Source organism: Peromyscus californicus, unplaced genomic scaffold (genome assembly GCF_007827085.1).
Source record: "Peromyscus californicus insignis strain IS unplaced genomic scaffold, ASM782708v3 Scaffold_12__1_contigs__length_115047231, whole genome shotgun sequence".
Lineage (NCBI taxonomy): Eukaryota > Metazoa > Chordata > Mammalia > Rodentia > Cricetidae > Peromyscus > Peromyscus californicus.
The window spans coordinates 75,877,424-76,013,059 of NW_026294413.1; the positions used below are offsets into that span (position 1 = coordinate 75,877,424).

At 42.3% G+C, this 135,636-nt stretch overlaps 3 protein-coding genes, 1 non-coding gene and 1 pseudogene across 5 annotated transcripts; 2 read left to right on the forward strand and 3 right to left on the reverse strand.

Moving 5' to 3' along the window:
• Positions 1-28,722: 28,722 nt before the first annotated feature.
• Mapk1ip1l (mitogen-activated protein kinase 1 interacting protein 1 like) lies at positions 28,723-54,883 on the reverse strand. Of its 2 annotated transcripts, none has more exons than XM_052733416.1 (4): positions 54,739-54,872; positions 44,076-44,097; positions 42,109-42,801; positions 28,723-32,700 (listed from the first exon to the last, which is right to left on the reverse strand). In XM_052733416.1, the coding sequence occupies exons 2-4, from the start codon at positions 44,091-44,093 to the stop codon at positions 32,692-32,694; spliced, it is 720 nt and encodes a 239-aa protein (XP_052589376.1). In that variant the 5' UTR covers positions 44,094-44,097; positions 54,739-54,872; the 3' UTR covers positions 28,723-32,691. The 2 variants fall into 2 exon arrangements, with proteins under 2 accessions (XP_052589376.1, XP_052589375.1); XM_052733415.1 differs by lacking the exon at positions 28,723-32,700 and adding an exon at positions 37,971-39,975 and having other exon boundaries at positions 54,739-54,883.
• On the reverse strand, positions 44,104-47,907 carry LOC128107503 (60S ribosomal protein L37a-like; annotated as a pseudogene).
• A 2,559-nt stretch (positions 54,884-57,442) lies between the features above and the next one.
• Socs4 (suppressor of cytokine signaling 4) lies at positions 57,443-77,670 on the reverse strand. The gene is made up of 2 exons (XM_052733418.1): positions 77,362-77,670; positions 57,443-64,272 (listed from the first exon to the last, which is right to left on the reverse strand). The coding sequence occupies exon 2, from the start codon at positions 64,177-64,179 to the stop codon at positions 62,869-62,871; it is 1,311 nt and encodes a 436-aa protein (XP_052589378.1). The 5' UTR covers positions 64,180-64,272; positions 77,362-77,670; the 3' UTR covers positions 57,443-62,868.
• Positions 77,671-77,738: 68 nt separating this feature from the next.
• Wdhd1 (WD repeat and HMG-box DNA binding protein 1) lies at positions 77,739-121,311 on the forward strand. Its single transcript, XM_052733419.1, has 25 exons — positions 77,739-78,078; positions 82,095-82,206; positions 83,878-84,029; positions 84,965-85,076; positions 85,245-85,295; positions 86,190-86,285; positions 89,188-89,280; positions 90,900-91,006; positions 91,460-91,601; positions 94,666-94,885; positions 95,891-96,072; positions 97,438-97,622; positions 99,136-99,377; positions 102,491-102,628; positions 104,582-104,738; positions 110,383-110,497; positions 111,089-111,220; positions 113,927-114,144; positions 114,239-114,354; positions 114,722-114,775; positions 116,391-116,434; positions 116,736-116,906; positions 117,073-117,200; positions 118,575-118,713; positions 120,487-121,311. Exons 1-25 carry the CDS (start codon positions 78,002-78,004, stop codon positions 120,676-120,678), a joined length of 3,375 nt encoding a protein of 1,124 aa, XP_052589379.1. The 5' UTR covers positions 77,739-78,001; the 3' UTR covers positions 120,679-121,311.
• Positions 87,287-87,391, forward strand: LOC128108142 (U6 spliceosomal RNA). The gene has a single exon (XR_008217349.1). It is a non-coding gene; the product is annotated as a U6 spliceosomal RNA (small nuclear RNA).
• Positions 121,312-135,636: the final 14,325 nt, after the last annotated feature.

Genomic DNA, 135,636 nt, shown 5'->3' on the forward strand with positions numbered 1-135,636 from the left:
ACACAGCCTTCCCGATGGCCTTGAACTTGATACGCAGCCAAGGACGAATGTGAATTTCCAGTCTTTCTGCTTTCACTTGCCAAGTGCCGAGGTACGAGGTGTGTCACCACTCATGTCTTAGAAGATGGTAGGTGTCTGCCTCAGGGCTTTGCACATGACAGACAGGTTCTCTACCAACTCAGCCATGTCCCTGCCTCTACTTTCTCTTCCTTCCTTTCTTGTTTTTTTGTTTTTGTTTGGGGGGAGGAAGGGAAACAAGATCTTGCTATGTAGCCAAGGCTAGCCTTGGATTTGTGATTCTCCTTCAGCAATTTCCAGGGTGCTGGGGGTCACAGGTCCACCATCACTTCTACCTATAAATTTCATTGATTTTTTTTTTTTTAAGTTTAATAGTTTGGACCGAGAGATGCCTCAGAGGTTAAGAGCACCGGCTGCTCTACCAGAGGACCCAGGTTAAATCTCCAGCACCCATACCGCGGCTTGTAACTGTCGATAATTCCAGTTCTAGGGGATCTGACACCCTCTTCCGGCCTCTTTTGGCAGCAGCTACACATGTAGTATGTACATATATATGCAGTCAAAAGACCCATAAACATAAAAAAAAACCAAATAAACTTTAAAAAATAAAAAAAGAAGCTCTTTTGGCCTTAGTGCCATCTAACGTGAAACTTTTGCTCTGTGAGATCGAAGTGGAGGGAGAAGCAAATGCCGAGGCTGAGGGAAAGAGGAAAGATGAGGCAGAGGTCCACGTAAATTATCCTGAGCACCCCCAAAGCCTGCAGGAGCAGAAATAAGGGTGCTGAAGGCTGCGGCACTAGTACAAGTTGTTGGACTGTATGCTACTGTCGGCAATAAGTCTCAGTGGATCCGGGACATCAACGCCTGCACCCCAAGACCACACAAGAGACCGCCAGCCTTCCTTACAAACACAACAGTCCTGCTGGCCCTCCGCCCTGGACCTCTGGCACCATGGGTTAGTTCTGTTCTCACTTGTGGTCAAGTGTAACTCACGAACAGTAAGTCACCTTTCTCAGTGTCTCCGCTGAAGAATGAAAATAAGTAAATACAAAATAGTTTCTACATTTTAATAGCAAACTTATAAGAATTGAACAAGAGGGGCTGGAGAGATGGCTCAGAGGTTAAGAGCACCAACTGCACTTCCAGAAGTCCTGAGTTCAATTCCCAGCACCTGCATAGTGGTTCACAACCATCTGTAATGAGATCTGGCACCCTCTTCTGTATGCATAATAAATAAATAAATCTTAAAAAAAAAGAATAGCGGCCGGGCGGTGGTGGCGCACGCCTTTAATCCCAGCACTCGGGAGGCAGAGCCAGGCGGATCTCTGTGAGTTCGAGGCTAGCCTGGGCTACCAAGTGAGTTCCAGGACAGGCGCAAAGCTACACAGAGAAACCCTGTCTCGAAAAACCAAAAAAAAAAAAAAAAAAAAAAAAAAAAAAGAATAGCACAAGAGATGGACAATATTAAAAATGAGTATTTTCTGGGACTTGAAAAGTAGCTCAGCTGTTAAGAGTACTTCCTGATTTTTCTTGTAGCCTCTGCAGGGGCGTATGTGTGCTTACACATACACACAAACACACATGCACATACTGAGACATACATGCACACACAGAGACATACACACACACAAACACACATGCACATACTGAGACATACATGCACACACAGAGACATACACACACACAAACACACATGCACACACAGACACATACACACACAGGCATACATGCATACACAGAGACATACACACACACACACACACACACACACAGACCCACAGAGACACATACACACACACACACACACACACACACACACACAGACCCACAGAGACACATACACACACACACAGACCCACAGAGACACATACACACACATACACACACACACACACACACACACACACACACACACACACACACACACACACACAGACATATACACACAACAATACTCAAAACAAAGCACTTCCACACAGGACAACCCTGATAAGCACAGTGAATAGAGGAACTCTACTTTCTTACAAAAATGCCACCAATACCATTTAGTTGGTCTCAATACAAAAATTTACTTACATTGAAAAACCCAAATATTACAGACTGAATTGTTAGCCCGGTGCTTGAGAGCATGCACTGCTCTTGCAGAGGACCTGAGTTCAGTTCCCAGCAGCGACGTCAGGCAGCTCACATCCACCTGCAATTCTCTGTGTCCACATGCATGAACACATACACATAATTAAGAAGGAAAGCTTTTGTAAAAATATCCAAATACTGGCACTGTTTGGAGACTTTTAGCCACTTCATTTTCTTTTTTAAAAATTTATTCCTAGTTGATGTTCATTGGTGTTTTGCCTGCATGTATGTCTGAGGGTGTCAGAAGCCCTGGAAGTGAGGGTGTCAGAAGCCCTGGAAGTGAGTTACAGACAGGTGTGAGCCGCCATGTGGGAGCTGAGAATTGAACCCGGGCCCTCTAGAAGAACAGTCGGTGCTCTTACCCGCTGAGCCATCTCTCCAGCCCCGCAATGTCATTTTCTAATTGTTGTAAGCTAAAACAAGTTCACAGAAGCATTTTGCTTTCACTAACGTTTTAGTTTCCATATTTCTATTGCAAGCGCACACACAAATGAGTCTGCACAAATAGCCATTACTTCATCCTGCCTTCATGTTTTTCCACTCACGATGATACACGTAGGGACCTTAGGACTTCAGGGGGATAATTCAACAATTCAGAGCTGTGAAGAACAGGAAAAAGAGAGAAAAAAGCTTTCACAGTTTTTCCCTCCTCTTTTTTTTTTGTTTTTGTCTTTGTTGAGTTCAAACCCAGGGCCTCATGCAGGTGCCATACTGACTGGATCACTGGCTCGGTGGTTAGGAGCACATACTGCAGTCAGCCGGGAATGGCCACGAACTGCACCCCTACCCCATAGCAGAGTCTACATTGCTTTTTTCATCATTATAATCATGCTGGGCACAGACAGCAGAGGGCCAACAAAGTAGGCCTAAAGGTCTACCTGCAAAGGGCCAAGAGCCAGGTTCTCCAAGGTACAGCTCTCTTTTGAATTCATGTACAACCCCTCATCAGAGAGTTTGTGAATGCAAACGCCAATCCAGGGCCTCTCATGTGCTAGGCAAGCACTCTACCACTGAGCTACATTTCTGGTCCTTATTTACTTACTTTACTTGTTTATTTATTTATTGAGACAGCCTTGAACTTTTGACTCTCCTGTCTCTGCCTCCCTAATAGCTGGCGATTGCAGGTGTAGCTGCCATGTCTTGGCTCTGGGTGTTTTGTTGTTGTTGTTTTGTTTTTCCAAGTACGGAGGTTCAAACGCAGGGTCTCGTACATAGGAGCTTGCTGATTTCACGACCCCAGGCCTGTAAGAGGGCCTATTCTCCCAGCAGCGTTTGTAGTCCAGTGTTTCCTGGGTGCTTTACCAATGATTCACCTGGGGGCTGTCCTGCTTTACAGAAACTCCCTTCTGCAGGTGGAGCCTGGCCCGGGCCACACCGGTGTTAGAGAGCAATGGACCTGTGGTGGCTGCTCCATGAATCCTTTTAAGATTTGTTACCTGCCGGGCGGTGGTGGCGCGCCTTTAATCCCAGCACTTGGGAGGCAGAGGCAGGCGGATCTCTGTGAGTTCCAGGCCAGCCTGAGCTACAGAGTGAGTTCCAGGACAGGCTCCAAAGCTACACAGAGAAACCCTGTCTCGAAAAACAAAAAACAAACAAAAGATTTGTTACCTAATATAAATAGCTGTTACAGTGTATCATTTATGTAACAATGCAAGGAAAACTACGTTTGAAACAGATTCAGTGTTTTGACACAATTAAGGAAAATACTTTTGATCTGCAGCTGGTTGACTCGGAAGACACAGACTCTGGGATGGAGAGAGCAGCTACAGTTGCCCCTTTTCTTACCAGACTGCCACTGGTTTAATCATCTACTCTCGACTGTCCACCTCCATCACCCTGTGCTGATGGACATTTTACTGTAATGAAGGTCTCCTCACCCTTGTTTATTATTGCCTTTTACTGAGTGGTTTGTTTACTGAATATTACTGAGCCAGTAAAGACTTTTATTCAGGCCACATTGCTTACTTTGATGCTTGTCCCACACTTGACCAACCCCTCCATACTGCTTTCCAGGGTTTTCCAGATCCCACTCAAAGAACGGTAGCTCTTTGAGCACTACTTGCTTTCTGGTTCAGCCTTCACTCTCTGTACTGGCTGATTTTGTATGTCAACTTGACACAAGCTAGAGTCATCAGAGGAAGGAGCCTCAGTTGAGGAAATGCCTCCATGAGATCCAGCTGTAAGGTACTGTCTCAATTAGTGATCAGTGGGGGAGGGCCCAGCCCTTTGTGGGTGGTGCCATCCTGGGCTGTGGTCATGGGTTCTATAAAAAGAGCACTTATTGCTCTTCCAGAGGACTAAGTTCCATTCCCAGCACCCCCATGGCAGCTCAAGACTGTAGCTCCAGATTGAGCAAGCCAGTAAGCAGCACCCTCCATGGCCTCTGCATCAGCTCCTACCTCCAGGTTCCTGCCCTGTTTGAGTTCCTGCCCTGACTCCATTGCTGATGAACAGCATTGTGGAAGTGTAAGCCAAATAAACCCTTTCTTCCCCAACTTGCTTTTTGGTCATGGAGTTTCATTACAGAAATAGAAACCATAACTAAGATAAATCCTAACCCAAATCGACAGCAAGATCCCCTGTTCCTTTAGTGAGGAAAGCTAGCTAGAAACTAATACCCTGAGCCACACCAGGCTCGCACAGTCATCATCAGAGAAGGGATTCATCAAACTTCTCCCCTCAAGACTCCGGGAACTGTGCAGAAGAGGAAGCAGAAAGACTGTAAGAGCCAGAGGAGATGGAGGACTCCGAGGAAACAGTCTTCCAGACACAACAGGACGGATGCACATAGGAGCTCACAGAGACCAAGGCAGCATGCACGTAGCCTGCACAGGTCCAAGCCAGAGGGGGTCCCACTGCAGAGAGGGGGAAGGTGACAAGAGCTCCCACCCCTGAACAGGAAGCTGTCTCCAACTGACAGTTGCTTACAAAGGGAAAATTAGTTTTGTATGGAGTCTCACTGGGCGTAGAAACCACACTTGACGGCAGGCCCAACGCCCGGCAGTGAATGACCAAGCCAAGAACTCAATGGCATTTGGGGAGATACTTTGCTTTATACTGCTTTTGGAGGGTGTTTTTGTTTTTGTTTTTGTCCTTTTTACCCACCTAGTCTTTTACATGTATATTATGGTTTTCTGATTCTGTATTTTTATGGGTTTTGTGTATGACTGTGTGCGTGTTTCTAATGCTTTTTCTTCATTTTTGTTTTTTTTTGTTTGTTTGTTTGTTTTTGTTTTTTTTTTTTGGTTTTTCAAGACAGGGTTTCTCTGTGTAGCTTTGCGCCTTTCCTGGAACTCACTTGGTAGCCCAGGCTGGCCTCGAACTCACAGAGATCCGCCTGGCTCTGCCTCCCGAGTGCTGGGATTAAAGGCGTGCGCCACCACCGCCCGGCTCCATTTTTGTTTTTTTTTATTCTGTCTGACTTGGTTTATTTTCACTTGCATTGAGTTGATGGGTGGGGACATGCAGAGGATCCAGAAGGAGATGAGGGAGGGGAAGCCACACTCAGAATATATTGTTTGAAAAAATATATTTTCAATTAAAAGAAAATGAGAAAAATGAAAAAAAAAAAAAAGGTACCTGGTTGCTAACCATGCTTACTTCTACTGGGGCCTCTGCTTTGAGGCCCCAGTGTTGAGTTAGGAGTCTCAGGTATAACCGCACACATGTTTCAGAACTGCTAACTATAGCTCTGCTGAAAGGAAACTAAGTAGGGTTCAGTCGGGGGCAGTTCTTTTGTAAGATTTATTTATTTTATTACTTTTTATATATGTATGAGTATTTTTGCCTTCACATATGTATGTGCACCATGTGTGTGCCTGGTGCCCTCAAAGGTCAGAAGAGGGCTTTGGATCCCCTGGGACTGGAGATACAGTCTTGAGCTGCCATGGGGTTGCTGGGGATGGAATTTAGTCCTCTGGAAGAGCCACAAGTGCTCTGGACCAATGAGCCAACTCTGCAGGCCTTAACTAGAATTTTTGTTTGTTTGTTTGGTTGTTTTTTTTGTTTGTTTTTTATTTGAGACAGGGTTTCTCTGTGTCGTTTTGGTGCCTGTCCTGGATCTTGCGCTGTAGGCCAGACTGGCCTCGAATTCACAGAGATCCGCCTGACTCTTCCTCCCGAGTGCTGGGATTAAAGGCATGCGCTACCACCGCCCGGCCAAACTAGAATTCTTATAGGCAAAAAGTATGTACAGTGAAAGACACAATTCCCAAGTATGCAATGCAACAGATTCAGCACTGTAGCGCATGCGCCTTCTAAGGTGCTGGACATTATTCTCAGTCCTCTCCAGTGTTTCTGCCTAGTCAGCCACCCAGTCCGAGGCAGCCACTGCTCCAGGGCCTTGCCTGGTCTGTAACAGGAACTAGCTGCTGCCCACCTTCCAGTGTGCCTCATCGCACTCCCCGACCCTGTGCCTGGCCTCTGCTTTCCTTCTGCAGTTCTGCTCTGAATGCTCTCTGAATGCTTTTCCCAACCAGGTGTCACTACAAGGCCTGATGCGGAATCGACCCCCACAAGCTCAATGCTGATTGATTCCTGCACATCTACATTGGGCAGACTTTGACTCCAGCTCCCCAAAGTCCTTAGCCTGGAGTGTGCTCCCAGGAGAACACGCGTTACCAGTGACGTTATGTAAAGAGGCACAGCTTTTCAGGCTGGGTAGCACTGCCCTCTTAGGCTCTTCCGAATTCCAAGTCCTGGCTTCAGCTCGACTCCTAACTTTTATTTTTAAAGATAGGATTCACCATGTAGCCCTCAATGGGCTCCAAGTGACAGACATCCTCCTGCCTTTGCCTCCCTAGTTCTGGGTGTAAAGGCATATGCCACTATGCCTAGCATAATTCTTTTAATAATTAAAAATAAAATTAGGAATCTCTGAGTTCCAGGCCAGCCTGGTCTACAAAGTGAGTTTCAGGACAGTCAGGGCTGTTTCACAGAGAAACCCTGTCTCTAAAAACCAAAAGCCAAAACAAAACAAAACAAACAAAAAAAAAGTGGTGGCATGTGCCTTTAATCCCAGCACTCAGGAGGCAGAGGCAGGTAGATCTCTAGGTTCAAGGCCAGCCTGGTCTATAAAGTGAGTTCCAAGACAGCCAGGGCTACATAGAGAAACTAAAACATAAAAACAAAAACAAACAATAAATAATCAAATAAACAAAATAAAATTAGGGGGCTAGAGATATGTCTCAGTGGCTCAGAGCACTGGCTACTCTTCCAGAGGACCTAGGTTCATTTCCCAGCATCCCACATGGCAGCTCACAACCATCTGTAACTCCAGTCCCAAAGCATCCTATGCCTTTTTCTTGCCTCCTTGGACACAGACATACATTCAAGCAAATGCTCAAACATATGAAATAGAAGCAAATAAAGTCTCAGAAGTTTTAAACTTTTTAAAATTTAAAGTTGGCATATGAGATATGAGATATCATTACGGCTTTTTAAAAGTGTGCCTTTACGATTCCCCTTCCTCTCTTTTCCCCTCTCTCAACTACACTTAACTCCCCCTGTAGCCCTTCCCTGACCATCTCTTTTCATCCTTCCTGTCCGTGTGTCCTCTCACCCACTCCCATCCATCTTTATCACCCATTTACCCTTCTCAATCTCCTTTCTAATTCCGCAAGCCTAACTTTTCACATTATCCCCCTCTGTCTTTCTTGTTTTGAAACAGCGTCTCATGTAGCCCATGGTGGCCTCAAACTTGAACTTGTAACATAGCCAAATCTGGCTTGGGTCTCCTGATCCTTCTGGTCCTGATCCTTCTGGCTCCATCTCCCGAGGGCTGGGAACACAGAGGAGCACCACAATTGTCTCCACTTGATGGTTACAGTTCTCCCTTCCCACCGAGTGTCCGAGCTGGTGACAGTCTCACAAGGGTGCCTTGTGAGTTTGACTGTGACAGACAGGATCTGTCACAGGAGCATTTTGTAAATGTGAAACCACTCATCCTACCACGAGGACTTGGTAAGTGGCCAGAGTGGAGGGAACAAGTAAAATATGTGGGTGGGCCCCTACATACGTTGCAAACCCGAATGAATGACTCTCTTTAATACAACCTAGAAAGGACTCTGGAGGGTGGGAACCAAGGCGAGGCCCTAGAACCAGGAAGTTACACCCATGTTAATATTTAGAAAACTGTGGGTTGTAACAGCCCATTTTCCAGGCTCCTGGATGAAAGAGTCAGTGTGGTTCAGCCATGCGAAATCTGAAAAGGCTCTTTGACATGGCCACACTCAGCTCCGATCTTCACCGGGACCCTTAGTAACAAACACTTCCTGCTCTGCCTGTGTCTTCTGTGCACTTGGATTCCCCCCAACAAGGCTAGAGGCTCCTCCAGGGAGCTGGCAGTGTCGTGCATCTTTCTGTTATTCTCCTGGCTCAGCTCCCTTTCTGGTGACCAGAGGTGTCCAGTCGGTAACTCAGAGTTTGAACTGAGTCTTCTCGGCCACCCTGATGAAGCCTTATTTCCCAGTGCATCAGGTTTCTCAGTGAAGTACCTACCTCAGGGGCGCTTCTCAGATTGGTTGAATAGAGGATGACCTGATTCCACTGACTTGCTGAAGTGCCCTTCCTTCCAGGATTCTGCATTTTAGAAGAGGGTAACCAGAGATGGCATTGCTTAACAACGGAAGTGGGATTAGGTTAGCAGGGTTGTAGTGGGCAGGCATTGAGCCCCGGGGAGAGGGATAGTTACAAGCAAGGCCTGGTTGGTACCCTGCCGTTCATGTGCCTCTCCTGTGGTTGCAGAATATTGGGCCACCAAGGGATTGCTCTGTCTTTCTGGCAGACATTGTTTGTTTCCGTGGGTCCGACAGCCAGTCAGCTCCCGGACCTTCTTTACAGGCTTACAGATGACACGGGCCTTTTGCTGGGCGCTCCAGTTCCAACCTCCCTCAGCCTGTTGTCCCTCCATGCCAGGCCAGACACATTCCAGGATTTTGTTCCAGTTCCTCAAATCTCTCAGGAGCCTAGTTATGTCGGCTCTGTTCTGCTGGCTTCCCATGCTGTCTTGACCCAGTTCCAGCCCCGCAACTCCTACCTAGATCATTTCAACACCCGCCTCCTAATGAGTTTACCTGCCGCTGGCTATGGTAAGATATATTGGCCATTATGTGAGATTTACAATTAGCCTCCTACCCAGGCCACCACCCGATCCAATAGTCTTCGAGGCACAAAGGCAAGAATAAGGCCAGGGAAACAGGCCATGTTCAACTTCAGCAGAACACCTTTCAGACGAGCTGGGTGAGTTGCTGCTGAATCTGGGGATGCCTCATTGAGATCCAGAGGAAATGATCCTTCTCAGCCTTGACTTTAACTACACTCGAATGTCTCACACACACACACATACACATACATAAATAAATTAAAATTTAAAAATAGTCCGGGTGGTAGTGGTGCATGCCTTTAATCCCAGCACTCGGGTGGCAGAGCCAGGCGAATCTTTGTGAGTTAGCATCCAGCCTGGTCTACAAAGTGAGATCCAGGACAGGCTCCAAAGCTACACAGAGAAACCCTGTCTCAGAAAAACAAAACAAAACAAAAATTTAAAAATAGTCAGGCGGTGGTGGCATGTGCCTTTAATTCCAGCACTTGGGAGGCAGAGGCAGGAGGATCTCTGAATTTGAGGCCAGCTGGTCTACAGAGTGAGTTCTAGGACAGCCAAAGCTACACGAGAAACTCTGTTTTGAAACCTTCCTCCACCCCCAACTAAAAATAACTGGTTGACTAAGCTGTAGCCATCAAGATCACTACTTCATTCATTCCTTTATTTGTTCACTTATGGGGATCAAACCTGGGGCCTCAGGAGAGCTCCAAGTACTGAGCTTCCTCCAGCCTGGTTGTTTTCTATGCCACCCCTCCATTTCCCTGGAGATGCTGTCTGATCTGGTCAGCTGGAGTTCTGAGACTGTCTGGTCTGGGAGCTGTCTGTTCTCGAATCCCTTTGTTTCACCTTGTTCAGAGAACTCTATTGGAGTCAGCTGGTCTAAGCCATTTTTCTTTTTACAATTATTTGGGGCTGGAGATGGCTCAGCAGTTAAAAGCACTGGATGCTCTTGTAGAGGACCTGGGTTCAATTCCCGTCACCCAGGTGGTAGCTCACAACCTCTGTAACTGAATTCAGTTCTAGGAGATTCAATACCCTCTTTGGCCACATGTGTACAGACACACAGCAGGCAAAATATACACACATAAAAAATAAAAATCGGCCGGGCGGTGGTGGCGCACGCCTTTAATCCCAGCACTCGGGAGGCAGAGCCAGGCGGATCTCTGTGAGTTCGAGGCCAGCCTGGGCTACTGAGTGAGTTCCAGGAAAGGTACAAAGCTACACAGAGAAACCCTGTCTCGAAAAACAAAAACAAACAAACAAAAAAAATCAATAAATAATTTAAACAGCTGTCTGAACAGGATCGAGGGTACAAGTAGGTGTGGTCACCCATGTGCTCATGGCTGCAGTTCCCTCTGTCATGAGGCTGCTGTCGATCTTGACAGAGTATCCTTTTCGAATCTATACTATCGCTTCTCTTTGAATAAGTAATCTTGCTACTTTTGCAAATCATTGTGTGTCCTTATTTCTTTGTGTAAGAGCCAAGAGCTTGGAAACATCAGCTTAGACCCTGAGCAGCTGTAACACTGCCGGAGGCATGTGATCTCTTGGGGGTGGGTTGTGGTGTCTATCTGGGTTAGACAGACTTAACCATATCTAGGATTTTGAACTTCTGCATTTGGAATTCCAGCTAACTTCATGAATCGGAATTGATAGAATCTGCACTTTTCCTAGAAAAATGGATGACACAATTTGGAATTACAGTGACCACAGAGTGGAAACTTTGGCTTTGGTAGTTGTCTATTTGTGGGGTACACTGGAAAAGGAAGGGCCAAGTTACAGCAGTCCTTTAAAGCAGAAAAGGCAGGAATATTTATGTCTATGTAACAAGCTCGCCTTAGATACTTCTGCCCACTGAGGCTTACATCATGCAGAGGAGAAATGAATAGGATCCTTGTACCTAGGGTAAACATCTGAACGAACAGCTGTTTTCTAGAGGTACTTCAACCTTGAAGAAAGCATTGTGGGAAACAGTGATTGTTTTCTGTTGTCTATAGAGTTCTTTTTCTGAAGGAGCTTTACAGCCTCTGCATGACTTCGGTCACAAGATGGTACACCTGGATATCTTGAATTATTGGATACTACCAACAGGTACATACTAAGGACTAAAGTGGCAGGGGTGTGACGTTTTCCTTCAGAACACATATAGATTAGATGAGGGGCTTTGCTATGGGGAACTTGTTTTACCCCCCGCCCCCCAAAAAAACAACTTTTGTGTAACGATCAGTAAACCCACCTTTGCACAGCTGTTTCTCCCTGCTGCCAGAGAGCCTGAAATTCATCTGGGAGTGACCCTCTTTCTTCAACTGACCCACACACAACACAGAACACCTGACAGGTCAGTTGAGAGAAGGGTGGGGAAAGCTGGGCGTACTGGCACAGGCATGTAATCCCAGACACTAGCAGGCAGAAGGATTGCTGTGAATTCAAGGATAGCCGTGGTGAGACTTGTTTCACAAAATCAAAACAAACCTGAGCTAGAGAAAGAGAAAGAGAGAGAGAGAGACAGACAGACAGACAGATAGACAGACAGAGACAAGGGAGAGAGAGAAACAGAGAGAGGGGAGAGAGAAATCTAAGATGATGGTGATGGCGAGTAGAGTTTCCTAAATTCTGGCCATTCTCGCTCTCAATCATTATCTAAAATGGAACTATTAAATAAAAATAGTGTAGGGCTGGAGAGATGGCTCAGTGGTTAAGAGCACTTACTATTCTTCCAGAGGACCTGAGTTCGGTTCCTGGTACCCACATCGGGTGGCTCACAACTGTCTGTAATAGCAGCCTGCTCCGGGGGGATCCAATGCCTCTGGCCTCCAACCTCCATAGGCACCTGCACTCATGAGCACACATATGCATGTAATTTAAATAATAAAAATAAATATTTTCTTAATTGTTTAGGCCTGGAGATGTAGTTCAGTTGGTAAAATGTTTTCCTATCATGAATGAAATGTTGGGCTCAGTCTCCAGCATCATATAAAAGCTAAGTTATGGAGCATCACATGGGAGCTACAAGCAGAATCAGAAGTTCAAGGTTATTCTCGGATACATAGAAAGTTTAATGTGAGACTCTGCCTCCAAAATAGAAATAATCTGGCCCCCTTGGTTGTTTTATTTTTTGTTGTTGTTGTTGTTTTGTTTTGTTTTTTAAGACTGAGTTTCTCTGCTTACAGCCCTGGCTGTCCTGGAATTCTCTTTGTAGACCAGGCTGGTGTGGGGGACCCAAATTACCCAGTCAGAGAATCTGAGCTTGTTTTGCTCAGCAGGGCTGCATAATGGAATGATTTGGCCACAGAGTGGTTACCAGGTGTTTTGAAGGGTCTACACTTGGCTGTACATTGTGCTTTGATCTTGTAATTGGGGGGAGTCCTTTTGCCTCTCCCCTTGTCATTGTACAAAAAGCCCTTTGGAATAAACCTTGAGGAGACTGGGTATTGACCCAGGGCCCTCCCAAAGCTATCCTGTGTCTCTTTCTTTCTTTTTTTTCTTCTTTTTTTTTTTTTTTTGGTTTTTCAAGACAGGGTTTCTCTGTGTAACTTTGCGCCTTTCCTGGAACTCACTTGGTAGCCCAGGCTGGCCTCGAACTCACAGAGATCCGCCTGCCTCTGCCTCCCGAGTGCTGGGATTAAAGGCACGTGCCACCACCGCCTGGCCTGTGTCTCTTTCTTATGTCCTATATTTCTATCTGTCATTTCCTCATTCGTCTCTCCTCCCCGCCAGAACCCTTTGACAGGTTGGAGCTGGACTCCCATAGACTGGCCTTGAACACACAGAGATCTGCCTGCTTCTGCTTCTCAAGTGCTGGGATTAAAGATGTGTGCCACTAAGCTAGGCAATATATATTTTTCTAAATTATGGTGCTAAGTGCCTGTTGTGTTTCAAATGGACCAGCCAACCTAGACACTAATCACAGTAGTGGGCTTTTGTTGGTTATAAGACGTCTAATGGCTAATGCACTAAAGAACTCTTTGCCGCCTAGCTAAGTTGGACTGCGTTAAGGCGTTCCTGTGCCTAGCTCTGGCTGTCTTTAGATGCTGCCTCATCTGGCTATCAGTTGGAGTCCTCAGAACTTGTTTTGCTTGTGGGACTTGCCTGATCCTGCGCTCTCCTCTGCTCAGATAAGCTTCACTGAAGTGTACTGGAGGAAGGAATGCTCCTTTCAGCTCTCGGTGTGATGCGTACAGCTCTGGTTAGAGATGCCAGCCCTCATCCATCATAATATATGTGCTTTTGTCCTTTTCCAGCCAGGGTGGTGCTGTAAGAAGCCCCACTTGCTAATGAATAGCAGGCATTGGGAAAAGGAAGTCAAGTTCTGTTTTTTGCTCACTAGAAATACCCGTTTTCCTTTTTGGTGCAGGAAATTGAACCCAGGGCCTCACAAATACTAGGTAAGTGCCCTAAGTGATGCCTCTGGCTTTTTTTTTTTTTTTAAGACAAGGTCTCATTAAGTCACCCAGGTAGGCCTTGATGTTGAAATCTTTGTCTCCATCTCCTGAGCAGCTGAGATGACCTGTTTGCACCAGGCCTGGTTAGGTATGAACTTTGAAAATAATAATAATTATGACAATTGCGTGTGTGAGTGGATGTGCACGTGGGGGTCAGAAGACAACCTTGTGAGTTGGTTCTCCCTTTCCACCTCTATGTGAGTTCTGGGGCTAGAACGAAGGTCACCAGGCTTGCTCAGCAAGCACCTTTACCCTGAGCCTTCTCACTTGCCCAGGCTGTAGACTTTTGAGCAGCTTCCGTTCCCAGCTGCTCCCCGTCTCTCCTGTCAGGAGGTACCATCTGCACCTTTGGGATGGGAGAGTCAGTTAGGTCTTTCATTGTTAGCATCCACATGGCAGCCTGGGCCTGCAATCCCAGAGTGGGGAGGTGAGGCTGGTGGATCTCTGGAGTTCTCTGGCCAGCCTGCCTGATCAGTGGATGGGCTCCAATATTAGTGAGAGAGCCTATCTTCAAACAGAAAGTGGAAACCAGAAATTGAAAAGAAAAAAAGATGAGGGGCTGGAGAGACAGCTCAGTGTTAAGAGCACCACCGGCTGCTTCTCCAGATGAGCTGGGTTCAAGTTCCAGCACCCACATGGCAGCTCACAAGTGTCTGTAACTCCAGTCCTGAGGAATGTGTTGCCTTCTTCTGACCTCCTTGAGCACCAGGCATGCAAGGGGTGCACGTACACACACGGCAGGCAAATCACTCAAACACATTAAAAAATAAAATTAAAATAAATCTGTAAAAGGAAAAACACACAAACAAAAATGGGGGGAAATAAAAATAGCTGGGTGTGGTGAAGCACACCTTTGATCCCAGCACTCAGCAGAGGCAGGTGGATCTCGGTGAGTTTGAGGCCAGACTGCTCTATATAGTAGAACTTGTCTCAAAAGAGAGTGGGAGACCTGGCCCTGCCCCTCATCAGCCTTAGGGTGGCATGGGCAAGGGAGAGATTCCTCCCTCGATGCCTGAGGCAGCTGGGAGAACTGGCCCTGCCCCTCAGCAGCTGCAGCACTTGGAAGAGCAGGCCCTGCACCTTATCTGGACAGCACAGTAGAGCTGGCCCTGCTGGTGTAGGTGTGGGCGAGCCGCCCTGAGGGCGTGAAAGCAGGAGAACCGGTCCTACCCCCTGCTCATTGCTGCAAAGGGCAATGCCAGAGAGCTCACCTTGGTGAGGAGGGCAGGGAGAGCTGGCAGGCTGACCAACCCTGCAACTACCCAGCCCCAGAAACAGGGTTATGAGTTGGCCCACCCCAGCATCCACCCCATCTATGATCTGCTGCAGCATATGAAGGGACACGTCCTGCAAACCCAAAGCTACAGGATCTCCACAACACAGGGCAACAACAGGATATCCAAGAGGAGCCCCAGTGAGGGCTCAGTATAAATGGTGTAGCAGAAACCAGAGGCCTTGAACCAGACTGATGACTCTTTGCAATGAACAGTTCCAAGTAAAGATATACGGACTAAAGGGTATACTGTGTGACTCACTGTGTCACACTACAGCTTCCATGACGAGATTTTTCACTTTTTCTTTTCTCTTTTCTCTCTCTCTTTTTTAAAAATAATCTGTCTTAAATTTTATTTCATTTTATTTTGGGGGTGGTTGCAAGGCAGAGAATGGATATGAAGGGACAGGAGATGCATGGGCTCGAGATGCATGGTGTGAAAGACACAAGGAATAAATAGAAAGAAAGTTAAAAAGAAAGAAAGAAGACAAATTAGGATCAACCAACCTTCCTGAAGTGTAACGTATGAGCAGAAACATGTATGCTTCCTAGTTGTGCTGCCTGGTAACTTTATACAAAATGAACACATGTTCCTCATGTAACAGCTATCCAGTCTAAGTAGTAGGACTTTAGCTATAACCCAAAGTTCTCCTCATACCCCCAACTCCCTTCCGGTTACTAATCCTGACTTCCTATATATTATATACATTTTGCTTGTTTTTGAGTGTCATTTCTGATGGTTATTTATATTTTAGTTGCTGTATGCTATCCCACTATATAAATGGACCACCATTACCCATTCTCTGTTGGTGGAGTTTGGGTTGCTTCCAGATCAGGCTGTTACAAATATTACACTTCTGGCCTGGTGATGGTGATGCACACCTTTAATCCCAGTACTCTAGAGGCAGAGGCGGGTAGATCTCTGAGTTCAAGGCTAGCCTGGTCTACAGAGCAAGTACCAGGACAGCCAGGGCTACATAGAGAAACCAATCCTGTCTAAAAAACAAACAAACAAAAAACCAACCAACAAAACAAACAAAAACCTAAACAAACAAAAACAAATTACACTGCTGTGAATATGCTTGCGTTCTTGTCTTTGGCTGGGCACAATCCAAAAAGCGTTTTCGCTCCCAGTGTATACATCCATTCATCGATGATGGACACTGGGGATAGCCATTATGTGGGTGACGGTCTATTTTTGATAAGGGAAAGAACACAGAGCTGGCACCAGGCCCCAGATTTCTGATCACCTCTCAAGCTTGGGCTCACAGAAAGCCAAAGCGAATCACTTACCCTCTGTTTCCTCGGCTGTAAACTGGAAATAATTAATGCCTTCTCTCCCTGCTATGTGATGGGAGAGCCCTCTGCAAACACTCACACAGCACAAATGTGAGCTGTCATCAAAGTGGAAGCTTCTAATTATCAGTGAAAACTAAGGGGTTACTACACTTACGTGGGTTTCCATTTCTTTTTTTTTTTTTTTTTTTTTTTTTTTTTTTTTTTTTTTGGTTTTTCGAGACAGGGTTTCTCTGTGTAGCTTTGCGCCTTTCCTGGAACTCACTTGGTAGCCCAGGCTGGCCTCGAACTCACAGAGATCCGCCTGGCTCTGCCTCCCGAGTGCTGGGATTAAAGGCGTGCGCCACCACCGCCCGGCCGGGTTTCCATTTCTAATTAAGAAACCAGATTAGATGTGGAAGCTCCGCTAAGCACAGGACATTGCCAGGCACCACGAGGGAATTCCCAAACATACCCTCAGTCTTGGCTAGAAGATTCCTCTCAGTTTCTTCTTTCAGTTGCCAAATACTCCAGGTTTCTTGTTCCCTCCAGTACCAACATGAGTTTGCTTAGTCTGGAAGTACCATCTGGCTGGGGTCTGCCTGGTTGGACAAAGTGTATCGCTCTGGGAAAGCCATAGGGCAGAGCTGGTCCATACCTCCATGCACTATTAACACACTGACTCAGTATTGCTGATGAGATGCTTTGGTGCCATGGTGAAATACCAAAGGTTATATGATACACTGACTCAAGAGCAGTAAAAAATAATTAATTGAAAGTATCGACATCTCGTGGCATGTTGGTTCCCATGAGGATAGTTACACAAGCAGGAGACAGCACCCTCTTCTGACCAGTGTCACACTTGCATGGCTGTGACAGGGATCTCCAGCTCACTAGACAGACTGGCTTTTTCCCTTGGGGAGGCCCATCCTGGAGTTATTATCAATCTTGAATAAATCATTTTTTGTTTCCTGCTGCCCTTTCCTCTTTACACAAGCAAAATCAAACCTGTGATGGATAATTTAATGAGTCAATGTGGATAGGTAATGGTGTCCACTTGTCTGATCAAACACATCTATTCATTGCTGTGAAGACATTTTAATTAATTAATCGGTTTCCATTATTCACTTTCATACAATGCCAGCCTACTGTAAAATAAAACAATCCATTTTCTTATGATAAAAGAAAATTAGAACTATCACTACATACCTTAAATTGAAACAAAAAGCATTCATTCAGATGGTTTCATTGACGTGTGTCGCTGTTGGACATCGGGTCCCAAGTAGCTGGGAATGACCATGAATTCCTGGGTCTCTTACCTCCTTCTCCCCAGTCCTGGAAGTGCAAGTATCCCCCACCATGCCCAGCCACAGTTTTGTGTGTGCGTGTGTACGTGTGCGTGTGCGTGTGCGTGTGTGTGTGTGTGTGTGTGTGTGTGTGTGTGTGTGTGTTTTAAAGATGGAGTTGTCTACTGTGAACAAAACAAAATGAAACAATAAAAAACGCAGCAACAACATGCCCCGAGGGACCAAAGCCGTAGGCACTGCACACCCAGGCCAGTACCTACCTCCTGATGTGCGGTTGCCATGCACAAAGGAAAAACTAGATGGGATGCAAAAGGCTGTGAAGACAAGGAAAGATGGAGCACAGAGATGATTGTCGAGGTTGTAGGCTAAACCTGCTCCCAAAGTCAGAGTCCAATCCTGAAAAGGCCATGCAGAGAAAGGAACGAAAGTGTCTGGAGGAAGGCCAAGAGGGCGAAGCTGATGCTGACGAGGATGGCTGTAACCCTGCCCAGCGTGGAGATGCCAAACAGACCAGGCACAGAGGATGCCTGAAGGTGCTGCAGATGCCAAGTGCATCATTCTGGTGCCTATATAATTTTTTTTAATTCAAATGTTATGTAAACATTGGATTTCATTTTATTTTCCCCTAAGCTATACTGTGATGTCAGCATGCAGGGCACTTCCTGGTATTATTTATTTATCTGTTCATTCATTCATTCTTTATTTATTTAATGTATCCCCAGCTCTGGCTGGCTTGGAATTTTCTGTGCAGACAAGGCTGGCCTCGAACTCACAGAGATCTACCTGCCTCTGCCTCCTGAGTGCTGGGATTAAAGGTGTGCGCCACCAAGTCAGGCCACTTCCTCGGTTTTTTAGTGGAAGGAGAGCAGGTGCCACTAACACGTTTCCCAAGCTGCACTGGGAGGTTGGGGGGAAGGTGCCTTTCCTTGCTGGTTTTGAGATCTTCTTGGCTTCCAGAAAGAATTCCCTGATGACACATATAACTACAGTAGCCCAAACACCTTACAGTGTGGGAAAACTCAAATCCGTTTCTTTCTTTTTTTTTTAATTTAGAAGCATATTTATTTGTAATAAAGGAGTGTGTGTACAGTGTTGAAAAATCTACAACGTCTTGTTAAATTCACATTTACACTTCACCTTTTTTTTTTTTTTTTGGTTTTTCGAGACAGGGTTTCTCTGTGTAGCTTTGCGCCTTTCCTAGAACTCACTTGGTAGCCCAGGCTGGCCTCGAACTCACAGAGATCCGCCTGGCTCTGCCTCCCGAGTGCTGGGATTAAAGGCGTGTGCCACCACCGCCCTGCACACTTCACCTTTTTAAACAAACATTTATAATCATGAGATTATATAAGTGAGACTCCTATTCATCTTCCCCTTCACTGTTTGATTTATGGCAGACATTTTTCTTTTCTTTGGCAGACATTTTTCTATAGGTGAATCCATAATCTAAAAAGATTTTAGCCTCCCCTCCTGAAGTACAGCCAACATATCCTTTCATCTGCTCGATATGGTAAAATTCTTATCCTAATAGTGAAATGTTTCACTAAAGCATGCCCAGTGATTGGGCAAAACCAAAGCTTATTATAAGCCACAGTCATCCTGCTAGGTAGCCTCCCTGGATCTGTGGGTTGCAGTCAGATCCATGTCTGTGTCTTGCCCTTAACTTCCTTAAAAGCTGTTGGACTTTGTGGTGGTTTGAATAAGAATGCCTTCCATGGCTGGGCAGTGGTGGCCCACACCTTTAATCCCAGCACTCCGGAGGCAGAGGCAGATGGATCTCTGTGAGTTTGAGGCCAGCTTGGTCTACAGAGTGAGATCCAGGACAGGTTCCAAAGCTACACAGAGAAACCCTGTCTCAAAAACAAAAATCAACCAAACAAAAACAAAGAACAAAAAAAGATGGGCATCTTTTGGGTTCAGACAGATTCAATGTGGGCTTCCAAAGCTCTTCCTTCAGGCAAGTCACACAGGAACCTTTTTTGCAGTGTTCTACAGAGACAGGATGGAATGTCTTTTTGCCCATGGAAGTCTGCTGAAGTCGCCTTCATAGTCTAAGGCTGTTAAGCAGACTGTTCACATAGGCACAGTCCTCTGCACGCACAGCCATGGCAACTAAACTTGGGCCTCTCATAATGAGACCAGGCGTCTATCATGAGCCTTGATGTTTTCAGAAAGCAGTCCTGACAAACCACTTTACCACAGTCACCAGTCACTAACAAAAGCCACCTGACCGCTGCATTGTCAGCACTTGGCCAAAGCCTTACCCATGGATCCCTCAGACATGTGCAAGGCATAAGAGAGCTAAACTGCTCTTAACTCTTTTCTCACAGTCCGTATTTTCTAAGATGTCTATAATTAACTTTATCTATTAACTTCGTAGTCATAAGAGGAGCTGTTACTATAAAAGCATCCAGAGCTAATGATTTTCTTCTTAGTTATCCAGTGGGGTTTTATAATCGTGGGACATTTCCTGCAGTCAGCATAGCTGCTGGGAAGCATCCCACAGATGCCCATTGGTCTTCTTCTCCTTTGGGGAAACTGTAAGCTTAAGCACAAAGGAGCATGTGAGACCCAGGAGGAAGCCTCCCAACACATCTAGTTCAGCTTCTCCATTTTACAGATGAGGAAATGAGAACTTGGAATTGCTGTCTGTTCAGTTGCGTGTGTGTGTGTGTGTGTGTGTGTGTGTGTGTGTGTGTGTGTGTGTGTGTGTGTGTGTGTGTTTAAGACAGGGTCTCACTACATAGCATTGGTTGGCCTTGAACTCACAGAGACCCACCTACCTCTGCGCCCTGAGTGCTGGGACTCAAATTGTGTGTTACTGTGCTTGGCTTGTTCAGCTGCTTTTGAATGTCTTTACCACGGGGAAGTGTGATGGTTAGCATTAACTGTCAACTTGACAGGATCTAAGAGTCAAGTGCCCGGGCATATCTGCAAAGAATTGTCTTGACTAGGTTAACCAAAGGGAGAAGACCCTCTGTAAATGTGGGCCCCACCATCCCATGGCCTGGGACATGTGAGTATAACACTCTGCATGGAAAGGAGAAGGGGGGCTAAGGACCAGCTTTATCATTTCTGCCTCTTGATGTCAGATGAAGATACCTCACCTTCCTGCTTCCTGCTTCCTGCCTCCTCCACCATGATGGACCGTGTCTCCTTCAACTGTGAGCCAACAAGTCCTTCCTGTCTGCCTTCCTTCCTCCTACTTCTTCTTTTTTCAAGACAGGGTTTCTCTGTGCCACCCTGGCTGTCCTGGAACTCAATCTGTAGACTAGGCTAGCCTCAAAATCAGAGATCCACCTGCCTTTGCCTCCTGAGTGCTAGGATTAAAGATGTGTGCCACCACTGTCCAGTTTAAATCCTTCCTCTTTAAGCTGTTTTTTTTTTTTTTTGGTCAGTTTTTAAATAAAAAACATTTATTCATTCATGTATTTTATGTATATGCATGTTCTGTCTTCATGTACATCAGAAGAGGGAATCATATCCTATTAGATGGTTGTGAGTCTGTGGAGGCTGGGAATTGAACTCAGGACCTCTGGAAGAGCAGCCAGAGCTCTTAACCTCTGAGCCATCTCTCCAGCCCCTTCTGTTTTTCTTAAAAGTCTTTCTGCATATCCCTGTCTTGCTGACCAGTCTGGCCTTGAAATGGTGATCCCCCCGCCCCCACATCTCTGCTACTGAGAGCTGGGATCACAGGCATGGGCCACCAACCACCAACGCCATTTTCCTTTTTCTGTTGCCCTTCTCCCTTTCATCCGTCTTGTTCTGGCCTGGAATTCACAATCCTGCCTTCAGCCTTTGCAGTGCTGGCCCACAGGGAAGAACTGGACTACTGCTCTCTTCCCAACTTCAGATGTTTAGCACTGTAGTTGGCCTGAGACTTTGCGATGAATGGTTCCTGTGTATTTCCCAAACTTGCAGGAAGGGATGGTGTGGCTGTTTGCAGGCTAGCTGCTTACTTTATGGGCATGGCAAAAGGAAAGCTGTACCCAACATGCCAGTGTCTGGTCTGTGCGGCATGTCCCACTCAAGGCACAATGGCTCCTGCAGACTTGGCTCTTCTTTGGACACAGCATCTGCCTGCCCTTCACATCTCCCCCAAACTCACACCTGAACCCGTGCTTCCTGTCTGTCCCTTCTATCTAACAGCGCATGGACTTGATTCAGAAAATACAGCTGAGGACTAAGCAGCAGGGGTCCCCGTCCTGAGACAGGTTTTCCTGAAGGGTCTACTCTGAATCTCACTCTTGTGCATGGGAGGCCTTGATGAGAAAGTGATTAAAATTTTCAGAGGCTGTTTGACTCCTCAATGGCACGATCAGTGGCTGAGCAATCGAGGCTTGTCAGCTGAGTGCGTTTCCCACATCAATGACGTCACACCGGTCTAGAGGCTCGGTTCTCACTTATTTCCTTGGCTAGACTCTTAACAGTCTATAAGCCTGAGACGGAAAATACCCCCAGGCCTCAGGATAAGCTCACATACAACCTGCCGTTCAGTGGGATCACCACCTCTTCTAACTCCATGTGGTTAGGTACTTGCTGCGACCCGAGTTTTAGCTGAACAAATGAAGGTAGTAATGGGCTAAGTGACTCGTTCAATGTCAGTTATCTAGTTAGCAGGACGCCCAGGGTTTACACACTAGGACCAAGAATGTGGGCTCTTCGTTCTTGTTTTCCTCCATTTACCTTAACAGCACGATGAAAAACATCACCCCATTGCTTCCTGTGTTTGAGGGGTTACATCCACATCCAGTCTCTGGTTCTCTCTACCACCAGGCCTGACAGCCTTGACTGTTTGACAATGGTCTCTTCGTTTGTCTAGGGCTGGGCATGACATGCTGGTTTATGACTCATTCATTCTCAAGAACACGTTTTGGTAGGTGTTAGTGGACACCAGGCTTAGGGATTCCCTGGGGGGGAAGACCCTGTATGCTTTTTTTTGTTTTGGTTTTTCGAGACAGGGTTTCTCTGTGTAGTTTTGGTGGCTGTCCTGGATCTCGCTCTGTAGCCCAGGCTGGCCTTGAACTCACAGAGATCTGCCTGCCTCAGCCGGATTGAAGGCGTGCGCCACCACTGCACGGCTGAAGCAATTAACTCAAAAAGATAATGCTAGGAGCCGCCTCGTGCTATTGCTGCCTGCTCCACAGTCAGTCACCACTGAAGTTTATTTGCCTTTCTCAGTTCAAGAGAACTTGAGGCTTTGTGGTGTGATTTATCGTTACTGGAGGCAGGCTCTTGCTGTGCAAACCAGGCTGGCCTTGAACTTAAGAGTCCTCCTAAGTGCTGGCATTGCAGGTATGCACAGACTCTTTTCAAAATTAAGTGTTTAGGTTCCATATACTTTGTGTGTGTATGCATGCCTGTGCGAATATATGCCACATGACCCTAGTGCCTGCAGATGCCAAAGAGGACATCATCCACCAGAGGGGAGTTACAGATGGTTGTGAGCTGCCTGAGTTGTGCTGGGAACCCAACTTGGGTCCTCTGGAAGAGCGGCCAAGTGCTTTTAACAGTTGAGCCATCATCTCTATCCCCTCCACATGCCTTTTAAAGACATGCCAGTTGTACACACAACTGAGCACCACACTGAATTGAAGGTGTGATTCTGTACAGCACTGACCCATTCAACAGCATGTCATACCAAAGCCTATCAAGTCCTCCACATCCTTTTCCTCCCCGATGATGCTAAGCCTGCAAGAGACTTCTTCCGATGAATCAGGTGTGATTTCTGAGCACTAGCCATGAAAGGCCCTGGCAGCTAACCGATAGCAGCAAAGCTTGGAGGATTCTGAGGTGCCACTTTGCAAGCAAACTGACAACACGGTCACGTGCAGTCTGCATGGTGAGAACAGATGTCATTCACTACATGGAGGTCTATGTGAAGAATTAACCATTCTGGAATGTCCTATGAGCAGATGCTGCAGGTGGGGAAGAGCAGAGTACAAAAGGTGGGTATGAAGGGACAACTGACAATAAGCCTAAAGCAAAGCCAGTCCGCTTCCCCAGTTACAGGAACATTGCCACATAACTGTGACACAGTCGCGGCCGTGATGGGAATGCAGCCCTGACAGTCTGAGGACTACGCACACCATTGTGATAACTCAGACATTTGATTCTTCCTGAGGACCACAGGCTCTAGAGTTCAAAAAGATGCCCCCACAGCCAAGAGGGGGCATCTCCTACTCCAGCCAGCAGGCACTTCTGAGGCATCGTGACAGGCCTTTGCTGTTTATTCCCTGCCACTGAGAGGTCCTGTGGAGTAACTCTACAGTGCCTCTCCTCTTAGTTCCAAACAAACACTCTCGGGGCTGGAGGAAGGCAGAAGGTATTTGACCACACATTGGGCCACATTTGTGTGCGGTAGTCACCAGGAGCCAAGAAATGTGGTCATTGTTCCAGGTTGTATAGGACAAAGAAAATCTACATTAACTTGTGAGGGAAAAAAAAAAAAAGACATAACTGAGAACACGAGGTGCTTTGGAGGGACAGATACCCATCAAAACTGGGACCTCCTACCCACCCCTCATTTCAAGCCACCCTTCTCTATATAGCTTGTCTATTCTAACACGTATGGCTTCTGAGTCTGCTTCTCAACTGGAATATACTTTACTTGCCAGTGAGTTACTGAGAACATGGCTGCAAAGCATGACTTGGATATTTTTCTTCAGTTTTATACTCAGCAGATCGAATAGCATCCTAATATATACTAAGTGAAGGTTAGTTTCTATGCTTATACGTGTGTTGGGTTGGAGGGGCATTTTTTCTTCCAAGATGAACACGAAACAATCTACACTGGATGTGTAGATTTTTTATGTGTGTGTGAGAGTGAGTGAGCTTGAATGTGTGCATGCTATACTTAGGATAACACTAAAACTAATTCTTAACAGGATGCTTTTCAGCTGGGCATAAGACATAATGGCACATACCTTTAATCCTAGCACTTGGGAAGCAGAGGCAGGCAGATCTCTGTGAATTCGAGGCCAGCCTGGTCTACATAGTGAGCTCCAGTACATCCAGGGCTACACAGTGAGACCCTGTCTTTAAAAAACAAAAATGAAACCAAGACCCAAACCAACCAAAACAAACAAACAAAAAACCAAAAACAAACAAACCAACCCAGAAATAATTTTCTCTCTAGTACTAGGAATTGAAGCCAAGGCCTCACACTTATGAACTACAGCCCCAGCAAAAGGAAGATGCCTTTGAGAATGCAAAGCAGAGGTAGAGGGTGGGATGAATAATTATGCTTGGAATTATTCCAGGCTAAGAGGCATGTCTGATCACTTCCTTAGAGTGCATGCTTAGTGTTTGACAGGTATGTACATTTTAACAAGCACAACCTAATTTTATCTAATATGACACGTAGCGTATTAGACATACATTACTTTGGTTATTCTAACACAGCAACCCGATCTCTGGCTAGAGGGAATAATGTTCCACCTTTTCCTTCTCAGTTCTGTGGACACTGTCTTATGGATAAGGTAAAGTGCACAGGAAGCCGGTCAATCGCTCCAAATCACCCCAAAGCTCAAAGTCTGAAAGAAACCCAGTCCGTGTCCTCAGCAGTTAGGAAGTTTGCTGCATCAAAAAGGGCCGCCTTTTGGAATCTGTCCAATCTGTACTGGATGCACCAGAGGAAGACATCTGTCACTACCTCACTGGCAAGAACCTCACCTGAGGCCCCTTCTAAAAAGCCCAAGTCCTAATAACTTGTCATGTATTTGGACTTTCCTGTTTTAGCTTCTGGTACCAATCTCTTGAAGCATCTGAGAAGGAATGCAGGAACTGACTGAATTTAGTGCTCAAGGCGTCTTTATTTACCATGTCCTGCACTGGCAAGTTGAAAAGAATCATCACTGGGCCAAGTGGCAGAACTGTCTCCTCCAGTCCAGTCACCCTCCACTAGGCTGCCCATCTGCTGCCAGGTCTTCTGTCCGGCCACTCCATCACCTTTGGCCTAGCAGTTACCACAGCTGCATACCTTATGCTTTAAGAACTGCTGACTACAGACTGGACTTGAACTAGCGGGTCTGACCCTTTGTTGCCTTTCGTAAGCTGTTCTCAGATCCACATTTTAAATGCTGTTCAATACTGACGCCTTAGAGCATGACTTGCCTTTATAAATACAACTTTGATTCTCTATCAGTATGTGAAGCACTGCAAATCACTATACACTTCTAAAACCAGCCCTTTCATACTATCAGTGAACCCCAGAGAAGGAATGTGTGCCGAACATGCTACCCAACACTCACCGATACTAGATGGACTTGACTTCCTGTGGAGTTCTGTAAGAAGACAGCACTAGGCAGTCAAGGCAGGGACATGGAACACAGAGAAACTCTGTAGAAAACAACATTCTACTAGGGCAGTCTTTGAAGACTCTAATCCTGGCCCCACAACAGTCCTGTGGGATATCTTCCCATATATGCTGTGAATGTGTTGTTCTGATTGGTTGATAAAATAAGGTTCCATTGGCCTATGGCAGGGCAGGATGGAGCCAGGTAGGAAAATCCAAGAGAGATAGGAGAGTAAGGGGAGACACCAGCCACCACCCAAGGAGCAGCAAAATGCCAGCTGACTGGTAACGCCACAGCCACATGGCAACTTATAGATTAACAGAAATGGGTTAAGTTCTAAGAGCTAGCTAGCAAGAAGTTTGAGCCATAGGCCATCCCATTCATAATTAATATAAGTCTCTGTGTGTTTACTTGGGTCTGAGTGGCTGCGGGACTGGGCGGGACACAGGAAAACTTCCAGCTACAACACAAGGTCTGTGAGAGCTCTACCACTGACCAGCCTTAGTTTTCTCATCTATCAAATGGAGATAAAAACCTTTCGTCTTCATTTGTGGGGCAAAGTGGGATCATTCATGCAAACTGTAGCGGAGGTATTCTCTTCCAAGGTGCTAGAATAACCAGAGATATGAATAGCAGAGAGAGAGCTATCATTAGCTCCCAGGAAATTCAGCAGAGAAGTAGGATGATAGGAGGAAGCACCACTGTCTCTGGCCTCTTCATCTCAAAACGTTAGAGCTGAGCCTTTTCCTTGAAAAGCTTCCCCAGAGCTCTGGCACCTATTCAGGATACACTAAGAGGTCAAAACCAAGACAGAATGGCTCATGGCAGAGGTCTAGCTAGACTGGCCATGAAGGAACCATATGGAAGTGTAGGGCATAGATGAGTATGGCACACTCAGTGGACAGGCTGTCTCACTGACAGGAAAGCGTCAGGGATGAGGGATGGCCTTGAGGTTTTACCTAACTTCTTCTAAACTTGATTTCTTATCTCTAAAGAGAAGCTACCCCCTTCTTTTAAGCATGTATTTATTTGTATGTGTATGGATGTTTCACCTGCATTTTTGTGCCTGGTACCCACAGAAGTCAGAAGACATCAGATCTCCTGAGTTAGACAGTTGTGAGATGCTATGTGGGTGCTGGGAACTGAACCAGGTCTTCCAGATGAGAAGTCAGGGCTCATAACTACCGAGCCATCTCCAGCTCCCAAGAAGCTACCTTTTAAAACTACCTTAAACCATCTTTAAGCAACACTAGCCTAAATAACTGTTACATGAGGCTTAAAAAGACAATACAAACACAGTAATAACTTAAATTTTCCGATGCCTTATTTCTGTGTGCATGCATTCATGTGTGAATGTATGTTTGTCATGATGCACATGTAGACATGTCAGAGAACAACCTTGGGTGTCCACCACCTTGAACAGCCTCTTGTGCCTCCCTGCTGCTGTGTGTCCCAGGGTAGCTGGCCCACAAGTTTCCAGGAATCCTCCTGCATCTCAGGAGGTTTGATGAGCTTACCCAGCATGCATTACCACCCTGGCTTTATAGGTCCTAGGGATTCACATTCAGATCGTCCTCATGCTGGGGTGTTAAGAGCTTTATTCCACCCCTCCCCTGATCTTCTCAATCCCTTAGCTTCCTTACAGCTTATCCAAAGTCAAGACTTCAGTAGGGCTAGAAACCTGTATATTCTAAGAGTCTATCACACCATTTCTAGGACCTGCAAGTAGGATTCAGGCAAATCTCAACCAGGAAGTAGTCAGTGTAGTGTACAATGTCCGTTTTCACAACTTAGGGTGGCACAGTCCCCCCAACTCTGAACAACTTATGTGTAAGCACTTTTTTCCACCACAAACCAGTATCAGAAAAAATGGCTTAATCTGCTCACTTAAGAGAACACATAGAACAGCTGGAGAGAGAGCTTAGTGATGAAGAATGTTTGCTGCTCTTCCAGAGATCCCACGTCAGGTAGCTCACAAACACTTGTAGTTCAGGGATCTGATGCTCTCTTCTGGCTTCCACAGCATACATCCAGAGACACACTCACACATACATATAAAATAAATGTAAAAATAAAGAAAACATGTAAATACCACAGAAATAAACTTCACAGGACGGCGCACATAGTTCTCCTGATAGTAGATTCTATTGTGTGTGTCATATTTGAATAAATGTGGTCATGTTAGGATTCAATCTTGCTTTAGACATCCACTAAAGCAGAGAGGTGAACAGTTAAGAGTATTAGTATGGTGATAAAAAGGACCAGCCAGGCCAAAAAAACTTAGCATATATTTGTAGAGCAATGTCATTTCAAAATGAGAAAGCCAATCAACCACCTGGGCCTACCTCAGGATTGTCTTACATTTCTATTTCACTATTTCTTAGCTCTATTTTATTTAGGTGGGCACTTTCAGGCATACAGAATATCAGAAACAACCCTAAAGGGTAAAAGGCTGCAATCTTTTCCAAAATTCTCACTCTTAGCCCACTTACACGGTAGCTGTAAGGCTGGCTAACTCCCATGACTCAACCTCATTAGGCTTAAAGTGACCCTCACCACATGTGTGACAGAGCAAAAGGAGTTGGGTGGTGGCCACAGGGGTGGAGAGATGGCTCCCTGACTTCAGGGAGAGATAACCTGGTTATAGAGTGGCCTAGCCTTGGGGGAGGTCCTCACTACAGGTATTGGCATCTTTGGCTGAAGACGTTTAGGGAGCAAGGCTCTTTCCAGGCAGACTGGTGGAATTCCTTAGAGAATGCAGGTATTACAGGCCCTTGTTTTCTTTAGGACTATAAACAGAAAGTTAACTGGGCTCTGGACTTTTTAGGGAAGCCTAGAATTGGGCCCCAGGAATAAAATACATGGAGAAACTGTGAAATCATGAAAACACATTTCTTAAGAAGGTTTTCAGGTATTATACACAAAAACAAACAACTTTACCTTAAAAATATCAAGTATCACATCTGTAACCTACTTCTAATTATAATTACTTCTTTAAGCAACTTTGTCTTTGCAAATACAGCAGCAGATGATTAAACCTAGAATTTTCCATTTCTTACAGTTCATAGTACAAACGTGTCTCAAACCACACTACAGGCAGCTTAAGTGAAAACGCATAGACTATAAAATACATCAAATTTACCATTATTCAGTGAGTGGAAAATCACAATCTCAAGAAAAGCATTACAAAAAGCCTTTATAGAGCACATACAAGTCAAATCTACTCAATGGCAACAAGTCAGTGTCTGTTAATGAGTGACAGGCTGTGCACAACGTCTGCACAGGAAAAACATCCTGTTACTTTGCACACTTGAATAGTTGCACTGATCAGCACTACAATCTTGGAAGATATTCTTTTGCTTTTGTTGTTTCTTCGAGACAGATCTGTCTATGCTTCCTGAATGCTGGGATTAAAGGTGTGCACCACTACCACCTGGCTCTTGAAAGATATTCATATATGTATGAATACACACACACACACAGAGTTTAACAAGCCAGGGACATGCCTTTAATCTCAGCATTGGGGAGGCAGAGACAGGAAGACTTTTGTGAGTTGCTCATCTACATTAAGAGCTCCAGGGTAGCCAGAGTTATATAGTGAGACCCATGTCAAATAAGAAATTAAGTATCAAATTCAATGCCATTTAAAATGCCCCAAGACAAATCTGTTATCTTGAGTTATTGTTCATTACTTTTTATTTAGGTGGCAGGTAATGGTGTGGCTAACTCTCTAGCCCAGATGTGCACATTGGATGGACTCAGTCCGCAGATGGGTTCTGCAGCTACAAGTGTGCATGGATTCTCAGTCCCCATCACCATGACCCATCTGTGTTTGACTTGGCAGAATTCTGAAAACAGTGTGACGTTTGCTCCCCGAGGGCCTGCACTGCTCTCAGCAGCCCCTTCAGCAAAGCTTGCACTTCTTTAAACACGGTAACGGTTAAAGGCTTGTGCTTAGGCTTGACTTTCCAGAGCTTTCAATGCTGGCATTTCACAAAGCTAGCTCTAAATCAGAGGCGGAGGAACACATGGCACTAGTAGTTTAGAAATGTACACAACTACCCCAAGTTTCAAAAGGTGTGTGTGTGTGTGTGTGTGTGTGTCTGGAAAGTGTTAGCTTGTGAGGTGCATCATGACTGTTTGCTAAAACGTTCTGTTGCCTGCCCTGTTACCCTCTGACAGTAAGATGAACAAAGGAAGAATTCTTGGAAAAGAAGTATACACTGTAAAACCCAAGATTTCAACGTCAGAAGCACTATTCTTACACACACCTCAATGTTTTTGCCATATTTATTTAAAAATTTTTGTCAGCCTGTGTCAACAAATTCTGTAATTTGGACCAAACACTTATTGACAAGCTGTCTTTTTAGAGACCAGTCCTAGTCCAGCATGGCTTATTCTGAAGAGAGCATTACTCTTTTCTTAGGTTAAAACACAAACAAGAATAGAAAGCCCTTTCTGGATTATTTTCCTCATTTGGCTACCTTTTATGCTTTATTTTATTTTTGCTTTTGTTGATTGTATCTTGAATCCAGAAATACTCTACCCTGACAGCAACAGGAGAAATGTTCTAAACAAAACAAAAATAGAAAATTCTGCCATACCTTTGATTTCCACTTACATTTATAATAGTAATAAATTTATTAAGTCCCAATTATCAGTTGGAAAGTCCAAAACACAGGGTTTAAATGGAAGTACTGTCCACAGCACAACATGCAGGATGGGTCATTAGATTCTACTAACTACCCTCCCCCCAAACACCAACAAGAAAACAGCGGCTGATGAACTTGGCAGCTAATTATTGGCTTAAAATTACATTGGTAGGCAGGGCAGTGACAGTATGTTCCAGGGCCCAGATGCCCAGACTGGCAGGGCGCCCCCGGGAGGAGAATCAGCAATCTTTTTGTGGCTGCTAAGCTTAATTCAATCATTATATCCAGTTCTGCAAATAACAAAATGTTCCTTTCAAAATTGCATTACACTCTAAGAATGGGTTTCTTGCTCTGCTAGAGTGCTAGAAAAATTTTGGCACCAAATGCACTTAAAAGTCTTAAGGCTTAAGTTAATGCAGGAGGTATCTTTGGTGAATCAATGTCTGAATGCACCTGGTAGTAAGATCAGTGGCATTTTGGGGTCACCAGTCACTGCCATGGCACCCCTGGCACACATAGCACAAACAAGCTCAAGGACCATGCTTTGCTGTGTGAAGCCAAAGACTGTAAAATCTCACCAAAAGCTGGACAAACCTCACACCTAGAGCAGCAGTGCGAAGAGGACAGCTCCGAGTTCCAAAGAAGTGGACCACACCGAAATGCTGACGCTCACACCCACGGCTGACTTGGGCCATGACTTTCTCCCCATAACAAGGTCTTAAACCTACCAGGGGGCAAATCCAGCATCCCTTTTTTCTATTTCTTTCCAAGACAGGATTTTTCTGTGTAGTCCTGGCTGTGCTGGAACTCACTTCGTAGATCAGGCGGGTTTCAAACTCAGAGACCTGCCTGCCTCTGGCTCCCGAGTACTTCAGATCTTCTTTAACCCCTTAAGTTGGAGTGGGAAAGGGTCTGTCATTCAGGCCTTGTTGCTACTGGGAGAGCACAGCAGACTGCCTTCCAGACTCATAGCAGGTCCGGAAATGTCCTTAGGAAAATGTTCTTTGGGAAAGCAAGGTGTGCAGTCATGCACACCGATCTAGATGGTTACGTGTCTGCAGGAGCCACATGTCAGCCTCTGCTTCCTACTGGTCTATTGAGAGGTCTGACCGTGGCTTTGTCAACTAGAGTTTCACCTCCAGTTGTCCTGTATACTACGGCCAAGCAACATGTATTAATTACATGTGCAATTCTGGAACAACTCAAATGGGTTGTGGTTCAGTCATTATGAGAAATGTCATTTGGAATTCAGAACATTTTTTTTCCATTAAAAAATGTCATAAATGATGTTTATTTAGTCCAGCCAGTAACTTAACTTATAAGGAAATGGACCACCTTTTGTAAATGCTTTAAGAAAAAAATGACTTGCGAATTCCAAATCAGATGGTCAAGGACATCCCTGTGTTGGCCCTGCTGTCCGCTGAGTTCCCAGCTCCAGCTGCTGGCTTACACAGCTGGGTGGACAGGAGGCCCTGCAACAGTGACTGCCCAGCAGCAGCTGCCTCACTCATCTCCTCTTCCTACCTTCCCGAGGCTGGACAGTCTGACTCCTGTATTAAACCTTAAAACTTGTTTAAGTGCATTTGGCACCAACATTTTTCTAGAGCTCTGTCAGAGCAAGAAACCTGTTCTTAGATCATAATGCAATTTTGATAGGAACATTATCTTATTTTGGCAGAACTGGGAATAATGTTGAATTAAACTTAGTAAACACATACACAATACATTTATGTAGCTAAAATATAACAAGAGGTCCTGGTTTGTGTAGGTAGAGGACCTCAAAATGTTGAGGAGTCATGTTTCAATTAAGTGACTGTTTTCAGTTATATGGGAGTGCAGGATGATTATAAAACAATACTTGAATTACTTTGCCAATTAAGTTACAGATTCTAACAATAATCCATGTCATTTTAGATTGAGGGTACAGCTATATTTTAAACAAGTATTATCAAAAGCTATTTGATATACACAGCCACATTAACCACACTTGATTTGCTTTTACAACTTTATCTGATTGTACCCATGTGATGTTCTACATATCCAAACACATGAAGCAGGAACTCTCTGAGGTACAAAAGTTGTTCTTTCATGAACGTCCTTCACCAATAGCGAAACCAGCCATTTGTATATAAGCCTTCATGTGCATGTACATGTACTTCAAAAAGCAATGCGCCATCTCTTCATCCACTGTCAACTTAATGGTACTGCAACAGAAAAAAAGGGAAAAAAAATCAATTTCTAGAATGGTGTGTGGGTGTCTATGTGAACACGACAGCCAGCAGAACAAAACAACTGTTGGAACAGTACAAGAATGGAGTCATGTGAGATTTCTGAGTGCTCGTGAGAAAACTCCAAGAAATTAAGACAAGTCTTGTGACCTCAGTTTCTTCAATAAAATTGATGGTGGATTGTTTTTGTGTCTCTCCCAGATGCACCAGACAGGAGTGAGTTTACTTCAGATCATTCATCACAACTGGCTATTGTTATTCATTTATGTGCTTCTATGGAGAAACGTTTTTGCTGCGTTCAGCTTGCCCATCACGCGTGCTTTGCACTTGTGATTGAACACTTTACTCACGCGAAAACTCTTGACCCTCAAAATATAAAATGTCGGAGGCTCTAAATAAATATAGTGGTTATTGCATGAGACTTTAGTCTACCTCATTTATGGGCTCCATTCTCCCAGGTCCCACCCCTCTAGAACAGTGACAAGTGGCGCCCAGAATAGGGACCTGAAGTCCCTACAAGATTAGAGAGTGGGGATGCTCACACAAGGAAGTGAGAATTACAGGACAGAAACCAGGGAAGGCTTTGCCTGATGTCGACCTCTCTTTTTTAAAGAGAGGAGGAGCGCAAGTATTAAAATCAGAACTATAGCCGGGCGGTGGTGGCGCACGCCTTTAATCCCAGCACTCGGGAGGCAGAGCCAGGCGGATCTCTGTGAGTTCAAGGCCAGCCTGGGCTACCAAGTGAGTTCCAGGAAAGGCGCAAAGCTACACAGAGAAACCCTGTCTCAAAAAAAAAAAAAAAAAAAAAAAAAAAAAAAAAAAAAAAAAATCAGAACTATTAGATTGCTTGCAAGTATTTCTGGTTTCCAGAAGAAGGAACTTTAGGTGAAGGAGTATAGGACAGAGTCCAAAAGAATACTGAATAAGGCATAGAAACAAGAGGAAAGATCCCCATCCAATTTTGGTCACTTGGGCATTAATTCGGACTGTTATAAAAATGCTTAAGGAAGATAAGGAGACTATTAATCATAAGGTAGAGAAGGATAGTTCCTTGAATGAATATAAACTGGATGATCAAATCTTAAAATTGGTAAAAGGGGCAAAAAAGTAGATTTTTCCCTGTTTCAGTTTCCCAGGCAAAACTGAAAGTACAAACAGGGTCATCCATAACTATGCTGGCGATGACCCTCAGCTCCCTCACTGGAGCCTCCTTTCGATAGGTTTCCTCCACTGCCTGAAGATGATCCGGAAGCATGCGGTGAGGAATCTGACAATCAATCTAATCTTATACTCCCCCCATTTCCTGATAGGGATTTAGGAGAGGCTATGAAAATGTTAAGTTTACAACCAAGGCAAGCTAGGACATAGCAGGGAAACGGAATTCATCTATCAATTCTCCAGACTCATGGCTGCATTTGGTATTTCCAGTGCAATTTCAGCAAAATCAAAATGTTTATCAGGGATCAAACATGGATATAAAGATTTTAAAGAGGCTTGTACTTCTTATGGACCTACTGCTCCATATTGATATGAATATCTTTTTGGTTAGAGCATTATTGCACAAGGATGCTTTATGATTTTCATGCAATTATTAAAATGGTTCTAAGCCCTTCCCAATTTCTCCAAAGGCAAATATGGCTTAGAGATGAAGCCCATGAAAAAGTCTGGCAACCAGGACTGAGGGGTGATCTGGGAAATGTCTCCTGATATGCTGATAGGGACTGGAGCAACAGACCATCAGTTGGATAACAGCTCTCCCACATTAGGGACATAACTCTGGCTGCTTGGATGAAAACTGATAGGGGATCTGACTCTGGGTCTAGTTATACATATATATATAAAAAAATCACATAAGGTTCCTCTGAGCCTTATGTTGATTTCAAAGGGAGACTCAAACATGTCATTGAGAAACAAGTAAAAAGGGAACAAGTTCAAGCATTATCATTAAACAGCTGACTTTTGATAATGCCAGTGAAGATCACCAATGAATAATTAGACCTCATGGAGAGATAGGAAATGTTATAGACTTTCTCAAGTCCTGAGAAATGTGGGGACTTACAAACTTAGAGCAAAATTAGCTGCTTTTGAAACCCATGCCCTTCAAACAAAGACCTCAGCAAAATGTTTCAATTGTGGCTGACCTGGCCACTTAACAAAGGAACACTCAGAATCTAGGAGCTCCTGGCTTATGCCCTAAACACAATAAAGAAAAACACTGGGCTAAGGAATGCTGGTCTAAATTTGATAAGGATGGAAATACACTGCCTAGTAACAATGACAATACCAGTCAACAAGGAGATTAGAGGATTAAAGTAAAAAAGCAGTAACATTTGTGCCAACTTCAAACTGTAAAACATCTATTTTTTCGGTATAAACTACTACTCAAGGAAGAGCTGCTATTGCTATTCCTTGCCCTAAAGATATTCCCATTTCCCACGTATGCAGACGGCCAGCCAAACCAGTGGAAACTCACGAACTGTGGACCAATAGCTGTGGAGTCCCAACAGGACTGGACTAGACCCTCTGGATAGGTGAGACAGTTGTTTAGCTTAAATTGTTTAGGGGACCCCCAGGCAGTGGGATTGGGATCCGTCCCAGGTGCATGAGCTGTTTTGGAGCCCAGTGCCTATGGTGGGACATCCTGCACAGCCTTGGTGCAAGGGGGAGGGGCTTGGACCTGCCTCAACTGAATGCACCAGGTTCTGCTGACTCCCCATGGGAGACATTGCCTTGGAGGAGGTGAGAATGGGGGGTGGGTTGGGGAGAAAGGCTGGGGGGCGGGAGGAGAGGGAGATCTGTGGCTGGTATGTAAAATGAATAGAAAATTTCTTAGTAAAAATGAAAAAAAAATTCCCATTTCCCTTCTTCAGTGTCCTTTTAAGTTACTTAAAGGATATTGGGGACCTATACTGAATGTTGCAGTTTATTCATGAAAGGAATAATAGTTCATAGAAGAGTCATTGATGAGGACTATATACAGGAAATTGCAGTCATGATCACAGCGCCCAATGACCTGCAAATTAATGTAGGAGAAAACAATTGCATAATTGCCATTTCACAGAAAAATGTGCTTCGAGAGGAAGAATTTGGCACTACAGATAAAACTGAAGTTTTAAGCACTTTATGATAAACCATTACTGGACTTAAAAATAACAGGAAAGCCTTTTACAGGATTGATTCTGGAGCTGACTGATGTCTGTATTATAACATAGAATGGCCTCCAAATGGCCTGTTATGGAAGTAAATTAAACCCTCCTAGAGTTGAGAACTATGAGCTCTAACAAGATTAAACAAAGTGGTACAAAATTAAAATGTGTAAGTACAGAAAGTATAATAGTAGTCCTACAGCTTTATGTTACTGATGCTCCCATTCATCTTTGGGGAAGAGACTTTTTACAAACTAATGAGATCTTTATTCCACCTCTAATGCCACCTATTCATAGGAGCAATGGCTAATGAAAAGAACAGGACAGCAACAAGGAAAAGGGCCAGGCAAAGAGTTGCAGGGAATTATTAAACCTATCTTCCCACAAGGGCAAAATCATGAACACGATTGGGTTTTTCACAGGGGTCATTGAAAGAAATGCCACCTCTAAAAATGACACGGAAATCCAGTAAGCCTCTCTGGACACCTCAATGGCCCTTTTTTAAAGATGTAGTACCTGCACATCTGATTGACACAGAACTCTAAATTTCTCTGGGCTGTACCTCAGTCTTCAGAGAATGCTTCTGCAGTATGCTCTTCTCTTACACAAACTTTTGCTGTTATGGGAGTGCCTACTAAACTGACAATGGACCAGCCTACAGTAGGAAAAAAATTAACTTCTAGAAGGAATGAGTATTAATCATATTACAGGCACTCTTGCCAAGGCATAATTGAAAGAACATAAAACGAATTACTAAACAATAAACAGGAGCACCAAAGGATATTCTTGCACTTTATTTACTGTTAAATTTTTAAAAATTGCCTCAAGGCGGTATGTTTAGAAGAGCTCAAAAACATTTCTCTATAGAACATTCTCAACTGCCTTTAGATGGGCCTGTGTGGCTTAAATAATTCGAGACTTGGAAGCCTAGGTGGCTGGGGAAAAAAAAAAATCAGGATTGGATATGAGTCTGTCATTGCTGACGGATCCCTCAAAACATTGTGAATTCCTCTTTGGCTCCTCCAGCCCTGGACCATCAGAGATGATGGTGGAGGGCCTCCAGCTAAAGGGCAAAAGATATTGAGCAATACACCAGAAGTCAAATGTGCCCACCTGGCAAGTTAAAGCCCTATGCACCATGGGAGAGGTTATTCTACAACACACAGAGCTCCAGGCCACCCGAGAATCGCTTTCTGGCGATGCTAGCTGCTTTGACCTGGGCATCTGCAGTGAGTGCCTCTGAGCACAGGTATTGGTTTTATGTTTCTCATTCTCCTCTGCTTCAACTTGTAGATGAACAGATCCAGCTCCTGTTATCTTTACTAATGACCCTGTGTTTGTGCCTGGACCACGGGACTGTAATAGACTCCTTCATTCATCTGAATACAGGACTGCATTTAATTTTCCTAGAGATTTAAATCACTTTCTATCTGCATAGGGCATTATAACATTTATGTTCCTATTAAAATTCTATAAGATACCATAACTACTAATTATACGAGTCTCTTTTCAAGCTACTCTCTAGATTTTCATGATCAATATATTGTAACCAATAGTACTGGACATAGTCTAGATCTCTGTTCTTCGTGGCAGAGTATTACACACAATGTTTTTCACTGTTTTAATATTATTATAGTTATAATTTGTTTGCTTATAGCATACTCATGCATCAAACAATAATTAGATTTATCTACAACATCTCAAAATTACAGCACCCTGGATATCTTGAGTTACAAAAACCAAAAAGGGGGAGACATCAAAGCATGGTGCAAGACTGGAGTCTTGTGAGAGATTTCTGAGTGCTTGTGAGAAAACTCCAAGAAGTGAGACAAGTCTTGTGGCCTCAATGTCTTAAAAGACACAGAACTGTTTGGAATATGCTTTCATACCCCTCCCAGGCGTAGTGGATAGGAGTGAATTGACTTCAGCTGTTGTTAATCATATGCCTCTATGGAAAAACATGTTTTTGCTGCATTCAGCTCACCTACCACATGTGGCTGTCTGCCAGATGCAGACTGCCCATCACGTGTGGCTTCCTCCGCCACATGCAGCGGTGACAAGTAACACTCTGCAGAGGCAAGACAGCTCAGTTCAACAGGATTCAGTAGCTGGTTCAAACTTTGGAGTCTGAACCTGAGTAGTTTATTTTAGGCATACTTAAGTACAGTGCAATTTAGGTGAAAGATTTCCTGGTGATAAATAACTCAGTCCCGTGTGTACAATGACGCTTAAGACAGGAGTACATAGAAACACTCTGTAAAGTACATATGACATCTTACATAAAGATGAATCTTACAGATTGACAAGTTCACGGTAAACGTCTGGGGGAGGACCCAGTGTGATCTTGACCACACATATCGCGCAAAGGTCACCAGGCTATTAACCACATCTCCTCCCAGTCTTCTGGGTGGAAAACAGGTTATACATCTCCTCCTTAGAAGAGACAACCCTGTGTGTTTAACATTCCTGGTTCCCCTAGCGCTTTCACATCTCCTCCTTTTTAATTTTTAAAGAAAAATTGTGGTCAAGGTTAAATGCACTGTTTGCATGGCTAGTTTAATATAGGCAAGCATAACAGAATTATAAGAATAGCCAACAGAGGACCAAAGAAAGAGGAACGCTATTTTAACCATGACAGCCATTCAAAGGTCACCTGTGAGATTTTATCTCTATGCAAATCATTAATTTTATCAATGATAGTATGAGAAAAATCTGATACATTAAAGCAACAAATCCCAGAAAATTATTGACAACTATGATTATATCTGAGCAACAATAATCCATGGTAGCTCTATTTTGTCAAACTGTGGTTCTCAATTCACCCATCTCTGACAAATTTTCTGCTAACATATTTGTTGTAATATTAGTAGTTTTACTAATCAGACAGGCTATCTTTGAGACCTCTCCTTGTATTACAGTAATCACTTCTGGAACTGGTAATAAAAAAGCTCTAGTGGCTGTAACTACCACAGGATGCAATAGACGCATAGAATCATCACAATTTTCAGGAAGAGCTCTCTATTCTATTATCGATTGCAAAGATCTACTGAACAAAATGGATGTAATATGGCCTCTCCCACATAAACCTTTACAACCCGCGGGAAGGTCATTACAAGCAGCATTTGCATTATTAAAAAAGCGTCCATCGAAAAGGCAGTTGTTTACCAGAGGGAAGAGTATGATTAGACGTGAAATTGCAATAAGGAGGGATAGAAGTACATTTAAAGCAGAAACAATGTACAAAAAACCAAAAACAAACAAAAATCCACTACTGACAGGACTGTCAGGGGGAGCCCTATGAATATTGGCATTGGTAGATTCTATTTTATCCTCTGTTATTTGTGAATAATGCATGAGTAACTTCTATGTTATATAAATTTCTTTTTAAGAGCCCAGGATAGACGGGTCTCCTCTGTACAAAAAGATTGGTCTTGTTGACTGATACGCACCAAATGAAGCTAGGTTATTTTCTAAGCCATTGGCAACAGATAGCACTATTCTAGGTACAATAATATCAACTCTAGTAAGCAATACATCAGAAATTCCTTTTTTAAAATCTTCATACAACTATAATTTCCACTCTCAGAGCTTTCGAAAGAGTACTTAGTTATGCTAAAATCTGAATTATTCCATTTGGACTGATCTCTTTGATTAGTCCAACCAATATATCCTCCATTCATGTGACTAAATATTTATATATCTTCTTTTGTCCAGACAACTGGTCCCAAAGAATTAAATAATCCTTAGCATGGCAAAACAACATCATACTGTTTATTACAGGTATACCTTTACCTCCCTCAACAAAAAGTCATTTGGGATCTGAAGGGTCACGCTGAGAATTAACATGTAATATAGCCATTAAACATAACAGCATCATTTTGGGGTCAGTTGTACTGTGTCCTTGTTCTTTCCCCAAGGTCTCAGCTTGTTGAGTTAAATTCTTGATGTCTCCCCAAGTTATTGGCTTACAATTCTTCCTCTTGGGATTCCGCTTCTTGATAGCTTTCTTGTCTACCTTGAGAACTTTCATTTGTCCAGTGGACTCTGGGCTGCTCTCCTGGTCAGATACATCAGAATGGGAGCCACCTGGAACTTCATTGACTTTCTAGAAAAACACAAGCATAACCTTGCCCCTGATGTTAGATGAACACTGGGCCCTTCCACTCATTAGCCTCTAGAGCTTTCTATTTAACCTATACTTTAGGCTGTGTCTCTTTTACGGCAAAATGCTTTGGGGCAGCAGAAGAAATATTATCCTTTAAAGTGAAAAAATTTAAAGTTAGTAGAGCTACATGTAGCATACTGTGTGGGGATTTAGGTGAGTGTCTATACCCCCTTTTTACTTTTAAAATTTGCCATTTAAGTACCTGGTGGTGTTGTTCCACAACAGCTTGACCCTGTGGATAAGGGATTCTAGTAACATTATTACTATTCCATAAATTCCAAAATTCTTTAAAGTATTTGCTGGTATAAGCAGGACCATTATCAGTTTTTAATTGCAATGGGAGTCCTAGAGAGGAAAACGTATATAATAAATGAACAATGGCATCCAAGGTTGTTTCACCCCTGTGAGCAGAAACAACAATCACATTAGAAAAAGTTTCAATATATTTTAGACGTCCAAATTCTGAGAGAAGAGTATATCTGTTTGCCAAATGGCATTAGATTTCAACGCTCAGGAATTAATTCCTTTAGCAGATAGCAGTGGGGTGAAAGAATTTAACAAGGACAGGTTCTGATGATCTGCTGAGCTTGGTCACGAGGTAGAGGATTACACCTGCAAAGATTCTGTATTTTGATGAAGTTCATGAGCGTTCTGAGCGACCTGAAAAGAATTAGGGATGAGGAGGCAGCCAGCACATTAGCTTGAGCGCTAGTAGATGTTACTGGACCTGGTAAATCAGAATGAGCATGGATACAAGTTATAACACAAGGTTGAGTTCGTTGTCATATAGATGGCTGAAGGGAGAGAAATAACTGTGAAGTAACGTCAGTAGTGGGCATAGGTTTAAGTCTTGCAGTTTCTAACAGAGAACAGTTTGAACACAACATGCACAATCAGTTAAAATATTCAATGGCTGAGAAACATCTCAGCATGGCCCTTGGCCACTCAGATAGCGCAAAGGTCACCAGGCTATTAACCACGTCTGCTCCCAGTCTTCTGGGCAGAACACAGGTTATATGTCTCTCCTGTTGAAGAGACAACCCAGTGTGTTTAACATTCCTGGTTCCCCTAGTGCTTATCTGTGAGCACAACGACCTCTGTGCCTCCCACATATAATCAGTACATGTAGTTATTAACTTTATGGTGGCTTAAAATAAACTTACTATACAATAAATGCAAACATCAAGAATGCTGTGGCATACTTTGCAAGAAAAAAATGGGAGGGGGGGCGTCGGGGAGAGAATATAGCAAGAAATTGTACTAATGAAATCCCGGAAGAAATTTACTAAGAATGTTTGTCTTCAGAGCTGAGATGGTTATTAATTACTCAATGTAGAGATGTGCTTACTTATCTGGTGGTTTAGTAGTTAACAGACTGCTTTCTAAGAATAGTGGCGTAGTGCCAGGCTCAAATATACCAGGGAGGGGACCAGGCGGTGGTGGCGCATGCCTTTAATCCCAGTGCTCAGGAGACAGAGGCAGGAGAATCTGTGACTTCAAGGCCAGCCTGGTCTACAGTGAGTTCCAGGACAGCCAAGGCTACACAGAAACTCTGTCTTAAAAAACCCCCCAAACAAACACAAAAAACCAAAAACAACCAACCAACCAACCAACCCAACAAACAAAACAAAAACCCCAGGGAGAACTGTGTGACATGGGCAGTATCTATTATCTACTCAGTGCCCCATGTTCTCTCCATCAACCCAGACAAGCGTTTTCTCGAGCTGCTCTTTGATGTGATGCAGTAAAAGGACACCAAGAATTGTAAAACAGCCGCTCTGCCCAACAACACAGCCCAAGACATGCGTCTCAGTCATCTAAGGGTCCTGAGGAGCATACTGCTCATCATAGTCCAATGTCTTTAGGGATCTCTGAGATCTTCCCTTGCTTTTTTTAATAGCAGGAATACTTCTGCTCTTTGAAATGCTGCACCTGAACCCGAAGTGCTTACATTGACTCAGTGTATAAATTCACAACCATGTATTAGAACTTCTCTACTCTGTCACTTAGAATACTCTCCCAGTTTCTCAATGTGACTTTGACTACATTGTCAATAACAAGCGCAACACTTACATGGGGGCCACCAGGCATTGGTGGAGCACCAGAAGGTCCTGAAGGCACTTGGTAAGGATTATTTGGAACAGGATGGGGTCCTGGTATGGGATATGATCCTGCAGGGCCAGGATATGGTGCTGGTGGTCCCCAGGCTCCTGGTGGCACAGTGCCCCATGGAACAGGCGGTGCTCCTGACACTGGAGGAGGAGGAGTGGGATATGGCCCTGGAGATCGATATGGCATATTAGGATGCTGCCCCCCAATTCCTGGTGCCCAAGGTCCAGAAGACATGGATCCCCATGGACCTAAAGTACCAGCTGGATCTGTGGGTGCACCATATGGCCTAGGTAGCTCCGGAAGGGGCATATTTGGCGTAGCATATGGCCCTGTGGGGCCAGGACCCGGCACAGTAGGGGCTGGATAAGGACCACTAGGTGGGGGACATGATGGTCCAGAAGGAGGAAAGGGTGCTGGGGGTCCTGGCGGTAGTCCAGTTGGAGGCATGGAGGGATACATTCCTGTTGGTGTTGGTCCGAAAGGCACAGTGGAGGGTGCTGCAGCACTTGGTGGGAGTCCAGATGGCATAGCAGGTGGAGCACTTGGGTTACTCCAAGGGTTGGAGCCTGGCCAGCCTTGAGGAGACTGGCCAGCTTTTGTATTGCTCACAGCAGACGTTTTGGCAGAGGATGGTTCAGGCAGCGCATCTGCCAACTGGAATACAAAATAGATATGTCTTATCTGTCTTATCCAGGGGCAAGTCAAAGCAAAAATGGCGATAATCCCATACAAACTACACACAATACCCGGGGATTACAAGCCCCAGTGGCACCTTCAAAGACTAAATTACTCATCTTAAAAAAAGCACTTGAGGTGTTATCTTGAACATTAACTTCACAGTGCAAATTCTCCAAAGCTCAACTTATCTAAATACAGCTAGTTCTACTGTGTTTCATTTCTGAGCACTGTAAATAGAATGCAGTATGGTAAATAGGACAGGATACGATCTCTACACTCGACTCTCAACCTTTACTTTTTCAGTTTCAAGAACAGTTTTGGGGTTAAGTTCTGCATTAAATGAGGCAATTTATGTAATGTTGTAAATACAGTTTAAAGTAAAAGACATTATTTTTGAGACAAGGTTTCATGTAGCCCAAGTGGACCCTCAACAAAACAACTTATTTTTATGTATGTGTGCATGCTGGTTGGTTTGTTTTGCCACCTCGACACATGCTGGGGCCACCTCAGAAAAGTCAACTCCAATGGAGAAAATGCTTTTGTAAGACTGGCCTGTAGGCAAACCTGTGAGGCATTTTCTTGATTAATGCCCACTGTGGTAACTACCATGCCTGGGAAGGTGGTCTTGAGAAATATAACAAAGGCAGCTGAATGTGACTCCAAAGAGCAAGCCAGTGTCCCTCCATGGCTTATGTTCTAGTTCCTGCCTTGAGTTCCTACCCTGGCCTCCCTTCATGACGGACTGTGAGCTCCAAGATGAGGGCAAGCTTCTCCTTCCAAGTTGCTTTCTGTCATGCTCTTTATCACAGCAACATGAAAGCAAACTCATGCATGCCTTCATGAGTTTATACAAATAACACACATGCCTGGAGCTGGTAGAGGCCAAAGGGTATTGGACCCCTGGAACTGGAGTTACTATGACAAACACTTATACACATACATAAATAAAAATAAATCTGAAAAAAAAAATCATATGCCTAAAGTCCAAGCGTGTATCTTTTTAAGTTAAAAAGCCATAGATGCCTTACAGTTAGGACCATGTGGTTTATTTTGTTTGAAGTTGTCCACTATTTATAAGGAGACAGGGTCTCACTGAATAGCCCAAGATTGCTTGGAACTCACAAGCTTCCTGTCCCAATCTCTATAGAGCTGACATTACAAGCGTATACCACCTTCCCAGGCAATATCATGTTCTCCTTAAAAGAAAAAAGAAAAGAAAAGAAAAGAAAACTTAGCAAGGTTCAACTTACCGAAAATTCATCTGACATTTTCCTAAAAAAAGAAAATTTCAAAATTAGTATTTGTATTTTATACATTTTAGAAAGAATTTTTTGTGTATACATTTTACTTACATGGAATCTTTCTCATTTATGTTTTCTTCTATATAGGAAAATTTTTCTATTAAAATTGAGATGACCATACCAACTTGATTCTTGTCAGGACTGAATTATCTACCAGTGGGTTCTCACTGTCCAGGCTAACCTCAAACTCCTGGGTTTAAGCGATCCTGCATCGCCAAGAGATCCTTGGTAGAAACTCCTTGAATCTCTCATATGACCAAGTGTAGACTTTACAGCTCAGCTTGAACCACAATTTATGGTACGTTTTGATTTTTTTTTTGACAGCAGGGTGGAGTATATTTTATCTTATACTCCCAGGTCATAGTCCATCACTGAGGGAAATAAGGCAGGATCCAAGTGTTATGAACTGAAGGAGAGGCCATGGACAAATGCTGTTTACTGACTTGCTCAGCTTCTTAAACATTTTATTTTTGAGATTATAATTAATCTCCCCCTTCCTTCCTCCAAGCCCTCCCATACACCTCTTCTTGCTCTTTTAAATTCATGGTCTCTTTTAAAAACCAATTATTGTTACATGTATGTGTGTATATACATATATATTCCTAAATGTAAGCTGCTCTGTCTGTATAATGCTACTTGTTATGCTGACTGTGGCTGGATAGGTTCTTTTGAGCACCGGCATAGCAAACATACACTCATCTCTCCTCAAGTCTAACTATGTATAATCAAGAAAAAGCACCAGAAGTAGAATAGAGTCAAACATGCAAGCTTACCTAAATCTACCTAGCACAACCTATGCAAATTTATGCTGTATCCTTTAAACTTCAAACAAACAAACGAAACCTCTGGATATTACCAAAGCTTTATAACCTGCTTTAAATCACGACAGATTAACCATCTTTTTAAACCCAAGGCCCCAATTATATTCACTTCCTGTGATTCCTCTGCCATCACTGAATGGACCACTTGCATTACTGTATTAGACAGGGAATCCAGGGCAAGTGTTCATGCCAGACAATCTATATTTATATATTTATTTTTGAGACAGGATCTTCTGTATATCAGGCTGGCCTTGAACTTGATCTATAACAGAGAATGACCTCGAATTTCCCAGCCTCCTGCCATGATGTCTGGTTTATGTGGTACCCCACCCCGTACCAATTTTCAAGTTCAAGTATAATCAACACTGGATAAAGTGCAAAGGTAAGTGTTCACCTTAAGCTTGGCCCACTACAAACAAGATACACTTCCATTCCTTTCTGGTCACCGACCCCCGATGTCACTTTCAGTCCTGAATTTGCTAGTCCTTGTGTATCACTAGAAGAAAACAGGTTCTCTTTTTCCCTTGTCATTAACACTTAGTGATACATCACTCTACCAAACCATTTTGTTAGATGGCAAGAAAGCTGTACCGTGAGACAAAAACTTTCTGCAAAGGCCCTTTTAACTCTCTTAATGGTATTTATTCATCTGTCTCTGCTTGGGTTTTTGTTATGTAAATGAACTCATTTGTTAGAGGCTAGGCAGTCTCAAACAGTAGCACTTCTGGTCTCTCAGTCCCTTCAGTTTTCTGATGGAGACTTCACTGTGACCTCAGAGGTAGTGTTGCAGGTTCAGGCCCCGCCAGCCACTGTTTTCATGTAGGAACCACAGTGTCAGATGCCAAGAGTTCATCCCTTTATCTTGCTTTTGCTACAGAAGGAGCAGATGTACTTGGTGTGCTGGCTGATACCAATTTTCTTCACCATTTTCAAGAAGGAGGCACCATAGTGGGTCCCATATTTCCCGACAATCCCTACCTTCTTGGTGTGTTTGGCCATGCCACCAAAACCTAAGCCCAAGCTGGGAGAGGTGTTTCTACTTTTGATGTCTCAATTTTATGATCAACAAGTTGAGTATGTTTATGGTTTAATGTGTTTACTATTTCTCAATTCTTCTGAGTTAATAAATAAATAACCCACTCCTTCTCAATTAATGGGACAAGTTACCTTTAAAACACTTGTGCTACCACTAAAAATAGTATTTACTGAATGCTTACTGCGAACAGGGATGTTCTCTACAATGCAAATTTTATTGTCACTCCAGCTCACAGGTCAACTTGTTTAAGCAGAGAAGAGGTTCAAACACACATGTAGCCTGACTCTAGCTGACCAGGCACTATATGCAATTTTCTCACAGGTACAGGACTTCTGATCTGCAAGTAGCTCTCACATTTAACTAGGATACCTTTACATTTTAAGCAGACAGTTGTGCTAGCTACACTGTATTTTCTTCAGATGTCCCTGAATTTCATGGTTAATTTTCTGTGTGTGTGTGTGTGTGTGTGTGTGTGTGTGTGTGTGTGTGTGTGTGTGTGAGAGAGAGAGAGAGAGAGAGAGAGAGAGAGAGAGAGAGAGAGAGAGAGAGAGAGAGAGAAGAACAAAATACCTGACATCTGACATTCTGGTGAGAAATGCCTTCAAGTTTATCGATGGATTTGGGTGGTAGCTGATGTGTTGAAAACGTTAAATCTCATGAAGGAACGAGACACAGGCATATGCTGGTATTTGCCTTCCTTCTTAGATAGGTTGTCGGGGTTTCTGGGCTGGCACTGAACGGGTGGGTGATCAAGCAGTCCTGTCCTAACACTGGAGTAGTTGGGACCTGCATGTGCCACCACACCACCTTAGTGTACATTTCCCCCCAGGTTTCTAGCTCCTTTTCTTGGGGATATAAATAGGCTCCTTGGACCATATTCTCTAACTGGTTACCCATACCTAAGCAGAGCTTTACTTTTGCAAGCTATGACATTAGTGGATTATTTCCTATAAGTCTTCCAGTTGATTCTACAGTTTCCAAGGAAACAGTTTTACTGTATTTTCCCAATACCAACGGCTCCTTTCTATTTGCATCAACTAGGACTCAAATAATAAAAGATTAAATAGTGATGGCTGTACATGGATCTTGTTTTTAAGGCTCCTAAAATGCTTTTGATGTTTAAGCATGATTATTGCTTTTAGTTTGAGATTTAGGGACAAAAATAGACAAAAAACAACAAAAAACAAAGAAAAACCCCAAAGAAAACCCCACCACTACTAACAACAAAAAACACACTAAAGAAGTTTTTGTCTATACTGTGTTGGAACCCACTCCCAGAAGCCACATGCAGCTTGTCTGCCATGTGCAGCTTGCCCTTGTGTTTGGACACTTCACTCACGTGAATCCTCTTAACCCTCAGAGAGGAAACTGTCTGAGATTCTGAAATCAAGTGGGCCACTGCAGTGAGACTTTCATCCACCTCCAATGTTCATCCTTTTCTCATATATTCTATTATTCTATCTCGACCGCAGTTTCCCTTCCTTCCTCTTCTCCTCCCCAGATCCACTTCTCCATTTTCCTTCAGAAAAGAGCGGGCCTCCCAGGGATAGCAACCAGACACGGCCTAACAGTTACAATAAGACGAGCACATACCTTCTTGGCAAGGCTGGACAAACAAGGCAACTCAGGAGGAGGATAAAGGGTGCCTAAAGCAGGCAAAAGTTAGAGACAGCCCCCTGCTCGTATACACCATAACATATATGCAGAGGACCTAGGTCAGATCCACATAGGCTGCCTGACTGTCCCTTTAGTCTCTGTGAGCCCCTAGGAGTCCTGGTTAGTTCATTTCGTGGGCCGTGTTCTGGTGGTGTCCTTGTGGTTCGGTTCCTACAATCCTTCCTCTTCCTATTCTGTGGGATTCCCCAGTTCCATCTAATGTTTGGCTCTAGTCCACCTCATTTATGGGCTCCATTCTCCCAGATCTCACCACCTCTAGAGCAGTGACAAGTGGTGCTCGAACAGGGACCTGAAGTCCCTACAAGATTAGAGAGTGGGGATGCTCACACAAGGAAGTGAGAATTACAGGACAGAAACCAGGGAAGGCTTTGCCTGATGTCGACCTCTCTTTTTTTTTTTTTTTTTTTTTTTTTTGGTTTTTTTTTTTTTTTTCGAGACAGGGTTTCTCTGTGTAGCTTTGCGCCTTTCCTGGAACTCGCTTTGGAGACCAGGCTGGCCTCGAACTCACAGAGATCCGCCTGGCTCTGCCTCCCGAGTGCTGGGATTAAAGGCGTGCGCCACCACCGCCCGGCGACCTCTCTTTTTTAAAGAGAGGAGGAGCGCAAGTATTAAAATCAGAACTATTAGATTGCTTGCAAGTATTTCTGGTTTCCAGAAGAAGGAACTTTAGGTGAAGGAGTATAGGACAGAGTCCAAAAGAATACTGAATAAGGCATAGAAACAAGAGGAAAGATCCCCATCCAATTTTGGTCACTTGGGCATTAATTCGGACTGTTATAAAAATGCTTAAGGAAGATAAGGAGACTATTAATCATAAGGTAGAGAAGGATAGTTCCTTGAATGAATATAAACTGGATGATCAAATCTTAAAATTGGTAAAAGGGGCAAAAAAGTAGATTTTTCCCTGTTTCAGTTTCCCAGGCAAAACTGAAAGTACAAACAGGGTCATCCATAACTATGCTGGCGATGACCCTCAGCTCCCTCACTGGAGCCTCCTTTCGATAGGTTTCCTCCACTGCCTGAAGATGATCCGGAAGCATGCGGTGAGGAATCTGACAATCAATCTAATCTTATACTCCCCCCATTTCCTGATAGGGATTTAGGAGAGGCTATGAAAATGCTAAGTTTACAACCAAGGCAAGCTAGGACACAGCAGGGAAACGGAATTCATCTATCAATTCCTCCCCAGCCCCAATGCGGGATGCTCAGTATTTCCAGTGCAATTTCAACAAAATCAAAATGTTTACATGCACTACCAATCTATTTCAAACTCTAGAAGGATATGCATTGGACAAAAGAACTACAGCTATCTGAATTCAGACTAAAAGAAGTATTTGTATTTAGTGTGGAACCTTTACTGCCTTTAAACTTATTTTCCCCACTAAACTGTTTCCTCCAGGTATTAGAGCATAAAGAGGATAAACCTTTGGAATGGATTTATTCACACCACAAGGGCCATAAAATACTAACTGCTTACCTTACTCTTCTTGCTTAATTAGTAAATCAGGGTAGGATCCGATGTCAACAATTACATGGATTTTGATCCTTGCTGTATTACTAACAATCAGCTTTAAAGACTGTTATAGAACTCTATGGATTTTCAGATTTCATTTGCATATTATTATGGAAGGATATGACATCATTATCTAGCTAGTAAGCTATGGGATTTTCTCATGTGAACTGAATTTGTGATTATGAAAATTGTCCAACCATCTCCCATCCCACAGGCAGATACTTATTTTATTGATGGCCCAACAGGTGAAAATGGTTATTTTGATTTATCTATTTTGGTTACTTCCTAGGTCCTTAAATATTGTTTCAGTTTCTTCTTATGTTGTAGGATTCTTTTCATCAACAGAAACTGCTTGAATTTTGTCTTCATGTTGTTATGCTTGCATTACTACAGGAACACAACTTCTGGTCAATACCCATATACATCCATTGTTTATTTCATACTCCTGCAGTATGAAACTCTAACCTCCCTGGTCTTACTGCAGAAGGAAATGAACAAGCTGATGCATTAACCTGCCCTATTTTTACTTCTCCAGAAGAAAACTAGGAGGGGTGTGCATCTGTCATCGCACATGGAGTCACTGAAAGATCATGCATTCCTCTTTGGCTGGAGGACCATCAATTCAATGGCAGTGGAGGGTTAGGAGACACTGAAAGTCACCAGAAAGATAGCAAACCTCCAGCTAAAGGATAAAAGGAGGTATCAACCATATTATCAGAAGTCAAGTCTGCCAACCTGGGGCCGAGTTAATGACCTGTGCACCAAGGGAGAGGTTCCTTCACTAATGACTCTGTATTTATGAATGGACTTTGAGACTATAATAGACTCATTCATCCAGTTTAATTTTTCCTAGGGATTTAAATCACTTTCTATTTGCATAGGACATTATAACATTTGTTTTCTATTAAAAGGCAAATATGGGCTTACATTCTACAAGATACCAGAGTCATAAGTCTCTTTTCAAGCTATTCTCCATCAATAAAATGTAACCAATAGTACTGGACAGTTTGGATTCCTGTTCGTGGTGGCAGAGTATTACACACAATGATTTCACTGTTCTAATATTATCATACTTTGTTTGCTTATAGGATATCATGCATCAAATGACTATTAGATCTATCTACAATGTCTCAAAACAAAACCACTCTGGGTATCTTGCATTTAAAAGAATCAAAAGGGGGAAGATGTCAGAACACGGTGTAAGAACAGTCATGTGAGGAGATTTCTGAGTGCTTCTGAGAAAACTCCAAGAAACCAAGACAAGAAGTCTTGTGACCTCAGCTCCTTCAAAAACACAGAATTGTTCTTGGGATATGCTTTTGTGCCCCTCCCAGTTGGATGGGATAGGAGTGAGTTTACTTCAGATTATTCATTACAACTGGCTATTGTTATTTGTTTGTACCTCTATGAAAACACATTTTATTTTCTCTGAATACAGCTTTCCCTTATGATTATAAATTTTACTCATGTGACTCCTCTTAACCCTCCAGTGTATAAATTGTCTGATGCTCTGAATAAAGTGGATTATTGCATGAGACTTCAGTCCACCTCACTTACTGGCCCCATTCCCATTCTCCTAAGTCCCACCATTCTAGAGAGGTAAACAGTACGATGCTGGAGCTTCCTTGCAGAAGGTCACAACACCTAGGTTTTCTCATATCAAAACCCCAACTGTACTATATCAAACACCCAACTGTACTAATGCCAATGAAGTGGTTGTAAATTTTCGCATATAAAAAAAGAAGTTTAGAACCTGGCAGTGGTGGTGTACACCTATAATCCTAGCACTCGGGAGGCAGAAGCAGGCAGATCTTTGAGTTTGAGGCCAGTCTGGTCTACAGAGCGAGTTCCAGGACAGCCAGGGCGAAAAAAATCAAACCAAATAAATAAAAAACAAAACAAAAAGCAAAAGAAGAAGTTTAGAACCAGGAGTATTTTTAGGTTAGGTGAGATGGGGCACACCTATACTCTTCTGGAGGCCATGGCATTGAGGCGGGAGGGCTGGGAACTTGGGCTAGCCTGTGCCACATACACATCTGAGGCTCAAACTCAAAAAAGACACTTTTTTCTTTTGCACAACTGAAAGCTTTTACTTCCCAAACTCTCCATTACTATTTCGAACACCGGTTCTCCTCCAAGAACAAGGTATGGGCAGGCAGTGCTGTTTGCTTTCCTTGCTTCCCAGTTTCCTCCCTGTTAGATAGGGTCTCATTGTTCCCAGGCTGAAAAAGACTTATTTCCTTAGGAATAAAAGTAGAAAAATATAGTGTAAGTATCTTTTGCCAGTCACTGGAAGAGAAAAATACAATACATCAGTAATTTCTATGGTCTTTCAGGCAATCATCCCATCCAAAGTTTAAGAAAGCTAAAATCCTTGGCGGGAGCGGGGAGAACAAGGGAATCCGTGGCTGATATGTAAAATTAAATTAAATTATAAAATAAAATTAAAAAAAAAAGAAAGCTAAAATCCATTGAGTTATTAGTGACAACTGGCAAGCAATACTTCAGAAGGCTATCAACTCTACACTTAAACATCAATCCTTTTTGACAAAAGCAGGTTTCTTAACATCTGTAAAAATTGCAATTCCTGGACACTTCATCAACCAAGAATCTAAACAGACAGACAGACACACATACACACAGATATATAAATTCAGAGAAACCAAGGAAAATCAGGACTTTTGTGATTTTAGTGTGAGTGTTAATATTCTGATCCCGCCCCTTGGGGCCACCCTGTGTCCTGAAGCAGAAGCCCTTCTTAAGGAAAAACTCTGACTTGCTCTCTCTCCCTCCACGCTCACGAGGTATGCACCCCACAATACCCCCCCCCCCCCCCGCTTCTTTCCTATCCTCTCTTCGCCTCTCTATTATAATAAACCATTTCCGAGCAATGTAGCATCTGGGTTGTGCATGTCACCCGCTGTCCCACCACCATGGCCCCATGGTGTAGATCACCAACCGTCCAGCCCGCCGCTGCATCTGCCCAGTACGCCAGCATGTTTCCCTGAACGCGTGGGGTCCCCGAGTAATAATTCATAACAGTGAGAACAGTGTATTATACTGAACACAGATTCTGAATTAGAATCTAAGTCAGCTTTCAGTACTGGCTAATTTATCAGATTATATTCAATTTTAAAAATGAGTAAGTAAAAAAGCATGGGACATTCTTGAACATTTAAAAATTCCTAGTATCTTTTATAAATTATTCATATTTATTGGAACCCAAGTGTGACACACTGCTGGACTTTGGGGGTAATTAGTGGCATGGCATAGACATTCTTGGTGTCTCTGCAGTCTAGAAGTAAGGGAGTCTTAGGTTAAAGAGAGGCTCCAGGGTAAGAACAGTTTGTATAAATCTGGGAGGGAGAACGGACAGTCTGTGGAAAGCAGCCGTGGTTCAGATTGGTTGGAATACTGAAAGAAAGCAAGTTCTAGCAGAGGTCTCTAGACAAGGATCCAAATCCTTTAACTTTATAGCTTACTTGAATCCACTTCTGTTTCTGGACATACTTAGAATGGGCCAGTAATGCTACATGGGAACTAAACAGGACCCCATCTGACCAAGCAACTAAACCAGTGCCTGGAAAATAGATAAGCAACAATCCAATTCTCCTTCTTGCTATTTTTTTTTTTTTTTTTTTTTTTTTTTTTTTTTTTTTTTTGGTTTTTCGAGACAGGGTTTCTCTGTGTAGCTTTGCGCCTTTTCCTGGAACTCACTTGGTAGCCCAGGCTGGCCTCGAACTCACAGAGATCCGCCTGGCTCTGCCTCCCGAGTGCTGGGATTAAAGGCGTGCGCCACCACCGCCCGGCTTCTTCTTGCTATTTTTAAGTTACAAATATATATATATATGGGTTTGTTCCCGTCAATGCAGGAGGCCTGAAGTGCAGAACTCCCTGAAGCTGGAGCTACAAGCACTGTGAGCGGCCTCATGTAAATGCTGGGAACAGAACTCCAGTGTTCTCCAAAGCAGTGCATGCTTTTAACCTGAGCCGTCCATCTCTCCACTCCTCGGCCCCATCTTCCCCTTCTCTCGTTTAGACACAGTGCACAAAGGTAATGGAGTAGACTCTCTGTCTGGCCTCTGGTCAAATCCAGTTAGCTGAGTCTCATGAAGGAGAGTCAATGGTTATTTCCCAGAGATTTGCTGAGGCTTACATAAATCTGTAAACAAATCTCTTAAATCACTGCCTAGCACAGAGCAAAAACTCAACATACGTTACCTTTCACAGCTACTACAATGTGACCACAAACCTTTGTCTATTTTCAAACCAGAAAGCTTAGAAAATGCAACCCCCTGTCTTAAGTATGGCACAAAACTTACTTGGTGTCAAAAGGTGACCTGACTGTATTTATCCATTTTATTTTCCATTCACCCCCAGCTATGAGTATTTACGACTGCAGTATTTTTTTTTCCTTTCTCTGAAGTTTTGAGGACTGAATTTAGGGCCTCACAGGAGGCCAGGCCCACGCTCAATTACTTGAACAACCGGCCCAGTCTGTACAAATTATTAATACTGGGTTAACGGCCCCCGAGTCTAGGGGTGTTACCTCTCCTCTGAAATAACAGTCTTTATAAATTACAAAATCTGAAGATTGCTGAATTCCTAAGCATACTGGCCTCAAGACTCAACCTCAGTTAAGAGAATGAAGATGGACATCGTGATTCCTTCTGCAATCAAAAAGCACATTCCAACTTCGGCAACTGCATTAAAAAGTTTCTGAAGCAAATTAGTTTTGCAGAGTGGCTCCTACACATCATGAATAGGAAAACTACTCTCCCTAGCGAAGGAGCACCACTAAACAAAGACTTTCGAAGACGACCCCGGTAATGAGGGTTTGGCTTCAAAAACGGGCCTTTACCACACCGGGGGTACACGTGTGTGTATACCCACAGCAGGCTGTAATGGATCTAAGGTGGGGTCTGGTTTGATTCAATATTAGGATTAGTGAAAACATTATTTTCGGTTTTCAAGGCAGGGAGGAAAATGGTTCAAGCGTTGTATCTGCGCCTAAATCGTACAAATGGAGAACGGTACTCAGGCCCTCGGCACACTCTGTCCCGGGGAGTCGTTTCACGAATGGGTAATTACCAACAGCAAGAACCTTGTCGCACAGTTATTCAGGCGCCAGACCTTCCTGTAAAGGAGGAGTCGGGTCTCCTCCACCGCCGGTTTTATTAGCAATCAGCGGCAGGGATACCGGTGGCGGGGCACGGGGCAAGGGGAGCCAGGCGAGATGCTCTCTAGGGCTAAGCGAACAAAGGGAATCCGGGATCAACCGGAGCGAACCGGTCCCCGGCGGGTCCCGCCGGCGGGAGCGTGGGGGAGGGTCGCCCGCTCCCGCCCCACCCCCACCCCCCACAAGCCTGGCGTGACGCGGTCGCCCGGGAATCCGACCGGCGCTACATCAGACCCCTCGGCCGCCTGGTCCCGGGAGGAGCCTCTGAGGCGGCCGGCCGCCGAAGGTTCCAGAGCCGCCCGGCCCCCGGGGACCCCGCGTCTCCGCGCCGTCTCCCGCCAGCCCCGCGCCCCCTGGCCCCCCCGCGGGCGCCAAAGCAGACTCACCCGGCAGGATCCGAGCCCTAGGCGCGGCACAGTGGCGGCGAGGAGTCCGGAGAGACGAGCAATGGAGAACCGGCCGGAGGCCTGACGGACCAAGGCGGCAGCGACACGGCTCCTCCTGGCACCGGAAAGGGAAGCGCGGAGGCCCGCCGGGCCACCCGTTGTTTCCGCCCACCCCGCCCGGCGCCCCCAGCCGGCCGCCCGCAAAATTGCAGGCAGGACCGCGTGGCTCCAGGAGCTAGGGCGGGTTTTTTTTTTTTTTTTCTGAGTGGAGCGCGGGAAAGCTTCACCGCTTCCTGAGTTCAAAAGACCCCTCAACGAAAACCTCTCTGGCCGGGGATGCTCAAGGCAAGCCCGTGGCTAGAAGCAGATTTTGGACTCCCTTCGATCAGCGGTTTTTGCAGCCAGGCTCCAAGCTGGCTGTTACAGTCCAGCCAAAATTGAGGGTTAAAAGATGAGGGAAGGGGGACAACTTTGCAAAGGGGTTATGAATGACAACTTCTGAGAGCAATCTATGTCTGCAGAGACTGAGTGGCTAATTAGAATTTCAGTGCCGTGGAAAGATTGGAATGTTGCAGGTCCAGATGCTAATTACCTTACCTAGCTCTAGCCCTCCAGAACAGCGGCCTATCCTTACCCGCCTCCGTCGAAACTAACATCTTGTGGCAATAAAAACCTTTCAGAATGTACTAACTTAACAGACAACTAGCTTCTACCAATTCAAAAGCTATGAATGTCATCTGTGGGTATCTTAAGCCTATAAAGCCTCCTCTATCCTGATGTACCTGTCTCTCCAATGTACCCACCAGTGTATTTTTTTTTTGTTGTTGTTGTTTTGTTTTTTTGGTTTTTCGAGGCAGGGTTTCTCTGTGTAGCTTTGCTCCTTTCCTGGGACTCGCTTGGTAGTCCAGGCTGGCCTCGAACTCACAGAGATCCGCCTGGCTCTGCCTCCCGAGCCCACCAGTGTATTTTAAACTTACCTTGATTTATGACGTTGCTGTTCTGTAAAACTTTAAAAACTTCTTGATACTGGTTGAGGTAACCTAAATTTGTGTTTTGGCACCGTCATTCAAAATGGCTCCAGAATGAGCTATCTTATTCCCTTTAAGTTTTTGAGAACAGTGCTTCCTAACTTGTGGGTTACGACCCCTTTGGGGGTCGAATGACCCAAAGGGGCTGTATATCAGATATTTATATTACAATTCATAACAGTAGCAAAATGACAGTTATGAAGTAGCAATGAAAATAATTTCATGGTTGGGAGTCACCACCGCATGAGGAACTGTATTCAAGGGTTGCAGCGTTAGGAAGGTTGAGAACCACTGCGATAGATGAGAGCCGTGGATTTTGAGACTGGCTTCTGGTTCTTGTGGACTCAAAACTGATTTATCAAAAAGCAAAATGTAATTATATCTATAAATTTTTCAATTTTTCCTTTCCAGGCCTTTGATTTGAATATATGAGGTATGCAAAGTCCCCAGGAAACGCAGGACAAGTCTCAACTCAGGACCTGTGGTCCCTCCCAGCACTTCTCACTGTGCCTCCCACTCTAAGCCTCTCCAGGATAGTGGCTGCCCCTTCCTTTCCCTAGCCTGATACCTACATAACCCCAGCCATCTTGACTAAGTGCTCTCTTGGTCTCCCAGCCTGCTCTTGGCCTCTTAGTCCTTTGTTCTTTTGGTCTGCTCCCCATGGCCTGCTTCAGTTTGTGTTGTGGAATAATCTTTTTGTACACTGTGAAGATGTGTCTCTGCCTAAGGCACCTTCTGATTGGTTTAGCAAAGAGCTGAATGGGCCAATAGCTAGGCAGGAAGAGGTTAGGTGGGACTTCTGGGGACTGAAGAAGACTTGGCGAGGAAGAAAGGCAGGGTAGCAAGCTAGACACAGAGGAAGTAGGACACACACAGGAGAGGTAAAAAGCCATGAGCCACGTGGCAGCATGCAGATTAATAGAAATGGGTCAATTTAAGTTCTAAGAGCTAGTTAGAAACAAGCCTAAGCTAAGGCTGAGCTTTCATAATTAATAAGTCTCTGTGTCATGATTTGGGGGCTGGTGGTCCAAGAAAGTCTGCTACAAGTTTGGACCCTTCAGATGCCTCTAGAGGTTCTCTCCCTCCTGTCTACAATAGAACCCTTCTCCTCAACCACACCTAGGAATGGTCATGTCCTCCTTTTCATTCAAAGGTAGGAATGCTTTCTGAAACAAAAACACTGGCCAGAAACGCGGCTCAGCTGGTTAAAGTGCTTGCTGGACAAACCTGACAGTCTGAGTTTGACCCCTGGAATGAAGGTAAAGGTAGAGATGAGTAACTCCACAAATTGTACTTTGACCTCCACACCTGCCATGTGACATCTCCCTCTACACCTCCCCCAGCCCCCAATAATAATAAAGAACTGAAAAACAAATCACAAGGCTGGGGCCAAGGTTTTAGATTAGCAGGTAAAGGTGCGTGCCAAAAAATCCTGACCACTTGAGTTTGATCACCTAAACCCATGTGAAAACTCAGATGCTGTCGCCAGCAGTTGTAATTCTGGCACTCCTGTGGTGAAGCTGGATGCAAACAAGGAGAGACCCTACCTCAGTCAAACCATAGGAGAATTAGCCCTCAAAAAGTTGTCCTCTGACTTTCCCAAGTGTATCAAGGTATGCTCCTGAATTTAACATACATGACACAAATCTTTAAAAAACAACAACAAAGCTTTTGGATTTCATACATGAAGATTTAATTAAGTGAAAATTTATTTAGATCAAGTTTTTTTAAACCCACAAATGTTTGTCAAGATTAGAAAGTGGAGATAGTATGGGTCACACACCATGATTGACAACATAGCTTTATGAAATCATTAGGTTCTGTATATTCAAGTGTATATAGTTCATACTTGGCTAATAAAAAAATGATGCAATTCTAGCAAAGCCATCAAAATTTAAATAAACTTTCTTGAGTTTTACACCATGGCTCCCAAGTCTGAAAGCTTAGATTTGATTTATGACCATGGCAAAAATTACCTTTATTTCCTGCAAATGTAATCAGCTTTCTAAATAAGGCAAATAATCAGTTTACACAGATCTTATGAAAGGCAGGAGGAAATTGCAATCATCTAACTGTAGAGTTTGAACCATAGACCCAAATTGTTCCATTATCAGATCAAGTCAAGAAAGCCTGTTACAGACTGAGTGAATGTGATTTTGTACGTGCCACAAAGGTGCTTTTTGAAAACTGATCATTCTCAATCAGTACTGTATAGCTACTGAGAAATTATTTTCAACTGTGCTCCAAGGGATATCTCTAAGTGAATGAACTTTCAGGAAACCAAGGGACAATACCATTACCTACGTTTCACAGGCAATTAAGACAAAGGAGGATTTAGGATTGAGTAATCCATTCCAGATTACAAATTAGAAACACTATTTTGGAGTTAGTTTTGTCCCAAAGCCTTTTCCACTGGATAACCATTACTTTACGTTTTTTCTTCATCTTTTTTTTTCTTTTGATTTTCTTTTCTTTCTTTTTGTTGAGACAGGCTCTTGTTATGTAGCCCTGGCCTGGAATTCACAGAGATCCACCTGCCTCTGCCTCCCAAGTGCTGGGACTAAAGGTATGCACCATCACACTTGGCTAAATAGGCTATTTTAAATATTGTTTTATGTTCAGGACTGTCTTAAAATTAAGTCTATAGTCTGTGAAATTTGTCCTGCCAAAATAAAAATATGCTTGTCTACTGGATTCTGATTATAGTTAAAAGTGACAAATACTTTAATGAGAAGAAGGTAAGAGATCTCACAGCACCTGTTTCACAGGAAAGAAGTGCTCTGTTACATGGATCTATAAAAACAACCCAAACTTCAGAGACAGGAAGTTGATAATCTGATTTATCTTAATGGCTTTAGCTCATGAATAAATGATAAAGGCTTATGTGTTTTTCTTATAAAAAGACGATGAGTCTTATTTGTACATTTGTTTTATATTTTAAAAGATTTCTAATTACTAAAACATTCTTTATCTTATTTGTAATAAGTCAAAACATTAAGTGAAAGCCATCCTTTGACCACAGTTAGCCATTAGCTGAAGTCAGCAAAGAATACAGTTTGTTCACCAAATCAATACATCTAGTCACAGGCTGTCTAAAAGCTTCCTTTAATATTCCTCTCAGGTTCCTTTTAAATTAACACACTCTCTCCATATAATTATTCAGGCCAATGACACGGTTATGTATTAGAAAGATCACGTAACTCTTCACAGAAAAACACCCAAGGAAACTAAAAAGAACCCATTCAGGATATTTCAGGAATGCCGGCATTACTCAAGATGTAGGTTTAGTGAAGAGCAGAAGGGCCTGTCCTGAAAAGCCTCAAGAGAAATGGGAAAGTCAAGTTCATTTCCTGATTGTGCAGATGATTCCCAAGGCAGTTAGTGTCTGGTCCAGACGAGCTATTAGCGGTAAAGTAGTTCCCTTTCCCTGGCAAGGCTTTTCCCTGAGGTAATGCCTAAATTTTTAAATTTTAATATCGTATCCTGTTTCTTTTAGCTCCATCCTCTCTCACAAATAAACTCTACACATTTCTGCCATACCGACTGCATTTCTTTCTTTTTTGTGTTTGTTTTGAGACAGGGTCTCACTATGTCGCCTGGCTGGCCTGGAACTCACTCTGTAGACCAGGTTGGCATTCAACTCTCAGAGACCTGCCTCTGTCTCCCAAGTGCTGGGATCAAAGATGTATGCACCAAGCCCTGCACTGGACACCTTTTCAACTGGAATTGACACTATTCAAATGGTTCAAAATTCAACTCAAGAGTTACAACATTTCCGTTTAACTTAGACTTGTGTACTTCATAAAATTTATTCATTTTTAGCTATTTAACTCAGTAAATACATTTAATTTTTTTTACGAGTCAGTTGGTGAATATAGATGTTCTCACAAAAACACAGGGAAAGTGGGTTAATTTCTCTAAATTCAAATTCCCTAATATTTTTGTCACTCTTTTCTCTTCCCTTCACAATAACTAGTTCTCTTCTCAAGTCTTTACAAATCTCTACTTTCCAATTTCTTTTCATTGTAGTAAGTACCAAAGGAAAGATACAGGACATTTCAGCGTAAATCAGTCTCTCTCCTGTTCTCACTTAATACACACTTCCAAGCTACACATATGGCAGTATTCTGAAAATATTAACAGTTGTTAATACCTTGAAATTGAAAAGAATAAAAAAGCCAGAGAAAATATATCATAAGCAATCAGTCTGAAGTATATTAAAAGCTAATCAGATCTTGACTTTCATATAAACACTAATTTTACCACTATAAAAGACATAATTATATTTTACTTTTCTTTATAAAACTACCTTTTAACAGAATATTCATAAGCTAGTCATCCCTTAGATAGTTCTGTACTGATAAAAAGTTACTTGTAAAAGAAAAATATTAAAAATAATTGTTTCACAGAAACAGAAGGTTTTATCAAATTCTGATAAAAAGCTGTATTTATGAGTAGAGTCTTACCACACTATATCTTTTGCCACCAAAGATGGAGACTTAGGAAATGTTATACTGGTTAATAAGATGAGTATCTCAGCAACTTCAAAAATGCCACAGCAAAGATGAGGTAGTCGGAGACTCCACTTTCAGGAAGGGTCAGCATCATCTTTGGAGGTGTAGTTATCCGACATGTGTTCATAGCCTGAGCCTCATTACATCTCTAAGAGGCAATCTTGAGTGGCTACCTCTCACAGAAATTAAGACGATCTTTAGACCACTAAGGAAAAAAAATTCTAGAAGAGAATGGTACCATTTGCTCCATTTTCATTTTGTAATTGGTGAAAAAATTAAAGCTATTAGTTTTTGTTTTTTGTCTTTTGGTTTTTTGAGACAGGGTTTCTCTGTGTAGCTTTGCGCCTTTCCTGGAACTCATTCTGTAGTCCAGGCTGGCCTCAAACTCACAGAGATCCGCCTGCCTCCGCCTCTCGAGTGCTGGGATTAAAGGCGTGTGCCACCACTGCCTGGCAAGCTATTAGGGTTTTTTTTGTGGGGGGTTACTGAGACAGGGTTTCACTCTGTAGCCTAGGTTGTTCCAGAACTCATGGTAATCCTTCTGCCTCAGTCTCCCAAGTTCTGGGAATACAAGCAGGAACTACCATGATCAGTAAAAGCTATTGCTAGAAAATGTTTTCTTTACATTAACAGCCTCCCAACACTAGAAAAGGCTACTTTAATATACATGCAACAAGAATTAAGGAAAAAAAATTTTTGAGACATATTCTCATCATACAGCCATGACTGGCTTAAACTCACAGCAACCTTCATCCCTCTGGTTCCCAAGTGCTGGGATTACAGGTACACACCACCATAGCAGCAAGAAACATTTGTTTTAACTTGGAAACTTATGAGGCAATGTCCTGTCAATCCAGGTTGAAGCAAGTTTTCTAATACAGCTGAACTAGCATCAAGAAATCAATTACTAGCCAGGCGTGGTAGAGCACGCTTTAATCCTAGTGCTTGGGAGGCAGAGGCAGGAAGATGTCTGTGAGTTCGAAGACAGCCTGGTCTACACAGCAAGCTACAGAACAGCCAGGGATATACAGAGAGACCCTGTTTCAAACAAACAAACGAACGAACAACCAAACAAACACAAAATCCAACCAACTAAACAACAACAGAACCAAAACAAATAATAACAGCAACAAAAAAGAAAGAAAAAGGAAAAAAGAAAGAAAAGCAAGAGGAATAAATCAATTACTAGCTCTTCATGGTGGTTCAAACCTGTAATCCTGAAACTCAGGCTGTAGTATCTCAAACCTGAGGTCAGCCTATGCTACATGGATGGACACTGTCACACACACACACAAATAAATAAATAAAAATTACTACAGTATTTAAAAGGGGCAGACGGCCTATCACAAGGAAAACTGGGCAATCTGTGGTCAGTCACTGAAGAAAGAAATAGGGCACCAGTCCACGTGTCTTTCTTACTGGTTACTCCAGGCCAGTGACGGTCCTAAAACTCTGTGCTGCCCTTAAGATAGTAAATGTGAAATATTATTTTGTCTTCCTGTCCAGTATGTTATATCTTGGAGCTATTGCTATGTCTTCTCTTTTTTGAAGCTACATAAAATATACGTTAGTTCTGAAGACAGAAATAATTATTTAGGTTGTGAAGGCCAAAAGCAATATTAAGCTTCCTAAATACTGAACCACGTGTTTTGTTTGCATCTTTATTTAAGTTCAATTTAAAATAATGAGAAACTATTCAGGTCTTTTTGTTACTGGTGGATACAGGAGCTGTTTAGAAATTGCCTATGTGCCCCTGGGAACCAGAGTTCCTAAGAAACAGCTAAGTAGATGTAACAGACCATAAATTAATATAGAAAAACTCTAGTTGCCTTAGCAACTCCAAGCTTCTAATACTGCTATTTTATCTGTAAAGCTTCTAGTAAGAAAGGAATCCAAGTTGCATTATGATGTTATTCACCTCTTCCAGGGTGAAGGGCTGCTGTATTTGGATCTATTGACAATCCTGCCATACTGCCGAACAAATGCACCTCTAGATCATAACATTCTCTTTCCATTGGCCAGATTAATAAAAAACAAACAAACTTGCTTTAGTTAATATTTAAAATGAAAACACACTAAGTTTCACTTTAAAGCATTTTGTTGCCTAACATTCCTATTAGCAACTACAAAAGTCAATTACATTATCATGGACGGATTACAACACTCATCTTTACTGAAGAATTTTAAAATGAAAATGGGAAAGATAACTAACTATTCTGCCATACAAGAATACTGATAGCGTAGATTAGCAAAATATTCCACATTAGGAAAGGGCAGAAGATTACTTAAAAAAAAATACAGAATATTCAAATGTATTTGTAATGCCTTGAAATTTCAAATATGCCTGGACCATAGGTAAATTAAGTGGAAAAGTATATAATTTACACAGTTAAAAACAAAAACCAGACACCTGTTTAAAAATATATAACAAGTGTATCATAAGAAAAATAAATTCATCTGGAATTAAAATTTAGGGCAGTTTTATTTTGGATTCTAACTGCCTTTGTAGAAAAATTCGAAGAGGCATAAGAAAAATAAGATATTAAATGAAAATATGTGTGCAAGTCCACATTCCTAACCTCTCTCCATCACTGTTGCTCTGGCACATCAATCCTGAGTAACCTGACTTTCGATTTGTAATGGTATTCCTTCAGATACAGTTTCATAGGAGAAGGGATTGGCAGGGCATCAATGCCATCGTAAGTTGTACAATTACAGATGACTGTTCTGCAAATGTGCTGCAAGGAAAAGGGGAAGGTCCGGATTAATGGGGTGGACAGGAGTGGTTCAAAGAACATACAGGCGCTTGGGTCCTTATAATGTTCTAGGAGCCCAGTAATGTCGGGAGAATGGAAGACGCACGGATCATGGGCATCAAAGCTAAAGTTGTGATTCCATTGTTCAATTCTAGCATGAAGAGAACGACTATAGCGTCTAAAACTAACGGAGAATAAATAATCTTCCTGTGCCGAGTCTCGAAGTAAAAAGGTGCCCTCTGGCTTTCCTTCTAACAGAGCTTCGGCTGCGTATTTATCCATAACACCCCAGTAGCATGGATTGTTACTGATCTGAAGGAGGTCTGGTACAAGGCAGTGAACGTAATCAATCTGGGTGTGGTGCTTGGGAGGTGTCTCCAACTGCAGGATTTCATCATCCATTTCCCACCTGGGCTTGTTTCTTTTTCTGGAGCTTGTGCACAGGGTTATAATCTCATCCTCTGACTCCATATCGCTATCTTCTATGCTGTTATTTGTGACCAAGTTCATCATAGAACCAGTTATGTGGCCACCTCTACATGAAGCAGCGCTGGCAGTTACGACACAAGGCTGGACACCGGCATGCGAGAAACAGGGCAGGTCTTCTTCTAGGTTTCTTCGCTTTAGCTGAGCGTCCCTCACTTGACTCTCAGATAAGTCTGTGCTCACCCATTCATCTGAGTTTGGACTTACAGGAACAGTATGTCGTTTAATAAAATGCCACCTGAAGGCTAAATCCGATCGAGGCGGGAAAGGGCACTTATCTAGCATGAGTTCACTGATATGAATTTTTCTTTTAGATGGAAGCATCGAAGAGTGCCGACTACTACAATTCATTATTGGAAAGCACTGGCCCACAGCATCTTGCAGTTTCTGTTTAAGGGATCGGCCTAAAAATCTGTGCCCACAGGAGTGGTCTAAGTCCAGCTGAATGGATGAGCAGCTGTGCTCCCTCTCTCGACCCCTTCCAGGAGCTTCAGCCTTCTCTCCAGGACATATGGTTTCAGCCTCGGAACAGCTCTCCCTCTTTCTGGACCAAGACAACTTCCTTCCGCTCCACACATAGCCATCCTTTCCATCAGCACTTCTACTCCGGCCTGTTTTCGGCCGCACATCTACGCTTTTACTATTGTTTTCAGCCATTTTGAACAAATTATTTACAAATTCCAGTGTTAGCAAGACTGCATTTTCAGCTTTTCTGACAGGAAGTTTCTTCTGGGCACTTTCTGGATGAATCTAAGAAAAAGAAGAAAGGAAGTCATTAGCAGCCTGTTCATCTACTGGACACAAGATAAAAAGCAGAATCAGTCCATGAAAGGACACTGCCACGCTGTCAGGCAGCCGCGGGTATCCCGTTCCCACGTCACGGCGCTGCTCTACTATACTGGGATAATATTTCCTCATACCATGAAGGTAAGATGATGGAGTCCTTTCTCAGAGCTAAATTTCAGTATGGGTCCTGTCTCAGGAATAACACATGCTTGGATAGGAATAATTCCTACTTTTGCAGTTTACCTTATGCCTATTTATCCTTCCCTTATTTTTCTTTTATTGGTTTCTTGAGACAGGGTTCTTGCAATGTAGCCTTGGCCAACCTAGAAATCTCCATGTGGCCCAGGCTGACCTTAAACTTGCAACATTGCTTCTGCCCCCAATTCTACACTAGAATTACAGTCATGTGTCACAACATCTGACTTTCACTTTCTTTTTCTTATTTCACAACAGGCCAGTGAATTCTTAATGAGAAGAGGCGGTTACAAATCTATGAGCTAGTGCTTAGAACTAATACCCTGTATTGTCTCTTCTCTTGTTTCCATTTCTATTGATTAAAATACCAACAATTTTGAGTTGTACAGTGTAACATGAATCTATTAAGTAAACAATTACTACTGAGCAATAGGAATGCTAAGTAAATATTCCTAAGAGTTTTGCCAATTAATTCCAATAACTAGTTCCATCATTATCAGTCTTTGCAGTTTTTAGAAGTATTCTACTCACATAATACTCTTACATTCTTGATCACTTGAAAACAAGCAGGTAACTTTGTACAGGGCATCCCTTGGCTACACACACTAGAATTCATAATGAACTTATGTAAGTATTTTGAAGTCTGTGTTTGTGTGCACCATGTACATGCAGGTGCCTGAGGAAGCTTCGAGGGTATCAGGTCCCCTGAACTGTACTCAGAGGTGGTTGTGAGACTCCTGCTGTGGGTGCTGAGAACCAAACCTAGGTCCTCTACAAAAACAGCACATTCTCTTACCTTCTGAGCCATCTCTCTAGCCCTACTTAGGTTTTTTTTTAATTTTTTTTATTTATGTGCACTGGTGTTTTGCCTGCATGAAGGTGTCTGCTAACCTGGAAATGGAGTTACAGACAGTTGTGAGCTACCATGCAGGTGCTGAGAATTGAACCTGGGTCCTCTAGAAGAACAGCCAGTGCTCTTTTTTTTTTAAGATTTTTATTTATTTATAATGTATACAGTGTTCTGCCTGCATGCTGGAAGAGGGCGCCAGATCTCATTAGAGATGAGGTTGCTGGGAATTGAACTCAGGACCTCTGGAAGAATAGCCAGTGCTCTTAACCACTGAGACATCTCTCCAGTCCCTACATAAGTGTTTTCAAGTGAAGCAAAAGTTAAGCTGGGCCGGGCGGTGGTGGCACAGGCCTTTAATCCCAGCACTTGGGAGGCAGAACCAGGTGGATCTCTGTGAGTTCGAGGCCAGCGTGGTCTACAGAGCGAGAACTAGGACAGGCACCAAAACTACACGGAGAAACCCTCGAAAAACCAAAAAGAAAAAAAAAAAGTTAAGCTAGGAATTGAGAGGCAGGGTCCTATAATTCCAAATATTTTGCAACTAAAAGCTGAATTTTGTATTTGTCATAAAAAAAATCAGTCATTTAACATGCTAATTATGATTAAGCTTCTTAATTTCAGAACATTAAAAACCTCAACAGTCAAGTGATGTGGTTAGAGACTAATACATTTTAAAATAAAATCCTAATTTTACCTAACTCTTCACGCAATACTATCACTTAATACTGCCTTTATCTTCAACAGTATTTTTTTCCCCTCAGAACAGAGGCACATGAGTTTCCATAGTCAAAGAGCCTGCTAAATAGTACATCATTGTAAAAGCTTAGAATCCTGGAAGCAACGAAGATAGTTTGAGGATTCCCTACTGTAAAAGCTGAAATGCTTCAAAAAAATCAAACTTTTATTTTTTTTTTTTTTTGGTTTTTCGAGACAGGGTTTCTCTGTGTAGCTTTGCGCCTTTCCTGGAACTCACTTGGTAGCCCAGGCTGGCCTCGAACTCACAGAGATCCGCCTGGCTCTGCCTCCCGAGTGCTGGGATTAAAGGCGTGCGCCACCACCGCCCGGCTCAAACTTTTAAAGTGTCAGCATGTGGTCACCAGTGGAGGATTCTACACCCGACCGCATAGTTGGCTATAGGCAAAACATTGGCACATTAAAAATGCTGTGTAAGATTACCATCAGGTTATGTGTATAAGATATATGTAAATCATGAATGAATTTTTCAGACTTGGGCTCATTCACAAGATATCTCATTACATATATCTAAAAATTCCACAATCTGGGAAAACAAACAAACAACATTTAAAAACACTTCTGGTGCCAAGCATATCAGCTAAGGGAGACCGAGGTAACCCAGAGAAGGAAAGCCTTACAAACAACTACAGGTAAAAATGCTTCTCAACAACACTGGAGGCTAAAGGTGAACTTCTTACTTTGAAGGAAAAGGAGCCAAAGCATCAAACAGAGGAGAAAATGAAACTTCCTATTTACCAACAATTTCACTTAGTTATGGATAGGATGTTCTCTAAAGTGGGATGTAAAGTCTAAACAAGACATGCAGCCAGGAGAGGGAGCTCTGGGGAAAAGATAGAAGGACATCTCCTGACACACAAGACAGACAACGCCAAGGTCAAAGATCAATGTCTGGAAAGGTCACCGAGAGAGTGATAAAGCAAATTAAAAAAAGATTAGATGAAAACTCTGAGGAGTTCATTGCCCCCTCCCCACGACGTGTGCTGAGGGTTGAACTCAGGGCCTTGTTCCTGGTAGGAAAGCTCTCTACCACTGAACTACATCCCAAACCCTTTACTTTTTACTACGTAGCCCAGATGGGATCCACCTCTCAATCCCCTGCCTCCTGAATGCTAAGATTATAGGAAGCTACCATGGCAGACTAAGGAATCCTAATTTCATAGAGTAGCATGTTACAGTTTTCAAAGTAGAAAGAAAATTTACCTCGCATTTCTTGGTTTCCTAAAAGTTAAAGTCTACGAAATTGATTCTATGCTTGACAATGCTTTCATTCTGGTAATCTGCCTGAGGCTACCCTGAGGGAAAAGTGGAGCCCTAACATGCTGAAGTCAGGCCAGCCTGCTCCATGTCTAGTCACTTAGTGTAGTGTACTGCACGTGTCTGTAAGATGAGGGGATGGATTTTTGGACTGTAATATTTGAAGTAAAAGAATCTTTATAATGTTATATTGAGATATGACTATGAAAATTGTGTTAAACACCAGGGTTGCAAGTTATCTCAAGATACGGTATTTAAATTAGTTGAGCTTTAGGGGCTGGAGAGACGGCTCAGTGGTTAAGAGTACTGGCTATTCTTCTTGTCCAGGACAAGAACTGGGCAGCACTCACATCAGGTGGCTCACAACTGCCTTACCTCCAGCTCCAAGGTATCTGATGTTCTCCTCCAGCATCTGTCCATCTCTCTCTCACACACATACATAAATAAAAATTAAAATAGTTTTAAAGTAAGTAAGTTAAACTTTTTTTTTTTTTTGAGACAGGGTTTCTCTGTGAAAGAGTCCTAGCTGGCCTCGAACTCACTGAGATCCACCTGCCTCTGTCTCCTGCGTGCTGGAACTAAAGGTATGCACCACCACCACCTGGCTCTAAGTTAAACTTTTAAGAGGAATCCAAATCAAAGTTTCTTCTTTCCCAAAGTGGCAAGTGTTCTAATTTCACTTTTACTGAGTTAACAAGTGACTCTCCAAAGTTACTAAGCAGATTTTTAACAGTTTACACTCCATAGCATTGGTAACCTCTTAACAACTTCTAGAAAAGCCTTTGCTACAGTTAAGATCATATTAGAAAAAGGTAGTTGGGATGTCCAGACCATGTTGCAAAAGATATTCAGAATGTCCTCCACTGTACAGAAGGAGTAACAATCCATCACGTGAGCTATGCATGGTGGTACAAATGTACTTCTAGTATTTGGGAGGTAGAGGCAGAAGGGTCAGGAGTTAAAGCTTATCTTTGGGTACATAGTGAGTTTGAAGCCAGGCAGGGCTACATAAGATCCTGTCTTAAACAATCAAACCAAACAACCAATATATCATGTCAAAACAATAACAACAAAAAACCCTCTTGTATCTTACCACTTAAGGACTGGGAGGGATTTTTCTACCATCCTTCAAAAGCCTCATTAGACTTGTGGTGTTTGGGATCAAACCAGGTTTCACAATGCTCTTTTAATAAGGTACATCCCTAGCACCCCAAATTCATTTAAAAATTATTTATTTTTGAGACTTGGTCTGGAACTCATTATGTAGATCAGGTTAGTATCTACATACTAAAAGAGTATGAACTCACAGAGATTTGCCTGCCTCTGCCTCCCAACTGCTAGATCTAAAGTTGTGCATTACTACACCTGTCTCCAAATTCTTAAAAATATAAAAATTCAATCATACTGTTCACAGTAAAACTAACATGGCTCCTGTGGTGTTTTGAATAACAACGGCCCCCGTGATTCATATATTTGAATGCTAAGTCAACAGAGAGTGGCATTATTTAAAAGGATTAGGAGGTGTGGCCTTGTTGAAGAAAGTGTGTCACTGGGGGAGGGCTTTGAGGGCTCAAAAGTCCAAGCCAGGTTCCAGGGTCTCCTTCTTCCTGCTGTCGGCAGATCCAGATGTAGACCTCTCAGCTATCTCTCCACCCCATGTCTGCCTGCATGCAGTCATGCTTCCTGCCCTTGGAGAAAATGGACTAAACCTCCGACCTGTAAGCCCGCCCCAGGTAAAAGCTTTCTTTTTTAAGAGTTGTTGTGCATGGCCTCTCTTCACAGCAATAGAACACAAACTAACACAGCTCCAAACAGCCAGCCATTCGTTCTTGAAAATGTCTTCTGGTCGGCATCATTCTCTTTACAAGGCTGGGGTTAGAATCCAGGCTTCATGCATGTTGGATAAGTGCGCCAGCCCAGGTGATTCTTGGAATTTAAACCCAACTTTGTAGAAAAGAAAAGGAGCTACAGAATGGCTGGGTGGCTCTGTGACCAGTTTGGGTGCCGTACAAAATCACAGACAAGACTTCGAGAGATGGGAACACACTGAAGAGTGAGTGTCAACAGCTGGAGAGAAACTCCCCTTCCTCTTTCTTTTTAAAGAAGAGGAAAGACTCATTTGGGAGAAGCTGCTTTGGTTCCTGATTCAATATTAATTTTTTATGAAGGGAGCCATGTTACACACAGCCCTGGGGAATAAACAGTGACATTAAAAAAAAAAGCCATTATTTCTTAATGAGCAAGAGGCAAATGTTTAAAAAGCAAGTTTACATAAGAGCCACTTTAAGAGAGCAAGTTTCCAGATCCAACTGCCATGATGATGAAAGAAAAAAAAGATTAATGTCCATATGCTAATTTCACTAACAAAAGATGTAACTAATATTTCTATTGTGCAAGGTAGGAAGGTAATTTTAACTCAAGTAAAAGTTAACAATGAAATGGTTAAACATTATCAGGAAAACTAATTTGTATTCTCTATATTGCTGGATAACAGCATATTTTATATGTGTGGATATAAGTTATTTATTGAACTACTTATGCCTACAATGCCAATATACATTTAAGACTCGAATTCTAATTTCTAATACTAACCCAAAATAAATTTGATGATTCAAAGAGCAAGTCAACATACTAAATAATTCACAAATATATTATTATTGTGATAACAATTCAGTCCTGTGACCTTTCCTACAAAATTTGTGACTCCAAGTTTACCTGCAACCACCTTGCCCAATCTCCACCAAAGCAGTCAGATTATAGCTTGATATTTAAGTTGGATGTTGAATAGACATTTAAGCTTCACAAATGGAATTTGTTGGATAGCAGACAACAGAGGAATCCTTGGAATATTACATCAAAAAGTGAAAACAAGTTGTACATGAGAAAAAAAATTTGAGATGAAAAGTTTTCCTTCTCTAATTATCCTTTCCCTAGTAAATATTTCTTTTTATTTTCTAGCAAAAAAAAATTTAAATTTACATTTATTTTCTAGAAAGTATTTAAAAGTATATCCTTTAAAGAGTTAGCTAGGGCTCACAAGGCTAAACTGGATGATAATTTAAAAAAACAAAACAAAACAAAACAAAAAACCAACAAAGAAACAAAAAGGGCAAATCCAGACAAAACCTTAGTTTAATACTAATAATAGTTAAGACTATTACTCTCGCTTGCCCTTCCCCCAACTTCTTGCACTCTCCTTTCCACTCATAGCTTGCTCACGCCAGAGTCTTTAATCTATATCTATTCCAGTAAACAAACGTTCTAACAGTATGGGTAGGAGGATGAATGTATATTTAAAAATACGATAAGGCAGACTTTTTAACTTTCTTACTACAAAAGTTATGTTAACTTGAATGAATCATTTCATTAGTATACATCCATTGAAATCATATTGTATTCCATAAGTATATAAAATTACTATTTGTCAAAGTAAAACAATTCGACTCAAATACCTACTCTGGGAAAAAAAGGTGGGGCTCCTTGTTAAACAAGTTTGAATAGAGATTGCTGGCAGACCATCACCCACATTAACAAAGTTTTCCAGAGGCCCTTCAGTAAAGAAATCTGCTTAAGGCACAGATTCCTACATTTACCACAAATCTTTTTTGTAGAACAGAATTTGGGAAACATTAAAATGATTGTACAGCCCATGAGCTTATGAACTAAATATAAAGAGATGTATCTAAACACTTCTCAACTGAAGTCAGCTACTCTAGGATAAAGGGCAAGCAGGAAACTAACGGCTGGAAGTACAGGTGATGCAGGCAAGCCCGGGAACAGTTTAGTGACCTGGGGCTTTACTCGGGATTGTGTTACACACACTCTCATCTTCTAATAATGGACTTGGTAGCTTAGGCCCCTTATCCACAGGTACTATGAACATACCCTTCTCTGAAGAACGCACCTAGCAACCTGCTAGCAACACAGGGCCCCCACCTACATCAAGCTATGCCCACACCCCTTTTCAATCAACTATGCAGGTTTCTCTTCCCACATGGGCCAAGGAACAGTTTTTATTCAAATATATTCCCGGTATTTCTTGGTCCTGATCTGATGTAAATTGACTTTAGGTACATGTGCAGTAAAACAAAACTTGTGTCAAGTTCATTGTCAGAGAATTCCCTATTACTCTCCTATGCCTATGCATAATTGGATGTGCATATGATTAAAGTCAGATGCATTTTGGAAAGAAACAGGTACAGGAGAAAAGTGACTATATGACCTAATCTATCAACCCAAACAGGAAGCCACCCTCCCCATGCCCCTTTTAACTAAATTCCTTTTTCTCTGAGCCCACAGCAAGAAGCCCCAAATGCTAACTGGGGCCCTTGAGAAGCTGGGTTCATGAGGCCCACTGCACCCCAATAGTGCATTATGATATTTTTATTGCTTTGTTTAAATAAAGTTTCCTTGCTACTTTTGCAAATATGTGTGAGCTTTTATTTTAATTCCATGAATAAGGGGCCAAGAATCCGGAACACTTGACTCTGGCCCTCAGTCCCTGACCGCCAAGCAAACCTGGCTTCCTCAAAGTAGAAGGAAGAGCAACAGACTTCTTTTTTTTAATTTTATTTATTTTTCTTTTATGTGTATTGGTGGTGTTTTGCCATGAGTGTCAGGTCCCCTGGAACTGAAATTACAGACAGTTGTAAGCTGCCATGTGGGTGCTGGGAAATGAACCTGGGTCCTCTGGAAGAGCAGTCAGTGCTCTTAACCGCTGAGCCATCTCTCCATCCCTGAGCAACGGACTCTTAGAACCAGATTATTTAAGATATGTTACTAAAACACTTTATGGAATAAATTGAATTGATGTATTTTCCTCCTAATTTGTAATTTTCAATTACAAAACTTGTGTATTGATTAATATATGGAATATTCAAATAAGTTTAAGAAAAAAGGAGGTACAGATCACTGGTAGAGAACTGGATTAGCATGCATGAGGCTCTGTGATCAATTTCCAACACTGTAAAACTAGCCAAGGCTGGGCGGTGGTGGCGCACGCCTTTAATCCCAGCACTCGGGAGGCAGAAGCAGGTGGATCTCTGTGAGTTCGAGGCCAGCCTGGGCTACCAAGTGAGTCCCAGGAAAGGCGCAAAGCTACACAGAGAAACCCTGTCTCGAAAAACGAAAAAAAAAAAAAAAACCTAGCCAAAAGTATAACTCTTATTAAACTTGATTTTCTCATTTGTAAATCGGGACACATTTTTACAGAGTGGTAATTAAAATGTATGAAAGCAACATTCAATGAGATTAACAAAAATAAGTATCACCAAGAACTTTTCTAAAAACAAGAGGTGAAAAAGTGGTAAAAATAGGAAGAAGAGGCACCAACGGCTATGTATTTAAGGCTAGAAACTGCACACCAACATATCGTGGAAATCTGAACATATACTAGGCATGGTGGTACATGCTTGAAATCCTAGCACTTGGGAGGTCGATGCCAGAATATCATGAGTTCAAGGTCAGCTGAGCTACACAGAGCCCAACTCAACAAAACAAAACAAAACAAAAACCCAAAAACTCTGAAATTGAAAAAGCTCCAGTATTTCTAAAATACCAGAAAGCATAAAGCACATTACTCACTAGTTAAATGTGCTCCTTTAAACAAGCTGTTTCTTCTGTGACTGAGTACAGGTATGTGCACCACCTGTGTGGAGGTACCCTCAGAAGCCAGAAGAGGGTTTCAGATCCTCTGGAACTGAAGTTAAAGAAATTGTGAGCCATCAGATGCATGTTGGGACTTGAACCCAGGTCTTCTAAAAGAACAGCAACTGCTCTTAGCTGCTGAGCCATCTCTCCAGCCTCAAAGCTTTAAATGCTTAGATTCCTTAAAAATACTGAGTGAAAATAAACTTTTAGTGATACAATTTTTATAGCTTCTTTTAAAGATATTTCATTTTATTTTATGTGTATGGGTATTTTGCTTGCATATCTTGTCCCTAGGAATTGAACCCAGGTCCTCTAGACCTGGACAATAGAGCAACCAACATTCTTAACCTCTGAGCCATCTCTCTAGCACACACCCCCTTCCCCGACACATTTATAGCTCCTTACAAGCTAACTTAACAAAAATTTAAACAGAAATAATAGGCAAGAGGGGTTTTTTTTGGAGTGGGCATGGGAGGAGTAGCAGGTCCCTCTACATAGCCCTGGTTGTCCTAAAACTCACTATGTAGACCAGGCTGGCCTCAAACTCAAAGATAGCCACCTGTGTCTGCCTCCTGAGTGCTGAAGCTTTGTAAAGGTGTGAGCCACCAGGCCAGGTCTTTTTTCTTTTCTTTTCTTTTCTTTTTTTAATAAACAACAAAAACTACAGATCATTCTTTTCACTACTTTATAATAATTATATATGATTACATTTAAGGTAAGTAACACACTTCACCCAAATACTAGTAGAATGTGAATCTAGATTTCAATTTTTTAATGTTTTAATTTTAAAAGCCATGTGTGGTAGCACAAACCTCTAATTCCAGGACTTAGGAGGTGTGAAATAGAATCTCCAGCTTGAGGTCAGCTTGGACTACACAGCAAGTCTGAGACCAAGACCTGTCATAATTAAATTCTGATTTTTATGAAAACAGCTTGATTTAGAGGGAGTATGGTAGCCTGTCTGAGAGTAAAAGAACTGGAGTCTGACACCGGGAGAATCAGAGCATTTCTGAGTTTTAGTTTTCCTATCTATAAACATTGGTGAATCAGAGCATTTCTGAGTTTTAGTTTTCCTATCTATAAACATTGAGTATTGCCAGGTATGGTGGAGCATGCCTTTAATCCTAGCATCTGGGAAGCAGGGACATTGTTCTCTGTGAGTTTAAGGCCAGCCTGGTCTACCTAGTGGCCAGCCAGAGCCACAGAGTGAGACTGATTCAACAAAACAACATCAGAACCACTGAATATGGTCAGGGAGCTTAAAGGTCCCAGGAGTGAACTACTGTCATTATTCTGTTAAACGGGCATAGAATCAAACTGCCTTCTAAATTCTTATATCTGTACCAATAGATTACAATAGATTAGCACATTTCTCAGGCCTTATCAGAGAAGTTTCTTTGTATAGTGAATGGTGGTTAATATAGAAATTCCCGATTGATCAAAGTACAGAGAATAAGTGTTAATGCATTCAGCCACAAATGGGACATCCATATCACACACCCCCAAAACTAAGGGACCACTGTGGAAGATGAAGAGAGATTTTAAGAGCCAGAGGTCATGGAGAACTGGGGTGAGGCAGTGTCTTCTGGACATGATAGGACCACTGAATTAATAAATTCACAGAGGCTGTGGCTGCCTGCACAAGACCAAGCCAGTTAACATTCTAGTATGGAGTGGGGAGGTACTTATGAGACCCCACTCTGAACTGACAAGCTACTGATGGTTGATGGCTTCTAGGGGAGTAAGAGTCAGGTTTCTTTAGGGGTGTGGCAACCATGTTCCAGTGGCTGGCCCTATACTCCTAAGTATATGGGCAACACCAATTAGACAACGGGAGTTATTACAGGGGTAGAGGACAACAGGCTGAAAGAGGGTGGGGAGGTAGGAGTGGATCTTGGAGGAATTGGGGGACAGTGAAATGGTGGTGAATATGATCAAAAGACGATGTGTGAAATTCTCAAGGAATAAAATGATATTAAAATTGATACTATCCGTCTTGCTCTGATAAAAGTCAACCTAGTGCTGCCAAGGCAATACAAGAGTCAAATGCCTGCTGTTTCCTGCAGCGGAACTGGGCGGCTGGGAGCAGAGGCACTTTTATGATATTCTCTGTTGTATTTTACTGGGTTTCTACAAGTCTTATTTACTCCCAGATAAATGTTACTAACATTCATTCATAATACATTTGGAGAGATTAAAAAATATTTTTTTCAATATTTAGTTCTCCTCAGTTATTGGTACCCTCTCTTCCAGCCTCATCTTCCATAGTAATGATAGGGTTTTCTCTGTAGCTTTGGAGCCTGTCCTGGAACTCACAGAGATCTGCCTGTCTCTGCCTCCTGATTGTTGGGATTAAAGGGATGGGCCACCACTGCCTGGCTATAACGATGGTTTTTACATCAAGTATATATTCTATTAAAAAGAAATTTTAGGGGCCGGACTGGAGAGATGGTTCAGTAGTTATGAATACTTGCTGTGCTTGCAAAGGACCCAAAATTCAGTTCCCAGAACCTGTATCTTGCAGTTCACAATAGTTCACAATTGCCTGTAACTCTCCAGGGGATTTGATGCCCTCTTCTGGCCTCTGTAGGCACCCTCCCCCCCTTCTCTCTCCCTCCCCCTTTTCTCCCTCCCTCCCTCCCTCCCCCTCTCTCTCTCTCTCTCTCTCTCTCACACACACACACACTTCCCCCCACATTTTTTATAATTAAAAATAAAATCTTAAAAAAACTCTGCTGTAGGAAATACTGTTATAGTTTCTTGGATAACTGTGTAGGCTTATATGACATTATTTATATAGATAATATTACCTTTGATAGAATGCTAATATATCTATGTTTTCTCAACCTATTGCCCTTGAGATCAACACTATTTGTGAAGCTCAGAATATTAAAGTGGTCACAGTAGGGCAACTAACCTTCAGTGTAATTGAATCTCCAATTCTGGCATTGTTTTCAGTGAGTTCATTCAGATACGCACTCAAATGGGATATGCACTGGTAATAATTCATCTGGGAAACTTTGGTACCCATATCAGAATCGGGACATAAGTATCATTTCCACTTTGGGGGTGAGAAATCTGACATTCAGGAAACTAAAGACACACTCACACTCAAGGTCATACAATAGGTTAGAGTTAAAATTAAAACTAGAACTGTTTAATCCTCAGGCTAAAGCTTATCCACACCCATGAAATCAGCAAAGGAAATATTATCTTAACCTGTGAATAAGGCTTGATTGCTAGGGCAGAGAGAATGGGCAGGAATGCTGACATTGTTCATAGTTTTAAAATCAGGTGGTAGTACAGATACTATGTCTAAAGTATTTACAACTATAACTCTTGTTCCTCTTTGCAGGTTTCTGAATGTTGAGCTCTGAAAAGCATTACTATGAGATCCCACAGTGATATGTTCGATATATAAATAAATATCAGCTCAACTTGAACCTCACCCTGTACCTAATAATTTTTATTGCCCAGTTACCTGGGGAAAAGTATTATAAATTGGTCCATCTAAAAACTGAATAATTTCAAAATAAAACTAAGTTACTCAGAAACCATCATCTCAGGTACCTTCATTCCTGTGGAAAGTTAACAATTGGGTATTTTAGAAGAATCTCAGGTTCTTTTTGAGCCAACTGCTCTTTCTTTTCACTCATATACACCTCTATTTGGAACCCTGGTTCTTACAAAATGCCACTAGAGCAAGAATACCACGGTTTAAGTAACTAAGCTTAAAACTTTTTAGAATGAATCGAGACTGAAGGACAGGGAAAAATATACCTCTACAACGGAAAAATGGTGATAAAAATAAGTGACTGAAACCGGATGGTGGGTACCACAAAAAACTGAGAATTTCCAAAAGATAAACACTAAGGAAAAAAAATCATACTTTTTAAACAGAGACCAATTTACTAATATGGAGAACGTGAAGAACCAAGAAAAGCATAACCCTGACGGGCCAAGACCTTACTTAACACAGGATGTGTTATGGGTTGCAAGGATGAGAGGAAGCGTTCAACAATATAAATTAGAACTCTTCTTTCCGATCTAAACGCACTTTAGTAAACTTTGGGTGGGATCCAAACAGGAAACCCGAGTTAACTCTCTCAAGCATCATTTAGCTAGAGTTGCAAGAACCCAGAATGAATCCATCCTTTATCACTACAGAAACGACAACGTGAGGGGCACGAAGGAGGATGGTCAAGAATAAAGGCTTGACAAGGTCTGTCTCTAACCCTGTCCCGAGGAGCTCGATCGGTTCAAGGAGCCCAATATGGTTGCCTGGGAGGAGAGCCTGGAAGGGTAGGCGCAAAACCCCAGCCCCTCACGGCCACCCTTCCCCCTCTCACCTCTCTGAGCGCGACTTAACCGGGGCTGTCCGAGCCACTGCCGCCATCACCGTCGTCGCCATCACTCGGCGCTCGCTCGCTCAAGTGCGGAAGGGAGGCCCGGCCACTCCCGCTCCTCGTGTAGCTCCCACCAGGCGGATGCCTCTCTGCCAGCGCCTCCCCCGCCCCCGCTCAGTCAGTCAGTCCAGTGTCAGACTTGCCGCGGTCTCCGCCTGCTCTCCAGGGACCGCCACCACTTCCGGGTTCCGCTCCCACCTTTTCTTTCAGAGCCGCCCCAGCCGCCGGCTCGGGGCTTCGCGGCGGCGCGCCGCTGACGTCAACACCCGGCGACCGCGGTCGGGACCTGCGCGGGGCGGCGGCGGGGGCGGGCGCGCGCATGCGCACAGGGCCAGCGCGCCGGAGCGCGGGAAGCCGCTCCGTGCGAACTGCTCTTCCCTCGCCCGGGAGGCTGTCGCACCCTTCCTGCTCCTTGTTCGCTTTGCCTGAGCCTGCAGAGGTGAAGCTTGTCAGCTCCCCGTCCGGCCGTGACGTGCTGTTGCTCCTCGGGTGAGGGGAACAGGACTGCGTAGCGCGCAGAGGACCGACCTTCCTCCTGAAAATACTAGTTCATACAACCCGGTTCAGGTAGGCAAAGGGAAAGATGCCGGCCACACAGAAGCCCATGAGGTATGGACATACGGAAGGACACACCGACGTCTGTTTTGATGATTCTGGAAGGTAAGCGTCTTTGGAAATGAAAAAGAACTGCTCCGGTGTGAATGTCAGCGGTCATTTACTGCACGTACAGTCAGCCGAAGATGACCGATGCGGAGGGAGGGAGGGAGGGAGGGATAAACAGGAACGTCTGTTTCCTGAGACTTGTTTGCTTTCCTCTGTCGTGGGAAGTTAAAATCCTGTTCCCAGAGGAGCGTCTTCTCGCCACGCACAGTTTCATTCGGTGTCATGTTCATTTTATGAGCTCGCTCGCTGCATACTGCTTGTCAAATCCCTCAGCCCGTCGGGAATGGTAGCCTCCTTTGGCTTTAGTAATGCTGTTTCTCTTTGTTCTCTTTCCTTCCCTTTTCTTTTTAACTTGCTGACTTAGAACCGACTTTGTTCTGTTTCATTCCTAAACTGTTATTTTACTAGGGCTATTCCCTTCTCTTTAGAAAAACAGAAGGTATGTTTTTTTTGTTTTATGTTTCTGTGTGTGTGTGTGTGTGTGTGTGCGCGCGCGTGTGTGTGCGCGTGTGTGTGCGCGTGTGTGTGTGTGCTTGTGGCTGAGTATGTTTGAGCTGCCATGTGGGTGCTGGGAACCGAACCCAGGTCCTCTGAAAGAGCAGCAAATGCTTGCAGGCCTGAGCCTTCTCTCCAGCCCCCATGCTTCCCATTTATCTTTCTAAGTGCCATTCCTGCCAGGTACTGTTAAGTTGTGTGACCTCCAATACCACACCTCTCTGTTCATTGATCCATAAAAAATATTTGTGAGTCTACCTTTCTGGGGGCCAGAGATAAGGACAACAAGCCATGACCATTTCCTTTATTGAAGTTAAGGTCTTCTTGGGTTAATAGGCATCAGGCACAAATTAATTACAAAACATGTATGTTTAGAAATACACTTAGAACTACTAAGTGATATGTGCAGTGATAAGGATATGGGCAGGGAAGGTGTGGGTTAGAGGACAGAAAGCTTCTCTAAGGGCGTGTCTTGAAATGAGAACTGGAGATTGAGTAGGTATTAAGAAATAAAGATAGGCCAGGGATGTAGCTTAGTGATACTACATCCCCCAGCCTCCTGAAAAAGAAAGAAAAAAGAAATATAAAGAGTTGGAGGCATGGTGGTAGGGTGGTGATGTTGGCGGTGTGAGTATGTTCAAAAGACCAGTGGAGCCAGGGGCCCTGCTTGCTTAAAAATGAAAAAGTATCCATAGTAGAAGGTGAAGTGATGTTGAGCTTCGTGAGATGGGTCTGTGAAGGTGAACAGGGAGTGTCCTATGCAAGGCCTTCTGCCTTTAATCTTGTTTGGAGGAGATGGGGAGATGGCCAACCAGTGTTCAGATGGGCCTGTGATACCAGTGGTTAGGAAATGGAGGAAGGGCATTCCTGGAGCAAGCAAGCTAGCCAGACTAGCTGAATTCATGTGTTCTGGGTTCAAGAGAGACCCTACCTCAGTATGTGAGAGCTACAGAAGAAAACATCTGACGTTAACCTGTGGCATTCACATGCTTGTGCCCACACATGCCCTGTACCCACACACATATAAACGCACGTAAACACAGGCATACACACAACGTACATACACACTTGTATGTACACACATAAGAATCTTGTTTTTGCCCTAACAGTGGTAAGGTCTTGAATGTTTGAAACAGAGTACAGCTATTCATAGGGTAGATGTGTGGAGGATGAATTAGTAGGAGATGCTTTGATTAGTTGTGTGGCAGAAATGGACACTAGAGTGGATATAAGCATGGAGAAAACAGGTAATCGATAGGATAATTCAGATGTTGAGGATAGAAAGATGTCTGATAGTATCTGCCTATCTGGATGTTATAGTTGAGGAAATTATGCTGTCGTTTGTAGGTACTGGAAATACTTGACACTTGAAGAAGAGCGTGGTTTAGAGGGGAACAGGGAGTACAGATTATGAGTTTGCTTTTCGACAAGGTTAGTGTAGGATTTCTTTGAGATGTTCAGTGAGAAATGTAAAGAAAACATTTGGAAATCAGAAAAATGTGAGCGAGGGATAGAAATAAACATGCATAGCTTTATTTGATGTCTGTCAGGGGTTAGGATTGAAGTCTTGACTGGGAACATGAGTGGAATTGTCAGCATATGTATAGATAATTAATACCAATTGCCATTAATTTAGTTGAAATCACCTAGAGAGGAATGAATATGGTGAGAAAAGGGTTCAAGGGCTAGGCCTAAAAATTTAGATATTACTTTAGAGGAGGGACACCCCACGCCCAAGGAGACCTTAGAGGTGCCTAGAAAAAGAAGAGGAGGAAGTACCTGTATCAAGTGTCCTTGGTGGGCCAAATTGAAAAGGAATAGTAGATTTATTAACGTGGAGGAAATTGATGATCTTGTGTAAGTTTTGTGGGGTAGAAAGAATGGTTGTATTTGAGTCAGGAGAACAGAAGGGAAGGAATTGGAGTTAGTGAGGATGACATTGTCAAAGAATCGGATGGCATGTGGGGTCAGGTGAGAGGTTACAACACTTACGTGTATGGAGATGATTTAATAGAGAATGAGGAATTTAGGGTAGTGGATATCCTGAGTAGGTGAGAAATGGGGACATGGTCAAATTCACAAGTGTTAAGTGAAGGTAGGATGGAGAGTAAATGTGGTCAACAATAGATTCTGTTTTCTGAGTAACTGGAAGCAATCGTTTGAAAGACGAGAAAGTTGTTTGAAAGAAGAGGGGCGGGCATGAGACTAGGAGAGCAGAGGAGTCGGATGGACTAGGGGGCGTTAAAGGACATGATGCAAATGCCTTGTTTAGGGCTCAACACTGAGAAGCCACTTATCCACCTTGTGCATTCATCAGTCTCTGCGTTCACTACTGTTCACTGGAAATAGAGGCTTCTGGAATAAAGGCTGAAAGTAGCATTATTTGTAATGCACATAAATATTTGGAAGGCAGTTTAAGGTTATTCAATTTAGCTAAGCAATAGTACCGAGTAACCTTCTGAAAGGGTTACTGTACCAGGAATGGGTTCCCTTTTGTGGAATAGACCTTGAATCCAAACGTCACTGTGGTTACCCCCATAACTGCCATCCCACATATGTCCACACATATGCCTTGAAGCTGGTGTCCTAGAGTCAGGGTCTCATATAGCACAGGCTGGTCCCAGACTTACGCAGCTGAGACCGACTCTGCCTCCCAAACACTGAGATTATAGCCTGGCTAAACACTTTCTTATGACCCCTTCTCATTTTCCCATTTAGAAATTAATCATTTTTTTCTTTTAAACATTCTTTTATTCATACTCTTTCCTTCCTTCCCTCTCTCCCTCCCTTCCTCCTTTTTTTAAAAATTAAAAAAAAAATTTTTGCCATTTGCCCTATACTATTTTTATTTAGTTTGCAGGGTTTTTTGTTTGTTTGTTTGTTTGTTTTTACAAGACAGGGTTTCTCTATAGCCTTGAATATCCTGGACTCAGTCGGTAGACCAGGATGGCCTTGAACTCACAGAGTTCCTTCTGCCTCTGCCTCCTGAGTGCTAGGATTAAAGGTGTGGACCACCATTACCCAGTGAATTTGCAGTTTTGTAATGTATCCAGATAGGACATTTAAAACAATGAACACAAGCACTTGGGAAATGAGACGGTTGAAAAACAGGCTAGAACAGATGCATGCAGCTATTTTAATAATTATTTTTGGGTAATTGAGCTCATATATTTATTCAACAAATATTTGCTATAATTTCTGTGTGTCATATGCTCTTGGTACTAGGGATATGATGGTGATTGATGCAGAAAGAGTCTGCTGTTGCAAAGATTATGTACTCAACTTTCTCTTACATTATTACAAGAAATAATTTTGTGCCAAGGAGGATCTGTAGAGAACATTAAACTCATCTTCATTTTATAGAATGAGAAGTTAAGTCTTTTATTGATGTTTATTTATTTGAAAATGAGAAACGTATTCACTAATGTCTTGATTTTGTTTCAAAATATATAGAAGTAACATTCCATAAAGGGTATTTCTGAAATAGGTGACATTTAATATGTGCATGTCCTTCACAGTTTTATTGTGACTTGTGGAAGTGATGGTGACGTGAGGATGTGGGAAGATTTGGACGACGACGATCCCAAGTCCATTAATGTGGGAGAAAAGGCATTTTCATGTGCCTTGAAGGTACAGTCAGTTTACTTGATGTGAAGTAATTCTGGCATGTTACTTTTATGCTTGCGTGAAAAATTATATAAAAATATAAATTTCTCCTTGCTGCATTTCCTTTACCCTGTACCATATCTTTGGGGAAGCACTTAGTTTTTCATTTTTTAAAAATGATTTATTTTTTATTATATTATATGTGTGTGTTTGCCGTTGCATGTCCAATCCAGCAGGGAGTATCAGGTCCCTTAGGGCTAAAGTTACAGGCAGTTGTGAACCACTTTACATGCTGGGAACCCAACTCAGGTCCTCTGGAAGAGCAGTAAGTGCTCTTAACTGCTGAACAAAGAATGAAAATATTTCTTATAGAAGTTTTGAATATATTGCATGCATCTTTCTTTGTCACCCCTACTCCCTGTTTTTGTTGTTGTTTGTTTCTTGAGAGAGGGTCTTCTTCAGCCAAGGCTAGCCTCAGACTCACTATGTAGTCAAGGGTGGACCCTTGAACTCATGGTCCTCTGGAACCTGAACTCCTGCTTCCATCTACCAAGTGGTGGGATTATGGGCACGCTGAGTTTGTGTAGTTCTGGGGACCAAACCCCAGGCTTTCCTGAAAGCCAGGAGAATACTCTACCAACTGAAATACATTACAGCCCAGTATCACTGTAATAGCAAAGTTGGAAGCAATTGAGGAAATTCTCAGAGAATTTGTTTTATAATTTGGTAGAGCCACAAGATAGATAGGAAACTACTAAAACAGGGTAGCTTTTGTATATCTGCATCAGGAAAGATGTTTATAACAAGTGAGAAAATTAAAAAGTTGTAGACATATCTGTATCGTGTGATGTTTGTTAAAAATACGAACGTATTTGCGTGGGTTTATGAAAAAGTTAAAATGACATAACCTCCGTATGTTAATAGAGATTACTTTATAAGAGTAGAAAACTCTTTGCTCAGGGCACTTTTATATTGTGTTTTTTCCTCCAATAATAGTTATGCATTGTGATGTATGAAAAAGTGTGTAAGGAAGGAAAAGTAAATGAGGTATTTTATATTAATTTGGTAGTCCTTGTGTAAAATTACCACACACTCGGTGGCTTAAACCCCTAGACCACGATTGCTTCATAGTCCAGGAGGCCAGAAGCCTGAGACTCAGAGGCAACAGGATTGACTCTTGCTGGTCTCTAAGGGATGATCTGTTCCTCGTCTGCCTTCTGGTTGTCATAGTCCGAGTCAACCCATGTTCTTATATCACTCCGTCTCAGCAATGGGCTCTGCCGTGGTCTTTATCCTGTTCCAAAAGGCATAGTTGTATTTGCTGACAGGGCTTCGGTAGTGGCTTTGTTTGTGGATGTCGTCTTCTGCGCTGAAACCGTTTTCTCAAATCTCCTGTGAGTCTTCTCATGTTGATGATACATGGCATCCTTTAAAATGTAACTCTTTTTCTTACCGGAAGTTAAAAAATAATTGCAGGCCAAAGATTGGCTGGTGAAGGTAGAATTAAGTTTTCTAAAGCTAGGAGATTTTTCTTACTAGTGTTTTCTTTAGACAAATTGTATACTGATAAGTTCTCTCTGGGCATGAACTACATTTATAAGGCTTTGCGATTTTTACAGATTTTTCATTATGGAGATACTATTAGCTGATTTGGATTTGTTATGCCAGCATGTCTAACCTTTATTTTTCTTTAAGAATGGAAAATTGGTCACTGCAGTTTCTAATAACACCGTCCAAGTCTATACATTCCCTGAAGGAGTTCCTGATGGCATATTAACACGCTTCACTACAAATGCAAACCACGTGGTCTTCAATGGAGATGGTACTAAAATTGCTGCTGGGTCAAGGTGAGCTCAGCTCCCATGCAGTGTTAGGAGAGTGATAGTTTTAGGGCACTGTCCACTTTTATTGTTGTTGCCAAGTCTTTCATAAAGGGTTTTGAGGACAAACTTGTGAATTAAAAAAAAAAAACAAATTAAATATATTGCTTCTAGTGCTGAAAAAGATCAGAGAAAGGTAATAACTTGTTAGAATTTTTTTTGTTTTGTTTTTTTGTTTTTGTTTTTGTTTTTTCGAGACAGGGTCTCTCTGTGTAGCTTTGTGCCTTTCCTGGATCTCGCTCTGTAGACCAGGCTGGCCTCAAACTCACAGAGATCCGCCTGCCTCTGACTTCCGAGTGCTGAGATTAAAGGCATGTGCCACCACTGCCTGGCCGAAATTTTTTAAAAAATTATTTTAGGTAGAACCAAAATCCAGATTTTTGCAGAATCTTTCTTTTTTTGTATTTCTTTTTTTCTTTTCTTTTCTTTTTTTTTTTTTTTTTTTTGAGACAGAGTTTCTCACTGTAGCCCTGTCCTCTAACTCCCTCTATAGACCAGGCTGACCTCTGCTAGGTTTAAAGGTGTGCACCACCACACCTGGCTTCTGTAGAATCTTTTAATTCTCCTTATGGGTGGGTGGGGGGAACTTGTTGAATTGTGAGGTAGGATGTGATAGTACTTTCTAAAATGGTTGTAACTGTTAATTAGATTAGCAATAATAGCTAGAAGTATCCAGAGAAGCCATTTAGGCAGTGGTTATATTTTAACAAGGTAAGAAATTTTGACTTGTTTATTTTCAGCATTTTTATTGAACAAAATGAAACAGCAAGTTACTAAATTTGAGTGAGAGTTTGCAAGTTGTTATGAAAGAATTCACTCTTGGTTTTGAAATGTTTAAGCCATGCTTTAGAAGAGGGTTTTGTATTGTCATTTATTCATGTGATTCTTCTTCACTGTTACAGTGATTTTCTGGTCAAAGTTGTGGACGTGATGGATAACAGCCAGCAGCAAACATTTAGAGGCCACGAGGCCCCTGTTTTAAGTCTGTCTTTTGATCCTAAGGGTACCTTTCTGGTAAGTCTTTCATTCCTTTTTCATTTTCTTCAATGTGTTTAAAGCTGTGGAAGAATTGGTAGAAAAATTTACCCTATTGGTAAAAAACTTGTTTTATTATTAGTTGAACCAATTTCTAAGTGGTATTATGGCTGTAATTATAGAGAAATACATTGTTTATTTCTGCAGGCATCATCTAGTTGTGATGGAACTGTCAGAGTGTGGAATGTTTCTGATCAGGTAAATTAGTAAATTTAAATTTAAAACATTTTGCCCATTTCAATGGTATTTTGGGTGTTACATAATATATTATTGGTCCAAATAGTTATTTATCTTTATAATCAGTTTCAATGAGTAACATTAAGCATTGCTTTCATTATTCCAGAATAATCTGATAGAAACATAAATATGTTGAACAATAATTGCTTTTACATCAACTCATAGGAGGAACTAAATAGTATTTAACTTTTCAGCTTGATAAATTAAAGGGGACAATTTAGCCATATATTTAGAGGATAACTGTCCTCTATATTAGATTGTATTAGATGTTGCGGATAGAGGAATAAAGACAGAGGCCACACTTGATCTGGAGAGTGACATAGAACTTAAGCTTCTGCTAATCAAGCCTGGTACAGGTTTTTAAAAAAGCTCTCCAGACGGGCAGAGGAAAAAGTCTGGTCTCCCTGAGGCAATCAGTGGGTTTGTCATCACACAGATACTGTGGCTTCAGGAAAATATCCCTCACAGATAGGCCTCAGTGGCCACAGTTCTGCCTGAAGTCTTGAAGGAAGAAGTTCTGACTTTGATAACTTTGATGCCTTACCATTTTATGGCAGACCATTCGAGATTTATTTACTTTTGTCAACATGTTTAATTTATTGAGGTCTTTTCTTTTTGGTTCATCAAAGTCGTGTTTGCTTAATGTGCACAGAAAATGCTCTTGTAAAGTTTGTACTCTTCATGTATCTGAAGGGCTTAAAACAGAATAGGCTAATTAGTTGTGATAGTTAAAATGTATTAAGTTGCTTTTTCCTAAGGCATAACAAATGGAGGAAACTACCTGCTGAATTTGTTTTGCATCTATTTTGAGAGAAATTTTGATAAAGAGGAGTAAATTTTCTTTTTGAAAAACAGACATGTGCTGTTAGTTGGCCAGTACTACAAAAGTGTAACGATGTGGTGAACGCCAAGTCCATCTGCAGACTCGCGTGGCAGCCCGAAACCGGGAAAGTATGTGACAACGCTTAATGTTCAATCCTTAAATTACTTCTTTCAGTCCTTGTTAATTTTTAATTGTGAAAAGTTTGTTTTGTATTGTAATTTTATTTGTATTATGTGCTTTAGAACTCTAAGCCAAATATTGAATACTGAAATGCTTCAAGAAACATTTCAACTTTAAAAAATTTTACTATGTGTATGAATGTGATGTTTGGGTGTATGCATGCATGACGTGGCATGCTTGTAGAGGACAGTGGACAGTTTTTTAAAAGAATCCATGAAAGCTTGAGGTGTGGGCTGGCAGGATGGCTCTACAGGGTCAATAACAATGTATAACAAATATACCATTCTATGAGATTGCAAATGTCTTAGGTGTTCATTTATAGGGAACTGGTTAAATAAATATTAGTATTCCTAAAGTTAGATTTTCTCTAATTGTTAGAATGAGGAATATCTTTCATGTTCTTATGAACTAGACTTTAAGATATAACTACAAACTATCAAGCTACAAAGTAGTAGGTATAGATAGAATGATATTATTAATAATAATAATAACAATTAATATATTATTATTAATACTTATTAATAAAGACATATCACTGTACATGAATACTTAAATATATTTCTTAATATATTTATATTTTACTTAATACAATTATAAATACTTAAATATACACACATGCATGTATACATATGCATTCTTTGTTCTATTGTGAGAAGGGGCTCGTGATCAAGCTTGCTATGTAGCTAGGATTTCAGGCTCCTAAGCATCCTGCTCATATTCATACTTTTACAGTCTTATTTGTCCTTATGAGAAGAACTGCTTCTGATTTGGAGAGACTTTCAGGACAGACCCTTCCTTTTAGATCTTGTGAATATTTTTTTCTTTGACACAGGGACTGGCTGTGTAGCCCAGAAGTCAGGATTCTCCTACCTCTTTCTGAATGCTGGGGTTATGGGCATGTATAACCATACTTAGCTTTCATAAGTTGAGTGAGCACTTAGGAGTATAGATTCACTTTGGTAACATATTTACTAAAATTTGAATGATACAGAGAATTTTAACATTGGCCCCATGCAAGGATGACATGCAAATTCATGAAGCATTCTATATATTTTTTTTTTTTTTTGCTTTTTCGAGACAGGGTTTCTCTGTGTAGCTTTGCGCCTTTCCTGGAACTCACTTGGTAGCCCAGACTGGCCTCGAACTCACAGAGATCCGCCTGGCTCTGCCTCCCAAGTGCTGGGATTAAAGGCATGCGCCACCACCGCCCGGCTATATTTTTTTTTTTTAAAAAATTCCATGTTATATAATAACTTGTATTATTTAAAAATAAAATACATTATTAGATTTTTAATTAATTAATTTTATGTGTTTGTATGTTTTGCTTGCATGAATGTCTTCTGCCTCATGGGCATGCCTGGTGCTTGAGAAGGTCAGAAGAGGGCATTGGATCCCCTGGGACTGGAGTTACAGACTGCTGTGAGCTGCTTTGTAGGTGCTGGGAATCAAACCCAGGCTCTAGAAAAGCAACCAATACCCTTGATTGCTGCGCTGTCTCTTCTGTCCCATTTTATTTATTTATTTATATTTTTATTTATTTTTTGGAGAGAAGTTTTTGAGGTAGGTTTTCTCTGTGTAGCCTTGGTGGTCCTAGAACTAACTCACTCTATAGACCAGACTGGCCTCGAACTCACAGAGATCAGCCTGCTTCTGCCTCCCAAGTGCTGGAATTAAAGGCGTGTACCACCACTGCCCAGTTCAGCTTCACTTTACTAACCTTTTTAAATATGGAAAAATACACATTTTTTTTTAGTGTTTTGATAGTGCTGTTTTTTTGTTGTTATTTTTCTTCCTAAGTCCTGGGCCTTGTGTATTTAAAGCATATATTCTTCCACTGAGCTGTCTCCCAGCCTTTCCACAGTTTTATTTTTTCTACTTATCTGTTTCTTGGAAGAACACACTAAGCAAGCAGTTGATTTCTTTTTTCCTCTCAAGACATTAAAAGTATTATGGAGCTAGTGAGATGCTCAGCAGGTCGAAGTGCTCGCTGCCAAGTTTAACTACCTGAGTTGGAGCCCCGAGACACACCTGGGAGGAGAGAGCCAACTGCTGCACATGCACACATGCACAGTAAATTAATAAATATAAATGTCATTTTAAAAATTAAAAAACCAAGGACTCTGGCTTGATTTCCCAGCAGCAAATGAGGTGGATTTTTAAATATAAGAAGACTATGTTCTGAGGCTGGAAATGGCTCCGTGGTTTAGAGTACTGGCTGCTCTCTCTGAGGGCCAGCTTCAATTCCTGGCAGCCATATAGTGGTTAACAGACAGACATCTGTAACTCCAGTTCCAGGGCAGGTAACACTCACCTCTGGCCTCCACGGGCACCGTGTGTGCAAGTGGTGCAGACATACAACAGGCAGAATACACACATAAAATCAAAATAAAGAAAAGAATGCTAGCCTTAGAAATCAAGTTTAAAAGAGTCAAGGGCCAGTGAGATGGCTCCGTGGATAAAGGTACTTATAAAGGCCAAGGCTGGCAACCTGAGTGTGAGCCACAGAACCTGGCAAGGTGGAAGAAGAGAACAGACTCCTTCCTACCAGTTGTCCTCTGATCTCTCCATGTGCACTGAGGCGTGCTTGCTCACTCTCTCTCACACATGCACAGTATTTATTATGTGCAGTAGCTACTACACGGTTGCCTTGTCTTTCATTGAAAGTAATAGAGTGATGTTCACTTGGGTTTTTTTTCTTATCAAGATTTCAAATCAAGTGAGTTTTGAGTTTCGTTAGTAGTAGTTGAAATTCAAAGTTGCTCTTGTGTCTTGTAAGTTTGCCTGGATTGGCTTTATGTTCTTTTCCTCTGCAAATTGAATTTTTGTAATTTTATTTGTCTTTCCCAATAGTTACTAGCAGTTCCTGTGGAAAAATCTGTTAAACTGTACAGAAGAGAAACTTGGAGTAATCCGTTTGATCTTTCCGATAGTTCTATCTCTCAGGTAGGTTTTGTAAGTGACATCTGGAGTGGTAACTATAGAAGGATTTAATGCATACTTCACTAAAAACAGTTGTCCAATATGAAGCATGTGGGCTGGAGAGGTGAGTCAGTGGTTAGAGCACTGGCTGCTCTTCCAGAGGACCCAGGTTTGATTCCCAGCACCCACATAGTGGCTCACAACCACTGTAACTGCAGTTCCTGGGGATCTGATGCCTTCTTCTGGCCTCCACAGCAATGCATGCAGATGGTACCCAGGCATACATTCAGGCAAAATACCCCTACAGATAAAAATAAATAAATGGACATTTATAGGAAGTAAAATTACCCTTAGCTTGTTATTAGAGTAAATTATTCTTGAATTTTTATTTTGGGTTTCAGTAAGATTTGTGATTCTAGTCTCCAGAACTTTAGTAGAAGAAAGGTTATTAGGTTTTTTTTTTTCCTTTTTTAAAGATTTATTTATTTATTTATTTATTTATTTTTAGGTGGGGCCTGTCTTAGTTAGGCTTTCTATTGCTGTGAAGAGACACCATGACCACAGCAACTCTTACAAAGGAAAAACATTTAACTGGGGTGGCTAACATTTTCAGAGGTTTAGTCCATTATCATCATGGTGCAACATGGTGGCATTCGGGCAGACATGGTGCTGGAGAAGTAGCTGAGAGTCTTGCAGGAAGTGGCTGTCTCACTGGGCATGGCTTGAGCATATATGAGTCCTCAAAGTCCCCCTCCACAGTGACGCACTTCCTCCAACAAGACCACACCTACTAGTGCCACTCTCTTCCGGGGCCATTTCTTTCAAACTGCCACAGGGTCTTACCACATAGCCCTGTCTGGCCTGGCATTCTCAATGTAAATCAGGCTGGTGTTAAACTCATAGAAATCGTCCCGCCTCAGTCTCATTAGAATTAAAAATGTGTGCCACTACACCTGGCTAGATTATTCTTTTTTATTTTAAGGGTATGTGGGTTTTTTTGTGTGTGTAAGTGACTGTGTATGTGCCTGGTGCCTGAGGAGGCTAGAAGAGGGCTCTGAGTCCCTGGCACTAGAGTTCTGGATGGTTATGAATTGTCATGTGGTTGCTGAGAACTGAACCCTGGTCCTCTGCAAAGGCAGCCAGTGCTCCTAACCACAGAGCCACCTCTCCAGCACCTAGTTAATTTTCTTATTCTGTCTCTATCTTTCATTTCCTCATTTCTCTCAAATTTTAGGCCAAAAATTACTGATCTATATTCTTTCTCTCTCTATCCTCATGTAAGTTTTTGAGGCTAAAGGCTCAGGGTAGCAACAGTGACTTGCTAAGGTTCACCTCATTTACTGGTGTCTTCATTTGATAGTGAATGGTAGGAGGACCCCCCCCCCCTTTTTTTTTCAGGATGATAACATTGTTTTGTATTGTTATATTTCATTGTTAAAATTAGGCAGGTACTAATTTTCTCTTGGCTAACAAAACAACATATGCTAATAGCTGAATATTATTTAAAAAGGTTAAAAATAAATATACTTTTGCCATTTAAAATGTAATTAGAATAATATAGACTAGAGATTTAAAACTACTTGGGGGTAATAAAGTGGGTAGTTTCAAAATGTACAACATTATTATTAACTGTTTCTTTGTAGACACTCAATATAGTTACCTGGTCTCCCTGTGGGCAGTATTTGGCTGCAGGTACTATTAATGGCTTAATTGTAGTTTGGAATGTGGAAACCAAAGACTGCATGGAAAGGTACAATTTATTGTTCTTGTTTTATTAGGAAACATTTGCACGTTTTGACTGTTAATCAAAATGAAAATAGCTCTTAGTTATGAAAACCATTTAGTTTTTTAAATATTTATTTACTTAATAATTGTTTGTGTGTATGTGCACACTGGAGAGAGCCTGCATGGCTCAGTGTGCTGTAGCGATCAGAAAACATTGCATGAGCCAGTTCTCGATTCGTGAGGGTTCTGGAGATCAAACTCAGGCTTGGTGACAAGTGTCCTTACACACTGAACCATCTCTAGTACCACGTAATTTTTTCATGTTGAAATTTACCTAGAAAGTAAAGAAATGTAGTTTGCATTTGTTTTTGGATGGTGCTGAAGACTGAATGATTGCTAAACAAGGACTCTACTACTGAGTCACATTCTCTAGTCCAGTTGACTGTATCTTTAAAAGAACCCACTTTTACATTTTCAGGGTAAAACATGAGAAAGGTTATGCAGTTTGTGGCCTGGCCTGGCATCCTACTTATGATCGAATATGTTATACTGACGTGGAAGGAAACCTTGGGATCCTGGAAAATGTTTGTGACCTCAGTGGAAAGGTGTCAAGCAATACGGTAATGTGTAACATGCTAGAACAGGCTTTTCCCAGTATTCTGCCGGTGTGTAGATTTAGAAAAGATGAGTAAACTGCCTTATTTTCTTGTGGAATTACAATTTATGTTTCTATCTTAGATGTTCAGTAATCATCTGTAATAAAGCTATTTAAATTTGTTCAATCGAACATTGCTCAACTATATTTCACAAGGAAGCTTTGCTTCCTCCACTGAATGCTTTTCTAAGCGATTATTTTCTTTTTTATTTCTTTGTAAAATACTATTTTGCATTTTGTGTGATGATTGTTAGATAAATGTTTTAGAGCTAAAACTTAAATTTAATAACCGGAACAGGTCTCAGTTGGCTTATAAGCCTTTTCTGCTCTGAATTACGCTCCGCTCTTAAAGCTTCCTGGCTACCTCCTCTGCGTGGTCATCTACCCTTCTGGAGTGCTTTGAGCTCACGACCTTGTTTTATGTCTCCTTGCTTTTGTTCATTGACCTTCCTTGACAAATGTACCTTCTCATATTTCAGGTCTTAGTGTAGACTTCCATTTGAAGGTTGTAGAATAAATTCTCCCCCTGAAAACCCTATTAAAGTGAAGATTCACATAGGATAAAGAAGACGACTATTGAAGCAATGCTAGAAATGAAATTTTGCAGAGTAAAAACACAGAAAGATGATTTTAAATTAGGTTTTCAGAAAGTTGGATTTAAATACTGCAGTGGTATAGAACTAAGGTACAACCCAGCTTGCATTTTATCCCCAAGATTCAGAACTTCGTAGCATTAAGCACGTCCAAAAGTGGGGCTGACAACAATAGAGATTCAATGAGCAAAGAGACCCTCCAGTCTCAGTGTCAGATGGACAGAAAGGTAACCCTTCTCCCCAAATCCTCATGTCTACTTTAGCAGATGTTGGCAATTTGTTCTCTAGAAAGACAAAGTCGAGAAGGTACTTGGTCTAGGAATTCTGGATACAATTGAGTAGCATTAGATGAGGGAAGGTTTGGAAATACTGTACTGAAAATAGGTTTACATGAAGCGATGATGCTTGGATGTTAAAATTCCCAGTTCACTTGTATGTGGCTACTTGCTCTGTTCTCAGAAGGAGCTTCTTTTTTAGTTGTTTCTAAATTTTATTTATGAATTAATACAAAATATTCCAGATCAGTGCATTCTAATCCTCCTCTTCTTCTTCATCCTAGTTAATTGAGAAGGGATGTGATTCATGACTCTCTTTACAGTTAGTGTGTAACAAGTCACCGATTTTTTTTTTAATTTGAAAAGGAAAATTTTCAGTTGAAAAAATTGAACAATATATTTATTCATCAACATGATACAATTTAGAATTGTAACATACAGTTTAAAAAAAACCAACAAATTTCTCAGTTTTCAACTCTGATATAACTCTGAGAGGCGGAGACAATAAATCATCATTCCCAGATATTCTCAAGAGTTTTGAAAACTATGATAATTTGAATATACTTCTAATAATCTTTCCATTATATAATTTGGTTAGCTATTATTCTTATTTCAAGAATAAAATATACTAAGTAGTACTTAGAAAGAAATACATCCTACAAGAACATTCAGTGAAAAGCACAATTTAAAATTCAGTCCCCTCGGCTGGGCAGTGGTGGCGCACGTCTTTAATCCCAGGACTTGGGAGGCAGAGGCAGATGGATCTTTTTGAGTTCGAGGCCAGCCTGGTCTACAGAGTGAGTTCCAGGACAGCCAGGGCTACATAGAGAAACTCTGTCGTGAAAAACCAAAACAAAAAAAACCCAAACAACAATAACAACAAAAAAAAATTCAAGCCCCTTATGGAATCACATGTGGACCCTGCCCATTTAAAGATTTATTTTGCATTGAAAATGTTATACCTTGAAAGAACATTCAGAAGACTTACACAAAGTGACTGTGCATGTGAACTCATAGAAAGTATTTTCCTCTAAATATATTGTGGTGAAATATTTCAAATACTTTTGGAAAAAGGCATCTTGGAAGTTACAGTGACCTCACTCTTGCTCCTTCCGAGGTCACAGCACTTCTACCAGATTCCTGCCTTTCCCTCCACTCTGATTCTGCCCTGACGGAACTGCCTGAAACTGGCAGTATCCATGATTCCTTCCTCTACAGGGTGGGTGCGTGCAGTCAGGGGTGAACTTCAAAACCCGCTCCTCTTTTTGCCCCACTAACTCTCCTTTACCACAAGCTTTTTCATGGACACCGTGGCAGTATAGGGCTTCTTTAGTGTCTCTTCATGGTCACTACTTGTTATTGAGGTAATTGGGGTTCTCTTTTGTGGATTCTTAGTTTTATTCATAAACTAATTTAAAATGGACTTAGAAGGAAGCTTGAGGACTATTTTATTAGAAAGGAAAACTATAGTAGGCAGGTAGAAATTCCCAGCAGTTGCGGAGAGCCTCAACAGAGATGGAGAAGAGTCATGCCTTAAAGTAGGCATGGAGGTCAGCAAGCAGCCGTGGAAAGCTGGGAGGGTGGGTCGGAGTGTCTGGAGAAGAGCCTCGAGAGCCAGTGTCAGGGAGAGCACGCCTGGGCCTTTAGCAGTATCTGGAAAAGAGGCGAGGTTACGTCTTTGAGTCAAAAAAGCAGGCAGACTTAGCAGTGCTGCGTGATGACAGCACTTCAAGTGGCTGCCTGCGTGTGGTGTGTGCACACATGTCTATCTCTAAACCTGGCCTGTCCCCAGAGTACAAGGCATTTAAAGTAAAAGTATTCGCTAGCCACTTTAAATCATAGATATGTGCTTGGCAGAGTTTATACACGTCTCAAGGAGCCAGGTGTGTTGGTGGCACTTGCTAGGTAGAGCAGCAGGACCAGAAGTTTCAGGTCAGCCTCAGTGGCATAGTGAGTGTGAGGCCAACGTGGGCTATACGAGACAGTGTTTCAAAAAACCAAAAACACAAAAAGGTTGCCCTTGGAATCAAGGCTATTCACTTATGTGCAAGGAACTGGGTTTATCTGCGGCACCACATTAACAGCCAAAGAAAAAGAGCCGCCTTTTGCCTAATCGTTTTTCTAGATCACTTACTAATGTGTTCTAATTTAACTTTTCAAGGTGTCTAGTAGAGTGGAGAAGGATTACAATGACCTTTTTGACGAAGACGATGCAAGTAGTGCTGGCGATTTTCTAAATGACAATGCGGTTGAGATCCCTTCTTTTCCAAAAGGAGTTATAAATGATGATGATGAGGAGGAGGAGGAGGAGGACCTCATGCTGGCTGCAGATCGTCTCAGACGGCGAAGCCATGTCTTGGGAGATGATGAAAACTCAGTTGGTATGAATTTGACTTTGTGCATGTGATAATCCCCTTGCTGATTAGTTTTCCAAATGTTATTAAAACTATCAGAGATGGCTTCATTAGTGTGTAGAGCTACATCCTAAATCCTATGTTAAAAAAATTTCAAGTCACCCATGTAAGCCTTTTTAACAAACTATAAAGTAAGCTATAGTCCAAACACAGAGGAAATACTAGAGATTAACTCAATGAAATTGACAATAGAAAAGTTAGAGACGGGGCTGGCTCAGAGGGTAGAGGCGTTTATGCCTGGCCTCGTCACCCGAGTTTGAGTCCCAGATCCCATGAGGTAGCAGGAGAGAACTCAGTTCCCAGAGTCATCCTCTGACCCCGCACACGTGTGCCGTGGCCTGTTCGCATCTGCACTCAAAGACACAGGAAACTAAATGGGCCAGTGAGACGGCTCATCAGGTAAAAGTGCCTGCCCGTTAAGGCTGACAACCTGGGCTCCGTCTCTGGGACCCACAAGTACATGGTGAACACCACCGAGCCATCTCCACAGCCCCAGAGCTTTAAAGACAATTATGATTTGTGTGTGTGCACGTCACAACATACATGGCGCTGGCTCTCTCCCTCCATCTGTATGTGGGTTCTGGGGATCTAAGTCGGGTTACCAGGTTTTCACAGCAAAGCAGCTTTAACTGCTTAATCATCTCACTGGTTCACCCAGAACTTTTTAAAAAAGAAATAGAAATTGATTTCTAGAAATCAAGGATTTGTAAAATGAGTTTTTACTCTTAAGTTGGCGGTAGCTAAGAATGCAGTGACTACCAGCAGAGTTTGGTGTCCTTGCCTAGATTGACATAAGGCACCGTGTGTTCCGCCTCCCGGGACTTTTGAATCGTCACTCCGTTTCTTTAACATGCTGGGGGAGGCGACTAGTGTGTCAGCTATTGCTCAGACACGTTGGAGTGTCACTCTGCTCTTCCAGAATGGTTTTCTTTTTGTGATTGTCTTATATATATATACTGCTTTGTACTGTAGATGCCACAGTGCTAAAAACTGATCTTCACAAAGAGGAAGGGGAAGATGACCAGGCAGGCAGTCTTCACAATCTCCCCCTTCCAAAACCCCAAAGGCCGTTCTACGATGGGCCCATGCCAACACCCCGACAAAAGCCGCTGCAGCCGAGTTCTACACCCTTGCATCTCTCTCACAGATTCATGGTAAGCCTTCTTCTACACCTAACTTTTCAGTCATTCTTCAGTACTGTTTCCTCCCTACTTATTTGATGGATTGAAACATAATTTCAAAAACTTTGCTTAAGTGGGCTAGAGCATTTTGATTGATATAGTTTTATGGTGGGTTTATTTCATGGTTAACTAAAATTTTTAATCTTATTTCAATCTTACTATTGAAGATTTTGTTAATTCTGTTTTGCAAAATGAAATAACATAAAAATATGACTATGTATCTTGTAATACTTGTTGGAATATTTCCAAACCTTATTTCTCAGAATCTCACTGAGTAGCCTAGAACTCACTGTGTAGACCAGGTTGACCTGAAATTTGTGATAGCCTCCTGCCTCTGCCTCCTGAGTGCTGGGATTATAGGTATGTACTGTCATGCCTGGCTATATTTTTTATATAAAATATTATTTGGATTCTAAAACACTTGTTGGAAGATGTTTTTTAAGGCAATTTTTTTTCTTTTTTTTTTTTTTTTTTTTTTTCTTTTGGTTTTTGAGACAAGGTTTCTCTGTGTAGCTTTGCGCCTTTCCTGGAACTCGCTTTGGAGACCAGGCTGGCCTCGAACTTACAGAGATCCGCTTGCCTCTGCCTCCCGAGTGCTGGGATTAAAGGCATGCGCCGCCACCGCCCAGTTTGTTAGATGTTTTTATTGAAGACATAGTCTTGGCATACATTTTTGTGTAAATACAAAGAGTGATATTTTATAATAAAACTATTGTTATTAAAAATTCTCATCAAGAAATACATCTTAGTGTCAATATTTTATTTTATAGCTACGTTAACATTTTGCTTTTCTGGCCTTGGTGGCACATGGTGCACATGGTGAATATACATACCTACATGCAGGAAAAACACTCTTACACATTAAAAGACAGATAGACAGACAGACTAGCAGCAAGTGTGAGCCTGTAATGTACATAAGTGAAAAATAAACTTTCTAAATGGTAACAATTTATATATTTATCCTATAACAAATCAGTTACTTGACTAGAAAAATAAATCTGTGGCATTTACGTCTTTATTTGTGTAGAAACTCAAAGTTCGAGGTATTTGTTTGGAAGAATGTAATGGCTTGGCTAAGTGCTTTTTCAATTGTATTACTTATGTAATTCTTAAAATGTTAAACACTCCACTTGCCAATTGATTCTGTGACTTTTTATAAAGGAAAGAATAATTGGTCATTGTAGCTCTCATATGACCACTGCTTCTGAAGCTATGCTGAGTTAGATAAAGTGTGGGAACTCTAGGTACAGGTTGAGCTACAGCGTTGTTAGTCAGAGCTCTTGTAATATATAGCCTTAGGAATTGCTGTTTTTCTTACTTGATCTTGCATACTCATAGGTGTGGAACTCTGTTGGGATTATTCGCTGCTATAACGATGATCAAGACAGTGCCATAGATGTGGAGTTCCACGACACCTCCATCCACCATGCAACGCACCTGCCCAATGCATTCAATTACACAATGGGAACTCTTTCCCATGAAGCAGTTTTGTTGGCCTGTGAAAGCACTGATGAATTAGCAAGGTACATAGGGGACTCTGACATTCAACTGTTAGATCAAATTGTATCTTCTGCTATGGAATACCAGAAACTAGAACTGGGTGTAAACACCAGTACACCTCAGAGTGTTGTGCTCTGCTTGTCTCCTCATTGCATCTTCTGCATGGGAAAGTGATAGGATGTAATTTATAATACAATAGAGATGAGATTATATTTTATGTTGTTACTGCTATTATTACTATTATTACTGTGACATTCATAGAACATTCAGAAAATGGAAGTTCCTTTCATTCCTTTGAAAATTCCTTTTAGAATTCTTTCAGAATTAATAATTTGATATGTATCCTTGACATCTTTTTGTATGAACCCTCCTTTTAAAATTTAGTTGATTGTAGTATAATTTATATACAAGAAAATGGAACCATACTTCAGGCTGATGAGTTGACAGATTTGTATATACTTGTGAGTAAGTACTACTACAGAGTACAGAATATTTTTTATTATCTGAAATTTTTCATATTTCTTAATATTAATTCAGTCCTAGTCTTGAATAACTGCTGGCCTCGTTTTTTTGTGTGTTTGTTTTGCCATAGATGAGATTTGAAATTTTTAAAGGAAGATAACATTAAGATGTAATAAATATCAAGTTTTTCTTTTTGCTTGGTGGATTGTGGACTAGTTTACATGGTTTGATAGGTGGATAGATATCCTTTTTGTTCTCCTTAGACATATATTACAGCTCTGTATATTTCCTTTTTATTTTAAAATTAGTATTCAGAAAGTTAGTTTTTCTTCTGTTACCAAATTCAGGTGGTACCTGTATTCCAAATTCATAGAGAGAAAAGACTGGAAATACACCAACGTGTAGCAGTGTTAATAGTTTTACTGATGATATATGATTCCTTTTTCTTTCTCCCCTTTTGGTCTTTCATATTTTCTTTTTTTAATGAGAACTATTGCTTAAAGTTTTGCTACTTTGTAACTTGGCTAAAGTCTTGGTTGTTGTTTGTGCATTTATGGTATAGAAACACTTTATAGCCTTTATTTACATCCTATTTTGCATTCAGTATCTTGTAAATATGTTCTTCTATCTTCAAATATCCTTTAAAAATATGAGTCAACAGATTAAATGTAAATTATTTTAAGTTTATTAAGGTTTGGGATGTAACACAGACACAGAGTATTTATCACCTTCAAGGCAGTGGTTTTATGCCTGGTACTAGACATGCACACACTCACACACACCCCAAATGAATGTCATGATTACTTCATTAAAATCAATTATAGTAATAAAATAGAAAAATAAACTTTGACATCATGATTAGTTATGTATAAAAATATCACATATAGCTGCATGCCTTTAATCCCAGCACTCAGGAGGCAGAGGCAGGCGGATCTCTGTGAGTTCAAACCCAGCCTGGTCTACAGAGTGAGTTCCAGTACAGTCTGGGCTGTTAAACAGAGAAACCCTGTCTCAGGGAAAAAAAGAAAACCACATGTAAAAATTGAGTTGTTTCTGTCTTGTTTTATTTCTTAGCAAGCTTCACTGCCTGCACTTCAGTTCCTGGGATTCCAGCAAAGAATGGATAGTAGACATGCCTCAGAGTGAGGATATTGAAGCCATTTGTCTCGGTCAAGGGTGGGCTGCTGCTGCTACTAGTGCCTTGCTCCTCCGGCTGTTTACTATTGGAGGTGTTCAGAAGGAAGTCTTCTGCCTTCCTGGATCCGTGGTGTCAATGGCGGGACATGGAGAACAGCTTTGCATTGTTTACCATAGAGGTGGGTTTTTCCGTATCTTACATGATACTGTAACTTGAGTAAAATGGAAACTATTTGAGCTTTTTTTTATTGTTATTGACCTCCTTTTGATTGTATGCCTCCTTTTACATTTACTTAGTATTTTCATCACTGTAGTCTTTGAATTTAGAAAATTCTGCTGTGTTACTAAGCAAGGAAAATGAGGATGCTCTGTTTATTTATAGACTATTACAGAGGGAATTCCAAGATAAAACCTGGTTTTTGATGTATAAAGTATATCTTTTGGTAAGTACACTGTTCAGTATAAATACCTCAGAATAACCTATAACTTCTAGTGTGAAGGACCAAAGCAACTGTGAGTGTGGCTTTTCAGAAGCGGGGACCTCCTTTTCCTCGCTCTCTGTCCTTATCTCTCCCCCTTGCCCTCCCTCCATGTTAACAGAGACCTTAGCGAGGTGAGTGATCGAGGTTATTTGTTTTGTTTTCAACACTGGTGATGAAAACTCTGTCTTTTCTTGGCTTCTGTGACACCCTTGTCTAACTGTTCCCCTCACTGACCACTCTTTTTCTCTTTTTGGCTCCTCCTGTGTTGACTTTTTGCTGGAGTTAACTTCATCTTCCCTGGTATTCTCAGAAGGTCAGACCCTTGCAGTCTGTTGACAGCACAACTACAATAAAGAATAGATTCTCCCTGGGCAGCGGTGGCGCACGCCTTTAATCCCAGCACTCAGGACACAGAGACAAGTGGAGTTCTGTGAATTCGAGGCCAGCCTGGTCTACAGAGTGAGTTCCAGGACAGCCAAGGCTACATAGACCCTGTCTCAAAAAACAAACAAACAAATAAAAAATAGATTCTCTGTTGCCATTTTGTACATATGTGCAAGTGTAACTGAAATTGAGGTCTCAGGAGCGATATTTACTCTTTGATTCCACCTTTTTAAAATGTTATTTGCAACTCCAAAATGATATCATGACAAATGTCAAAAATACAGCTTGAAAGCCAGATGTGGTGGTGCACACCTTTAATCCCAGCACTTGGGAGGTAGAGGCAGATAGATTCCTGCTTTCAGGGTCACCCTAGTCTACATAAGAGTTCCAGGTGAGTCAGAGCTCTTTATCTGTCCAGACAGTCAGACCCTGTCTCTAAAAAACAAAAAAGCCACCCCAAAACAGTTTGAGAAACTACTGTAGGGGATTTTATTTAAAAATACAGTTTTAAATATGTGTGTCCATGTCCTCTAAATTGTTATACCAGTCCTATCTTATACCTTGTCTTTGGACATCCATATTCGGTTGCTCATTTGAAAAATGTGTGTTTTGTTTTAACTGGCCTTTCGAACTCATCTTAGCCATATAAATGAAACCTTTACAATTTTTCTTCCAAATGTTCTGTTAGAACAGTGTGGTCACCTCGGTAATTAGCCTATTAACAGTTCATATTAACAAATGCTCAAGCCACATAAATTCCTTCAGTATAGTCAGAACCTGTTTTGTTCTGTGGACTAGCCCATTCCAAGTCTGCCTCATTTCATAAACCAACACCCCAGCTATATGTCATGTTGCATTGCTGGTCATAGTCGCCCCCACTAGTCTTTCAGCTCTTAACTCTTGCACGTTACAGTCTGTTTGCTGCATAGCTGCCTGGACGATCTTTTAAAAGCATAGATCACCTCCCTTTTCTGCTTAAATTTCTCTAGCTTCCTTTCATTTTTGTAATTGCAACCAAACTACTTGCCAGAACAAGGCATTTTACTGGTCCTACGTGATCTGAACGCCATCTGTTTCTTCAACCTCCTGCCTTTCCATTGTCTCTCAGGCTGCTGTGGTCATGCTGGCCACTCTGTTCTGTGAACTCTTCATCCTTATTTCTGTCTTAGGACCTTTCCAGTCCCCTGTTCCTGTGTCACTGTAACCAGTTTTTAAACTTGAGCCCATGTGAGGTTATATAACTGAATGGCAGTCACAAAAAAAATTAGCAACAGTAAAAAGGCTTCTAAATGCAACCATAAATTAATTCAAAGTATGCAGTAAGTCTGTAGTGTTTGTATAAGGCTTGTCTTTGTTGGTGTGATTCACTGGGTTCGGAATGCCCAATATGCACTTGGAACTGCGCCCACCATCCCACCACCTGAAGCACCTAGACTAAAATGTGTGTGTTATGAATTCAGTGTGTTTGCTGTCCATGGGAAGTTTTTTACTCTTATAGAAACATAATGGTTTAATTATTGGAAACAAAGACTATTTTCCTACCATCATTTCTCAAATAAGTATCTTTGGATTGGACCGTGTCAGGATGCTTGATTGTAAAGCTTGCTATTTTAGTCTCATAAAAAATGGTGAATGAAGCTGGGCACTAGCGGTGCACGCCTTTGATCTCAGCACTCAGGAGGCAGAGGCAGGTAGATCTCTGTGAGTCGAGGCCAGCCTGGTCTGGTAAATGAGTTTTGGATTGGGATTAAGACAGAGTATCCAGCTGTTTCTGAATGGCCTTGTTTTAGTTTCTTTTTCTGTTGCTGTGATAAAGTACCTGTGTGAGACAGTGGTGGTGCAGCCTTTAATCCCAGCACTCGGGAGGCAGAGCAGGTCGATCTCTGAGTTCAAAGCCAGCCTGGTCTACAGAGAGAGTCCCAGGACAGCCAGGGCTACACAGAGAAACCCTGTCTTGAAAAACCAATAATAATGATAATGATGATATTAATAGTATAAAGTACGTGGTATAACCAACTTGAGGGAGAAGGGTTTACTCTGGCACAGTCCATCATGGTGAGAATGTAAAGGCAATCAGGCTTATTAAATTAGCGGGTCACAATCCATCCACAGTCAAGAAGCAGAAAGTGGTGAACACCGGTTGCTCACTTCCCTTTCTACATTTATATAGTCCAAGATCGTGACAAGGAAATGGTGCCGGTTACATCCTCCACAAATGTTCCTGAGTGAATGAGTAACTGCTTTCTACAAACAGTCAATGTAGTATATTAATCTGTTTCTAATGTATCAGAACGATTCCTCGTGTGGGTTAACCATAAAAACAGTGCTATTTTAAGAATGTGTCATAAAGTTAATTCCAGAATATAATTCAGACATGATGATGGTTGAATAACCTCTGGTCCTGATCCATATGTGCATTTCTCTAGGTACAGGGTTTGATGGAGATCAGTGCCTTGGAGTTCAGCTGCTCGAGTTGGGGCAAAAGAAAAAACAGGTTTTGCATGGTGACCCTCTTCCTCTTACAAGGAAATCCTACCTTGCGTGGCTGGGGTTTTCTGCTGAAGGCAAGATAATTTTCTTTCTTTATAATAAAAACATATTTCAAGAAGGAAATAATTTTATTATTTTCGTCTTTATTTAAAAATAGTGTTTATATTTAAGTTTTTAAATTTTACTATGACATGGAAACTGCAGTTGTTATGCAGAATAGTGATTGTTATCTTCATGAGAATTCTGGTAAGAGAGCTTACAAAGGCAGTTATGTTTGTATTATTATTTTTATTTAATTATGTGTATGTATGTGCCCAAGGAGTCCAGAAGAAGACATTGGATTCCCTGGAGCTATAGTTATAGGTGGTTGTGAGCTATCTCTGTGTGTTCTGGGAACCAAACTCTAAGAGTAGCAACTGCTTTAAGCCACTGAGCCATTTCTCCAGCCCTGGAAAACTCTATTTTTCTGGTATTTATTTATTATATTAGCAAATAGAAGATACAAATCATTGATAAAATTATATCTTTCCCTGTAAATTCTACTCATAAGTTAGTACATTTCTAAAATTGTGCTTAATCTATGTGTGGCTCTTGAACACTTGAACTGTGGCCATTCTGAATTGAGATATGCTATAAATATAGAATACTGGATTTTAAAGATTAGTGTTAAAAAAAGGAATATAAAAAAAATCTCGCCGGGCGGTGGTGGCGCACGCCTTTAATCCCAGCACTCGGGAGGCAGAGCCAGGCGGATCTCTGTGAGTTCGAGGCCAGCCTGGGCTACCAAGTGAGTCCCAGGAAAGGCGCAAAGCTACACAGAGAAACCCTGTCTCGGAAAAAAAAAAAAAAAAAAAACGGAAAAAAATCTCAGAGCCAGGCGGTGGTGACGAACGCCTTTAATCCCAGCACTCGGGAGGCAGAGGCAGGTGGATCTCTGTGAGTTTGAGGCCAGCCTGGGCTATCAAGTTTGTTCCAGGAAAGGCGCAAAGCTACACAGAGAAACCCTGTTTTGAAAAACCAAAAAAACAAAATAACAAAGAAACCATCTCAGTTATTCATGTACATCGACTACATATGTGTTAAGTCCTAATATTTTGGCCATATTGGATTAAATGCTAAAATTTCTTGTTTAAAAGTACTATAATATGATTAAAATTACATTTGTGGGTCACATGGTATTTCTCTTGGACAGTCCTATTACTGACCTGGTTACAGTAGGTTGTAACAGGTGCTTTGAAGAGTGCCTTATTTAAGCATCTGCTAATTCTCAAGGGCTTAAATATAGCTTACTAGGGATGTATGTACTTCAATGACCACTTGGTTACTTGAAAACCTTGGTTCATCTTGAATGTATCAGCCATTTCTGTTGGAAGGTTATTGGTTATTTACGCTTGAATAATGCTGCCATGAGTAGCCTCCGTTTCTCTAGCTTTTTCTTTTCCCAAGTGCCAACCAGATCTAGCACCTGTGGGAAATGGTTGCAGATAACAAAAGGGGTAATTTGTACCTTCTGAGGAGGAACAGTAGGTGGGCAACAGTGATGTGTTCACTCTTTTCCTAAGACTTGCTTCCCTGGGAGCTTTTGACAGAACAGGAATAAGACTATTAAAGAAAAGAGGCATAAAACAGTACCAAAGCATTACCTTAGAGCAAGTGCTGGTCATTGTACCATCTTTCTTAACCAGGAGACTTCAGATGACACGTGTTTAAACTTTTTAGAAAGTTGAATTGACTTAAAATAATTACTGTTATATTCCAGCAGGGGGCATAGTTTTCACTGAAACTGTTTTTGTTTTGGTTTTAGTTTTTGTTTTTTAAAATAAATTTTAGTCACATTCAGGCTTTTTTTTTTTTTTCTTCTTCAGTTGGGTCTGTGTGGTAATGAAGTTTTGCAGAAAGCAACCTTGAATTATCTCCCCCACCTTTTGCTTTTGAAATGAAAATGGAATCCTTGGTATGTCTTTTGAAGGTTTATTTAACAGTACATAGCTGTATTTTCAAGTGATTTCTTTGTTGTTGGTATTTAGGTACTCCCTGTTATGTGGATTCTGAAGGCTGTGTTCGAATGCTTAACAGAGGCCTTGGGAATACATGGACTCCTATATGTAACATAAGAGAACACTGCAAAGGAAAATCTGATCACTACTGGGTGGTTGGTATCCATGAAAATCCCCAGCAGCTAAGGTGGGCCATTCCACAGTGTAGAAAGTTGGTTGATTTAGGGGCAGGGGCTGAGATAAGATCTTGCTGTAGAACTGAGTCTGGCCTCTTAACTCAGGCAGCACTCCCCACTTGTCTCCTGAGTGCTGGGATTTACACTTGTACACTTGCCTGGCTCCAACTTCTTTGTATGAGACTCTCAGTACATTTATTTGCTTTTTATCTTCTGTCAGCTGATGAAGGGAAAATTAAAATGAGATCTATCTATATTACTGGGCTGTAGAAAGTTATAAATTACTGATACATACTTATAATGTAAATGAACCTTGGAAACATTATGCTAAGTAAAAGATCAGGTCTTAAAGGACTACATATTGTTTGATTCCACTTATAAAAATATCCAGAATGGGGTATCTCCAGAGACAGAATAAGTTAACAGGAATTCCTCTATTCTATTCCTGGCATCTCTAGGCAGACTATGAGACAAGAGCAGGAGTGTTTGTGGGGGCGGAGGGAGGAGTAGTCTACATTGTAGGGATTTGAGAAGAGAAAATACCGTCTTTTTAGACAATGCAAAATTGAATTTAGTAACATAAAAGTTTTTAATGCTTATTTCCACGTTTGTCTAGAATCTGCAGAATTCCATTGTTGATATATTTAGTATTATAAACTATATTAGTTGGCTGCGGATGTGATTTAGTGGTAATGCTTGCTTAGCATGCAGGAGACCCTAAATGTCATCCTCTGTACAGGGAAAAATGCTATTTTTATTTTTTAAAGAAAAATCTGGGCATGGTGGCACAGTACTCTAGAGGCAGAAGCTGCTGAATCTCTGAGTCTGAGGTCAATCTGGTCTTCAAAACGAGTTACAGGTCAGTCAGGGTCACTTAATGAGATCTTGTGTTTTGTTTTGAGACTACATCAATTAACTTTTAATCAGTGTTAGGATGTGTGGTTGTCCTCAGAAACTTCTTGTATTTCTGTTTCTAGAAATAAAGCTATTTAGTAGTTTGAGTTAAAGAATTCATATTAGGTCTTTATAGGAGGGTATGGTTTGAACCCATGAGGAATTTTACTAGCCTCTCTAGTGCTTACTAAAGTTAAGATGACTCATTTTGTTTCATCTTATTATTATTTGAGACAGTGTCTAACATGTAGACCAGGATGGTCTAGAACTCAGAGAACCACCTGTTTTGCCTTTGAAGTGCCAGGATTAAAGATGTGCTGTTCACAACTGTAGCTCTAGCTCCAGGGGATCCAATACAGTCTTCAGCCTCCTGGGGCACCTTATATACTTGCACAAAGCCACACTCGGCCATACTCATAATTAAGAATAAAAAATTTAATTTAAAAATTATTTTCGTTTTCTTGAAATTGCATCTCATGTAGCCCAAACTGGGCTCAACTCACCATATAATCACAAATAGCCTTGAACTCCTGCTTTCCCCTCTCCTGAGTGCTAGAATTGCAGGTCTGTGCTACCACATTTAGGATAGCCTTACACAGTGCACATTTGAAACCCTGAGATGCTAAGAAGTCTGCTTATGGGGCCTGGAGAAGTGGCTTCCCAATTGAGAGCACGTGGTGCTCTTACAGAGAACATGGATTTGATTCCCAGTACTCACTCATGGTGGCTCACAACCATCCATAACTCCAGTTCCAGGGGACCCCTCTTCTGAACTCTACGGGCACCAGATATGAATGTGGTACACATAATACTCATACACACAAAATAAATACATCTTTAAGAAAAAAAAATTAAGTCGGCTGGTGGTGGTGCACACCTTTGATCCCAACAGTTAAGAGTCTGCTTGTGAAGAATTTATTTCTGCCAGGTATGGTTGAATTGGAGAATTGGGACTTCAAGGCTAGCCTGGGGGTTGTATTGTGATTGTAGTTCAAAAACAGGAAGGAAAATGAAACTGTATTTAGTTCTGTGCTTTGAGATAGGGTATTTTCATACTTTCCTTGGTCTTATTCTAAATAAAGTTTTTTTTCAGAGGTTGGAAACTGCTACTCAGTCATTGCTGCTGCTGCTTCATCCTCCTCCTCCTCCTCTTCTTTTTTTGAGAGCTTCTTAAGGATTTGAGCCTGGCTGGTTTTAGCGAGAGGATAACTGTGTACCATGGTGCCTGTCTGTCCGTTCATTTACACTCATTTAGAGATGATTGTTTTCCTTTGTATGGTAGAGATAACTAAAGACCAGGGAAGAAACCCTACAGCTTTCTTTAGTAGTCTACTGCTGTGTTTAATGAAACTTACCCATCCTTGCTGTCAGGAAAGTTATTTAAAATTTCTCAAGACTTCGATTTGCTCTTGGTGTTTGTGGTAAAGATAGTGTGGACTTTGTTACTCAGAAAGGCAGTGTGGTATCGTTCGAGGTCTATTGTTTTATTACTCTTTGGGGGCCCGCCGCCCAGCTCCCAAATAAATCACACACGGAGGCTTATTCTTAATTATGAATGCCTAGCCTTAGCTTGGCTCAATTTCTAGCCTGCTTTCCTTAACTTAAATTATCCTATCTTTTGCCTCTGGGCTTTTCCTGTTCTCTTATTTCTGTAAATCTTACTCTGTGGCTGGCTGTGTAGTTGGGTGGCTGGCCCCTGATGTCCTCCTCTTTATCTGGCTCCTGGATCTTTTTCCTCTATATAATCTCTCTGCCTGGCAGCCCTGCCTATCCTTCCTCTTGCCTCTATTGGCCGTTCAGTTCTTTATTAGACCATCAGGTGTTTTAGACAGGCACAGTAACACAGCTTCACAGAGTTCAACAAATGCAACATAAACAAAAGTAACACACTTTCAAATATTCTACTACAAAGTCCACAGCTCAGTCTCTGAGTCATGCTGCCTGCTGTGCAGCCAGGTCATACCAGTTAGACTTTGAGCCTTTTCCTCAGCTCTTGCACAGAAAGTACCCATCTCAGAACTACTGGGAAGATGAAATGATTTTGTAAGTAGAGTGTACATAGACAGTCCATGTCACCAAGTGAGTAGTGTCCATTGAAGGTTAGTTGATAAAGATTAGGGTGTTTTTTTGTTTGTTTTTGTTTTGAGACAGTGTAGCTCTTACCTGTATAGTCCTGGCTGTCTTGGAACTCACTTTGTATCAGACCAGACTGGCCTCAAACTAAACAGAGATCCACCTGCCTCTGCCTCCAAGTGCTGGGATTAAAGAGGCATGTGCCAGCCGGGCGGTGGTGGCGCACGCCTTTAATCCCAGCACTCGGGAGGCAGAGGCAGGCGGATCTCTGTGAGTTCGAGGCCAGCCTGGTCTACAGAGCGAGATCCAGGAAAGGCGCAAAGCTACACGGAGAAACCCTGTCTCGAAAAACCAAAAAAAAAAAAAAAAAAGAGGCATGTGCCATCATGCCCGAATTCTTTCCATTCTTGGTCACAGGTATTTTGCTTTGTGGTGCATGGTTAATAATACTTGTTTCTTTACTATTTTGTTTTGATGATGGGGTTAGAGAGGCAGTGCTTGGGTCTGAATGCAGGGCCTCACAAATGCTAGCCAGGTTTTCTGCTTCTAAGACTATCTCTACCTCCTTTCACTTTAAACGTGTTTCTTAACCCAATTTAGGGAGTACAGTTCGTTAAAAATAGTTAAATAAGGGCTGGAAATACAGTTTAATGGGAGAGGCCCCAGTTTCAATCCCAGAACTTTAAAGTTAGTTAATTGATTAATTTGTGAGTTCAAAACACCTTCCTTTAAGTATGAATTTAGAAATAATTGCTGTAATGTTGATAGCATCTATACTTGTCTGTGGGGAGAAACCTGTAGGTTCTCTCTGGATAGCCCTGCCTGACCTGGAGCAGAGGCCTGCCTGCCTCTGCCTCCTGGGTGCTGGGTTGAAGGTGCGTCCCACTGCGCCCAGCTCACTTGTACTTCTTTTGAACTGAACTTCGGTTTAGCAAAACTGCTACCATGGTTTCCTCCAAAGAATTTTTTCATGATTACTAGTGATTAATATATAGCTGGGGTTCATTATCTGTGCTATAGTCTCATTTTCTGTGAGCAAACAGCAGCCTTCCTCTCTTTGCTCTTTTGTTTTTAAAAAAACAAACCTCTTTAATGAACCTGCAAGTGAATTTGTTTTTCTTTTTTATTGTGTATATGTATGATAGAGTGGGTGCATGAATGCCGCGTTGTACACGCAGAGGTAAGAGGACAGTTTGTGGGAGTGGTTTATCTCCTTGGCCCATGATGGTTCCTAAGGGTATGGAACTCAGGCTATCATCTTGTCAGCAAACCCCTTTACCCACCAAGCCATGTTGCTGGCCCAGATTCGTTTCTCTAGTTGTGTTCATTTAACAAGCGTTTGTTATAATCCTGGCTGCACGTACTATACTACACAAATGAAGTGCCGCCTGGAAGAGGTAGGCTCGTACAGTCATGTTCCCGAATGTGTGCTTTAAAGAGGTGTGACAAAGGCCCCTGACACCCAGAAGAGAGTCTGGCCAGTCCAGAGGATAGTGTAAAGCTTGCCTACTGCAGAAGGATAATCTGCACACTGGCCACAGTGTTCTGCAGCTTGACAATTTTTCAGTTCCTCCTTTAATATAATAACAGAACAGATTCTGTGATCAGTTTGAAAGGCAGTTGAAGTAGCTTTGTCTCCTTAGTAACATAGCTCACCCTTTCACATTTCCTACTCCAAATAGTTTAAACATGGTTTGTAAGAAACATGTTCATAATAGACAAACTCTACTAAATTAGCGATCAAATGTATCCCCCCCACACACACACCTCAATTCCTCCATGAGGAAAAAGTCTTTAGTTCAAGCCTTTAAAGCTAAGAAAATAAGAATATGATCAGGGTCCTGCTGTGATGTACAATGGCTTGGAAAGTGACTTTTAATAAAATCCTAATGGTATCTTTTTTCTTTGTGATGAAATCAGTAAGTGTTTGAGTTGGGGAAGGTTAAATAAAAGACTGGTCGCTTTGTAGATAGAATGTCCTTCCTGCTTGTTAGTGGCATGCATGTGTGTCTTTGTCTACCGTGAATGCATAGGCCCTGCCTTTTTCATTCACCTGAGTGGCAGGCTGGTCCTTGTGACTAAGTGCATGACAGTTTCTACAGCAGATTTTTCACGTTTGAAGTGTTCATGCTCCTGTCTCACACTCTGTGCTATGATCTCTATAAAACCATAAAAGAGAAGAAAGAAAATAAGATTGTACGCTCAAAAAAAATTAGAACTTTAAAATATGTTTGTGGTTTTTGTTGTTGTGATTGGTTGGTTGGTTGGTTTTTTGGTTTCTTGAGATAGGGTTTCTCGGTGTTGCAGCTCTGGCTGTCCTGGAACTCTGGCTTTGTAGGCCAGGCTGGCCTTGAATTCACAGAGATCCACCTGGCTCTGCCTCCTGAGTGCTGGATTAAAGGTGTGCCGCCATGCCCGGCTCATATTGTCAAACAATAAAGAAGAGGTTCACATTTCATGACAAAGGGGCATGTATCATGTGAACAGCATTTGTGAGTGTGGCTGCTTCTTAATTTCTCCGGTGGGCATTTAATAATACCAGGAGTAGTTATAAAACATTTGAAATCCACGGGCCTATTAGAGTAGCATTACTGTTCGTAGTTCCTAATTCCTGAAAAGTTTTTATTTTAGCAGCTTTTGTCATCCTGTAGAAAGTCTTTAAGGTGGGACTTTTTTCTTCACTGACAGGTGCATCCCTTGTAAAGGGTCTCGGTTCCCTCCCACCCTTCCACGTCCCGCCGTGGCCATATTATCCTTTAAGCTTCCTTATTGTCAGACTGGGACAGAGAAAGGCCAGATGGAGGTATGCAGATGTCTTAATACTCTAAATTTGATAGTAAGTACCTGTGACACAGAAGATTTTAAGTCATCACAGCGGCCAGTGTTGAGTATTACTACACAGTGATTAAATAATGCAGTAGGGCACTGCTTGTGATCCCAAGGCCACCTGATGTGGTCACTGTCACAGCCTCCAGGGCTCACTGCAGAGGAAGTGCGAGGCCTTCCGTGGTAGGGTCAGGTAAGCCTGCTGCTCCCTGACCATAAACGCATCCTACTCTAGACCTAGCTCTGCTGTCCTGAAAGACATTTGAAACCTTGCAGTTAGCTATTCTAGTTAGGAAGCAGGACACCTACAGGACCAGTTTACCGAGTCCTCTGAGGACTAATAAAAGAGATACAAATATTATACAAATACACACATGACACCTTTTTTTAAAGACTGGAACATAAGGCTGAGCCATAATATCATATTGAAATTAGAGTTGTAAAATAAGCTTATATAGAAAGGAGGGTTTCAGAAAATAGTTTAAAGCTGGTATCATAAGATGTACCTAACACTTGAGGGGTGTTAAGCGGATGTTAAAGGTTTTATGTACTTTGATCCATTTTGCAGGAACAATTTTGGCATTCAGTCTTGTTTCACAACTACCTTGATTACTTGGCTAAAAATGGTTATGATTATGAGGAGAGCACTAAAAATCAGGCAGTAAAAGAGCAGCAAGAACTTTTGATGAAAATGCTTGCGGTGAGTAAAATATGCTGAAAAAAATGAAAATTTAATTATTCTCTGTCTTAGTTTGGGTTTATCTTGCTATGAAAATTCACCATGACCACGGCAACTCTTATGAAGAAAACATTTAATTGGGGTGGCTTGCTTACAGTTTCAGAGGTTCCGTCCATTATCATGACAGGGAACATGGAGGCGTGCAGGCAGATGTGGTGCTGGAGCCAAGAGTCTACATCTTGACTCAGAGGCAACAGGAAATTGACTGACTGTCACACCGAGGGAAGCTTGAGAAAAAGAGACCTCAAAGTCCACCCCCATAGTGACACACTTCCAACAGAAGGTGTGGTCCAGATTAAAGGTGTGCCCTCCAGTCTCCTCCAACAAGGCCACACCTAATAGTGCCACTCCCTGTGAGCTTAGAGGGGCCAAATACATTTAAATTACCACATTTTCTTAGGTTGAAATCCTTTTTTCTTTAAAACAGGGTTTCTCTATGTAGCCCTGGCTATTCTGGAACTTGCCTTGTAGACCAGTCTGGCCTCAAACTCAGAGATCCACCTGCTCTGTCTCCCAAGTGAGTAAAGGCATGTGCCACCATGCCCAGCCCTAGGTAGAACTTACACACTAAATTCTACCATCTAGGGTTTATACATTTTATCTTTTCTCTTAAAATTTCTATCTCCCTCTTGATGTTACAGTTAAAATTTTTGAAATTTTTCCTGTGGCTAAGGCCATAGGTAGAGAGTAAGCTTTCCTGGAGCTGTGCCCACCCACTGTGCTCCAGGTGACTTACGAGTCTGAGAGCCGTTGTTGTGACTCCTGCTTGTCTACACCACGAAGTTTAGGTGTGGACTGTTCTAGATCTCCAGGGTTGGACAGTTTTAAAAATGTCCTTAGGCATTTGGATTTCCCAGCCTTTTGTCATAACCCGTGGCCAGGTCTGGTGCCTTGGGGTCTTCACTACATTTATTTTTGGAGCAGGGTCTCTTAGGGTTCATTGTCCTCATTTCAAGTTTGCTTATTGAAAGGGATGTAACCCCATGTCCTCTCCACTGGATGTGCACTGTTGACCTTTGAGGGAAGTGACTGTCAGTTCATTCTAGCTCCTGCAGGAACCACGCTGCCCTCTGAGTCACAGTTCCTCCTGATTAGAAGCGCTCCGGGGACTTGCCATACCAGCAGTCTCAAGGAGCCTCCGGTGCATGTGTAGAGCTTCTTGCCCATAGGTCAGGTGTGCAATTACAAAGTGCTCCTGCACCGTGAGCTCCCAGACCTCTGGTGTCCTAACCAGTGGCAAGAACTCATTTTGAGCTTGAGTTATCATGTGCTGAATTTTCAAAATTCAAACCAAAAAAAAAAAAAAAAACCGTGTATTTTCTAAGACGTATTAAGTGAATGTTGTTCCTCCTCCTCCTCCTCCTCCTCTTCCTTTTTAATATTTATTTTTACTTGATGTTTACGAGCATTTGCCTACATGTATGTATATGTGCCATGTGAGTGCCTGATGGTCACAAAGGCCAGAAGATGGTGCTGGGCCCTCTGGAACTGGAGTTCCAGAGAGTTAGGGCCAGTGTAGGGGTGTGGGGAACATAACCCAAGCCCTCTTCAGGAGCAGCAAGTCCTTGGAAAGAACTAGAATCGACACAGGACACCCCAAGACCAAGTTCCCATCACCAAGAGATTTATTTGCCCCAGAGGGTCAAAGGGCAAGGAATAAGAGACAAAGACAGGAGGCAGGATGAGGGAGAAGGAAGGGATCAGGGAGAGGGGAAGGAATGTTTGCCCCAGAGGACAAGGACTGCCTCTGGGTAGAGAGGAGACAGACGCGGCCCATAGTCAAGTGGCAGTTTATAAAGGGAAAGGGGGAAACCCCGTGTTAGGATGAATTGGCTTGTTTTGACAGGGCATGTTAATTGGGGGGGGAAGGGGGGCTTTTGTTACTGGACTGCAGTACTTTGATAGCTGGACCGTGGTGGTCAGCCTCAGGAGGAGGAGTGGCCAAACAAGGGAATGGACCTTGGAGGCTAGCTTCGGGAATGTCATCTATGGTTTAGCTGGGAGGAGGGGAGGGAGGGAAAGGGGCATGGCCTGCCAGAGCCATGTTTGCCATGCTCAGGCCTCTGGACCCCTTCCTTTGTAACCACTGAGCCATCCCTCGTGCCCCACAACACCCTTCCTTCTATATTATAGACATAATCAATGCAGTATTAATTTACAAGTTGTAGAGCTATTTCTGGTAGTTGAAGGTCATGGGCATACATGAAATTTTAAGGATGTTTACTTCTCCCATCCAAATTCACTTAATAGCATTTGTTTGCCAGTTCTGAGCAAAGTAATAACTAGTTTTTGCTTTAGTTCACGTTTTAAAATTCCCTGCCCTATTGTGATTGGTGGTAGCTGGAGAAACATTGAGGAGAACTACATTTGAATTTGAACGGCTGCCTTTTCATGCAGTTCACATCTGGAATATGTCGTGTCTCATTGAAGCTAAGCTACTGTTTGTAAATGCGTCGTTTTATTCATTAAGTCACTAAGAAACACTGCCGGTCAAGCCAGCCCACCATTAATGTAAGATACTTTTCAGTTTTGCAGATGTAACAATGTGCGTTGTAGAAGCTGTGAAATAGTTCGCCCAGAAGACTGTTTTTGGTTTTGCTAATCCTGTCAGTTTTTTGTCTTTTCAAGTTTGACTTAACAGGATTTGATTGTGATTTCCCCCATTAGCTTTCTTGTAAACTGGAACGGGAATTTCGCTGTGTGGAACTTGCCAGTCTGATGACTCAAAATGCTGTCAACTTAGCCGTTAAATATGCTTCTCGCTCTCGGAAATTAATATTGGCTCAAAAACTTAGTGAACTCGCTGCAGAAAAGGCAGCTGAATTGGCAGAAACCCAGACAGAAGAAGAGGAGGAAGAGGATTTCAGAAGAAAACTGAATGCTGGGTAAAAGAACAGCCATTTGAATTTTCCTTCTCTGTCTGGAATATGAAATGGGTCTTGCATTTGTTCCTTATGGAATAATACTGTTATCCATCAGTTACAGTCACACCACTACAGAATGGAGTCAGCCACGGGCCAGAAGTAAAGTTGAAGAAGACACTGAGGACAGAGAAGAGACTGTTCCAGAAGAAAAACTGGAGTCACACAACCACGGTGAGACAGGTTTTCAAGTAATGAAAGATGCGGAGGCTCAGCAGGTGATGATGGCGCTTGCCATGCTGTGCTGGCACCCCACGTGCCACCTCCAGAGTACACCAAAGGTAGAGCGAACTGACTCTGCATAATTGTCTACAAAGTGCCATCCTCCAACAGCGGTAAATTGAATAAATAAATAAATAAATAAATAAATAAATAAATAAATAAATAAATAAGAGGTGAAAGCTATCGAATTACTTTTCCAGTTTGGTTGGCTGAGGGAAATTAAATTCCCATATTTTTTCAAGGTATTGCTGCTGTCCAGATGTTAAATATCAAGGATGGCTTCATTTTCATCTCTCACATTGTATTGTTTTATTTACAGGGCAGAACTTATTCCAAAGTGCAAATTCCCCTGATATGCCCGCTCTCAAATCAGGTGAGAAATATGTGATATATGGAGCATACAACAGTGGCCGCAATCCTGTCAGAAGGGGATAGGCACCAGACGATGTTCTCATGGAATGCTGACAGCAGCCACTAGAGATGAATTAGCCAGCAAGAGAGGAGTGGATGGGAGCAGGGCCAGAGGAAACAGTGTGTGTGAGGACTGCAGGAGAATATAGGAGGCAAGAGAGCAGTTCAGTGGGGCCTCGGAGGGATGGACAGCAGGCAGATGGTAAAGATTTTCTAGACTGTGTTCAAAACCACAGGAGGCTGGTAAGTTCTAAGCAGAGGCTGCTGGGAGGCTGCCGTAGGTTCTAAGCAGAGCATAACCACACGATACTGAGGAGGAATGGCCATAAGGCTGTCCAAGTGAGACCGAATAGTTCGGCTTGGGCTAGAGTACTGATAGTAGAAAGAAAAGGTAGCGTTGTTGAGGTGTTCCTAAGGTGGAAGATGGCTCCAAGGGAAGAACAGTACAGCTTCAGAAACACTAGAGAAAAGCAAACAGGTTTGTAGGGGAAGCTGGTGTGTTACCATTAGCTCAGTAGGTCATACAGTTAGTCATTTGCTTCAAAAACTCTTGAAATATAAACCATTGGCATAAGTAGAGCAGTTTATACCTTGGGCACAGGTGAGCACGCATTAGAGAGTTTTTAAAGCAAGAAGAAACGGGAGGCTCCGTTGGGAATTTCCAGCATTTAAGCATTTGGTTACAGAGAGATGGGTTGGGGGCTTCAGCTGTCGTGTAGGAGGGCTGGACCTTATACCATTGTCTGGAGAGATGTTTGGGCAAGGAGGAAGTGACGGTAGTAATGTCAGTGGCTTTGGAAACATTTGGTAGGGTTGTAAGAGAAGGTGGTAGTTGGAGGTGTAAAGAGTGTTCTTGAGAGAGGCAAATGAAGGGGGTAATGTCAGAAGACGGGAGGCATCAGTAGGTTATTTTCTTGACAGGTGGGCGTGGGTGTCCACATTCAAGGGATTACTCACCTTAACACCATGTTGCATGGTCACCAGAGATGAGGGGTCTACATACTGGTGTGTTTCTTTCTTTAAGATTTATTTATTACGTATACAGTGTTCTGTTTGCGTGTGTGTCTGCAGGCCAGAAGAGGGAGCCAGATCTTATTACAGATGGTTGTGAGCCTCGATGTGGTTGCTGGGAACTGAACTCAGGACCTCTGGAAGAACAGCCAGTGCTCTTAACCTCTGAGCCATCTCTCCAGCCCCATTGGTGTATTTCATAGCAGCAAATTGGGACAGTTCCCATCTAACATTAGTTTGTCTCAGAAGAAAGAAAGAGGTCATCTGTATTTGTTAATTGTTTTAAAGTTATATGGGAGCCGGGTGTGGCAGTGCACACCTTTGATACTAGCCCTAGAGAGACAGAAGCAGTGGAGATCGCTATTAAATTTGAGGCCAGCCTAGTTTATTTACATAGTTCTTGGCCAGTCACACCGACTTAGTGAAACTCTGTCTGAAAAAAAAAGTTGTACAGTACCTTTGTTTTCATATAATACAAACTAAAATATTCTATTTAGTATTGTGAAAGTCAGAAGTTATCTTTTAAAAAACCAAAACCACTATTGAGAGTTTTCTTCTTGTAATAGGTGCAGTTTTCTCTAGTAGCCAAGGACGCGTAAACCCCTTCAAGGTAACCAGTGTTGTTTTCTGTTTGAATAATGTCATTAAAACATATTTCCAAATGACCTCCTTATACTCTGAGGGATTAAAGACAGATCACTGAGGTCGTTCTCATCTAAGCATTCCTCTTAGTTCTGAGTACCGAGTGCGCATGATTTTGAGAGGTTCTCCCTGTTTGTCTTTGGGGTGTGGTATTTGAGAGAATATGCTTCAGTCTCAATTTGGCTTGTACTCCATGACTTCATTTCCAAAAAGGATACTACAATGGGGCTGTTTTCTTCTTCAAGTATAATATGCTCTTTTCTCTTCAGGTGCTAGTTAATTCCAAAGAACCAGCCGTATCGATGAATTCAACACGCTCAACTAATATTTTGGACAATATGAACAAATCCTCCAGGAAGTCCACCCCTCTTAATCGAGCAGCAAATAACGAAAAATCTCCAGTTATAAAGCCTCTCATTCCCAAGCCAAAGTCTAAGCAGGTACTGCTTCGGTGGCCATGTGCCCTCTGTGCTGGGGTAGATGAGGTGCCTGTGGCTTATCTTTGTGTGGCTAGGGAGTATGTTCAGTCCTGGTTTAGTCCCCGAATCCCCTTTTTAAATGTCTGTATGTTTGTCCCCAGACTCACACATCTGTTTGTTTTCATAGGCATCTGCAGCATCCTATTTCCAGAAAAGAACTTCACAGGCCGACAAGACAGAGGAAGTAAAAGAAAATCCTAAAAATTCATCATCTGAAACTCCAGCTATATGCCCTCAAAACTCGGAAAACCACAGGTCAGTACGGAGAAATTTGAAGATACAGTGTCCCAGCCAGGTGTGGTAGCTTATTCCTTTAATCGCAGCACTTGTGAGGCAGAGGCAAGCAGATCTCCGTGAGTTCGAGGCCAGCAGGTCTACAGAGCAAGTTCCAGGACAGCCAGAGCTACATGATGAGACTTTGTTTCAAAATTAATTAATTAAAAACAAGATTTTAATTGTAAATACCTTTAGAATCTATTCAGCTTCAGCATAGTGAAAGGCAGTCTAGACTGCAGGTGGACTGAACATGGGTTTCTGCAGTCAGACCGCTTAACTGTTCAGTCTTGGGCCTGCTCTTGTTCTCTGACCTCTCTGAGTCTCAGGTGCCTGGTTTAGCAGTTGTGTTGTTTCCAAATCATAGGGTTTGCTATGAGGTGATACACATAAAGCATTTAGGATGCATGACAGCAAGTGCTCAGAAACTGAGGTCTTTCCATTAACCTTCTGATGGCCTAACCAGTCTGTGCAGAAGGTGTAACAGAGTCCAGTCAAGTTTATAGTGTGCTTTGTCCACGCTTTCCCTAGTGATGGTGCAGGAAGAACCCAGGTCAGCCGTCAGGGGGTGAGGTGGGGAGGGCTGAGAAGTCAGCAGAGTTTCAGATAGCTGCTTGGTAAATGATGAGCCTATGAGTGACAGCTGGGGGAATTTTCAGGCCAGACGGGCTCAGAGAGAGTGGAGACCTTGAACCTATAAACACACAGAGCTGAAACACAGTTGATGTCTCTGCACTGACAGATGTAAAGTAAGTGGTCCTCCTGAATTACCCTGCAAAGGATTCCAGCTCACAGACCCTTGTAACACAAATCTTAAAAGGTCTTAGAATAAAAAACCCAGAGTCAGATATTGAGGTGAAAGCTGAAAGATCAGAGGAGCAGAACAGCTGCTAGCTTACCTCTACAAAATCCTCAGCCTCAAGAAAGCACGTTCCTGTTTCCGCACGCCTTATATACCTTTCTGTGTCCTGCCATATTGCTTACTGGGATTAAAGGTGTGTGTCACCACTGCCTGGTTCTGTTTCTCTCATGTAGCCCAGTGTGGCCTTGAACTCACAGAGATCCATCAGGGTTAAAAGTATGTGCCACCACTGTCTGACCTCTATGTCTAATTTAGTGGCTGGCTCTGTCCTCTGATCCCCAGGTAAGCTTTATTGGGGTACTCAATATATCACCACAGATCCTGCAATGCCCAGGCTCTTGGAAGTAATATGGATATTGTTAACTAGTATAGTTGTGTCTCCCTTACTTTATATGAGTCTTGAAAGGCTGATGGTTAGTTACTAATTTCAAAGGTCGTGTGACATTTTAAATAGTATATTTTGCATAAATTTTTTCACGTAATTATTACTTCAGGCCAAAGACTGGGTTCCAGATGTGGCTGGAAGAAAATAGAAGTCATATTCTGTGTGACAATCCTGACTTTTCGGATGAAGCGGCCATAATAAAAGAGGGAATGATTCGATTTAGAGTATTGTCTGCCGAAGAAAGGAAGGTAAGGATTACCGTGCTGAGATGAGACCTCGGTGGATTTCCCAGGTTTAAAGTTTTTTTATGTGCCTTTTTCGCTGGAAAATTGAATACATCAAAAAAGCCTTGGTGAAGAGGAGATTAGATGTGGGTGAATTTTGACAAGTGGACTTGTAGTTGTTACTGAGTACCCATGGATAACTTTAAAAGCTACCTGTGTAAATGTGTGTCCTTTTAGGGAATACTCCCCCAAAGGGATGCTTTAGTTATGAGCTGAAAACAAAAGGATTAATAAGGAAAAATGAATTTAAACTTTAAACTACTGTTTTCAAGTCCATGAAAGCAGAAATTTTTTTTTCTTCTTTTTTTTCTTTTTTTCCGGAGCTGAGGACCGAACCCAGGGCCTTGCGCTTGCTAGGCAAGCGCTCTACCATTGAGCTAAATTCCCAACCCCAAAAGCAGAAAAAAAATTTAATGCTATCTACTTACATGAGAATAATTCCTTTTGTTGGCGCTTTGGTCCAACTTTCACACAAAAAGTAGGCTGGGAGCTGGCTCGCCTCTGTTGTTTAGGGATGAAGGAATGTGGGTGGTGTGCCAATTAAACCTCAGACTTTACTTCCTCAGAGAGGCAGTGTACAGTATAGGCACCTCTTGGTGTAGACACCCCTGGTGTACACACTGGCTTTGATGAATTGGGCTTTATGAGTGATAGGTATTACATGATCCAGAAGCTAGAAAACAACTGTTCCAGCTGCATTTAGAACCTTCTTAGCATTGTTGTTTTTCTATATAAATTGACATGAGTGAATTTGTCACAAGAGAGAGAGACTTCACAAAATTTGATTGTGTGTTTTTGTTTTATAATTTGGGGGAGTTTTGTTTTTCTGTGTATAGAATGTAGGACTTTGTGAATGTTAGGTAAGCATTCTCCCACTGAACTACATTTTCATCCCATGATTATGGAGATTATAATCCCATGGCTTTGGGGATTATTTGATTTTGTGACAGGGCATTGCTCTGTATCCCTAACTGGCCTGGAACTGACTATGTGAGTAAGGCTTGCCTCACACTCTGGGCAGTTCTTCTGCCTCTGCCCTCCCACAATGTCCCCCCATGTACTGAGATTATAGTGTTGAGCCTAGTTGCTGACTGTGTTTTGTTTTAATTTAAAACGTACATGCATGTGTATTTGCCTATATGTATACATACACACCATGTTCATCCTTAGTGCTCAAGGAAAGTACATTCTTTGCTCCCTACCCACCAAGTACATATGGTTGTTGGTTGTTGAGACAGTATCTAATTAATTAGCCCAGACTGCCCTTGAATTCTTGACAGTCCTGTCTCAGCGGGCTCCCAAGTGTCCAGAATTAAAAGTGTTCAGTGCCACACTCATGTGGACATTACCTTAGTGAGTTGTGATTTGAACCCTAGTGATGAGCCAGGCTGAGCCTTTCTGTGTTACCTGCTGGCCATTTATGTGTATCTTGAGATGTCTGCTTAGAATCTATTGTGTGTTTTGAACCTGATTGTTTAGAGTTTTGCTATTGTTTACAAAGTTGCTTAAATATTATGGCTATCTACCCCTTGTTCAGAGGGTTAGTTAGCAAATATTTTCTTCCAAAGAAGAAGAAATCTAAATCTGTCAACAATTAGAACTTTTAGTGATAAACTTAAAAAGGCTAGTTTTAATTACAGTTCTGTGTACAAGGACATACCCTTGGAAGTAAATAGACCATTTTCATCCTATTTCCTTCTTCATACATAAAATCTCTTCACCCACTGTTTTACAAAGGCATGGACCAACAAGGCCAAGGGAGAGCTTGCCAGCGACGGAGCCGAAGAGAAGAAGCGAAAACGTGAGATCTGTGAACCAGAAAACCAGGAAGAAGCAGCGAAGGAGAATTTGGATCTTTCTAAAAAGCAAAAAGCGTTAGATCTTTCCACCAATCAGAAACTGTCGGCTTTTGCATTTAAGCAGGAATGAAGGAAGGAAGAGTTGAAATATTGAAACTTGGCTTCGACTTTTGATGGATCCTGGACTTGTTTTAGTCTTAGGGGATGTATTATTATACTCCCGTGTGTTTAGAGACAGGGGTGGGCAGGGGTACAGCTCATTGGTGGAGTGCTTGCCTAGCATGCACAAGGCCCTGGGTTCCATCCTTATTGCTACAGAAGCAAAAAAGATGAAGTAGCAATTTGCTGCATCAGAAACACAAGGTAAGAGCTGTCTGTGCAGATTACTTGCCTTCCCCAGACACAAGTGTCATGATGACAGTTACTACCGGGGACACCATCATTTTTACTGTTTCTTACTTTTAAAAATCATTAAAAGCTCAGTCCTAAGACCTCTGCACACTGTAGTACCTTCTAAGGTTTCCTCCCTCCGTTTATGTTTCACGGTAGAAGTGCCATGGCCGTCGGCTTCCCAAGTGAGTTATTATAGACTACTTTGTCAACTTGACCTCAGGACCATGGCTTTAAATGTGGGTCCCAAAGTGTAAATAATCTTGTAAATGAGATATGTTATTTGTGTGTCTGGGAACTTTTTTCATCTTTGGCCTTCTGTTGTGTTTGTACAGCCTGGGTCTTTTATGTAAATAAAACTTTCTCATTTGCATATTTGTCTTGATGTGGTGTTAACATCGACTTGCCATGTCCCACGTCGTGCCACATCATTTGCACGTAGGTAGGGAAAGTGAAGGCCTTACTTAGAGATTGTGGCTGTGTAAGCATCCATGCTGCTGGGTGATGCCCTTCTTATCAGCAGCAGCAGTGTTTTGCTGAGTGAGTCTTTGAAAGCGTGATAAGACAGTAGTTAGAGGAACGGAAGTGTCTAACAGCTCTTAAACAGGCACAGTTTAATTATTTTGTGCATTTGGGGTGGCGGTGCGTATGTGAAGTGCAGGTTAGCACGCCACGGCTTAGGTGTCGGTCCTAGCCTCCACCTTGGTTGTTGTCTGCAGCTGGCCCATGGGCTTCTGGGATTCTCCTGCCTCTACCTCTCATCTCACTGTAGGGGCCCTGGGATTGCAGATGTGTGCCGTGTGCTCAGCTTCATGTGCGTTCTGGGGATCATGTAATGGGTGCTGTACTCACTGAACCATCTCCTCAGCCCCACATTTTGTCTATTCTAAGTGGAGATTAATACAAACCAAAACACAAAGTATGAATTCAAAGAGTAAAGTGAGGTGACTCAATCAGGCATAGTTTGCAGGTTGAAAGGAATCAAAGAAATTGAAAATTTAGTATAGGAACCATAGCATAGTTCTCCCACAGTGACTGAGGTTGGGAAGGGTTCGCTTCATCTCAAGGACAGGCACATCACTGAAGAAGAATCTAGCAATTATTAACTTTGTATTAGTTTGGTTTCTGATGTCACACTTTTTTTGAGACAGGATTTCTTTTGTATAGCTTTGGACCTGTCCTGGATCTCGCTCTGTAGACCAGGCTGGCCTTGAACTCAGAGATCCACCTGCCTCTGCCTCCCGAGTGCTGGGATTAGAGGCATGCACCACCACCGCCCGGCTCAGCTTGCTTTCTTACGCCACCCAGGACTATGCCCAGGAGTGGTCCTGCCCACAGTGTTCTGGTCCCTCCCACATCAATCACTTAGAAAATACCACACAGACTTGCTTACAGCCCAGTCTGAAAGGCATTTTTTCAATTGAGATTCCTTCTTCCAGGTGATCCTAACTTGTGACAAGTTGACAAAGAACTAAACAGGACACATACCCTGGGTAGAGGCACTCCCATGCTGAGCCATGAGACACACCCCACAGAGAAACAAAGAAGGCAAAAATCAAATCCAAACTACATGCTTTCTAGTTCTCTGCCTCCCCTCCCCGACACGAACTGTGTGGGCAACGTGATCTCAAACATAATTGGGAAATCCATTCTTTTTTTAATTATTTCTGTTTTATGTACATTGGTGTTGTGCCTGTACGAAGGCGTTGGATCCCTTGAAATGGGAGTTATAGACAGTTGTGAGCTGCCATACAGGTGCTGGGAATTGAACTCAGGTCCTCTGGAAGAGGAATAGCGCTCTTAACCATTGAGCCATCTCTCCTGCTCCAGGGGGAGTCTGTCTTAGGTATATGATCCTGTAGTAAGAAATTAACGCCCCACACAGTGTCTGGTGTAAATTCATGTTCCATATAGGACATGATAAAAAGAAAATAACTAGCCACTTTAGAACAACACATACCTAGAATTCAAAGTGCGTCATTGTGCCACAGAAAGCAGAAGGTGTGACTGATCTAATTTCTCCTTAATCTGTGATGATACTCTACAGTGAAAGAACATAGACAGAAAGTAAACAACAGTATAAACAGCCAGCAGAACCCGTAATTTAGAAAAATCTGTGGTGAGACAAAAATAGAAAAGGAAAAATACAAATCAATGATCTCTGAAAAAAATGATTAGCTACAAACGGTGCAGATATGGAAATGGCTGTAGTTTATATATCAATTTTGGCAAGACTACAGGTGATGTTCAAACACCCATCTGTATTGTGAAGATACACCACAGGGCATGTTTAAAGTCAATAGTTAAGAGACTAGTAAGTAAGGGAGAATATTCTAGAAAATGGGATGGGGCTAGTTAGGTCACTGAGGAGAAAGGAGTTTGGACATCATCATGTCACGCCCACTATTTCCAACCTATTTTACTGGAAGACCTGCCCTGTGGACTCAGAAACGAAGAAAGAGCAGACACAAGGACGCAGAAAAGCTGGGACTGGGCTCCCTGGTAGAGAAGCTGCAGGACTATGGAAGCTCAGTGTGTTTATTATATACAGTTAAACAGGGCGGAAGGGTCATTGCATATAGCTGAACAAGAAGGTGGGGCTATTAGATACAGCTGAACAAGGAGACAGGGTTATTATACACAGCTGAACAAGGAGGCGGGGTTATACACAGCTGAACAAGGAGGCGGGGTTCTATATAGCTGAACAAGGAGGTGGGGTTATTATACACAGCTGAACAAGGAGGCGGAGTTATTATATACAGCTGAACAAGGAGGCAGGGTCATTGCATACAGCTGAACAGGGCAGCAGGTTTAGTTACTCTATAGGAGCAGTTTCTGCAGGGGAGCAGTCTTTCCAGCCTTAAATATGGATGATGGGAGAGAAGGTTGCAGTGGACATTGTTTGCCCGTACTATCAACATTTGCATTGGGATCACAAGAAAGCTATGCCATCCCTTCGAGCCTCACCTGGGAAAGGCTTTCTACTCCCATGGATTGAGGCATTAGTCCTTGACATAGCTGCCTTATGTCAACTACACACATCCACTCAGGACTTTACTCACTCCTGACAGATGTGCTCAGACATTGACTGGTACATACAGATGACAAACACACGAAAAGATGTTCAGTAACATAGGGCTGTGGGTTTTTTGTTTTGTTTTGTTTGTTTTCAAAAATATGCATCTAAGTTCTGGAGAGATGGCTCGGTGGTTGAAATCACTTGCTGCTCTTGCAGAGGACCTGGATTCAATCCCTAGCATGTACATCAGGCAGCTGGCAATTGTCTGTAACTCCAGCTCCAAGGGATAGTACCAGGCATGTACACAGTGGACAGACATACATGTAGGCACTCACACATACACAAAATAAATAAAACTTAATAAGAGAATATATTTGTGGTGGTGGCTCATGCCTTTAATCCCAGTACTCAGGTGACAGAGGCAGGTGGATCTCTGTGAGTTCAAGGCCAGCCTGGTCTACATAGTGAATTCTAAGACAGCCAAGGCAATGTAGAGAGACCTCTTGAAAACACAAAAACAAACAAACAAAAATGTTTTACCCAGGGTTATAAATGGTCACCTTCAAAGAGTGTTCCTCTGAAGGCTGGCTTAAAAATTAAGAGAAATGGAATGAGATCTACATGAACAGCCTGGACATGACTGGGGGTAGTGAAAGGCGAGGGTCGAGGGAAAGAGAGCTTGGGGGAGCGGGAGATCCCAGCTGGATCAACAACAGAGAGGGAGAACAAGGAATAGGAGACCATGGTAAATGAAGACCACATGAGAATAGGAAGAAGCAAAGTGCTAGAGAGGCCCACAGAAATCCACAAAGATACCCACACAACAGACAGCTGGCAATGGTCGAGAGATAGCCCGAACTGACCTACTCTGGTGATGAGATGGCCAAACACCCTAATTGTTGTGCTAGAAACCTCATCCAACTACTGAGGGATCTGGATGCAGAGATCCATGACTAGGCCCTGGGTGGATCTCTGGGAGTCCAATTAGCGAGAATGAGGAGGGTTTATATGAGCAAGAATTGTTGAGACCAAGGTTGGATAAAGCACAGGGACAAATAGCCAAATGAATGGAAACACATGAACTATGAACCAATGGCTGAGGGGTCCCCACTGGATCAGGCCCTCCGAATGGGTAAGACAGTTGATTGGCTTGATCTGTTTGGGAGGCATCCAGACAGTGGGACCGGGTCCTGTGCTCAGTGCATGAGTCGGCTGTTTGAAACCTGGGGCCTATGCAGGATTGTTTGGCTCGGCCTGGGAGGAGGGGACTAGACCTACCTGGACTGAGTCTACCAGGTTGACCTCAGTCTGTGGGGAAGGCTTTGCCCGGGAGGAGATGGGAATGGGGGGGGGTTGGGGGGAAGGTGAGGGGGACGGGAGGGGGGAGAACAAGGGAATCCGTGGCTGATATGTAGAACTGAATTGTATTGCAAAATAAAAAAAAAATTAATAGCTTTTCTAAACGGAGGATATTAATGTAGTACAGTAAGATAGAATTCTATGACATTTCCCTCTAAAAATGCTACAATAACTGATAAAAAATTGTAGCTGGGTGTACTTAGACAAATAAAAAACTTCAAACTACATTGGAAAACAAAACCCACAAACATACAATCCAATCAGCAGATGAGTAAAATGTGTGCAGACAGCAAATGAACAGTGAGACAATTTTCAGTAGTATTTATCATTTCGCTTGCAAATTAAAATTACAGTGAGTTATCACTACATGTCTGTCAGACTAGCCAAAATGAAAAGTAGTGGTTACAACAAATACTACTGAAGATGCAGAAGAACTAACTGCACATTTTGCTGGTAGGAATGTAAAACTTCACTCACTATAGTACAGTCTGGCAGTTTCTTTCAGAACTGGAGTAGAGCCATGCATAGTGGGAAGCACCTGCATACCAGCATCTAGGAGACAGACACAAGAAGAGCACAAGGTCTAGGTAGGTCAGCCATAGCTACATTGCAAGTCTGAAACCAGATTGGGCTAGATGAGACCCTGTCTCAAAAATGAACAGCTAGGCATGGACAAAGCCCTGGGTTTGGTCCCCAGCACCATATAAAACAGTGCACACTTGTAAATCCCAGCACTTTTGAGGTAGAGACAGAAAGATCAAAAATTCAAGGTCATCCTTGGCTACATAGCAATTTTGAGGACAGCCTAGGCTCCATGAGACTTTGTGTCAAAACACAAGCAAACAGAGAATGATACAGAACCCCACTAAAATGAGTTGCTCTGTAACTTAGCATCGTTCTTCTGTATTTATCCCAGAGAAATTAATTTTAATTTGTAAATTGTAAATTACCCATGCTTTTTGACACAACTAGTCACCTAAGCTGAGGGCACCTCAACTGTGAATCGCCTACCCCATATTGACCAGTGGGCATGTCTGTGGAGCATTTTCCTAACTGCTCATTCATGTAGTGGGCCCAGCTCACTGTTCGTGGTGTCATCCCTAGGCAGGTGGGTCTTGGCTATTGTGTTAGTTACTTTTCTGTTGCTGTAAAGAGACACCATGAGGCTGGGCGGTGGTGGCACACGCCTTTAATCCCAGCACTCGGGAGGCAGAGGCAGGTGGATCTTTGTGAGTTCGAGGCCTGCCTGGTCTACAGAGTGAGATCCAGGAAAGGCACAAAGCTACACAGAGAAACCCTGTCTCAAAGAAAAAAAAAAAAAAAAGAGACACCATGACCAAAGCAACTTAATAGAGAAATCAGTTTATTGGGGGTTATAGTTTCAGAGAACTAGAGTCCTTCATCATCATAGTAGGGAGCATGGCAGCAGGCAGGCAGGCATGATGCTTGGGTCAGTGGTTGAGAGCTCACATCTTGATCCACAAGCAAAGGGCAGAGAGAACTGGGAGTCTTTTGAAAGTTCAAAGCCCACCCCCAGTGACACACCTCCTCCAACAAATCCATACCTCCTAATCCTTCCCAAACAGTTCCACCAACTGGGGACCAAGTATTCAAAGATATGAGCCTATGAGGGCCATTCTCATTCAAACCACAGCTATGTAAGAAAAGTAGCTGAGCAAACCAGAGAAGGAAACCATGGTCTCTGCTTCAGTTCCTGCCTCTATCTTTCTGCCTTGAGTTCCTCCCTTGATGGAAGACTGTAACCTGTAAGCCAAACAGACCCTTTCCTCCACCAAGATGCTTTTCAACAGTGTGTTATCACAGCAACAGAAAGCAAACTAGGGCACTATCCAAACACCCCTCCGTGAGTGACTAAACAAATGATGGCATTTGCGTAGAGCAGTCTACTGTGCAGCAACAACAACACTCTGTACAGTTAATACCTTGTACTAACCCCAGGAATATTGTGCTGTGTGAGAAAGCCAGTCTTGAAGGATATACTACACTGTAACAATCAAGGACTAACACAGGGCCCTGGAGAGATGGCTCAGTAGTTAAGAACACTTACTGCTCTTTCAGAGGTCCTGAGTTCTGTTCCCAGTATTCATTGTGGGTGGTTCATAACTGCCTGTACTGCATGTAACCCCATACCCTGTTCTGGATTCTGTGGGTAGCTGTACACTGTAGATGTAACTGTCTTATTAAATAAAAAACACAGAGCCAAATTCAGAGTTAAAAGCCCAAGAGGTCAGAGCAGTAGTTAAGAGCTAGAAAAAGACTGCCTGGAGCCGCCGCCAGGACAAGGAAGATGTAAAGTACCTGTAAGCCACGAGCCATGTGGCAACTTAAAGATTAATAGAAATGGGCTAAATATAAGAGTAAGGGTTAGACAATAATAGGCCTGAGCTAATGGCCAAGCAGTTTAAATAATGTAAGAGTCTGTGTGTTTATTTTATAAGTGGGCTCTGGGACTGGCAGGACTTGGCGAGAGCTGGAGAGAAATTCTCCAGCTACAAATGGCACCCAACGGCTTGAGTTTCCACCTTAAACCTAAGAATATTTAATAAACAATTCTGAACAGAGTCAAAAAAAAAAAAGCTAGAAAAACCCTTTCTTACCCTTCATTGCCACTGCTGTCCTACCTCTCCGCAAGAGAGCTACTTCCTGTGTGTTTGCCCTTTTTATTGACTTTCTATTCTGCCTTCTCATTGGTTGTAAACCCAACTACATGACCTCCAGGTCTTCCATGGTTGGTATTGAGATTAAAGGCGTGTGTCTCCATGCTGGTGGTATCCTTGAAGACACAGAGATCTGCCTGTCATGTGATTGGGATTAAGGGCGTGTGCTACCACCGCCAGACTTCTGCTATGGCTTGCTATTAGCTCTGACCCCCAGGCAACTTTATTTATTAGCATACAAATAAAATCACATTTCAGTACAAATAAAATATCACCATAGTACACGTGTGTCTTATGTTCACACATACACAAATACACAGGAATAACACAAGTTCGGAGATAGAGAGCTTCATGGTTAAAGAGTTAAGATGACAGAAAGGTGTGGTGAAGAGGCAGCAAGAGGGGTCCTGGGACAATGGCGATGTGATATTAGTTTCCATTGAGTAGCGTTGACCAAAATAACCAAAGCTACTCACAGGAAAGATTTATTTTGCTTGTCATTTCAAAGAGCCCAATTCAAACTTTCTTTGCCCCATGTGCTTGGGCAGAATATCAGTAATGATGAACAGAGCTATGAACAGGAAGCAAAGAGAGGACTGTGGGATACAATACGACCCTGAGGTCAAGTCCATAGTGGCTCCTGTCTTTCACTAGGCCTCACCTCCTAAAAACCATCACAAAATAGGGGCTGGAGAGATGGCTCAGCAATTTAGAGTACTTGTTGCTCTTGCAGAAGACCCTAGTTGGGTTTCCAGCACCCATATGATGGCTTACAACCATCTGTAATGTCAGTTCCAAAGGACTGGATATCTCTTTTGACCTCAAGGAACATGAGGAACACATATGATGCATGCACATACATGCAGGCAAAACATTCATACCTAGCTGGGCGGTGGTGGTGCATGCCTTTAATCCCAGCACTCAGGAGGCAGAGGCAGGCAGATCTCTGTGAGTTTAAGGCCAGCCTGGGCTACAGAGTGAGTTCCAGGAAAGGCGCAAAGCTACACAGAAAAAAGAAAAACCTTGTCTCAAAACACACACACACACACACACACACACACACACACACACACACACACACACAAAAACAAAAACAAACAAAAAAAAAACCATTCATACCTATAAATAAATCTAAAAAACATCATAAAATAGCACCAGCTGGGGTCTGCATCCCCCCCACCAGGCCTGTGGGAAACATCCCCAAACAAATCACAGTAATAGGAGAGTTGGCTTCCTTTGGTTATGAGGGTGCTTCAAGAGGCTGCACATATTGTGGGGTTGCACACATACATGCCCCACACAGACACAAATGAGTCTGCACTGGTCAAATGGAAGTTCAGTGGTTTGTAACAGTTCCTTTTTGGGTTTTGCTATTGTGCTATAGTTGTGTAAGATTAATGCTGAGGAAGGGTGGTAGGGGAGCGAGTAGCTGGGGATATCCTACATCTAGTGATAAGAAGCCCTAATGTGGCACTTTTAGCCTAGGGAGAAAAAGTTAGATTCTTTAAAAAAAAATTATGCCGGGTGGTGGTGGCGCATGCCTTTGATCCCAGCACTCGGGAGGCAGAGCCAGGTGGATCTCTGTGAGTTTGAGACCAGCCTGGGCTACAGAGTGAGTTCCAGGAAAGGCGCCAAGCTACGCAGAGAAACCCTGTCTCGCGAAAAACAAAACAATAACAACAAAAAAAATTTATGCCTTTAATCCCAGCACTTGGGGGCCAGAGGCTGGTGGATCTCTGTGAGTTTGAGGCCAGCCTGGTCTACAAAGCAGGTTCCAGGCAGTCAGAGCTGTTACAAAGAGAAACCCTGTCTCAAAAAAACAAACAAAAATTTACATTTTTAATTTTTTAGATTTATTTTATATGTATGAATGTTTTGCCTGCACATATGTATGTGTACCACTTGCATGTTTGGTGTCCTCAGAGGTCAGAAGAGCACATTGGAATGGTTGTGAGCCACCATGAGGATGCTGGGAATTGAACCCAGGTCCTCTACAAGAGCAACACTTAACTACTCTTAACTACTGAGCCATCTCTCCAGCCCCTACATTTATTTATTTGTTTGTTTGTTTATTCATTCATTCATTTTCGTGAGTGTGTGTGTGTGTGTGTGTGTGTGTGTGTGTGTGTGTGTGTGTGTGTGTATGTGTTTATATGTGGCATGGAACAAGTGTTTAGGCGAGGCAACAACTTTCAGGAATTGGTTCACTCCTTGCCACCATATGGATTCCTTCCGGAGATCAAACTCAGGTCATTGAGCTTGGCAGCAAACACCTTTACCCACTGAGCCGTTGTGCCCACTTAAAGAGAAGTGATTTTGATTTCACTTTCTGCACTGTATTTGAATTTTTTTCTTTTATCCCTAGAATTACAGCAGTCATCTGAGTGTGAGAGTGGAGACACGGGCAACAGTCTAAGAATGACTGTGGGCAAATTTGCTAAGAGCTGGAATCCTTGCCAACATACTGAGTGCTCAAGCCATGCTTATAACATCACGTCCAAGCTTGGGGTGTCTACATGGCTCAAGGCATTGACACTCAACCTTGGAGAGCAGGGGACTTGCTTCACACCCCAGCCTCCCATAAATGGAATCAGATCTCTCCAGGACGGAGGCAGTTTTCCGGGGATTCCAGCATGCATCTAGCTATGAGAAGCACTGACTTAAGCTGATTTTAGTAGCTATCCAGTTTCTAGCAGTAAAAAAAATAATAATTACCTGGGATAGCATCTTATTGAAAACACTTATTTTAAGTGAGAGAGAACATAGGACCCTGGAGTACTGAAAAGATCAGAACCAGTTCATTTTCCCATCGGCTTTGGTTCAGCCATCTGTGAAACTTTCCTAACATTGACATTAATTTCCACAAGTTCTTGGATGACTGACTGGGACCAACGTACAGCGAAGTTGCAACGCTAAAAATAGAACCAGCCAGAATAACGAAGAAACATGGTTTGGTCCTCCGTCTTGCTGGAACTTCTCCTCTGCATTGTCACTGGTAGTGTTTCTGGCAGGGTGGTGGCCCTCCCTCGGGCTTGGAGGCAGCATTGTGTCTGTCCTTTCCAAATGCTAAGCAACCAACCAAAGGACCAAGAGATGCTGGCCTGAGGAGCCGTTCCATTAGCTTCAGAAACATCTGTCATGGTTTTTCACATCTGCACTTAGAGGATCACTGCAAACAACAAAGAAACAAGCAGACAAAAACCTTTGACTTAGAAGTGGGCGGGGGTGGTGGTGGTGCACGCCTTTAATCCCAGCACTTGGGAAGGAAAGGTAGGCAGATGTCTGAATTCAAAGCCAACAGCAAGAGTTCCAGGATAGCCAGGGCTACAAAGAAAGACCCTGTTTCAAGAAGGGAAAAAAAAAAAGATTTCTTTTATTTTTTAAATAAAACATGCACATGAAGAGGCCGGAGGCTTTGCACGGGATGCCCTGGAACTGGAATTGCAGACAGTTGTAAGCCACCCAGTGTGGATGCTGGGTATTGAACTTGGGTCCTCTGAAAGAGCAGCAGTGTATGCTCCTAACCACTGAGCCATCTCTCCAGCCCTAAGGTAAAGAAACTATGGGTATTCCAATAGTGGCATCGACAATTAACATAAAATAACTGGTTTTGTTTTTGTAGGGAGGGCAGACTTAGTGGTACACACCCTTAATCACAGCTCTCAGGAGGCAGAGGCAGGTGGACTTCTGAGTTTGAGGCTAGCTTGGTTACTTAGTGAGTTCCAGACCAGCCAGAACTACACAGTGACACCCTGTCTCAAAAATTAAATAAAAATCAATCAATTAACAGTTTGTTATTGAACTAAATAGGAATGACGGTGGTGGAGGGAGATGGATTGAGTTTTGCCCTGAGTGACACACCTCACCTGAAAGCAAGCCACAAATCAACTCCCTTGGTGAAAGCATCAGGCAAGCATGGTTCAGCAAGGTAGAAAAATCTCTTGTACAGGTGTTCGATAGTGTTATATTTATAGCTTTAGTTTGTGGAGGCTAGCGGTCTCTGAAAATTAGTGATACGTTTCAAGAAACTGATCTATTGGTTATGAGACTTAGATCAGATGCAAACATAAAAACAAATGGCTGTTAAGAGCCCTAAAATTGCCTGGGCTAATTTAGGCTTTTGACCTGTAACATTCCATCTCTTTCCAGTCGCGATGGTCTCGTCAAAGTCAAGGCCCCTGTGAGATCTTTTGCATAGACACACCTTCTGTAGAGAATTTCAGGTCACAGCTCCTATTGCCAGCCATGCGCCACAGTGCGTACGTTTGGAGGCCAAGTGTTTTCTGCCCCAGGAAGCTTGGAAGGATGTGATACAGATGAGGCTAAGTAGGCGGGAGTTGTTGAAACCATCCGCGGAGGCGTCCTGCATCACGGTACTGCCATTAGCCATCTGCCCCTGTTTCTTTTTGCCTGCCCTTGGCATCTGATATAACATGTGCACATCACGTATAACAAGAGCATTGCGGCTGATAGAGAACAGAGCTTAAAACAGGCAGTGTGGTGCGTATTGGTAATTCCAGTGCTTAGAACGAGGGAAGTCGGAGGATTGGCAGCTTGTTGACACAGCGAGAATGGTTTTCTAAAAAAAAAAAAAAACCCACAAACCAACAACAATAAAGAAACGGGGCCAGTGAGATGGCTCCGTGGGCAAAAATGCTTAGAATGCAAACCTGCCCACCTGAGTTTGAGCTCCCCGCCTCCACAGTGGAAAGAGAACTGGCTCCCTCAAGTCGTCCTCCGACTTCCATGAGCTCTTTGACCTGTACCTTGTGTACCCACTCATGTACACACACACACATTATGCACACACATACACACATCATAAACACACACAAAAATAATAAGTTAAAAAAATTTAAACCACACACACACTATGCACACACATACACACATCATAAACACACACACCATACACAGAGTTGCAGAATATGTGTTTATTCATGCAAAAATGGGTTGCATTTGTCTAACTATGTAAAGATGTATTGCATCTTGTTTAATTATGTAAGATGTAGCTGGGCAGTGGTGGTGCTGTCCTTTAATCCCAGCACTTGGGAGGCAGAGGCAGGTGAATCTTTGTGAGTTTGAGGCCAGCCTGGTCTACAGAGTGAGTTCCAGGACAGCTAGGGCTGTTAAACAAAGAAACTCTGTCTTGAAAAACCAGGGAAAAAAATGTAAACATGTGTTGCTGTTTTACCTTGCCTGCCTAAGGCACCTGATTGGTCTAATAAAAAGATGAATGGCCAATAGCAAGGGAGGAGGTATAGGTGGGACTTTCAGGCAGGGAGAGTAAGTAGGAGGAGAATTTAGGCTGGGAGGTGGGGAAGAAGAAGAGATGCCAGGTAGATGCCAGGGGGCCAGCCAGCCAGCCACGGAGGAAGCAGGAAAGTAGGACATACAGAATGAAAGGTTTACCTAGGTTAAATTAGGTTTGAAGAGCTAGTGGGACAAGCCTAAGCTAAGACTGAGCATTCATAATTGATAATAAGTCTCCATGTCTTTATTTGGGAGCTGGTTGGTGAGCCAAAGAAAATTCCAACTACAACACACCATACACACACCATACACACATATACCACATACAACATACACATCACACACACACACACACCATATACACATACAAAAATAATAAGTTAAAAAAATTTAAACCACACACATACACACACACACACACACACACACACACACACACGCACGCACGCACACACACGCACACGCACGCACGCACGCACACAAAGCATAGCGTAGCTGAAAGGGGAAAAGGTAGCAGATGAGGGACATAGGCAGCCAAACCAACTGAGAATCCCTTGCACATGATCATACTCTAATTGACCTGACAAGACGTTCCTCCCTGTGTCTGAAGTCACCTGACGGTTGTTTGCTTGATTCCTGTTTTTAGAGACATGGTCTCTTGTCACCTAGGCTGGCCTCTAGCTCACCATGAAGCTGACCCTCCTGCCGCTGCCTCCTCCTCCTCCTCCTCCTCCTCCTCCTCCTCCTCCTCCTCCTCCTCCTCCTCCTCCTTCTTTTCTTCTCTGTGAGTCCGAGGCCAGTCTGGTCTACATAGTGAGTTCCAGGAACGCCAGGGCTATAAAGGAAGATCCTGTCTCAAAACAAAACAAAACTTTAAAAATGTTGACACTACAATTTATAAAATAGCTATTATAAATGTGTATGTATCCTATAGCTCCTTCCCTCCCTCCCTCCCTCCCTCCCTCCTTCCCTCACTCCCTTCCTTCTTTCCCTTTAGGAAATTGTAGTGTATATTGTAGTTGTATTTTTACAAAGATTTGTATCTTTAAAGAAGTTTTTAACCTTTATTTTTATTTTATATGTATGGGTGTTTTGCTTGTTATGTGTGTCAGTACAACACGTGCATGCAGTTCCCGCAGAGGCCAGAAGGGGGCATTGGATCCCCTGGGACTGGAGTACAGATGGTTGGCTACTACCTGGTGGGTGCTGGGAATTGAACCAGGGTCCTCTGGAAGAGCAGCCAGTGCTTTTAACTGCTGAGTCATTTTAGACATTAAGCAAAGAAAAATGGGCTCTTTGTTTTTCAGACAAATGGACGAGAAAGGGAAGGAAACTCACAAGTTCCTACTGAGAGCAGATCAGTGCTCCGTGAACACTGCCATTTAAGTACAGGGATCAAACTCCAGTTTTGCTCAGTGTATAAGAAAATCTGGAAATAATTTCATCAACTTGATCACACTTAAAATCTTTCACAAATTCTGTCCCATTTAAAAATCATTTTATAGCTTTCTGAAACTGTTCCCAGGTTATGTCAGTCCCTGGCTCCGTTGCCTGTTTGAGAAACACTGTCGTCTCTAGTATGAAACTGGGCTTTTCCCCTTCGACACATTTTCTTGTTCTCAGAGAGCAGGCTTCATTTTTCTCACAGAGCTATCTCTCTTCTTCCTGTTTGGTTGGGTTATCAGTTCGAGGCCAGCCTGGTCTACAGAGAGAGATCCAAGACAGGCACCAAAACTACACAGAGAAACACTGTCTCGAAAAACCAAAAAAAAAAAAAAAAAAAAAAAAAAAAAGAAGCAAAAAAGCCCACAAAAAAACAAAAACAAAAACAAGAGCTCCATAAAGTTACACATGGCTGTTCTGTTAGCCAGATGACACAGTTACTTTTTATCACAACACACACACACACATACACACACACACACACACACACACACACACACACACACACACACACACACACATCCAAGTAGCTGTACATACACACATAGTTTTTAAAACTTTTATTAGAATATATTAATTGTAAATAATAATTTTTTCTAAAAATATATAACTTATGGTTATGTTTATGCATACCTATATATGCAGGTACCCACAGAGGCCATAGGAGCCATCAGATCTCTTAGAACTGGAATTACAGACATTTGTGAGCCTCATGTGGGTGCTAGGATCTGAACTCTAGTCCTCTAGTAGAGCAATGAGTGCTCCTCACTGCTGAGCCTGGTCCCACTGGTTTGAGTATCATATTTTCATACATACACACATCATGTGTTGTGATTATGTTCACATATATTCCCTTGGATAGCCTCCTCCCCCGCCACTTCCTCTTCCGAATTATCCCCTTTCTATTTTTTTTAAAAGTTATCTTCCTTTTTGTTTTTGTTTTTGT

What these genes read in the sequence shown, in the direction of transcription:
- Mapk1ip1l (XM_052733415.1), bottom strand. An exon ending in CAATGCCTGGTGGCCCCCAT is followed by an intron (nt 39,976 to 42,108) that starts GTAAGTGTTGCG and finishes GTGTTTTTCTAG; the next exon opens with AAAGTCAATGAAGTTCCAGG.
- Socs4 (XM_052733418.1), bottom strand. Translation starts at nt 64,179, where the DNA reads ATGGCTGAAAACAATAGTAAAAGCGTAGATGTGCGGCCGAAAACAGGC.
- Wdhd1 (XM_052733419.1), top strand. Translation starts at nt 78,002, where the DNA reads ATGCCGGCCACACAGAAGCCCATGAGGTATGGACATACGGAAGGACAC. An exon ending in ATCCTAAGGGTACCTTTCTG is followed by an intron (nt 85,077 to 85,244) that starts GTAAGTCTTTCA and finishes TTATTTCTGCAG; the next exon opens with GCATCATCTAGTTGTGATGG. An exon ending in TTTTGATGAAAATGCTTGCG is followed by an intron (nt 111,221 to 113,926) that starts GTGAGTAAAATA and finishes TTCCCCCATTAG; the next exon opens with CTTTCTTGTAAACTGGAACG.